The 108,198-nt window shown below is 40.1% G+C and overlaps 3 protein-coding genes and 1 long non-coding RNA gene across 7 annotated transcripts; 2 read left to right on the top strand and 2 right to left on the bottom strand.

Moving 5' to 3' along the window:
• Positions 1–16,399: 16,399 nt before the first annotated feature.
• LOC135260939 (zinc finger and BTB domain-containing protein 47-like) lies at positions 16,400–55,843 on the top strand. Its single transcript, XM_064346694.1, has 6 exons — positions 16,400–16,640; positions 38,638–40,017; positions 44,611–44,758; positions 47,359–47,474; positions 47,623–47,767; positions 48,231–55,843. The coding sequence occupies exons 1-6, from the start codon at positions 16,638–16,640 to the stop codon at positions 48,659–48,661; spliced, it is 2,223 nt and encodes a 740-aa protein (XP_064202764.1). The 5' UTR covers positions 16,400–16,637; the 3' UTR covers positions 48,662–55,843.
• A 620-nt stretch (positions 55,844–56,463) lies between these two features.
• Positions 56,464–62,129, bottom strand: klhl40a (kelch-like family member 40a). Its single transcript, XM_064346695.1, has 6 exons — positions 60,829–62,129; positions 60,246–60,406; positions 58,956–59,063; positions 58,128–58,313; positions 57,675–57,824; positions 56,464–57,174 (listed from the first exon to the last, which is right to left on the bottom strand). The coding sequence occupies exons 1-6, from the start codon at positions 61,933–61,935 to the stop codon at positions 57,063–57,065; spliced, it is 1,824 nt and encodes a 607-aa protein (XP_064202765.1). The 5' UTR covers positions 61,936–62,129; the 3' UTR covers positions 56,464–57,062.
• A 2,530-nt stretch (positions 62,130–64,659) lies between these two features.
• hhatla (hedgehog acyltransferase like, a) lies at positions 64,660–78,945 on the bottom strand. Its single transcript, XM_064346696.1, has 12 exons — positions 78,740–78,945; positions 76,442–76,581; positions 71,746–71,813; positions 71,063–71,176; positions 69,474–69,668; positions 68,879–69,088; positions 68,296–68,467; positions 67,909–68,053; positions 67,405–67,440; positions 66,799–67,000; positions 66,059–66,200; positions 64,660–65,116 (listed from the first exon to the last, which is right to left on the bottom strand). Exons 2-12 carry the CDS (start codon positions 76,545–76,547, stop codon positions 64,986–64,988), a joined length of 1,521 nt encoding a protein of 506 aa, XP_064202766.1. The 5' UTR covers positions 76,548–76,581; positions 78,740–78,945; the 3' UTR covers positions 64,660–64,985.
• Positions 78,946–81,356: 2,411 nt separating this feature from the next.
• LOC135260942 (uncharacterized) lies at positions 81,357–98,171 on the top strand. 4 transcript variants are annotated; one of them, XR_010331784.1, is made up of 5 exons: positions 81,357–81,615; positions 89,235–89,289; positions 91,004–91,110; positions 93,121–93,330; positions 98,086–98,171. It is a non-coding gene; the product is annotated as an uncharacterized LOC135260942 (long non-coding RNA). The 4 variants fall into 4 exon arrangements; XR_010331783.1 differs by lacking the exon at positions 98,086–98,171 and having other exon boundaries at positions 93,121–94,735; XR_010331786.1 differs by lacking the exons at positions 89,235–89,289; positions 98,086–98,171 and having other exon boundaries at positions 93,121–94,734.
• The last annotated feature ends 10,027 nt before the right edge of the window (positions 98,172–108,198 follow it).

The following is a 108,198-nucleotide window of genomic DNA, read 5'->3' on the forward strand; positions in this document are numbered from 1 at the left end:
TGAAGAAGGATGTATATGTAGGTGTGTTAATGGGAAATGCCAAAGTTTCAAATAGTGACTATTCTGCCTGTTTTGGGTCAAAGGTCGTCCAGTTTGTGTGAGCTGAGAATGGTGGTGTCGGCAAACACTGAGATTCTGAAGCAACATATATGGGCCTATTTTCCACATACTGTATAAATAATGGCAAGCCTAACTTTTACATAAAATTTTGTAATTTGGCAACTACTGAATTCACCAAACTACTGGTAAAGGATACGTTATTTTGTCAAAGTCAAGAAAAATAGTGATTGAATAGAGGCCATGCCTGGTAGTCACTACTAATCAAAGGTAATAATAATATTTTTATGAGGATGTTATAATGGGGGTGTTGCTGATGGGAGGTGACAAGCAATGGAAATCAATTCAGTACATTGTAATGGATAGGTCTTTAAAGTCTGCGTTAGACCTGGGGCATTGATTGACTGACAGCTATGTTTAGTTGTCTATCAGTTATTGTAACATATTGTCACCTTCTGACTGATAGCCTGGTAAATTTACTCAGGGAAATTTGTCAGTATAACTGGTGTGCTTCCGCTTTTACAATTCATCACAAACCTTCAAAAGTTTTTAAAAGATTACTTTAATTTTCCCCGATGCACAGTATAAAATTTGCAGTATAAAATGATTTGCACACCTACTTATAAAGCTGGTCACTATCTACAAATACCCAAGTTTTCATCAGAGTGTGGTCTGCATTATGTTGTCAAAATGACCTAAAATATGAAGTGTAAATTGCAAGGTGCCAATGTCATAGCATCATGGCATCCTCTTAAAAATGAGAACTAGAATAAAATACAATCTTTTGCCACTCCTAAGGTCAAGTTGTCTCGCCAAAGTTAAATCAGGAGTCACTCAATCAATTCGTTTTGCTCTTTATCGCCGAGTCAGTGGTGATAAATGGTCAAAATACAGTTGCCATTCCTTCACAGTCACAGACTCTGTCTGTATGAGATTTTTCAGCATGCTGTAATCCCCCAGATCCCAATGATTATTATATCCATGAGCAATCACAACGTGTTAAAAAGGCCTTGTCCCCAAAGCTGATCTGACATGTCATTTTCCAGGCCTTAAAGGGGAATCTCAACCATCAGTTTAAAAAAAGAAGTGAAACATCCACAGAGCTGAAAAATTAAAAGTTTACTTGGTTTGTATGTGCCACTTGTAAGACACCTCAGAAGTCATATGAAAGTGCAAATTGAAAATGGTGACCAGAGACTCATTTTTTGAGAAGATACTTGTGATCTTGCCAGACTCCATATACCAGATATGAGCAGATTATATATATAGGTATTGGTCATTCTGAAGTGACACAGTCTTCCCATCATGTGAAATCCTCTTACAGCTTGCAGCATTGCTGAAAGTTGTTAATGTTAAAAAGATGTGTTCCCTCACCTAAGAACGATACTGTTGGACTGAAAATTCAATAAAGTTCCAGGCCAAACATTTATTTGATGTTTGGTGGTGTTGTTATGTTTAGTATTGCATGGCCAATCAGACACAGTCAATTACTGTGTGATATATTGTCTTTACTGGCAGCAAAGTGTAACTCTGTCTACCAAGAAACAGTCACCATACAGGAAAAAAGTCACTTTCTATTGGTATATAGCACCAGATTAATCCAGGAAGGTTTGCTTTAATCTCATTAAAAAGGATTCTTTTTTATGGACTTTGGCAGTTTTGATTGAAACTTAGGTAAAAAAGGTATTTTTTCTTGATTTTTTCTTGATTTGTTTCTCTTGAGTCTGGATTGAGGTGGGTGAGCAACACTCCTCACCTCTGTAGTCCAAGTGAAAAGAAATTGTGTTGGTGGAAAAAGGTAATGAGTTGAGTTTTTAAAAGGAATGGATTTTCTTTCAGGGCAACATAAACTAAAGCCTATTTGCTGCATCCAGAGTTCACTGAAGTTAAAATGGAAGTCAGTGGAACATAACTATGAATCTTTTAGACTTTTTGGTGACATGAGCCAAAATATCTGCCACTGTGCTTCTAAATAATTCCCTGTATACATCAAGGCGCTTTTAGCCTTGTGCTAAGCAGCTAATGAGTACTTGGCATTGGCATGGATTAGATCTGTGAATAGAGCTCTCAGTGTACAACTTCCAGTCAGTCAATATTTTTATCGACAGACATTTTAACTGTGTTTAGATAAGGATTTTGTTTGCTTTTTTGTGGGGATCTAAACAAAGAGACAGATTTCTTTTCAGCAATGGTATTACCAGCATAGCACGGTGTGTTGCATTTCTGAACCTCAGCAGTGGCAGAGAACTTTCTTTATTAAAACTAAATTGTCCTTCATGTCATGTTCACATTATTTAAAAACAACTCAGGCTTTCTCATTTACCAGTAAATTTTCATAATATCCAGCACTGGGATAAGCAGGACATTAGAATCAAAAATGAAATGCTCACTTCTTAGCACAAAAGTCTATTGGCTAATTGAATACTTTAAGCTTTATCTGATAAAGATTCTAATTCTAAAAATTTTGATTAGATTCATTGAGTGAAAGTTGGAGGCTATAGTGCAAATCAAAATAAATGATATCAATGCATAGCAGTACATTTGGGCCTAATGAAATATGGCTTTCTACGTGATAATGAATGTTTTGGCTGCTTCCAGCTATGTAACAAAAAAATGGAATTTCAGCAACATTGGGGAATATTCTTATTTGTTTGTGAGATACGTTTTTGCCTAGAACATTCAGCAAATAGTCTTGGAATGTAAGCGTTGTTCCAAAAAACATTTGTCAAAGTCACAAAAAATGTTACAGGTATGTTGCAAAATTATTAATAATTTAATCATTTTTAAAACATAATGAAAGACAAGAAGCATTCTTAGAATGTTGTAAGTTTAGCAGTTTCAGCCATCCTAAAAAACATCCAATAAGTCAAGAATGGCCATGTGCAATTCAAATTACATTTCAACAAAGACTCTATAAAATTCTGAGGCAGTTTCTGCATTGTGACTTCAAAAAAAAAAAAAAAAGTCCTAAGGGTAACCAAGAAATTATGTGATATAATTTTTTCTTCTGAGCTTTCAGAGAATGCCCTAGAAACAAGAAATTTGTTCGCTAAATGAGTACGTGGAAGGAGGATGCAATAGTCCCACCCTTCTAGGTTAAATGTTAAATTATAATTTACTACTGAATCTCATTTTAGATGACATTTTAAAGATCAGCTCTTATTAAATTATCAGGTATTACTTGAAAATATGTAGCAGAATCTTTTTTATATGTGCAGCAAAAACAAGAGCCTTCTCTAGACATGTACTGTATACTGACAGTGTTCAATCCCTGAACACATTCTGTTTTAGCCTTCCATTTCCTGCCAAGAAAGACTCCTGCTTCCTCTTAAAAGGCACTGACAGCAGACTGGGGCGGATTTGCCATTAACGCTTGTCATCTTCAGTACGAAAGAGACCACCAAGGATTTACAGAAAGATTTCAGATAACATAAGACACGTCCACAACATTGACTGTTAAGCTTGGATATGGCAGATGCATTTTAAACCATTTATTTAAATATTTTATGGTCCTGTCTTTTACAGACACTGTGTGCTGAAAAATATAATATATACTTCACTCTAGTGTGTTTCTTTTGCACCTCTGCACCTTGAACTAATGTACTTGTTGTACGTCGCTCTGGATAAGAGCGTCTGCTAAATGCCTGTAATGTAATGTAATGTAATGTAATATAATAAGTATTCATTTGTGACATACTGTTTCTAATTCCTGACATTTGCCACACTTCCCACCTTCAGTGTCCTGTACTCACACACAACTATTTTGAATGGCTTTTACAAGGTATTTAAATGTGCTCCTTCCTCTGTGGACTTGGCACAAGCTATTAGCAAAAATTAGTTTCTTTATCAGGCATGGAAACCTCTGGTACTATTGGTTACTGAAAAAAGTGGATGTATGATGGATTCCTGAGTCCAGCCAGATGCGTTATGTGTATTTAAACACCATGAAAAAGTTTTCTTCCAGAGGGAGTCTTACTACTACTTCTCATTTACATGAAATCTGAGAATGAATCCATATATTTAGGGGTTATTTCTGGAAATGGACATCATACTGTTATCATGATTATTCCATTAGCAGGACGTCTCATTATTTCTCAGCGCTGGATGTCATGGTGATTTGGCAATGAATTTCGACGACCTATACATTCCTGCAAATATATGTGATTATTTGGAGTTGCTTCATTAGACATAACTCTTATGGAATAAACAAGCTTATTTTTATGTTTATTAAGTACAAATTAAGCCTCTTATTAAGAAATTCCAAAAGTTTCACAACTATTTTTCTTGGAATATAAGTTTCTTCCATGCCAAAGGAATTGATGGAATGCCCGATTCATATTTCAACTGTATGGAGATCAAACCCCTGGTTGGCCACTGTTTATGCCTTTGAGCTAAAAGAAAATGTTCTGGAAGCTACTGTATGTAAATCAACCCAGAAAAAGTCTGTCAACCTCATAAATAATGTACCATGTGAGACTGGAAAAAGCCCTTCCCATACTGTGGAAATTAAATGCGGAGTGTGGAAATTAATCTTATGGAACTGGAAAATAAAAAGTTTTATCGTCTTCATATATACTGTATATGTATACAATACACTGAACAATCAAACACCAATACAATACATGGCAGACTACTCAATAATGGGATCACAAGACAACCGAAACTACCATTAGAAGAACAGTGGCAGAGCACTATTAAACTAGGAGATGGAGGGCTCTCTTGTGCTGTCCATTTATGGTTCACACTCACTATGGTTACATATTGATGTGCATTGATTCTGACATTTACTCGGCACATCTAATGTGATAAATACTATTAATACAACAGTGATGAACAAGCAGGAGATGACAATGCATTTTGGAATAAACTCAGAATTTTCAGTTACACTTCATGTTAAATACTTAACCCTTTTAAACAAGATTAATGAATGCATATTAATTACGTACGCTATGCTGTTTTTCACCAAGAGGGTCTATCGTGTTCAGTGTCATTTGAATTATATTGTTCTCATTTACTTTAATATATTCAAAACATGTATTTTGCAATTAACCCTGCAAGATCCTGTCCAATCAACAATTAGTCCTGTACGTACATTCAGAATTAATGACACAGTTCTGTTCCCAGGGCCTTTCATGCTGGGTCCAGTATCTCGTCCTCACATCAGACATCCTGGAATTTCATCTGTTCCTTTCATTACCTGTGTGAGTGCTCTGTTATCACCTTTCGCCTTTCACACATAATGGACCTGTGTAATATCTCACTCATCACCACGCAGAAATAACATCTTCCTTTTCCCAGAGTCCTTCGGTGCACACCACCAAATAATCATGGCTCCAAAGCCCGTCATCAAACATGTGCAGCAATCAAACTTTGCTATGTTCAATTGCCCTTCTCCTCAAGGGGTTTCAGGTCTGGTTGGTCGTCCTTGATAATTGAAAACCCCCTTGTTATTGCATATCCAGACTGACTAAGCGACACACAGGAACTGACTCACATTCCTTTGTGTAACAGCATAGCACAGCCAGACTGACTTACTGGATGTTGCGTCTTGTTGGCTACAGAAGATAAATTGTCTCATAATGGGCAGTCTTTCCACTGCTGCTTAATTAAAAGGAAGTAGACTAATAGAAAATGGGCAGCAATTTCTAACAGCATGTGGCACGACCCAATAAATACCAGCTGAATTATTTCCACTACTCAATCATTTATTATGAACTTGACAGCTTTCTAAATGCAATAGGAAAACATTCGTTCAAGTGCCTTAAGATCTGTTTAATTTGTCTTTTGTTATTGCACCAGAAATAGCCTTCTGTTGCATGTCACACTGTAAATCAGATTGCATTGCTGATACAGCATGTAAAATGTTCAGTGGAAAATCTACTCCGGTAGAGTACATTTTAGTCTGATAAAGTATATTTGTTCCCAAATAGACTCTTGTAATCTCTGTTAGTATTGCATGTACACACAACATTTTACCATGTACTTTATTTTGCTTTCTAAATAGGATGACAAAAATATTTTACCTATTTTCCCTGTGGAAATCAATAAAAAACTTTATCAGCATTGCTCTAAAATATTAAAATTAACATTATATATTAAAATAAGTTCAAATTAAACAGAATTGCATTTCCTATTGAATGGACATCACAGCAGGTCTTTGTGCATTAAAAACATTTTGATACATAATATATCATTTGGATAATGGATTATAAATTCTCTGTTATTCTCACTGGTATCCCACCACTGAGAGTGCTGGAGTTATTGTTTGTCTGGTGTGCCCATTTTGAATAATTTATGAAAGAACTTGCACAAGTTATGTTTTTTCTTTCTGGGCTAAGTTACATGATGAATGTAACTCTTACAAAAGGCAAAAGAGTTCTGCTTCACACATGTAAATCAGTGTGCCTTAAGTACTTTTTCCTTGTTCATTTTTGTCTTCTTTGATTTTTGTTTACTATTCATTGATGTTTGTTCACTAATACTTTCAGTACATCACAATATGTACTGAAAGAAAGAAAGCTTTTGCAGTGGGGAAGGGCCGTGGATTCTGGCTATGATTTATGAACGGAATTTATTTAAGCTCTTTTGCATGCCGGGGGAGCCATTGATATTGAGTACTGGTGTGTGCTCCATGCCCTTTCGTGACACACATCCTTTCCGCTCTTTTATGAATCAACACTTCCCGGTCCCTAAACACACTCTTTTGCTTCCCTTTTTATTTCAGGTTTTGGCTTGTAAAAGCCAGAATCAATGGCTGTCCCTCAGACTGCAGCTCTACTGATGTTTTACTGTGCTGAAAGCATTCTAGCACAAATGCAACCTGCAACCAAGTTTCCACATTCATGGAAAAAAGTAGATGAGCACAAACTTTTACTTATGAAGGAAATATTTTTTATTAATATTTAATCATATTTCAAATATTTTAATAAAATATGATATTTTAAAAAATATTTCAATGAAAGTATGCTTACTTCATTATTAAATAGAGAGCCCAAGACAAGAGAGTGATTATATAGTCTCCATATAGCTATGAAAAAATGATGGATTAAAGGTAAGAGGTAAATAAGAACGGTTCAGTTGGCAATGATTAGTCTGCTGTTTGAGCATGAAACTTAATTTAGAACATCAGCAGTGCATCACCTCACCTCATCAGCCCATCATATCAGCCATAATTTAGCACTGGCCCAATGCTCATAAGTTCATTTTAATCTATTATCAGCCACACTGGTGCAGTATGTCCCCAATATTAGCGAGCATCCCCATAAAATAACTAAATTGTAAATGGTAAATAATGATAATATTTTGTACATCATCAGCAGCTGTCAGTACAAAAAAAAACTTCTGTTGTATATTATAACCCTTAACTCAGTAATAGGTCTGGATTTTTGTAGTTTTTTTTTTTTTGTTATTTTATTATCTAGCTTAATATTGCTTTTTAAGGATGTGTCTCAGTTAAAGGACTTTTCAATCATTCAGTTTTATATTGTTCTTTTCATATTCTTGCCATCTCAGTGGAGCACCGTGTCCTTCAGAAGGATGGAAGAAGTTTCATTTATCACAGACATGTTAAATCCATTTATGGCTTCTTCACTAGTCTCAGACTGAGATCTTTATGTGCAGCTTATCCATGTGACCTTTTCTATTTATGTGATCAATGTCTGCGGGGAGGAGGCATTACTCATACACGGCCCACACTAATCCTGCATTGTATATTTTGGCATTGAGAGAAAAATAGATGGGCTGCTCGTGGATTTCACAAATGTGACCTGGCTGTCGAAGCACAAGTGATGTTTATGGGGAGAAAAGAAATGGCATCTGTGTGTGTGTGTGTGTGTGTGAGTGTTTGTGTGTGTGTGCATGCATGCATTGTGTGTATGTGTGTGCATGTGTGCATGCATGTGTGTGTGTGCGTGCATATGTGTGTATGTGAGTGCATGTGTGCATGCACGTGTGTGTATGTGTGTGCGTGTGTGTGTGTGTGTGTGAGTGTTTGTGTGTGTGTGCATACATGCATTGTGTGTATGTGTGTGCATGCATCTGTGTGTATGTGTGTGTATGTGAGTGCATGTGTGCATGCACGTGCGTGTATGTGTGCGTGTGTGCATGTGTGCATGTGTGTGTGTGTGTGTGTGTGTGTGCATGTGTGGCATGCATGCATGCATGTGTGTATCTGGCATCATGCAGTTCTCCAGCAGTTTGTATTTTTGTATACTGCATATCGAAGGTAAATAAAGTAAAGCAGTAAATATGCCAATCAATGCTCCACAGCTGCAAAGCAGGAAGGTGTCAGCATTAGGGATGTAAACGCCCTTATTTTTTTCTCCAGATCCTAGAACTATCTCCATATCCATTGTGTTGTTGACTGCAAATGCAAATATTTGTGGATTACTATATTTTGTATTTCACTGTTGCACTGCTAAATAAATATTTAGATACAGTAGTCAAAAAACCTTGCGTCCCTCACGGAAAAATGAACACAGAGCATATTTTACATCCATTGTGGAGAAGATTCCCTGAATCTGAGCTGTCATGTGCCCATCAAATTCTTCCTGCAATTGGTATTTCCAGGTTCCTGTTTTTCTGTGTAAATCACTGTGTTTTTCTTCTAATGGTTGGTGGGCCCTCTGAGGCAAAATCCCAACAATTTCATCTAGAAAATCATCTACAGGCTCGCTATGTCACCCTGATGCCGTTAGTTGCATTTTATGTCGTTGATGGCTCGTCCATTTTCAGAAAAACAGAATGTCTGGGAGTTCTTCAGGAAAAATATCTTGGACCAAGCTTTTCAAACGCAGAGAGGATATGCAGATGTGCTAGAGAACAATCTGTTGAAAATAATAACTTGTGTTGCTTCTGAGCATCCAGTTCTAATGGATTGTTCAATACAACTTTGGCATTGAAAATGTGTGCATAAGGTTCTTGATGTGGTGATAATGTACATGCTACTGTATACCACAAAGCATTATGTTTTTAAACACAGATTATTTAAAATGCCTAGAGGCTGCATGTTTGTCAAATGTATGCTGTGATTCAGTTATAGCTATTGTGTATGTGGGTTACAAATTGTGTAAATATGGGTTACAAAGCTCTTTTAAGTGTAGGTTTTTTGGAATGTTTTTCAAAATCAAAAGTCAGTGTTTTACAACTCAATTGCTTTCAATTACCAGTAGTGATTGTTACATCAGCATTAGAATGTTCAGTTAAGAACATTAAAATCACATATTTGTAATCTGTAATGTAATGTAAAAAAGAGTTAAAGGGTTAAAGCAGGTACTTCTACACGTGCGGCTCCTAAGTTAATTAAATTACGGAGCACCTCTGCAACATTGCTAGCAGGAGAGAGGGAAATATGTTCAATCACTGCTGGATGTATTGCACATTTAATTCTCTGCACTGTGATGGGCTGGAAGGACAGTAGGAAACATAATTCATCGCGTGCATAACAAATACATTAGAGATAGAGAAATATACTTTTTTATCAGCAGTCAGGTGCTAAAGCTATTATATATTGTATTATGTATAATGTAATAATTGTATAATGTATTACTTCTTTTCATTTGGTATTTTTATTGTCAATGTGAAACATATAAAGACATAGGCAAGTACACAGCAAAATGTAAATAATACATTCATCAGAAACATTAATCGCTCTGTGCAACATAGTTGACCTCCAAATAAGGATAGGCACTTAATGAAACTGATGTCTAAATTCATAAATAATTATTAAAGCTTCTAACCAAATTATTTTACTTTGTTTTACTTTCTCATATAATCGTACAGGATATTTATTCTGAATAAAAAGGGGGGGGGGGGTTTGGAACTTCATATTCTAGTACCACACCATCTCTCTCTGTTGAAAATAATGTGTAAACATGAATGCAACAATGCACCAACAGTAAAGCAAGAAACTCACAGACTTCAATGCAAAACTGCATCATCTTCTACTTATTGTGTTTTTGCTTTTTTCTTTGTTAGACAGCTCTGCTGGAAAATATTTGACTTCCTGTCAATTTCTCCATGAACAGCACATTGTGTGCAGTACAGCTACCAAACTACCAGAACTCACATTGATGGAAATTTTAGGAAATTGACAGAATTCAATAGATAGACTATAATTACAACTTCACACTCTCCCTCCATATCTCTGTTCCTGCCGGCACTGGTAGTCCAATCAAAAGGCAAATACAGACAGAAAAATGGGACTGAAAATGAAAGAACAGTCCTTCTGTTCTTCCATTCATACAGCACACAAATCTGGCTGAATGCATTACCCAAACAGCACTGCTGCTTGGCGTAGCGGTGGGGTTTCATCCCCCTCTAGGGACACAAAGCAAATTCTACAGCAACTGGGTAAGAAACACAAGAATCTGAGAATCTGAATGAATAAAGTTGAAATCACACCCGTGTATATGCAGAAAATAAAATGGAAAAATGCCAAGGTTTCTTATTCTTAACATGTTACGGAATGTCCATAGAGTCCAGTCCTTTTGCATCACTTGTATTAATTGATTATTGACATTAACAGTATGCATATAAGCATGCGCTTGCATTTCATGAGCGTGCACTGTAAACCTGTAAGTCAAGCCAGTATGTTTACTAGCAAAGAATCGTTGCTGTCCTCTAGTGGTGAAAATGAAAGAGTTCCTCATGCAAAGTTCATAAGACCATACTATTTCAGGTACACGCTTCGTTCAGATATACATTACCTTCTCATAAGTACAATATTTCCCATCATGCAATATAAACTATATCCCAAAGAATATGAAGCTGATGGGGCTTGATATTTTATTTTGTTCTGTGTTTAACCAGTCTGACTTTATCAAGTTGGTCCATTAAAAAAAAAATAGATCTTGCATATTATCCAATAAATGTATGAATTACTAACCCAATGTTGCATTTAACATGAAAAAATGATTTCATTTCAGGGCCTTTGCTGATAAAGTAATGTAAAAACTAAACGGAATTAACTGCTGCCATTTTAATTTTGCAGTACATTTCACAGTGAGGAAAGGGTCCACTAGAGGGTAGGCTTTGTCAAATTTTTACATAAAAGGACAGTGATCTTATTTAAATGTTAAAAATGATGGGAAATGATCAAAACCTTTTAATATGAATAAAATAGGTTCTACACATGACTCCATTTAAACTAGTGAGAAGGCTGGATGAGTTTAATCAATGTAAGACAGGAAATGCATAAGTATAATTGCTCTTTGTCAGTCAAGTATTTTGTTTCTAGAACTACAAACATGCATAATTGCACTGACATCTTTAAAAAAATCTAAAATAATATAAATTATACCTCCCTTCAAGGATCATTGTACAAAAAAACATTTACATCCTCTCTTTGTGCAGCCTCAGATGCTATTCTGAGTTTTAATCTTGTAGATTTACTTTGAAGTATGACTTGGAAAAATGCTTCACAAATAGCTAGGAATTCAATTTTATTCACAATACGTGTGTGATGTATGATGCACTGCATGATGTTTGTGCCATGCTGTCTCTGTCAAATTCTGCCATGTTTGTGCTTTAGTTAGCTACTTGGCTTATTTCTGAAAGAAAGTGGAGAGAGAGAGAGAGAGAGAGAGAGAGAGAGAGAGAGAGAGAGAGAGAGAGAGAGAGAGAGAGAGAGAGAGAGAGAGAGAGAGAGAGAGAGAGAGAGAGAGAGGTGTAATCTCAAACTATTGCTACCTAGCTAGCTAGCGGGGCTAATACTTGATTTTCTTTGATGAAATTTACTGATATTTTTAACACAACTAAAACTGGAGGTTTGTTAAGTAATTGTATTTTTTTAAATGAATCAAATGAAGTAAAATGAATATAGCTTAAACAAATTACGTGACATTAAGTTTTTAGCAACTCTGATTTGTGTTGCGTTAACTTAATTAACCTGTTCTGTAAAATGAAATATTTTGATTTGATTATATTTTGGTTTTACTTTTTGCTTTACTCAGTTTGTTTAAGGCAGTGGGTTTCCTCACATTCTTCCAGTAAGCTGAACAGAGTTGTGTTTTACAAAGATGTGCTCTCACCAGTGGAACAGGGCACAGATATCAGTATGGCCAGTATTCTATTTTTAAATTGTGATAATTGTGATTTTTCTCTGCTAAGTTGGAGGCCATCTGTTGCGCTTCCAGCACCCCCTTGCAATCTCAGAACGCTCCCTTGGGGGCAGTATACTGGAAAACCCTAATTTAAATAGTTTGAATGCTTGCAGTGATGTGACTCATTCTGAAGGCTCCCTGGGTGAATGAAAGAAGAGCACCCAAACTTCAGATGCAAAAATTCCCACAGACCGTACACTGACTCCACATACAAACCATGTGTTGACCATATGCGGACCACATAACAACCATGTGCTTACCACAAACCAACCAAATGCTAACTACACAAAAATTATTTTTATCACAAGCATATCACAGGCAGTAACTGCCCTCCATTCCCACATCACTGCTGTGGTAAGCCACTGTTTCCATTCCACCTGTTCCCACAGTTGCTTCATGTAATTTCTTCAGCGGCAATAGTGGATAAGTTAAAAATGCACTGAAATGGAATGTGTTTCCACTGAAATGGTAAAAGAGTAGAAAATTCATATCAGCATGGGATGGTTTATGTATATTATGTTTATAAGCTTTATGTAGCAGAGGATGAAATCTTCCATCTGGCCTGAACTTAGTTTGTAGCACTTAGTTCATTTAGCAAGTTGGCCAGTTTCCTTGAAGATCATTGAAATGAGCAAATTTGTATTATATAATATTAATTTGTCTAACTGAATTTGTCAGTTGGGTACCCACATTCCTCTTGCTACAGCTGTGTATAAAAGTGTCTCCTTCTAGCTAATGTCTTAGCAGCTGAATGTAGCGTGAAACAAGGTCTCTAGACAAGCTCTCTGTCTCCTGGAGGGCTTTTAGACTTCGGGCTGCTTAGCACTTTTTTTGGCATTTAGCAAATGCTCTAGATGCTCCAGATACTAGGAGACAACTACTATGTTATTTAATAATACTGTTTCTGGAATGGCGCAGTGCACAAAGGGTTTTTACTTTTAGAGCACATAACCACCTGGTCAAACATAATTAATAATAGTATCCTAAAATAAATCAACCACATATCTCTTTTTTTGCGTTCAATCTGCTGGACTTCAGGCCAGACTCCCCAATATTCGTCATGAAGCAAAACAAAATTACAATTGGCTGAAAATACAGTTAAAACCCCACCACCACAAGTGTTTAAAAAGGCCATTTCTACCTGGGTGCACTACTCTTAAATAAAGCCTTTCAACTTTGTGGCAACACACAGCAGCGACACGGATTATGGTATCATTTGAAGGGTACATGTATCATCAAGTCTATGTATCTAATGTTTTGAAATATGTTAAGAATTATTCATGGTATACACATAATGCACATACAATTGCAAGTCTACTGTATATTTCACAAAATGCATGAGCTAGCATCAGAATTATTGTACATAGTTCATCCCCAACCTCTTTCCCACCACTGAAAAAAAGTGCAAATAACTAAAAGCTGTGAAATTTGCAACATGTCCCAACTCTTCAAATTGCACATTTTGGATAATGTTTTGAACAGGTTATCAACACAACAAAACAAGTCTTCACAAATCGCATATTTTTAACAGATGACAGAGGACAGTCAATTCTAACATGGTGTTAGTGTCAATATCTTACAAAAAATAATTCTATTGAAGTATTATGTTGAATGCTGAAATACATATGTTAGCTTGCAGGAATTATAACAGAAAACGAATATTCCTTCAGGTTGAACTTGCATTGTTGCTGCTACCATACTGCATGCGTACGTTACTCATATTGCTTTGTAAGTGAGAGACGGTCTGTATCCGTGGCAGCTGCAGCAGCCGATTGCAGCGTGCAGCTGCGAGTGTGTTGTTCACCTTCCGAACGTTCCATCAGTGTCATTCAATGGAAAATTTTCCGATGCGAAATCATAGATCTCAAAAATATATATATTTGCGTTCTCAACACAAAAAGCATAAGAAACTAGATTAAGCTACTTGCCAGACTTGGTAGGTCTATCTGAAACGCTGTAGGAACAGTAGCGTGTAGTGTGGAATAAGAGAAAATAAAAAGCAGAAATTAAATTCGCTTTTTCAGTGAACTTACCCATCAGTGGGGCTATCACTTTTGTCTAGAACCGGATCTTTGAGCGACTCTACACTATAAATATGACAATAAAACCACTCATTGAGATTCACATTTACCAGCATTTAATTAGTTCTGTCACAGGGTACAATCTTTTTCTCCAATCCGCCATAATCATCAATACATTTTATAGCACAATGGTAAGTAGTTCTGAGACCTAGCTTGCTCCAGGCTGCACGCACTCTCGACATGTCGGCACAATATACGTTACGCACGCACCCCTACCAGACACGCAGTTAGATTACTTGAGAATGGCTGGACCCTTGACACCAATGAGGGCTCATTTGAAATTTTATTGATTGACTAAAAAAGTAATCCTAGTTGTTCATATTAGCAAACACATGCTATACAAAATACTACTTGTATTAAAGAGAGTATGGGGTGGTCAGTGGGCGGACTAGATTGAAAATAGGGCTTGACCAAGCTAACTGCTTTATCTTGAATATGAGAGGATGCATTATGGATTACAGAAATATTTACATAGATAAAACAGCCGTCCAGACGTAAGTATAGGATATGCAATGTAAGTATATTACATATGGATAATTAAAACCTTTTTTCTGAACGAATTATTTTGTCATCTGGGGTACTGTTCTGAAAGCTGATATGTTATACGATTTTTGCAAAAAAAATAAACGAGACCAAGCGACCGTAGAAAGTATTAAAAATAAGTTTATGGTGTGGGATAGTGTGTAATAAGTGATTGGGAGATGGGGAGACTGCTTTTATTGTATTGCCCCGAGCACTGATAAGCGGAGGAGTGGCGTTGTCGCCCAGAAAGGAGCCTGTTGCAGGCGCTGAGCTCCAATTTGCGGTGTGTTTGTTGCCCATTTCTTAATTAAAATAAATTGTGGATCTTTGCTTAATTCGCATTCTGTGGGCACCGGCGCCCATACCACTAGGGGGCAGGAGGGAAATTTTCGACGAGTAATTTATCAGGACAACTGCAGCTGATAGATCTGCCGACTCCAGTCTTCTGATATTGCATACCTATAAAACTCGACCTGGTTTACTTTTGAAATACCACATTTTATACTCTAGACTGATGGGAAGTACAGTAGTCTAGGTAGCTGACAATTGTTCTGGCCTGCTGTAAAAGCTGTGCAACACCTAACAAGCGCCAAAAATCTAAGTGACATGACTTATGAGTCCAGGAAGTTTAATGTTCTCACTAATGTGTTGCCAGATAGTTACAGTACAAAACAGCTGTATTGAAAATCTAATAACAGAAATCAAAGCTCTAGTTCTCAATGCATGGTCTTTTGGTGGAGCCTATCAAACTAATGCCTGCTGGCTATGAGAGGGCTCATTCAGGTCTGAGTAAAGCATCTATCCTGTCTATGCCACTTACATACAGTAAGCTGCAGCAAAGAACAATAAAATAATTTACATAGTGTCTTAATAATGTATACTGGTTGTGAAATGAAAATGAACTTTTAAAATGTTTCATGTATGGATAAAAAAGGAAGTCCATTTAAATAAAGTTTCTGATAACATGGATACAAGTGAACAGTGAACAGGTTCTATTAAAAAATCCTAATTTGTTAATATCATGAAGGAGCTCTCTCTCTCTCTCTCTCTCTCTCTCTCTCTCTCTCTCCCTCTCTCTCTCTCTCAGTGTGTGCGTGTGTGCATACATCTATACAATTGCAACGTGCAGTGGGAATTACGTGTTGGAATAAAAGTATTCCGCAGATCTGAAGTGGAAAATTACTGAACCAACCAATACTGGGAAATAAATCTCATCGAAGGATTGAATGATTAATATATTTTGCCGCATGCATCCAATTAAATTAATAAAGCAGCTCAAATTGTTTATTTTTAAACAGAATACGATCAGTGTGATGTTTCAGTCGTCTCATTGAGCAATCTGCATTAAATAGCGCCCGTGGATTCTATTATTTCAGGAGCATTTCATCCGCACATGTGATCGTGTCCTGGCTGCGTGCATGCACTCACTGACCTTGCACGAGCTCAAGTGAACACGCGGCGTTACAGCGTGTTCTGCAGTGCACACGGGGTACTGTGGGGTTACGTTCCACGTGCATAATCGATTAGTGTTGCCTTTCTTGTCAGTTCCCAAAGAATAATAATCAAAAGAAAAAATTAATAATTGATTTATTTTATTTTGAACCCCTTAGACTATAATGTCCCTGTCCCTTTAAAGCTCCAGACAAACGCCCATATGATCCCCGAGCTCCAATCACCAGTTCCTTTAGCAAAGGCAGGCGCTGCATTTTTGCCTTTTTCTAAACGCTAACATGGCGAAAAGGGACTGATGTGAAGAATTAAAAGAAGAGACAGAAGAAATGTGAAAAATAACATTAAGCATTTTCATGGAGAGGAAAAGTCCGATGCAACGGGAGGAGAACTGGGACTCCTTCGCACCAGAAAATCTTGGATCAAAATGGTAGAGCGCATGTTTCTTTTTATTTTATATCCCCCTTTGATCTCTTGCAAATGTTTTGGCTTGTTAGGCCTTTGAAACTTACCTGGAATTTGCCTTGTGATACCTTAACACGAATGTGCATTTAGCATTCACGAGTCTAAATGTTTATATGTTGTGTATTGGCCTTTACAGTGAAGTTTGCAACTTGCACTGAGCTGGGAAAGAGAAACGAATGTTGGATAGATGACAAGAATGCAATAGCAACAATAGCTACATTGTTGCAAAGAGTTAAACTGCTTCAGCAAGATCCAATCCTGACCCGTGCATTTTTAAGGACATTCGTGGGGTTATGAAGCTGAACTGTCGCGTTTTCGTGAAACAACTTGTGCTGCGATAATTTTCAACTGCACAAGAGATAAAATACAGTTGGCGCGTGGAAAATATAACTTGCATGCAGCAATAAAGCTACTCTGCAAAATTGCCGTGGGGAAAAATAGAGTGGTCACACAGGTGAAATCATTTTATGGTGTTAAGGAAAATACAGCCAAGTGTGCTGTTATAGTAGGCAAGTTTGTAGAACATGTCACCGCGACAGTCGTCATATTTTCAAGAACAACGTGATGGCTCAAGGTATTTGCGCCCTCTTCGTGGCTCGCGACAGAAACGTGTTGAGTGACAGTAGGGCGTTAAGAAAGTTGTCATGTGCCTTTTTAGGTCATCCTTCTGCCCTCTTATCTGAAATATATTAATCTCTAAAGTTGTAGCGACTGCAAAGGAAGTGCTTGATTTTATCTCATGACCTAGCTGTATTAAAGCGTCTCCTGTAATTATGTATAAATGTCTGTGCCAAAGGTTTAACGTTGTGTTAAGTTTATATGCAGTAGGTGGTATGCTAGGTAGACGTTATAAGTGTAACTCGGTGTGTCCTCTCATAATAACGTGAACCTCGTATATTAGAGTATTCTTTAAATTGCTATTGCTTAGACATGCTGTTCTGTATATCGCAGGAAAGGGCAAGCTGGTGTAAGATATAGATATCATTTTTATAGACCACATAGTATTTATGGTTACAACACAGGGGCAAGATGTCTAGCCAGTCAGCAGACAAAGGACATCGCTGAAACTCTGCACCCTTTGAAATGCATCTTGGTTTTCCCAAACCACAGCTATTGAGTAGCAATAAAAGAATATTTAAAGCCCTGCTCATGGTTTTTAACCCTGTTCTGCAGACTTATGGTGAATAATTTCGCTTAAATTCCACTTTTGCCGCAAACATGCAGCCATGCCGTGGACATTGATCAAACTAAGAGTCCTATTCACTCTGTACTTTTTTCATTATTCTCTTACAGTAGTTTACAGGGTGTGATCATTGCCACACTAGCTGTAGTCTAGAGGCCTCCTCTGTTTTCCCATTCAGATGAGTATCAGTCGTAGCTTGTGCATTGGTCAGGATAATGTATGTATTTTTGGATTCATATGTGCATAAAATTCCATACTGATTTTTATAGATGATGTTTGTTGCGGTTGCAGTTCAGGTGCAGTTCAGTTGCAGTTGGGCTCACAGTACTTACCAGCATGTGGAAAGGCGGTATGAAGGTTATTAACACGTTAACCTTACTTCAGATTTTACACCCCAGCCAATACTAGCAGCTGTTTATTGTCCTCATGGTTAAAAAGCCAGTTTTATGTTCATTTATGTAAAGGAAAATCCCAAATATTGCCATTTGTCATAAGACCTGACTTGATTTGAAATCCGGAATGATCTGGGTGAATGATCATCTGGAATGGTCTAATCTCACGGAGGGGTGAGATTATGCTAATCTACTAACTGTCATTTTGATGGAATTTGAAATTCAGCTGTGACCTACAGCAAATCACAGTTTATCAAATCATATTAGTTGTGCTGTTTTGTAATTTATTTTAAACAATTTAGCCTCTTGTTTTTATAGTTAATTGTAAAACGTGTTTAGTATTTGGCTTGCGGGAAAAACCAACTTTTTCTTGACTTGCGTTCTTCTCCCAAAAGTTGATTTAAGGTGAGGTTGTGTGCCTTATTCTCTAATAATGTGCAGTTCTGTGTTTTAAAGTTTAGTTGCGTGACTGGAAAAAAAAAAAAAAAGCCAATGCAATGGCAACAAGGCCGTGGGCCTTTTAGTTGTATCTGAGCCCCCAGGAAAAATGTCTGAAACGGCATGATTTGGAATTCTAATCAGATGGCTTTATGTTTGCCAAGACGGATTTCAGCTGTGAGAACGCCTTCTACATCAAAGGGTGCAGTGTTCCGTTGGTGCGCCTCAGGAAATTAGTCAGAATCAAACCAGTTTTATCTTTTAATTATTGATCCTTGAAACCCTGGTAGAGCTGAGGTAAATGGGCTCGTTTGGAAATAAGGTAATTCACTAACATTTTTTCTAATGAGCCCAGTTTAAATCGCCTGATCCTCTGCTTGTTCAGCAAAGGGTGGGGAGGGGGTGGGGATGGGGGCGGGGGGTGGGGTGGTAGGGAGAGAGGTCATTCCAGGACACCTCCGTTTAGAAAAAAAGAAATGCAGCTCAGTGGTGCAGCGCAGTAATCCTGTAGACTTCGCACTTCGCACATCTGGAAGATCGGGTTAACATCCGGGTTGGATCAGAAGAAGAGTGAGCATAATCCTCACAGTTTAGCTTCCATTAGGTTCAATTTAAACCATGTTTGGGACAGAGTGTCATTTAAGGTATTGCATAAGGTAGATTTGTTAGAACATGTGAAAAAATATTTTGGGGCTTTCTGCCAACAACAATTTTTTTTTCATTGCCTTATTTAAACAATGTCCTGCCCTGTATTTTCGTTAAACAGTGTTATTGCAGTGGTAATGAGACCACGGATATCACGTTGAGTGTAGATGAATCTGAGATGGCTCCTCATTTCATCTCTGTTTACCTTTTTCTGTATTGTACTGTTGATAACAATGCCTTTAAAATGCCTTCTTATATAGCTGTGTTTTTACACTTGTTGTTACTCTTTTATTGTCTGATGTATATAAAAGTAATGAGGACATTGAAGACATTTGAGAATCACTAAAATTTTACGCGCTTCCGAGTTTAAGGCTTGTAGCCTGAATTACCAAAGATTATATTTTATGGAGCTTTTTACAAGCCTTATTCACTGGATGCAAGGGCTTTATACATATAATGAATTGTTGTTAGAGATATACTCCTTGAAATGACAAAAAAATAGCTCTGTTTTTTAAACGATAAAATCACTGTGAATGAATGAATTACAGCACTCTCTGGTACTGTATGTTTCAACTCATGTAAATCTTTCATAATTTTTTTGAAATGAATAGGTTATGGTATGATTTTTTAATGTTTGGATCATTATTATTAAATTATTTTTCATGCTAGTGTAATGAAATGTTTAACAATAAGCAGTTATATGCTTGGACAATCAATGAAGCAATTTTGATGATGTGCCATGCTCTGAGAACAGCTGAGCTCGGCTCTGGATTTGAACCTGCATCCACACAGTCACAGTCCCCATGCCAGGTCTTTTACTGGCATTATAATGAATTTTAGATGCTGGAATTGTCTGTCTTCATGCAACAGTTTTGTGTGCTTGAATATATTTTGTGAGACCTTGAATATACATGCTCTGATTATGACATCACAATTACGAGCGCCAAGCTGCCAGTCACTGTCAATTCACAAAATGAAATATTATTTCAGCTGTATGTGTTAGAGTTGTATAACACCATTGCAGTTTTTTCTTTTTTTTACAAATGTACAATGCTTAATTGTTGGGCTTGTTTTCCTCAAGTGTATTTCCGTGTAAGTATATCCCAGTGATGTAAGAGTTAGAGCCTCTGAATAGGATTGAGGTTGCTAATTGGAGAGTAGTACAGAAATAGAATTATGTTAAAACAAATACAATTTTTTTATAATGGTTTTGGTGGCTTTACATGAGACCACAGTGCATTGAGAATTAAACCAACGATATAAATCACTTCACTCATCATCACGTGCTTGCTTTGGACCCGTCATTAAAATGAATTATTTATTTGCTTAGTAGGCCTTTTCCCATGGAAACATACTTAGATGTTGTTTAAACGCTGTCCATGTATCAACTGGATATCGAGCTGAACAATTTTGGTTAATTAGGCTTATTATTGGTCTTTGATGTCTTTCTTGGTTGTCATACAGATTTTTGTAATGCTGCTTTATTCTGATATGAGCCCTCATGCTGATGTCTTATATCATATAGGGGAAAAATAGCTGGCTATCCTTCTGTCCATTTGTTGTTTGCACATAACACTTGCAGATTTGTGAACAAGGTGGTATATTGATTCATGCATCAGAAAATCATATTTTAGAACAAATAAGAACTCTGAATCTGGAATAATGGTTTAATATTTTAGGCTAGGTCAGTTGGAGTTCTACCTTTCTGCCCTCAAGCTTATTCTGTGACGTGCTGCTGTTTGTGACTGACAAACAGCCTTGAACTAATTAACTGAAATGGAATAGTTAAAAAGGTTTGAAAATAATTTAAGTCAAATCAAGCTAAAGGGATGGCTATGCATAAATTGAAATATTTTAAGTATTAATTCTGACGGGTGACACCTCTCACAGGTGATGTGAGGTAAATGACTTATTGTGGTCAAGAACTGTCCAGAATTATCTTTGGAATGAAGGTGAGAGTAACTGGTCACTGAAGTGCTAAACCTAATTATCCTTAACTCAGGGAAAAGCATTTTTTTTCTTGTTCCTTTCGCTTGATTCTTGCATTGTGAAGGGAAGTGCTCTTTAAATGTGTGATTAGTCTTAGGGAAGAGAAGGTCGATGTGTTCTGACTGTTCGTCCAGGCAATTATTTAAGAAGTGGACCACCTCAGAAATGCCCTTATTAAATTACTGAGGATCCATTTAGGTTACATAGGACAGGAACAAAGAAAGAGTCCCTAAGGAATATAAGTCTGTAGTCAAATTCTGTTTGGTTCTGAGCACTTGCACAATGTTTTCACGCGAACACAAATAATTATGTCTCCATACTGTAAGTACTTATAGATAAGGACTGAAAAAGTGGTCTGTTTAGATGGCTCTCAGGCTGTCTTTAGTGCTTTGGAAATCAGGAAAGTGTTTGGTTCGTCAGCTGCTTAGGACATTTGCAGGTTCTTGAAAAAATGCTTTATTTCCACCAACTTTAAACCCTGTTTACCTTTGTTCTCTGCTTCCTTGCTGGTTCTGTCAGGCTGTTCACCTCAAAAATGCTGCTTTATGAGATCAGAGCTCTGGATGTACTATCAAGGCAAAATTGGGTTTATAAAGGAGGAGATGTCCAAAGCATCTAAAACTACCTTTTTCAGAAATACTTAGCCTAAATATGAAATGCTACCGCACTAGTGCAGAGATACAAAATCATTATTCATATGGCTATATTTCTTTCAACTGCACACTCAAAGTGAATATTAAATTCCAGGTTATGTGCATATACACATCTTCATCAACACACCGATACACATGCACACCCTTTCATTTCATCAAGGGGATGCATATTATATTGCACTTCCTAAAAGTACTGTTTTAGCACCAGTAGGTTCAGTGATTCATACGTAAGTAGATTAAGGCGACTTGACATTGTTTGGGAATGGTAACCTCAGCATAATTGTTGGTTGCTGAATGACAGTCATTCATTCCGGCAGAATTTGCGGACAGCTCAAAGTGGGTCTATCGTAATCTCCAGTAAAATTCTCCTGCTGCAGTTTGCCTCCTCTGGGACTGTGGGGTTTATTAAAAGTACAGCATGACCTTTTCACAGGCTGGGATCCCTTGAATTTATTCACTGGCTAAATGTTTTCAGAGGGCAGAAACAATGGAAGGAAGGGTTATTTGCAGGGGCATGGAGGGTGAGGCTTTTATTCCTGATAAATAAAACTGCGGTTTACCTCTTCAATGATTCCTTCGGTTTGTAGAGAGCAAGATGCTAGAGCTTCTAAGGGGCTGTAGAGTACAGGTGTCAGATTTAGCTCTGTGTTGGACAAAATGAGGTCAGTTCTCATTGGTTCTCAAATTACATGGCTCTTTTGGCTGTTTTGCACTGACAGTCTCATGCAGAATTGTGGGATGGGGGAAGGTTAATGTGTCTTAATATACTGTAGGTATCATCATATGTTCATAGGAGGAGTGTTAATAACAGATGCAGGGATTGTTTCCTAATTTGAAACAAACTGAATCAGTTTGCCAGGCCATGTGGCATGGGTTCACATCTTATTCTGTGGTGGCTGTTCTTCTTGTAAAGGCCTTAGTCCTGATTGACAATTGAGGCATTTATAAACCAAAGGTGTTTTTTTTTTTTTGGGGGGGGGGGGGGGGGGGAATAAAACATTGAAGCTTGCATGCATTGAAGTACAGTAATTGCTAAGCTGTGTGTGCAGGAGTGATGTCAGAGATGACCCCAGTGATTCCCATTCCCTTGACCTTGTCAGGTATCCCTGGGTTCTGTCTTGCAAGGTCACTTTTCTGAGTCCCAGACATGGTGACTGGTAAGCAGGTCCTCACAAGATTGGTGGAATGTCAGAGCCACTTTATAAAAGTGCTACCGTTGAAGAAACCCCATTTGGCTTCCCTCTGCACTGTCCCTGACTCCTTGTTTGTCTGCCCAATGAGGCATTGTGGCTTATGGGCTGGGCACTCCACTGCATGCCCATGATTCAGGCCAGGGATAACAGATTGTGACAGGTTGATTATTTGAATCTGGCCCTGTTGGAATCTTTGTTATTTTTTCCCACTCAGCACCTGCCAAGTTGCAAGCAATAGGGAATACCGCTAGAATACAGTGCAGTCTCCCACAAGCAGGCTTGTTTTTTCTCCCTTGGCTCTTCCCACCATTTGCCATATGAATGGAATCTGTTCTCTGTGGTGTGGTGGTGTGATGGTGTGAGATATGGAGTGAATATGCTAGCTGTACAGCTGGCGAGGCCGTGCCAGAACCCGACTCAGCACTTTTACACAAACTCCTCCTGCTGCTATCTCAAACGCCTGAGACACCTCCAAACCTCCAGGGGGTGCTGTGACAGACACTGGGCTGCCTAGGATTTCTGCACAGTGGTGCTGTTGTTTATTTCAAGCAGGTGAAAGGGAGTCTGTTCCTCCGGCTGTGATTTAGGGCCTGTCTGTACCCTGACACTTATGAGGATTGGAGCCTTTCATGCACTCTGACCCAGTGCTGGGTAATCTTTCAGCAGAAGCAGGTAGCAGAGGGCCAGTGCTCTCCAGTCTTTAAATCTGATGAAGGCTCTGCCAAAATGAGTCGGAGTTTTTAAATTGTTCCCTGGAACCTGCCAAGGACTATAAGTATTTTATTATGTATTTCACAGCGAACTGAACCTTGGTTTTTATTCATCCTGGTTTGACCTCCTTGGGTGACCTCTGTTTGAGTAATATGTTGTATGCTGTGAATCCCCGGTCACCGTACAATCCAAAACTGCCCACAAAGTCAATACAGAAATCAGAGATAACCAGATCTGTGGTGATCTCTTATGTATTATTATTGGATAACGGGCCATCGGTAGAATAAAGAGCTTTACTGGATGTTTTATTCCATGGTTTATGGTTTTATTACACAGGTCTACCCTGTAATCAGCATGAAAACACTAATTAAATTGAGGCAGGTGGAAGTGGTAGTTTCTCCATTACAATCTGAGGTGGAAGAGTGTGGTGGGGTCTGCTAATGGCCTGACCAGCGACACTGCAGATAAGGTCAATAACAAAGTGCACATCACCCGAATGGCTTTTCAGAGTAGCACATCTATCCCAGTGCCTCCGTAGACTCCTCTATAATTAACATGGCAGGGAGATAGAATAACTGAACTCATTTCAAATCAGCTGCTGCTCTTCAGGACTGATTTCTTAGACATAATTAAGCCAGCAGATTGAAGATGTCTCTTGTGTTTTTGAATCATCCCTTAGAAAAGAGCTTAATTTTCACATTCATATATCTGTCAATGTTAAAAACATTTTCATTCAAAATTATTTTGTGATTAAATGGAACTTCTAGTGATTTCTGATATACTTCTCATTATCTCCAATAGTTTAAAAAACCATTTTACCCTGCAATAGAAATGGTAATAGCATCGCTTATGGCTTTTGCTGTTCTTTGCTGTTTATTCATCAGTGTTATACAAGCTTTGCATGGCTGAAAATGAAGCTCAGCAGTGGGTCACTGTCACTTTCGATGGCCTGTAATCCAACCTGTCAGGAAGCTTTCCAGCGCATGGCAATTCCCTGACCGTGTCTGCTTGCCATCTGCTCGACTCTTTTGTGGCATTATTCCTCCCCTTGATTTAATGATTTAAATGCTTCTGTGCTTCTGAAAATATAACACCTATAGGACGTGTGTGGGTATTTTGTGCACTTATACTGTCTGAGTAGCAAATATTTAAATGTTTCTTGCTTGCATTCTTGAAATATATTCTGGGATTTAAAAAAATATATATACAGTTACAGTTAAAATAACAAAATGTAATAATTGCTGAATTGTCTACCTTCACAATTAGCTGAGCAGTGTTTCTCAAAGTACTGATCACTTTAAATTGAATGGCCCAAGGTTCTCTTTAATTAAGCATGCCGTTGATGCGTCCTCACATGAACTCTGTTCTGTAGACGAGCAAGACGCATTGGATGCATTTTAATCAACGGGAAAAAAAAAATCTCTGGTGCTTACTGACGCAGCGGCGAAGGAAAGAGAGGATGCCTGGAGGTTATTGTCGCCACCAGGGTAGCCGTTCCTGTAATTAGCTTTCTGAGAAACAGCCATTTTCGGCGTTCACAAACGAAATCGTGTCAGAGCCCGAGGCCGTCCTTGTGTGGCTGGTAGGAGAGGAGACTCTTCCGGAAAGATTCTCGCGGGGAAACCCGAGCTGCCAGCGTTAACTGAAATTCAGTCCTTCTCCGTGTGCACCAATGCCACAAATGGAGGCGAGCGTGGCCGGCTAACGAGGGGTCCTGGCAACCCTCACTGGATGCATAGCGTCACCTGCATAGGAAATAGAGAGGAAAAGGGGTGCGTTTCCTAATTTGTGTCAGAGCAAGTTGGACATTTTTGAACTCTTATTGAAGAGTTATATACTCCCTTGCTGACTGATCAGATTTCCCGCTCTGTTAAAAAAAGAAGAAATAACTGAAACCAGCTTTGAGCCTCCACAGAGCATGCATGTTCGCTACTGCTTACCTGAACATCACTTGAAAAGTGTCTACATGATATGTACTGAATTTTATGAAATAACTGAACACAGGGCATTCAGGTAGACATTTTAATTTATTTGAGAATTGATGTAGTAATTAATGTGCCTGGACTGGTATTCATTTATCAACTCCAATTTCAAATTTAGAAAAGTAAGCACAGCAGATGAACACTAGTTATATTTGAAAAAACGAATTCTAGGATGAATAAGATACTGACATAAAACTACCTTGTCATTAAGTCACAGTTTTTAGCAGTGCCATATTTAAAATTTTACAGTTGTTTTGGATCTCAAGCATCTTTTCCAACAGCAGTTACAATCCTGCCTCCTGTCCCTGCTGTATTTTTCATCAGGGACGAAAAAAGGCATCAGGCCTGTACTCAAAAGCACTGTCACACCTACCGTCCTACAGAGGGCGGTGAATCTTGTTCAGTGAGGGTCTGCAGGCTACATGGACCTGATTCATTGCGGTAGTCATAGTACACAAGAAAGAGGAAGCTCTCGTTGCTGAGACACTCTTTCCAGGCAACAATACATCCAGTTACACACCAACCTACAGGGCCGTGGCTGAATTTGACTACTCTGAATCTTGTGTTCTATACTGTTACACAAATTATTGACCTTATTACACGCCATTACATTACATTATATAGCATCACATGATATTACAATTATTTTCCAGTAATTTTTGTAATATGCCAGACCTGGCAAATTATATTTGCAGGCCAGTGAGTGATTAGGAAATGGCAAAATGATGATATACTGGGTCAGTCACTTCAACAAAATTCAAGTCTGCTGCACTCAACTTAAAATGGATTTGCTGATGGAGTTTACATTTCAAAGAGCTTCTTGCCTTTGTTCTACCCAGGAAGGTGGTCAGTTCAGCATGATAATGTAACTTAGTGAGCAAGTAAGCAGAAGTAAACAATTTGTTTGCATCTTTTCCAGTTTGAGAGCAGTTGTGCTGAATGTGTTATGCTTAAACAGAGTTGCCATTGGTGTTGATACACAGATGCCACATAGAAATTTCAAATTCACTTATAATAGCCTTTCCCCTCCTGAAGGTTCCTGTGTTGAGGCAATTATAGTTCAGTGGGTCTTGAAACTAGGTGTACTGTATTTCATCACCAGGCACATTATTTGGGTGCTTAATGGTTTAAAAAGTAAGAAACTCAACTGAATGAATGTATCTAAATTTATAAGAGAAGACTGCAACCTGCTTTCTTTGAGGGACTTTTCTCCCTGCTGGATTAACATATAAATGGAAATGTAGAGAGAACTCTCGCCGACCCCTTCATGCAGCTTCCAGCCACGGCTAAGCCGACTCCATCTCATTTATCCATTTCCTCCCGATAAACTAGTCTGCGATAGCACCCGGAGTTCAGTGGCGGCTCAGGTTTGGCTCTGGCAGTCGGAATAAAAATTGACATTTTCCTCCGCTTGTCTGCGGAGCCCACAACCAGCCATCTTAAACTTGCCCGCCTCATCATGGAAAAGCGGCCGATATGCCTTCGCAGGCTAATGGAGACTGGATATAAAAGAGAAAGGCCAATAAAAATTTATCGCACGATGAAGGGTGCTTATACATTTCCATAAAACAAAGATAAAGTGATTTTATCTCGCGGTTGTTCCCAGTAAGCAGACGCACCCTTCGTCTTTTGATAGGCAGGGTAACTCCCCACTGGACTCGATGCCCTCTGTCCTTTGTCTGGCGAAGTTGAGCGACTGTTTCCATTTCAGATTTTATGAGCAGTCTTTCCATGGAAATTTTTCAAGAAAAATATTTAAAGGAATTTTTATTTAAAAAAATATATAAATACAAATACCCTGACCCCTGTCAGTCCTCTTCTAAATATTAATGTTGTTTCTCTCCTATTTTATTCTGTCTATTTTAAAGCAGCTCAGCATTTGAAATGGGTTTTGTAAGCATCTGAACGTGTAGCCGCCCCTCTGCAGCATCCACAGAGGAGACGCGTTATAGGAGATCGTTTGACAGCAGCGCATTCCGAGCGCATCTCGCGCTATGGTGAGTGGATAGTTGTTAATGTTCCAGGCCACAAATATGTGGCTTCCCCTCAAAAATTCCCAGGTTGCGAGGGACGGAATTTTGTAACGAGGCTGAATCCCATGTGTGGAATTGAAACGTACTCAGCTCCGCAGATAACTACATTCCGAGCAGCAACCCCTGCTTGTAAGTAAGTGATCTGGATCTGGAGTTAATTACCTGCAAGCTGTTTCTGCTGAGCAAGTTTAGGAAGACAGAGCACATGGTCTCCTGACCAGGGAAAGTAGCGTTACTACTGTATCTTTCTCGCCTCCTGATTTCTCAGGCTCACTAATACACAGACTGAATTGACCAGAGTGTTCACAAAAATAGCTCTTCCAGCTACAATTAATAGGTACAGACATCTGGTCCATCGACCCATTGTTACTTGTCGTGCGACTTGTGTATGTTTATTAAATGGTATATTAATTCATTGTCAAAATTAGCAGTGATATAAAAAGGAAACAGAGCATCTGTTAATAATATATTCTGAATGTACATTTCCACTAAAGCTGTGGTAAACAAAGGAAGGAGGCACAGCATGCAGCTTGGTGACCGGTGTGTGCCCTGATTACATTCAAATGCAATAAAAAGAAAGCAATATGATTTAGAAATAAAATGGGGGTCGTTCATGTGCTTCCACATATTTATATTATGTGTGTGTGTGTGTATAGAAATATATATGTATGTATATCTTTCTGTGTGTCTCCGTTTCTCTCTTTTTTCTGTCTGTCTGTTCTCTGTGGTTCTTGGTCTCAAACAGACACAAACACGCGCGCACATACACACGCACACACACACAGACGGGAGGCCTGTATCTGAGTTTCCCCTTGTTAGGCTGTGAACTGACACGCCGGCCTGTTTGTAAGGCTGTGTCCTGCCATTGCCTTTAATTGCCCTCATTTTGCCAGCAGAGGCTGCAGCCTTGTAAAGCAGCCTAATTAAGTGGGGCACATGTTTCCTGGCCTGTCATATGGGAGATATGGCCAGTCACATCTGTGTCTGCTTTTCTCTTTCTCTGGCTGAGATTGGTACATTCTTACACAGATAAAGCCGTAGGTATTTATTGGTTTGTTTGCTGATTTGTCCTTAGGGCATTGCAGTTGGTTTAGTCTCTCTATCCACACACTGACATTAAATGCAATGTAGTAGAATGACTGATCGTGATATCAGCATCTAAAATGAAATTATCACTAAAAAAGCAGAGTGCTATTCATTACAGTGACATGCACAACACATTCGATATACCCATGTGAAAAAATAGTATACTCAGAATAATGTAATATAATATAATAATTATATGAACCTTAATTATTCTTCAAGTATTTGAAGTATAAAATGGTATACTTCAGCACACTATTTTAACGCATGGGTAGAACCCGGCTGCAGACAGTAAAGAGTAAGATGAGTGCATATGACGAGTGCATGCATCTTAGCATCAAAAAGCAACAATAGAGAATGGGCTGTTAGAATATTTAGCTATTAATATTCTAGCTGCAGAGGTTGAATCAAAGCGCTATGGGTTTGGAATCCTTGATTGCACTCCCTGTGTTTGTTTGACTTCACAAAACACATCAGGTATATTTGCATCATGGCCTCTACCTGAGTTATGGAAAAAAAGGTCTGTTACATTTTCTATGGGGAATGTGGCAAATGATAAATCTGATGCAAATGCGGTTTGTTTGTTCTGACAGTCGTAATGCTGCACATTTCTGGAGAGTGTTATTGTGTGCAGATGAAAGAACTGTGTCAAATTCAATTCCAGAGATTCCGATATTATTTTCCAGTGCTGTTCAATGTTAATAACGAAATGTAGCGATCTTAGCAAGTTTGAACAAGTGAAATCTAATGAAGGTCTCTGGGGCATTACATCCACATCTTGTACATCTTGTTTTTTTGGGCAACATGGTGTTTTGATAAAGTAGATTTCTGGAAGGAAGGTCCACAACTCGGAGGGTGGTTAATCTGATGCTTTGGAATTCATTTGGAATTTCTAGCAGCAGGAAAGACGTGCACTGCGGCCTTTGGGTTCGGTGCTTGGAAAACATACAGCCACAGGCCCACCGTGCACTCCCACCTCAGATTCACTAGCCCCTAGCCCCCCCCTCCTCCCCCTTGTGTATTTTTTCTATTGTCGTTTCTCATCGAGATCACTGCAGGTCACGCACGGTGAGAGAATCAGGAAATGAAGGCTATGGAGATCAAAGTGGAGAAGGAAAGGGTTTGAGATGTAACTGCTGTCTTATCTTGGTCATTTTGCTTGTGAATATGTGATAATTTTTAGCTTAATATTAAGCACTTTTAGTTTAATATTAGCATATACTGTATAACATGTTATATGTGTTCAAACCTGTACAAATTCTGTCTCCTGTCCCTACCATTTAAGGACCGAAGGAGCAAATTTTCTGGCTAATACATGAACAGAATACTGTACAAACTGCACGTGGATCCACTTAAAAGACGCGCAGCCTTTGGAAAAGTGATTGGCGGGGTGTGATAATTCATGCAGGCCTTTGAAACCAGTAAATTTCCTGATGTGTGATGGAGAAATACTTAGATGTGTGGGAGGCGAGTCACGCGGTATTCTAACGACCTGGGCTTTCCACATTTTTGCTCCGATGAGAGCTACGCGGTCAGCTGCACAGCTGAAGCATTGTCCTCTGACGCTGGTCCAGGGAATGAGGTCCACATTCCAGGTCTGGTGGGAGTCACTCAAGCTGGGGGTGCCCAGCTGTATGAGTCATGCTTCTGAGGGTCACGCTGACGCACCCCAAATTTACAAGTGTGCACCTTGCACCACATCCCCCCCCTCTCTGGAGGGTCCGATGTGTCTTTATAATCACCCGTCCAGCTGAAGCCCCCTCCCCCCTTCATTCTCTCAACTCCCCCACCTCAAAACAAGGAGGAATAGCAAGATGTTAAGACAGATAAAATAAGAGATGCAAACTCAGTCTTATTTGTTCCTTGCGGACGATGGTTAAACTTAATTTATTTAACGTATGTCGTTTCACCAAATCAAATCTGCTGTCCTTGGCCGAATAGCGTGTGGAAGTGTTTGAGTAGTTGTGGGTTTATCAGATTCCCTCTATGTGCTTTCTGTCTTGAGCCCAACGTAATGCCCAGATACCATTAATCTCCCCAAGGAAAGGTACTCCTCTCTTATTGGATTTGTGCTTTTTCGCTTGGCTTCCCTGGGCTACATGTTCTGGGAAATGATATCATGAAGCTGTACATTCTCTTGAAATATTTTTGTGCCTGGCCTGTGGAAAGCATTTTTGAATTAGGGTGTACCGAGTGTTCTTGCTCGTTTTCAAGGAATTGATAAATTAATTTGTGGGGTTTTTTGTAGCTCAGATTAGACAGAAAACAATATGTTGCCTGGTACATTAAATAGAACCCTTTCCACTTATGACGGCCTTCATTTATGATCACTCAAGTCTGCATTGGTTGGGAACATTAAACTGTAATGTCTTAATTCTGTTCTGTAATCTTGTGCTAGTAAAGTTCTTTTCAGTTGGTCTGAATAGCAGAGGGTCCAGCAGTAATTAAACACTGGTGCTCTTTTCACCAGTTCAAAGTAGGGCACGCCGGAATATTTTTTGATTCATTCATTTCATTGTACAGTACATGTTTCCTTAGTCCTCATTTGAATGCGGGGATTAAGATATTATACTGTTATGTGTAGCAAACTCCCACAGTAAGGCAAAGTAAATAGCCTACCCCTTTTCGTGCTTTCCATTTACACAGCTGGGTAGTTCACCTGAAGTTGCATACCAGCTTTGTCCTATTACAGGTTCAAATCCAGAACCTTCTGACCACAGCTATAGCACTACACATTACCACTACACAACATTGTTTCCAATATGCAATCCAGATACTTCTGGAAATCTGCCTTATTTTTTCCTTTATATCTTGATGCTGGCTCTGATTTTGGAATTCATTACCTGTGCTTGCAGTTAGTATTAGGAATTATAAACTGGAAATACCTCCTCCCCTGTGGTTTTGAAAACAGATTGCTGTTAGCTGTTCAGTCACTCGAATATTAGCTTGCTGTGTTCTTCTTGTTTCAGATTCTTTTTCACTATATATTCTCCCAGAGGAGCTCTGTGAGATTGGAAGTATTTGTTTGCCATACCATGTAATATATTTTTTCAGTGGAATAAAGCTCCACTCATTATCTTTGGATTCATGGTCATCTTTGGATTCATTTGACATATAGCCTAATTTGCTTGGATGCCACAGACCTGCCATACAAATTGCATAAGTGAGGTGTCCAGGGGTGTGCTGCCCATTTATATTGTAGTTTTCCCATACAATAAAGGGAACAGTGAATGATGCACAGGGAAAAAAAATAAATTTTTGTTCACTTGAAAACAAGGCTTAGAGTCAACTAGATAATGGGTGTGTCAATGTGATTTTTAGTGACCCAGATATGTACTCCAATCACGTATGTTCATGTATAGACTGGCAGCAGTGCTGTCATTAAAATGAAGTGCAAATAACTTCCAGGTTTTCGATGTGAAATGGTTTTCCATTTCCTTTGAAAAAATCCTGATGACAGATCCCTCCAAAAATGTTTTGTGTTTCTCCATGCGAAAAAGTCTACACCATCACTGTTCAAACCAGTTCTGCCCTGCTTAAGAATCAGATCATCAGTCCTCCTTGTAAAAGCCTACAATAAATGTATTCTCTCTGCAGGCTATGACCAAGAAGTCATTTGTCTCTTATTGATTTCATGGCTTTGGTTCTCCTCAAATCATGACCCAATCCCCCTAATTCTCATGTAGTGCAGTTTGGAAAATCAGCTCTGACACTTCTTGCCTCGAGCCTGGCTTTACTTAGCCGGCGCGTACCTGTTTGTTATGCGGCAAAGTCCGCTCTTTCCCCCTTGATTGATTTTTCCGCACAGCCTCTGGAGACACGATAGCGGGAGCACTCCCTCTTTAAGTCTCTCCTGATGTTTTTAAGATATATGAAGTGACCCGTTTGAGAGATGTCAGGGTGATGGCGTAGGCGGAGTCTGAAGTAGGGGGAATTGGAGCAATCCCACATCTATTGATTTCCTCTGATGGACGTCTCTTGGCAGGCAAACTCATCAGATCTGTGTAGATACCTTTTTTATTGGCACAGGGCACTGTGGGGAATCTTGGATTCCTTCACTTGAGTGTTTAATAGAGAACCACAACCCTACTGTCTGATGCCTCCAATACTGTGGACAAGTGCAGCATTTTCAAATTGAGCGATCGATAAGACTTGAAAGTTGTGACTGGCGTGTTTAATCAAAACTGTTCAGAAGACTACCCTATAATGTATGGCCTTTTTGAAATTCAATTTTTAAATCTTTCATGGCCATGGCTGGAACAGGTTTGACAGCTGACCGTTGGTCAGTCCAAAGCAAGAGTGAGCAACTTTCCATGGGAACTGAAGTCTTTGGCAGGAGTTTGATGCGCACTTGAGAAGATGTCTGGAACACATAGAGTAATCATTCAGCAGTTGTGTTTTTCATTTATATCTAGTTTGATTTTATGTTTTCAAGGAAAGAGAGGTCAGTTGTTGTTTGAGAATAAACACCCTGGTGTAATGTTTTGTTGGGCATCCTGAGAGAATATCATGTCCAAAAGCATATTTACAGATGTATACTGTATACTAGTTCCTTCTGTTTAGAGTTTACCCATCCTTGCTAGGGTAATCCTATCTCAAACTTGGCTGACAGTATACAGATCTTTATGTTAGTATATGAACAAAGACTACACTAACTGTACCTTGAATTGGGGGGATTGAACAAAACTGCAAAGAATCTCTCCTGATACATTCTTACCAAGGCCCCATTTAGTTGCAGTGCAGTTGGTCTACATTCGGTTTTTTTTGTGTGCTTTTTCAGGTAATTCCTAAGCTTTTTTAGTGCACTGTACTCGCATTGCATCTCCCAATTTTGAATGGTGCATGATTTAAATGAATTTAAACCTTCTGCTGCTGCCTTTTGTCATTATGTGGAAGGGAAACTTGTGGTTTGGAATGCGCGAACACCTCAGCCACTCACAGAGGAGATTTGATGAATGCTGACGGGGGTCATGTACTGAGAGACCAGATCAGGTCCTTTGAGGTGAACAGATTGAAGCAGTCTCATCAAAAGGATGCAAAGTGTGTGACTCCTTCCTCCTGCAGCCAGTATAATAAGCAGGCCTCTGGTTTGGAAGAAGGAATATAAACGCTCCCTCTGGCCTGAGGTGCACTTTGTGAGCAGTTCCGGATATCTCAGTCAGGGACGTCGCAGATGGTTGGCTTTAACGGTGGTTACTTTCAACTTTGCTGGCATTTTTTATTTGACTTTTTCTGTTCAGCTGTCCTCAAGGCTGTGGCCTGATGTAAGAAGGGAACAGGAGCCAGGAACATTTTTTTGACGAGGTCCAATCAGGAACTGAAATAAATTCAGAAACCTCAGAAACATGGCTCCCACCGTTTCAAATACATAGTTTGGAAACTATGGGCTGTTTATGGAGTTATAAAGTAATTTGTGGAGATATAAATGCATGCTGATGTTCCCGTGCACAACATTGCTCCAGCTCTTGCTAACTGCCAAAGCTAATGAATGTATGCTTCATTGTTTTTTATTAGTTCGGAATGTATTCAGACTCATAGCATGATTGGACAGTACTGGCAGTGAGCAAATGCTGTTTGCGTGTTGAGTGTTTGAGGGTTTTAAAAAAAACGAAAACATTTCCCTCAGTGTCAGATTCCTCCAGCAATAACTATATGATTGTAGTAGTTGTACAATCCTTAGTTTTTACCAAAATAGTTAAATTAATAAACGTTTCATGTTTCCTGTGCAACTGCAGTTCTTGCCTATTAAGTAATGACTTACTTGAACCTGTAGGTACTTTTCACATTATGGTAAACACGTTCAAATTCCCCAAAAACGGGTACTCAGCCAGGGTGATCTTTACATTTGTGTGATGCAGGCTAAGGATCAAAACAATGCCGTGCTGCAGTCTGTATGCAGAGAAGTCTGTCTACAACATCATCGATTCAGCCGTGCTTACGAGTCAAAACGTCAATCCTCCTTGCGCAGTCGTCATGTGATAAATTCATGCCCTGAGTAAGAACTCATTTGTCTCTTATTGATTTCATGGCTTTGGTTCCCCTCAAATCATGACCCAGTCTCCCTACAATGTTCGTGTAATGCAGATTCGCAGATCAACGGCATCTAGGTGTGGTGATGTATATCCATCAGCTGTTTCCATGGAATTGGCAAATACTGAAAATAAGCCTTGTATTTTGATTTAGACCTTGGACATACAGTGCTCTTCTGTTCTTATGTATTTTATGCGCTGTGATGCAGATCTCTTCACAGCCACATTCTAGCACAACAAATGCTCATTGTGACAACAGGGGAATATTTCATGAAATAATCAGTTCCTGGTAAATTCACTTTGATTCACATTGAAAGTGTTTTTTACCACTTTGTGCTATATAATTTTATTTCATTATATGACCTGTTTATGTCCACTATAGTCTGAACCATAAGGTGAATAGAATCTTTATGTGTACCGTAAGTTTTATGGAACTTTTATGGAACTTTTATGGACTTTATGGAAACAGTAAAGCATATGCGGTGATGGGGAGAAGTAAACGTGTTATCAGTTCATATTTCGCTATTCGTCATGGCAACACTATCGGTGCGCATCACGACAGGGAAGGCTTGCCAAAAACGGCTGAAGCGACTCTAAAACGGAGGCCTTTCAGCCCTCCAGACCGCTTCACGGGAATGGGAAGATTGCGGAGTTTGCCTCTCTGGGGAGAATTGCTTTTTGATTGAGCATTTTTTGAAATGGCATCTTTCATTAGGCCTGTGCCAGTGTTTTATTATCTGTCCTTCTGGAATAAATAATACACGCAGGGGGAGTCCTGATTGAGCACACTGCTCTGAACGAGCCTTAATTCTGACATTTACATGCAGGTGGGGAGACTCGAATGAAACTCTGATTCACTCTTATGACATTATTTTTGCTTTGTTTACATTTTCATGGGCAGTGAAAAGACATACAATGATTTAAGCCAGAAAGAGAGTGTGTGTGTGCGTGCATGCGTACGTATGTGTATGTGCATGTACATGTGTGTCTGTCTGTGTACTGCTCAGAATGCTAATCCTCTTAAGAGCAGCATAAGGTAAAGGGAGTTTATATGGGAAGTATAACATTTAAATTCTGTTACTGTGAATGGTCAAGATAACCATCAGTGGTTGGTGACATCAGGTCAGGTTGCTTGGTGATTATGCCTAATATTTTGTTAATGTATTATAAAACACGTTGTTAGGTGGAAAGATAAATCCTCGGCTTGTGTACCGGCCAGCTGCAGCCTTGTTTCTTGTACCCTTCTCTTTCTGGGTCGGGCGTGGTGGGGAGATCGCCTGAGCCCCCTTTAAGTTTGTAACATGAATTTGACTGCAGGTGGGATTTGGCCATGCTCAGCCCCACATTGGGCTTGGCACTCATGTAAAATGATCACATTTTAAATGTGTCCACCAAAATCCTTATCCACTGTATTAATTTGAAAGAGACGTGGTGTTATTCAATAGACAAAACGCTAAGGCATTGATATTCTGGGGCAGAACTTTCAGAGGCATTAATTAAAGGGAATTGAGGAACACTTTTAAAAACACACTGCAAATTGCTCCCCAGTGCCAAATGTTTCAGAAACATTTAGTGTGCTGCATTAATGGGTATGTGTGGCAGGGGTTTATTTGTGCTTTAAAACTGAAAGCAGAGTGTTCACTAAAAATGACCAATAGTTATGGTGGTGTTATTGTCTCAAATACCATTAAATAAATAATTTGAACCTTACACGAGTGAAATAAGATTCACAAATATTTTATTATATCTCATTTTCTATTTTACAAACTAAATGATTGGTTCACAAATCTCTCCCGAACAGATAAATGTAATAACACATTTTGGCCATTCATTGGATAATGGCATGTGTGGAATCACTTTCGTTCATTTGTGGATTTTTGAGACGTTCCTCACTTCAAGATAACTAAAGGCGTTCACTAAAGGATGCCTTAAAATCTGCTTGGCTGGAGTACACTCTGGAGGGGTGGGGGGGGGGGGACCTATTTGCAGATAAATTTGCACATACACTGGTAAATCTTGTCCCAAAAAGATGTCAGTTCCTGAGGGAATTAGGAGCCTCAGACGAGGAGATGTAGTGGGGGCAGGATGCAGTTTGCCATGCTGAAACGGGCTATGTGCACTTCAGCCTTCTTGATTATTTGCTTAGAATCAGGTGTGTCTAACCTTCCCAAGCATCACTTAATCAGTTCCAAAACACAACAGTTTTCTTTTTTCATGGTTTAATCCTCTTAATGTGGCAAGAGGGCTTGATTTCCCAACGGAATAGGCCTCACATGACATTTTCCCTTTTGAAATAATCCTGTCGAGTTTTAATGCTGATAAGACTGCTTCTGAAACACTGAACTTGTCCCAGCAAGAAGCATTGCTGCTGGTACTGCGTATGTGCTAAAACATGAGAAGCATTCCTAAATGCTTTGCAGATCATTGTCTCTCTCTCTCTAGTTAATGGTTTTGGGAACCGTGTGATGCATCACAGTACAAATAAATGCAATGGACATTCAGGAGTTTATTTATTCATTGACAGCTATGAACTGCATAAAATACCAGTCAATAACATCATGTTGAATCTTGTTACGTGGAAGTATTGTGAACAGTGTAGTACCCTTCTACATCCATAACTCAGAGTTAAGGACAAAGGATTGTAACATTTAGAATACTGGATTTTTTGCTGTCCAGGATGGCTGCAATGTTATGGATATATACATGTCAGTGCCCTGGATCAATATTTTTCTTTAACATTTGATGCAAGCCTCCGTTTTTTCGTCATTCACACAGTTTGCCAGATTAAATTTGGCAACAGCTGAACACGCAGAACTGTTTGTTGTGAAAAGAGTGAACATTTGCTTTTAATTGTGATTCAAAATCAGGGACAGATGTTGATTAAATCCCAGAATGCAATATGTCAGCCCTATTCCCATGATTCTCCAGTACACGTCCCTTGCAAGAAAACAAAACAACTCTTTTCAAGATTTATATTATGTGTGCTCTCCAATGCATGCTATTTTGCCGTGGGCTCTGTTTACTGTCCACCCCTGGTCATAGGTAATACTCTATTTTTCTGTCAAGTCATGCATTGCAATCCGCATGGATTGGAAAATAATGGTTCCATCAGACTGACTAGAGGTTTCTCTGTTCATCCCATAAAAGAAGAAGCACAAAGATTCCTTTCATGAATAACTGGCACCCTGGGTGCCAAAGAATTTTCAATTACAGTATCATTAAAATTACTGAGAAAAATCTATTAAATGAAAACATCCTCTTCATGAATTTTTTTGCCAATTAATTTAGACTTTGAGTTAGATAAAAGCATCCATTTTAAAACTTCATACGGGCCTAGTGAATTGGTCCCCCTATTTTGAAATTTCATAAGAAATTCCTGCATGTGCAGCTGTGTACCATGCTTTCATATTAAGACCCTTAGGCTTAATCAAGTTTTTTAGGTTCGGTTTTCATAGATATGTCATACACAGTGACTGACGCACTAACACCATTGTCGTAGGAATGTATTAAGGGCCTTCAGGCTCATGAAATATAAATTAATTAATATTTTGTCTCTCAGTTGAATGTTAAGGTGTTTTAATTAATTGTTAACAGGATTTCACGTGACCGATTCCCCCTCTGTCTTATGCAGCTGATAGTGGAGAAGACGGCTGACTACCCTTCCACAGAGTTCTCGCTGGTGGAGGATGTTTCTCTCCACTTCACGTGTTTGATGGACAGACTGAACGAGCAGCGTCTGTTTCAGCCTGCGCTTTGCGACGTGGACATCGTGTTAGTGCGCCAGAAGAACACCTTCCAGGCCCACAAGGGGGTGCTAGCGGCCTACAGCCAGTTCTTCCACTCGCTCTTCACCCAGAACAAGCAGCTCCAGCGCGTGGAGCTGTCGCTGGAGTCCCTCACCTCACAGGGCCTGCAGCAGATCCTCAACTTCATCTACACCTCCAAGCTGCTGGTCAACGCCCGCAACGTGCAGGACGTGCTCAACACCGCCGCCGTGCTCCAGATGAGCGACATAGTCGCCTCCTGCCAGGAGCTCATCAGGAACCGGTCTCTGGGCATCGCCGTGGACGCCGCCTCCGCGCAGGACGGGCGGGGTGGCGCTGTCTCCGCCCAGTTTTACCGGGAGGTGAAGCAGGAGGCGGACCCAGCCCACGCTAAGATCTACGCTCGCGAGGGCAGCAGCCCGTACTCTGTGCGGGTGGAGGACGGGACGGGGAAGTCCCATCCCAGCGTTCAGATAAAGCAGTACTTTAAGGAGGAGGGGGGGCAGGGCGGGGCCGGGAGCCTGTGCAAGATGGATGGCAAAGCTGGGGAGTCCGAGAACTCGGACGGCCGAGCCTCCTTCAACCAGGAGCAGATAATCGTGGAGGTGAACCTCAACAACCAGACGCTCAACGTGTCGAAGGGCAGTGAGGGAAAGCCCTCCTCCACCGAGGCCACAGGCTTACTGGGCAGCAGGTGCGGCGAGGGCCAGGACGCAGGGGACGAGGAGGAAGGCAGAGGTGAGGAGGAGGAGGAAGATGAAGAGGAGGAGGAAAACGAGGAGGATGATGAAGATGCAGACATCAGGGAGGAGGAGGACCTAAGCGAGGAGGAAGAGTTGGGCGACAGCAGCGAGGAGGACGAAGAGGAGGTGCCACACGAGGAGATCCACAACATTCCCGAGCTGAAGAAGCTGGAGCGGACTCGGCGGCAGACTAGGGCCTCCGGGGGCACCATGGCGACGGTCTCCGTGCACCAGGCCCTGAGCATGGTCAGGAGGGTCAACAAGGGCCGGGGACGCCACAAGAGGAAGAGGCAGGACAGCGTGGGGCAGAAGGTGAAGCTGGAGGAAAAACAGACCTTCCCCTGCATGAAGTGCCCACGCATCTTCAACAACCGCTGGTACCTGGAGAAGCACATGAACGTCACGCACAACCGCATGCAGATCTGCGACAAGTGCGGCAAGCGCTTCCTGCTGGAGAGCGAGCTGTTTCTGCATCACCAGACCAACTGCGAGAAGAGCATTCAGGTAAGGCCTGGGGGAGGAGGGGCAGGGAGGGGCAGGTGCCTGTGCAAGATGGAGGACGAAGCTGCACATATATTAATATGTTAATATTATGTTAATGTTAATGGATAAAATAATGAGGGGTAAAATTGTGAATTTGAATTTCACCAAATTGGAATTACTGAGGTGGAAAATTTTCTGAAATCCCTTCCTGTGAACAAGCCACCAGGAACAGATATGCTTGAATGCACAACATAGCAACCAGTGTTGCTTCAAGCCAGTGTTGAATTGTTTCTACATTGAAAAGATGCTCTTATCCAGAGTCACATGCACAGCTTACATTCTCGACATGTGATCCACTTGGATCCACAGCTGGATATTTACTAAATCCAGTCAGGTTAGCTGCCTTGCTTAAGGGTACAACGGCAGCACCCCACCTGGCAATCCAACCTACAACTTTGCAGTTGCAAGGAGTTGCAAGTTCCCATATCATTATGCTGCAGCACTCTCCATGAAAACACATGTGGATGTGGAAGAAATGGCACAAGCCTGGAATTAAAATAATATAGGTTAGCCATCTTCTTTGATTGTCCGTGGTGTCCTGCAAGGGCTTCATCACTAATCTGGTCAGACTGTCATTAATGGCTATTTCTCACAAAATTGCCTTCCAAGTAAATGTTTTGAATGCTAATGAGCATATATATATATATATATAATCTGCAGTCCCGCCTCTTTCAGAGGGCAGGAATCTTGCTGCTCTTCCAGTCACACACTGTTTATCCATTTGTATGTTTCTATTTTGGGAAGTTGCAAAGCTAATCTGGAAGTAATGTGCCATCTCATATTAATCACCTTGACATTTGGAATGCATCCCCTAATATTCTAATCTAGCTGTTCACGAAGGTGTGGGGGCAAGGCTTCATCTATCAGGACACCTTATCGCATAATCCTAAATACAATGTAAGACGAATAAGGGGATCTGGTGAAATTTCATTGCTTTTTATTTTCTGTTTGTCTTCTATAGCAACATCTCAGTTATATTGATGGCACAATTTAGCAAGGATGTGCATGCACATTTTTATATTTTTTCTAATAATTCTGAAAACAAAACAAAACAATTCCTTTCAGATAAAGCATGTTATTTCTAAATATGAGAGCTGGAGGTCTGACATGATGGGTCAGTTCTGTATGGTTATTAACATGGAAGACTTATGATTGACAGACCACTAAATAGCTGCCTGATTGAGTAAAATGTAGATGCCATCTTAATTCTGCAATAAACATGGTCTTCAAATGATCAATACCAAATCCTGCTATAATGGGCAATATAAGAACATTATTCCTTTCAGGGTGAAAAAACTCATTTAAAATCTCAACCGAATAAAATAGCCTTGTTATCATGGTATGTTTTCTTTTGTTTTTCATATATCTATTTCAAAAGATCATTTGAGTTTTTGATTGGAAATTGTAATAGTACTTTGACCAGTGATTGGCCAGTCAAGTCTCCACCTGCATATGGTCAATAGGAAACATCTGATCAAAGCAGTGTTGCTTCTGGTGTAAATTTTGTCATTTGCAAATTTTTTAACTGTTATTGTAAGAATAAGATTTGCAACACAAATCCGCTTAATGGCGAGTGAAAAATGAAATCAGCCTGAAATGGTTATATTGTGGCTTTAAAGCACCATGTTGCTTGGAACAGCTGGAAGTCTAAAATAGACTAAATTAAGGCTGGCAAGAGTTGCTTTTTCCCTTTTATCTCTTTCAAGCATCCAGGCTCTTCCTGTGAAAATGGTACTAATTAGTCTCAGCGAGATGCACAGCATCAAATTACAAAGCATTCAAGGATCCCTGCACGTCTCTTATTGTTCATTTGGTTCCACTCTGCAGTGAAGAGCATGCCAAAAGAAGCCTGCTCGGGCGTTCCTCTGGTAGAAGTCTGAGGTCCGTTCCTGGTCACAGAGCACAGAGACATGAGAAGTGGCCTCGTAGCTGGCGCGGAGGGGGCGTTTGTGTGGAGAATATTGTGTGAAGACGAGCGGCCATATGCCGAAGCTGTGGGCGGTTATGAGCTTATTGTTTTAAGGCTGGCAGCTCGCACGCTGGCCGGCACCTGCTGAGTTTGTTTTTCTGCATTACAGTCTTAAAATATTTCCCTTTCAGCTTTAAGACGCTTTCTGGGAAGTGCGAATATGCTGAAGATGATATGCATATCCACAGGGGATAGAAATAGATGTCTTATTTTCCAACTCAGTTAAAAACCATATATGATATACGGGTTTGCAAATGTGACAGATCATGGACTTTTTTTTATATTCATGCACCGCCTCATAAACTGTATTTCTAAACATAGATACCACAATCCTGGCAGTATATGGTCCAGTTATGCATAAAAAATATAAATGTTGTCATAATGGATTAAAAATAGCTATTGGATGTCAGAACAGGAATCTCAATGCCAAGGCACTTTGGCATGTGCTGATTTACATTGAGGCAGCATTCACAATGAAATGCAAAAGCTTAGACTCGTTAACTGCTGGTTAACTGCATGATTATAATAATCATAATTACGTGATGACCTTCCAATGGTCAAGAACTGTGGCCTCTCCAGATATTTACGTGAATGTCACAGAGACATCTGCGTGTCACTGGACCATCTCCCATGCAGAATTGTTCCAGGCTTTGTCTTGTGTTAATTCTTAATGGATGCTGACAGTTATGCTTTGGAATTTTATGCTCTGCTCATTATGCTTTGGGAAACCTACAACTCGGTACTAAAGCACTTCAAGACAAGCTGGGTAACTTTCCAGAGCATTCTACACAACACTGAGGCAGTTTACATTTGGCCTGTCTCTCATGGAGGCCAAACGAATTTGTGTAATGAATGCATTTCAGTCATTATATAACCAGCACTGTTATACAGCCTTTAAACAGTTTTTTTTTTCCTAAAGAAACTTTATTGAATTGAATGCTGCACAGGAGCTCCCAAGTGGCATATTTTGCAGAATTATTTATGTTTACTGCAGTGATGCATTCCATATTGGGACGAGAGCAAAAATGCTGTTCATTTTAAAATGGTAAAAGGGAAAGAAAAAATGCATATGCAGTGTCCTCCAAAGATATTCACACCATTGATTAAGAGCAATGACTGTATGAAATAAGTAACATGAATACTGAGCTATATTTTAATTATGAAATATGTAAAGTATTAATGATTTGATGGAATCAACCAAAAAAGGTTCTGAAAAAATGTATGTGCACCTTCCCTCTATTGAGTGGTCTTTTATACTGTTTTATGAGATTGCTGAACAGATCTTTGACCACTCCTCCACACAGAATCTTCAGATTTTTCCGTTTATACTTGTCGACGCTCTTCAGTTTGAAACACTATTTTTCAATCAGGTTTAATTCTGGAGGCTGTGATGGCCATTCGAAAAACAGTTTTGTGGTTAGTTGATTCTTAGGTATGCTTGGGATAGTTGTCTTGCTGCAGTATCCATTTGTGGCCACATTTGAGTTTCCTGGCAGAGGGAACCATGTTTTTGGCCAACATGTCTGGGTACTTGCTGGAGTACATGATTCCATTGACCTTAAAAGCCATGGGACTAGTAGAAGCAAAACAGACCCACAACATCAGACACCACATTTCACTGCATATTATGTTATTTTTAACGTAACTGTCCTTCTTCCAGTACAAAATCCATTGATGTGATTGGCCAAAAAAAACTAAATGTTTGTCTCATCTGACCATAGCACCTGGTTCCAATTCAAGTTCCAGTGCCTTTTAGCAAACTCCAGAGGCCTATTTTTGTAGATTGCCCTCAGTGGAGGCTTTTTCTGGCAACCATTCCAAAGCCACTAGTCTCTGTCAACTTCTGAAAAGAAGTCATTTCCATTTGCTGTAACAGTTTTGTAATATATCTACAGCATGCGAGCTCAAGGTCAACTTTAAAATTGAATATGCTGTTTAGCTTACAGTTTGGTCATTTCACAGTGGAGAAATCTGACATTTCCTTCCACACGAATATCATTTTCTGCTGTGATCGTGTGATATGACTGACTCTATCTATAATGCATGACTGATGAATGGGCACTTGATTTATACTCCTTGCAACAGTCAGAGTTTTCCCAATTTCCGTATGTGCTTTCAAATCATATACAAGGGGGCCGTCAACATTTTTAGGCAATTATTTCTTTCATTAAATGTTTAAATTTAATTTTTTTTATTAAAATGATGTTTTCCACCTCACTTAAATGGTTTGTCCTCATCTTCGGTAGTCCATAAAGCACTGTTAGGAGTTGTCTCTATACAAAGTAAGAGCACTGTGATTTGCAAGTATAATAAACTAAAATGCACAGAGAGAAAAAGAGGCCAGAGAAAACATGGAATTTCGCAGGAAATAGATTTCCAATTCACAAGATTTTAAAACTAGGTTGCATTTGTTGTATTTAGAAAGAGATTTTCATCATGAATACATGTCAGGGTGCTGGACAACTTGTGTAATTAAAAAGGCAAGGTGAGGTTATTGTCGCACGTTTTTTTGTTCCCATTTTAATTCTGGAATTCACCCTGCGTTTGGCTTCAGCTTGTGTCATATGCTGTCTGATCACTTTCAGTGTGTAACCTGTGGCAAGGCCTTCAAAAAGCTGTGGTCGCTCCACGAACACAACAAGATTGTCCACGGCTATGCAGAGAAGAAGTTCTCATGTGAGATCTGTGAGAAGAAGTTCTACACCATGGCCCATGTCCGAAAGCACATGGTTGGTGAGTATGATGTGTAATTCATCATTCATCGTTGTGTGAATCTTGCCGTATGTGGAGCTACATCCTGCTTTGGTTGGTATCCCATAGGTTTGGCCAAAAGAATGTTTAGTTCTTATTTGCTTCAAATTTTTTGGTTTATTTCTGTTACTCCCTTTTTGTGAGAAGAGCAGTGTATGAAATTAATTCATGGAAAGATTACACTGTACACTGCTGTATTTTGTCCAAAACCTTCATGAACTATGCATAACACTTTTATTAGCGTGTCACAATCTGTTAATAAATCCTTCCTAAGCAAATTCTTGGCTTTAGAAGGATAATACAACACAAGTGAATTTTGTTTTGAAGTGAAGTGCTGAGGCCTTCCTCTCACAGGGCTTTTGATGAGTGATGGTGATGTAAACAGGCCGCGGCTTGCCAAGCGGTCACACAGACACAAAGGGCCCATCAGTAAACCTATCCTAGCACTCCAGGGGCCAGAAGTGTAGTACGGTGAGCAGGAGGCTGCAACCATAGGCTGCTTGGTTCAAACCCGTGCTTGGGCCACTGCTGATTATTATTCAAACGGCACCAAATGTTGTTTCTGTGAGAAATTAAAGGTATTTTGTCAGATCAGCCAAATGTTTATTAACCTGCATTTTAAGGGACTTTTCCTTTACTTAGCAAGAGCTTTATCCAATCAAATAATATCCAGCTAAACACTTTCCTAAGGGTTCATTTGAAAAGCTGTTCTGAATGTGCACAGAGAAGTCAAGCCTCAATGATATGCTAAGTACATGCTAAATGATAACTGCAGGGCAAAATATTGATTATTATTCCATTTAGACACCTAAGGCGCCCTTTGCTGTGAATAGGACAATGAAGGTAATCATTTCTGGGTGTTTGAGTCAGTCGTGTGTTACAGAATTTTCAACCCTGGATGTGACTGTCTGGCAAACAAATTATGATGATAATCATTAATAACATTCAAGATTCACATTTTTTCTGATGAACAGAATAAACTGCAGTTCCCTACATTGAACCTGGCAATATACCTCCAATCCCCCAGCCCCACCCAATAGATAACCCAGTTCTCTGCAGTGGCTCACACATTAATGTGGTAATTAAATACCTTCATCCTGTATGGAGAGAATTGCCTACAGCCACAGATTGGTTTATTCCTCAGCAACCAATATATTCCACCTGTCCTTGTCTGACCTGAGGATATTATTGTGCCTCTTTAATGTGAAGCTCAAATGCGTCGTCAGTCTCATTTTGCTGTTGTGCAGGCATTGTGATCATATACATGTATAGCACTGGGCACATCTTCATGACTAATGTGCTTTTCCTTTCTTATCATGTGTTTACATTCTCATTTATTATTTACAGTAGGCTACGCTATTAATATTGGTTTGTGCATGAGAAAAATGTAATTACCTTAAAAAAATGGAAAATTATCCTTGTAAAGAATATGAGAATATTGAATCTGTCGCTGTCCAAAATGGTATAATGTCTCAGGATATCAAGTTTTGAAATCTGCATGAAATCTGACCTGATGTAACGATTGCTTTCATGAAGATAGCACTGACAGCGGCTAAAAAACATTGTATGGTGTTTCTCTTCTGCAGTTGTAGTTTTGCTAGAAAAAATATATACGTGTATCGATATTCAAATGTACACAGTATTTATGTGTTTTTGATATTCATATGTGGAACAAGAAATATGACAAGAGGATGATGTCCAGAAGGCTTGGTTGCTCTCTTCAGTGCCCTTAAATGAGGAACATTCTTCTAATGGCTGTTATATGACCATAGTTGTATTTTACGTTACTATAGTAACTGTCATCACAGTACTCTTAGTATAACGTCACTCGGACCTCATCCCCGGCTGGGAAAATTAGGCTTTGTTTACGTTTGATTCATACCTCATCCGAATCTAATAAGGTTACTTCGGTTGATAAGTTAGCTACTTTTCAACTTCAACTAAATGAGTAGGCTATATTTGATAACATCACGTTTGAGCCCTTTCAGCCAATGTCAGTAGAAGAATATACGGACAGCGATTATGTTACTGAGCCCGGTGATCCTATGCTTGTACATTTAATCTCTCAAACTAACGTTACCAACACAAGCGAAAATTTCTAATAAATCTTTGCACTTGTTTATTGCGTTGCCTGGCAACTGTGACAGTTGTAGGAACTGTATTTGCGGATCCGTATTAAAAGCAATGCTTTGCTGCATTCTATCGTTTTTAATGCAGTGTTGAACTGTTGCCTAAAACTGGTGCACAAACGCAATTATCACACTATCATATGTTATGCTGTACGTCAGCACGGATGTGCTGGTTGACGGCACTCTGCTTCTTGCCTGTGAATACAGTAGGCCTACACCCGTGCTCAGGATCACTATAACATTCTCTTGTGCGATATTGCATAATCATACACAGATTTATGAAAGCCTGAATTCCATTGTATTTATGATTGAAAGAGACTTGAAGAAATGAAAAACGGAGATCGATTGGGTCAGTTATTGGGATACAGCAAGCAAAAGTCCATCCTCTGAGTATTGATTATTAGCCCCAGCTCAGCCTGATGTTTGAAGCCTGATCCTTTCTTGTGCCCCCAGCTCACACTAAGGACATGCCTTTCACATGTGAGACATGCGGCAAGTCCTTCAAGCGCAGCATGTCCCTCAAGGTGCATTCCCTGCAGCACTCTGGGGAGAAGCCGTTCAAGTGTGAGGTACTGTTAGATATGGTACCACATATAAACATGGCTATATAAAGATTTACATATTTACATGCATCCCATATGTGTGTGGAAATGCATACATGCATATATATATATATGTATATGTACAGTACATAGTATAGTGCCTTCTTTGTTACAGAACTGCAGTGAACGCTTCCAGTATAAATACCAGCTGCGCTCCCACATGAGCATCCATATTGGACACAAGCAGTTTATGTGCCAGTGGTGCGGCAAGGACTTCAACATGAAGCAGTACTTTGACGAGCACATGAAGACTCACACTGGTAAGGAGAGTTACTCTAACGCAGTAGAGCAGTGGTTTAGCCTACTGTCACTCCAACCTTGTAGAACAGTGGTATGGTCTACTGCTACTCTAATGGAGTAGAGCTGTGTTGTTCCCTCTTGGTCCTGAGGGTTTAAGAGCAGCTGACTGACCCCCGAAACAAAAACTGTCTCAGGTTACTGTTCACTCAGTGGCTCCAGGTAAATAATTAAAACCTGAAAGGGAACTGTGCACTAAACCAGCAGGAGAGTCTCAAGTGGACACCACTGTAGGAGAGCATTTGTTTTGCTTTGTTAACGGATACCACACCATGGAGTTTTGACAGGATGAGCCGCCCGGCCGCCCCTTGGACAGCGTTTGTAATGCACAATGAGTATGTGGAGTCTGCTTTGTGTTTGCGCTCATGCACAGTGAATGTTTCCCATGTCATCTGTGATGTCATCTCTCCCACTCCTCTGTTGCAGGAGAGAAGCCATACATCTGTGAGATCTGTGGGAAGAGCTTCACCAGCAGGCCTAACATGAAGCGTCACCGCCGCACGCACACGGGCGAGAAGCCCTACCCCTGCGACGTGTGCGGCCAGCGCTTCCGCTTCTCCAACATGCTCAAGGCCCACAAGGAGAAGTGCTTCCGGGTCAGCAACCCCGCCACCTCCGAGGCCAACCCACTCAGCCTTGACCCCGTCTCCCCGGTTACAAACATCGACACAGCCCTCAGTCAGGCGGAGCCGCTTATGCCGTCGACGCCAGCCGGCGACGTAGCCTCGCCCCACGCCCACCTCTCCCTCCCTCTGCTCCACTCGATGGGGGGTCTCTCCTCAGCATCCCCCCTGCCCTCCCTGCCCCCCCTTCCTCCCCTTTTCCCCACTGGAAGGATTAACTCCAATAATAATTAATCATTGGTGTTTTTCTTCTCTATATTTTCCTCACTGACAGAATCCCAGGGGAGGGAGACCATGACCTCACTCAGCCAAACTCAGAATAGCAGACAAATTCAACCCTCCAGGGCTCCTTCAGCTTATGTTTCCTAGCCATTCGTAGGAGTGTCCCTGTTCTCTGACACGCTATTTGGTTTCAGAGGCTGCGAACAGAATATAGAGATCGTATTTACATAGCAGAATTTTATAAATGTGTATTAAAAAGTTTTAACCTGTATCAAAAGCCCTTAACCTTTTTTCCACGTGGAACCTTGGCCATTTCTTTTTTTGTAGGTTCTTTTCTTAAAGTTTTTGTGAGCGTTGGCTGCTGGGTAATGCCACACTCGAGTGCTGCTTTGCTGCATTTGGGATTTGCACAGGCTTTCCCATGAATCTCTGCTCCGTGCTATGTAAGGAAGACTCAGTACAGAACTTTCACTTGCAAAACCTTCAACATTTTGAGCTGAACAGAATGTTTTTATGTTTTTGTTTAGTTTCATTCTTTTGTTATTTTCCTGAGGAGCTGCTGGGGATGATGTTTCTGGGGAGTCCAGGTCCACAAGCTCCCTGGGGAAAAACACTCTCCTCATCCATCCAATCGATGCTCTTTTATCCTTCTGGGTGTTTCTTCAGAGGTTCCCTGGGGTATATGAGTGGTTCCTTGGAGGGATGCCCCCAGATAAAACACTGTCACACACAGCCCTGAAAAAGGTCAAGGCCAGTGGTGGTTCAACGTAAACCAATGGTACAGATACTTTGAACTCGGTTGGAGTTGTCTAATGGTCCCCCTCAAGACAAGATGATGGTGGATATTTGTAACAACTTTGCCACATCTATGACAAAGAAGATATAAGCATATTTTTATTTTCCTTGTAGCCGATGTAGCAGTCCCACTGATTTTACGTGTCTCACCAGTGATATCAAAATGCTTGTTCGTCTAAGTGTGTTCATATTGCGTCGCAATAATCAAATCCTGCGAGCGTAGTTTATAGGGTGATGCTATGCTGCATTTATTAACCATTCTGCTGCCATTTTTACTCCCAAGCGGTGTTTATGATGCACTCTAATTATGTCCTCGGTTTCATTGTGATGTTAGGCATGTAATGCCATTTTTAAGGTTTTTAAAAAAAGCATGGATGTGTGAAACTGTGCAGGGCACAGTGGAAATGTTGCAGTTCTGTTGTAAGGTTGTGAGAGGGTTTCTGTGGAACACAGTCTCTTGACCAGTTGGTCATTAAATATTGAGGTCAATTTAATCAAACTCTTTGATCCCCAAGGGCAGTCTAAAAGTCTGTAAAAGATACTGCTGCTCAAACTACACAAATCTTTGCTTACATTAAGCAATTTTTAAAAAGTTTATATGACATTTCCTTAGCACTTGGATTAGTAGCGCCCCTACCCTTATGTGTGCTTATTATAAGCCTCAATGCTTCGTATCATGGTCACAAGACCATATGACAACACTGGCAACACTCACAAGTGAAGCTCAGCCCACAACAGAATAATCAATTCCAGTCCATCTCGGATCTGAAATTTCTCACACAGACAAACAGCCCTGTTTCGTATTAAAATTGACATGAATAGTTGAAATTCACTGTGCGGTTTTAGTCACTGGCTTATAAATTCAGTTTCTTACCAGTTCAGCTTATTGGAGATCATGTTTGTCGATCTCATAGCTGGTGTAGGAAAATGCCAGTTTAGCTGACAGTAATGTAGTGTTAAGTAATAAAAGCATATAGGAAAATTTGATCATTCTACAGAATGGCAGGAATTTTCTGATGTCCTTCTCAGTGTAGTATTGACAGTGAAGTTTGACAGTGCAGAGGACCAATCTGTAGGCCCCTGGTCCACTGTTTCACATTTAGGTTTTATTGATGTGAGGATCTAATTAATTTCCCTGCCAGGTTGCCAGTGGCGACATGCCCTGTTTTATGGCATGCATTTTAATGCAGTGCAGTCTAAACACCTGGTGCTTATAAAGTTTGAAATGAGCTGAACAATCAATTTCAGCTATATGTGCACTACAAAAAATAGTTACAATGTTATTCAGATATGTAATGCAAGAATCATACTTCTTGCATTTTTACTGCATTTTCCAGAGTATTTTCAATGTGGTGAAAAAAACATATACTGTTGAAATATGTTCTCGATTCATTTATTTTTCCTTTCTGGAAGGCTATAAGAATGAGATTGGAGTGCCCACAGGGACAGAGATCATTTCTTTGCAGGAAGCACTATCGTACTGTTGTGTAGATTACGGAGATATTTCAAACTTCCCACTCCTCCTCATTTCTTCTGTATTGTGTCCCACACAACCATCTGCACCACTGTGTGGTTCATCCAGCCAGCCAGTGTTCCCAGTGGAGCTGTGTTTGGCGCCGAGCGTTACTGAATTCATATAGGGATCCGCGCAAGTCCTGCAGGAACAGGGAACAGGACTGATTTTAACAGGTGGCCTGAGATAAAACTGAACATGTAGATTCCATTTTAATAAGTTTGAATCAATTTTCGTATTTAAGTCTGCAGCTTCAATATGTGACCAGAAAATAGCTACTACGTATGACAGACAGGACCTGCATCTTCATGGTAAATCTGTAAAGCTGTTGAGTGCATCACGAGTGTATGTGGTCACAGGGTTACCTTTAATTAAAATTTTGATTTGGCCCGGTACTAATGTTGGTTGAATCTTGGCCACATATACTGGGATCAGTCTTTATGAGTCCATCCTTCATTTTAAACAGCAGTACACGAGAATTGTCCCCTTCAGACTTCATTGGAAATCATTGCATCACTTTACATAAGCTTTAGCCCTAGAGAGTGTTTATGGTAAAATCATTGTCATTAGTCTGGCAAGTTGGTAGACTTCCTTGTTATCTGTTTAACCTTGGGGAGTAACACCCAAACATATAAGTGCAATTTCATCCTTTTGTTTGTTAGACAAATGCACTTTTTTACAACTATATTACTTGGATTGAAATACAAGATTTGAAATGATAAATAAATGCAAAGCCAGATTTGTAGAGGGATGGTGGATCTTTCTGCCTGTTGTTTTGGTGCATAGTATGTGAGCTTGCATTATACTTGCATAGTGCAGAAAAAAGGCCTGTTCCTTTTGTGCAGTATTTATGATCTTATTCATATAAAAAATACACATTTATGTGTACATGCAGTATAGACAGGAAAGATTCCTTTTTGTAGAATGGACATTTTTCCCTTTGTTTACATCTGATTGAGAGAAACATGAATGTTATTTTGAGTGTTGGCAGGTACTAATGAAAGTATTTGAAGTCACGATAAGCTTTTGTATCTGTAGTATGCTGTTGTATTCTTCTTTATTTTTTTTTATTGGCGAAGCACCTTATGAAGTAGTAATACATGTTTAATAACGTTACATTGTGTTGAGAAGTGTGATAACGGTGGGAAGGGTGTGATGACTGTGGCTTGGTGTTAAACCAAAAGTATGAAAAGTTTGAATTTGGTAAAAAAAAAATGTTTCAATTCGTTTTTTTGCCTTTGACTTTATAACTGTTGCAGAATCCTGATTGGCTGCTTGTGCATGGTCCAGGTTAGATATTGTCTGGAACTTACCACTGTGGCAACACTGATTGGACCTTTCTTCTGGACCTGTTGAATCCCCAGCCCCTATTGGTTGTGGCTTAGTGTCACTCAGTGTCAGCAGGTGTGGCAATCAGTGGATGGGCTCTGTGTCCTAATCCAGTCCTGTGGGAGTGGTTGCACTTTAACTCATAGAGCATAGTCTCCCTCTTGTGGTTGCAAAATGTGAACTACATTCACTGAGTAACATGCTTGCTTATGCATTCATAAAGGGACATTTGAAGTCTTTTTATATATACCCACATCCTTTTAAATACATTCCTGTATGGATATGACAGGAATTACACCTCTAAATATTGCATATACTTCCCCTGAATAATATTTTTCATTTCTATGAGATTTTATCCCTACTGTTGACTGTAATCATAAATTTTTGCCAGTAATAAAATTAATAATAATAATAATAAGAAGAAGAAGAAGAAGTAGTAGGTTCCAATTTTTTATTCCTCCTGAGTTAGTCATACAGATTAACTACAGAAATAAGATATGATCAGACTGGGTTAATTCAGTTTTTAAGAAAAAATTTCAATATATCTAGGTAAATGCGGACAGATATTGCCAAGTGTTTGTATTATTTGAGTCTTGGATGTCAGGCATTCTTTTTCATTGTCCGTGTATGTTTAAACATACAGTATACACAGACACATACATTTAGACTTTTTATCCTGCAACAACTAAACAATTACATTTTTTATCTGTTATTATCTTTGCAGAATGGATGTATTTGTGTATAGATTTAGGCTGCCCTGAGCTTCAAGGAGACCACTAGGAGAGTTTGTTGTATACTGAAGAAGGATAATAATTTTTTGCACCCGTTTTCAACAGTGTTCTAACCTAGACATAGCTCTTATGAATGGGAGAAAATGGTAAACTTTAGAAGCTAACATGGTATGAATGGAAAGTAAATCATAAAGTCTTTTTTTAATCAGAAGGCTTTTCTGATGTAGACTTTTGTGTTTGGATTAATGTCATTGCTGTTGAGAGTCTTTTTTTTTTTCTTTTTTTTTACTTTTGATTTCTTGAATAAGGTGCTGAATGGGGGGGGGTACATTGTGTGGGTAATGTGGACAGTGCTGAGATACTGTCCACATCAGAGCTACTCATCTCACAATGTGTGGCATGATGTCTGGCCTATATCCAGAGCTAATAGGCTTCAGTAAGCAGGCCTGCCTTCTCAGCCTAGATCAGACTTTAACATGCCATTAGAGTTTGTCACAGTGTCACTCTGTAGACTGGGGTATGGGAGATGTGGAGTGAAGTGAAGTATTAAGCTATTTTAGGGAGCGTGGCCTGAAGTGAATTTGTTTTTGGTCCCACTACAATTTACAAATTTGAACTCCGCAATCAATCTCAACAAGGAGTTCAGCTTAAATGCGACAGGAAAACTCAGTTATGTTGCTGATTGGTGCTGTTGTCATGTTCCTGTTTAGATCTGTTTTTGTGTGACCACAAGAATAAAGCCCTAACCAGATATCCCTGGTACAGATAACTTAATTGGTTTATTTAAATAAGCAACAGTGCTTCATTTTGCCAACAGGTTGAGTTTAAAATGCGTAAATAATACTGAACACAACACAGTGGTACATCAGTAGTCTGTTCTAAATAGTGCCATACTGCATTTTATCACACTTTATGGCCAAATTCCCTACATGTAATAATTTATTACTGAGAAAAATAAGATGGTGACATTATTTCCATCGGAGTATACTTAGATACTGATATATCAACATGCTCTTGTATTTCGATGTGGAAACAATCATTTCTTACTTTATTGCATTTCAAAAAAAAAAAAAAAAGATTTGAATAATTGCAGTCATTCATGTGAAGCTCTGACAAGCAGCAACAGCTGCAGCAAAAGTGCTCCTCTTTGATGATGGCAGATGTTAATTGAGCTTTAATTTGTGGTCGTGTAGGGAATATCTTTAACCTTTAAACTATCTTTGCCCTTATTAGGCCTCAGACAGACAGAGGGTATTTTTAAAATGAGGTTACGTGTAAAACATTGTGCATCTTGCAACTAAGTAAAGGATTTAAGTATAGTGCCGTCACTGTCATATAAAAGTATTTTCCCCCTCCCTGATTTCCTATATTATTGCACAATTGTCACACTGAATGGTTTCAGATCTTCAGACAAAATGTAATATTAGACAAAGGGAAGCTGAGTAAACACAAAACACAGTTTGTCTATAGTATCTGAAACCATTCAGTGTGACAAATATGCAATAATAGAGTAAATCAGAAAGGGGCAAATACTTTTTCATGGCACTGTAAATGAAGCAATTTATTGAAAGTGCATTATCTTTGCAATCCAGACTTACTTTGTAGATGTTTATAGATTATAAATCAGTCAGTCTAGGATGTGTGACCAATAGTGGATTTTGCAGGGGTTGTTTCAAATTGATATCGAATTTCAGTATCAGAGGTGGGAAAAAAAACTCAGTAAAGATGTTAAAACTATGGTTGTGCACAATTATACATGTTGAACTGATGCTTTAAAAATAGAAGTCTCCCATAAATTTGATAGAAATTGATTTTTTAGCTCTGGGATGAATTTTCAGTATGACCAAGAAAAAGCACAGAAAGATGATGGCACTTTTCTTTAAGAGAAATAGTTTGTTTCTGGTCTGAATGTGTGAACTGTTTACAGGCTTCAGATAAAGAGGAAAATGTATTTTGTTTCTGTTATTCCAAAATGTTGTTTTTAATGTTGTGTTTTTCATTTTAAGCTTTTTGCTGCTACTGTAGTAAGGGCTTTTTAGCCAGGCAGAACGTACGTGGCCTTCTTGCACAGACCAAAAGGATAAATATAAAATGTGCACCCAGTTTGTGGATGTGGGTTTGAAAATAGCAAGTGTCTCTACTGTAGGTCTATCATAAAGGTCTATCATAAAGGTAGCATGTAGATAAGGTTGTGAATTACAGATTTTTTTTTTTTTACATGAAAGTATGCAATAGGAAAGCCAATGATATGTTTCACTGGAGGAACGTGAGCACTTTTAGCATTATTTTTATATTTTTTGTTGTATATCTATCCATGTGTAAAATGGTGGAGGCTATTGAATGAGGAGCAGCGGAATAAAACGAGTTAAAACTGTTTAGCATGTGTTGAGGGGAAGATGTCGGGGACAATCCATTTGTTTCATTGTATTTGGTTCCCTTGAGGAAGAAGCCTTTTAATTGCATTTTAAAAGACAAATTGCAAATAACCTTTTTTTGTTTGTTTTGTAAATGTTTTCACTGAAACGGATTTCCCATCCACATCCTTCTTTCCCTTCCAAAATCTAGTGAGCCAATCTTTTGCTACAGTATGTAAACACAATGTCTTAGCTAACTCCAGTGTATATAAACCACATGTAGACAGTAACTTTTTGTGGTTATATAAACAAAATGTTAAAACCAATACAAAGATGATTGTGTCTAGAGGTGCTAATAATAGTCAATTAATCTATGTCATTTATTGTATTGGCTAGTGTATGTTGTCTGTAACACGAGAAAGAGAGAAAAGTATCCTTTCGGTATTAAACAATATAGATATATATTATTCCACATGTTGTGTGTCCTGTGGTCATTGTCTGCCTGGGAAAAAGTATCCCTAGGGTGGGAGAACGGAGGGATTCTTTGCCTTTGGGGGCTGAGAGGCATTGCTCCATTCTTTGTGTACACTTTTACCAGGTTCCCCACATGCTTTCTGGAACATTCCTCTGGTTTCTCTGTACCGTACTGTTTCGCAACGCCAGGGCCAGCCCAGTGGATGCTGGGACACAAATGGTTTTGTCACTAAGTGTGTCATTGGCATGACTCTTAGTGATATGCTTTCTTCCAGTGTGCTTTAGCTCAGCTGTTCGGTCATTTGCTCTTCAGAGCTAACGCTGAAAAGATTCTTTAATAAAGGACTGAACCTTACTTCCTGGACGATGCATCCTATTATGACCGCTTTAAATCAGTGGAGAATATATTGTGATTATATCCATGATTAGTATATATCTTTAAAAGAATGGGTAGAAATTAAGATTGGGATGTTTTGGGTAGCAGACAGGAAGCAAGCTCCTCTTTGTTGCCCTGTCCATGTGTAATCTCCAAACAGTTCTGCCATTTTGAAAATGTGTGCAGTGGCGCCCTCTGCTGTTTCTTATGAAAGTACATAATCAAAGAAATTCACATTGCAGTTATGTGAGCATGGTAGCATTTTTTAATGGCAAGCAAGTGTAGCAAAGTTTTTTTTCTTTATTGAGAAAAATGTCATACAAATGATTAATATTTATGTGGTCATTTACCTTAGAAAATTCACAAACCTCCTATGGTTCTTCACTCCCGTGTCCAGTCACACACACCCCTATATCTCTTCAGCTTCCTCCAATCTCTCAAATTTCACCCATAAAATCACAAATACTTATTCTATTAATACTTGTACATATAAAATTCATTCTTCATTTTCAACACAAGTGAAACAGTTTGTACATCACAACAACATGTGAAATCACACAATCACAAAGTTTATTTCACTCCTGGGCTTGGCACAGCAGGAAAAGCAGTGAGGATCATCACCTCTGAACTGAAGTGACTAGCGTTGCTATGTAATGTGCTCTTCATTTTGAAGAGGCTTCCAATCGGGGGCTCTCTGATGGTGTAGATGTTATGTTGGAATCTGAATCATTCTTTATGACAAATGGGGGAGGGAAGAGAATCAGCGATGCTCATAGGCCTTCCAGGATGGCATCTTGGAGCCTCTGTTCCCTCTTTCTCCAGCAGGGCGGCGCCAGGGGGGTTAGAGCTTGGTGAGCCGCAGGGTGTTGAGACGCACGCCCACAATGGTGGAGCCAGAAGCAAAGCTGATCTCTCTCAGAACACCATTCCAGCTGTTTTCTTCCTCCTCAAATCTGTAAGACATATCATGTCGTTACTTGACTCATTTATGCATCAGTGTCAGTATTTAGTATTGATGGTTCCTTCCTTCTTGCCTTTTATGGATATCTGTATGTGTATGCATGACTTCTTTGTGGTCCTGGGTTAGCTTCATGCTTTAATGATGCTTATACACTTACTGGCCTGGGAATGTTGATAGTCAGCTCTGTCAATTTTACTCACACAACTCACATAACTCAGATGAACTCAGATGTTTGTGCTTTTACATAGTAAGCCACTGTAGACAAGAGTATCTACTAATACCAAGTACACAGCCATATGGTATAAATACTTTGCAGTATAGCAAAACACTTTCCCCAGTGCAATTCTTTTCAAAGAGCCACCCTAGGTGGTAGACTTAGCAGAATGTGAGCTATGTTCTTCTGTCTTGTGGATGTGTTGAAACTGAATGCAGACATTGATCACCTTCGTCCCACGTTTTAAAAATGACAAACGGCGCAATCACGCGACTCACTTCCAGATGTCGTTCATCTCCGTGGGCACCAGCTCTTCGCTTTCCTCGCTGGGCATCATGGCGAACCCGCCCACAGCATACAGGGACCCGCCCATAGTGACCATATTGAGAGAGCTGCGCTCCTGTGGAAAGTCTACGAACTCTGACCACCTGGAACACACACACACACGCAAACACACACACATTCATGCATGTATGCCCACACAGACACACACACATTACTTTGTCAAGCAGTACTGCTGCAAGGTCCCAATCCCAAGGTCCCAGTGAATCAGAGCACCCTATGTATGGTGCTGTTTGATTTACTACCATTATGAAGCACGGAATACTGTTCCAGCAAGTGTTCACAACATTTGACATTTGTTTCATTGTGTGTGGAGGTGTTTTGTGCAACCAAGTCCTCTAGCTTCACTGGCACCTTTGGCATATTTGATCGCTCCCAGCCCCACTCACGTGTTGCTGCTGATGTCATACACTTCCACAGTGCTGGTGAGGCCTGCGTCCGTGACTCCTGCAGCCACGTAGATCTTGTCCTGATGCACAGTGACTCCGAAGAGAGACCGTGCGAGTTTCAGCGGTGCCAAGTCCTTCCACTCAAACTTCTTAGGGTTGTAGACACACACCCTCCTCATGCACTTTCTGCAGGTAAGAAGACAAACTTATTTTGCGCACTTTTTACACTTCAGGACTCGACCCTACACACAAGGACACATTCGCATTAAGCACTATTTTCAATATTTAATGCTTGTAAACTATTCATAAATAATATTCTATTAATAAAATTTTTGACCACTTACACTGAGGTAGGGGTGGGTTCTCCTTAAATGATGCACAGTTACTCAACCAATGTATGCAACAGCACTGTGGACTAACGTGAAGTGAATTGAGCTGAAATGTAAGGTCCTCTATAAATTGCCATTGCTTTGCAGAGTTGTAAAATCAGTTTTATATGCGTTTATATATGTGTGCAATAGATCCAGAAACAAGACACAGACAAACAAGTCTCCATTAGTATCTCAAATTTGACTGTGCTGTACTGAGTAAAGCTCTGTGAAAGCTCCAGTCAAACAACGTGATCTCCCCTACTGAACATCTCACAGTTCTGTAATCTTTAGAAAGCCTGTTTGAAACACCATAGAAAACAGCTCCTGACAGAGTGGATAAGTGGTGTTTTCCATTTCTTACCCATGAACTTTCCCATGGAGGTAAAGACCGAAGAAGATTCAAGTGAGTTTTCAGTAAAAGGACGTGCAAAGGGGAAATGAAGTCTTAGACACTCACTTGCTCTCTCCTTTTCCTCCTATTACGTAGACGAGCCCGTTATGTGACACTGTCCCATGGCCGTACGTCGCGTATGGCAGAGGGTCCGACTCCCCCCATTTGAAAGATCTGAAGGGGAGAAAGACACATACGCAGATTTAGAACATCCATCTCACCACGACGTCACAGCGCTATTACTTCCCCTTAGCGGACACTGCAGCTTAATGTTGTTGTTATCGCTGCTGTTCACACAAAAATGACCAGTGTCAATTTAACTCCAATGGCTTTTATAAAGTTTAGTGGTGTTTTATGGAGTCCCGAAGGTGAGTCAGAGATCATCTGTCAGTGTTTATCCAACACTGTACATTTCACCGTGTTGTGGTTCTGAATGGTAACTCAGTGCATTTAGAGAGCAGGTGACATTAGGGGCCATGTTAATTAGAAGTGAACTGAACAAATAGAATCTTTCCCCTCACGCGTGACTTTGTGAACGCCGGATAAACTTTGCCGCAATGCGGCCCTGGGGGGCCCAGGGACCGAGGTCACATCCACGCTTCCCTCTCTGCTGTTGCATTATTATACTGTTTCTCCGGCAGTTACTGGCCCTTTCCCGCTGTGTCATCAGTTTGCGCAGATTTCCCAGGAGGCCCGTTTATAAAGCTCGGCTCTCCGCTTCCCTTCAGACCGCCTCGATCAATAACGTTTACAGATCGTTTCTTCGCTCAGCCCTGGCCTGCTACAGTCATTTTGACTCGCTGGAGATAGTCATCCATCATGTCCCACACATTGACTGCCCCTTATGAAAGGATAGGACACCCCAAAATATGACATCCAATGAATACATTTGCACAATTTGTGTTTGCTGATTTATTGTGTTGCCGCTTTCAAACCAGGTGTTTTATGCAGTTGTAAAATGTACTGAGCACTGGTAAGCATGATAAATTACAAGCTACATTGTAAACAGCCTGCTATCTAACAGGCATGCAATGTAGCTTATGATGGATCTATAAAGTTGTTAAAGAAGCAGTTCAAGTTTAGTGTAGTCAGTATTATTATGACTGGATCTGCTTAAATCATCATGTCACTATTGTAAATTATGTATTAGTGATGAAAATTACTAGCGTAGAGTTTATTGTCAGCGATATTTCTGAAACGTGTTTAGAACACGACCAATCTGATCATTTTGTTTCTGAAGGACAGGAAAATAAGAAAGGATATATATGGTACAGTTTTCAGTGCGCTGGAGTGTAAACAGCAGTTCTCAGAGTGTGAGGGTATGAAGCGGAGTCATGGGGCTCCCCGGGGACTCACTGTCTGTCGTAGATCATCACCGAGTCCATGACATGCTCCCCTTCCTTCAGCTCCTTCCCCCCCACCACAAAGATGGAGTTTTCCGCCTCGGCCATTCCGAAGAGACACCGTGGCGTTGGGAGGAAGGGCATTCCCAGCCAGTCCGAGTTGATGGGATCAAACTGAGATTTCACAAGAACAGGTGGCAACGATACTTCAAGGTAACAACAACTGTCAATAACTAGTGCTTAAGAAACCAGGCTACAAACAAGGCATAAGCAAGCAAATAAAAAATAAACCTGTTACTCAATAAAAATGGTCAGTGGATTTGATTAAACTTTGATCATTCATTATCAGACTTCCCTTATTGGATCTTTTACTGGCTAAAACATTTAACATGTATCCATTACGTATGCTGGATCTCCTAAATATGTTATGTTCTTTACATCATAAAGTCAAATGTTGACAGCGATCACAACTAAGGGTTACAACTATTAGACATTACAAGCATTACATGACACTGTTATGGAAAGAAAATAAACATAATGTCTGCTAGAAGCTGAATGAATTCACTATTATTTGCGGGTGTAATAGATGGACGTACCTGTAAGAAGTAGGAGTTGAGGGGTTCGTCCTTGTTCTCCTCACTGTAGAAAAGCCCTCCAGCCACAAATACCTGGTTCTCCTTAGTGACCAGACTGCAGTGGTTCTTGGGAATTTGGGTGGACTCAGACGCCACGTAACATTCGTTTTCTGCGGGGTCGTAGGCCACCGTCCCCGTTTCGCTGATCAGGAGCATCAAGTCTTTGAGGAACGTGCCGAATCGGGGATTGTTATTGAGGATGCCTGGAAGCATGTCATTTTGCCGCCCCTCTTTCTTGCCTTCCTCAGCTGTGGACTTTTTGTCCCCTTTTCTTTCTGGAAGCTTCCCCTCATAGGCATCCCTGACCAGCTGCAGCTTGGTCTGGATCTCCTGGCTGGATTTGATCCACTTGTGGTTCTCCACCTTGTTGGAGAAGTACTTTGGGTCCATGAGGCGGAAGCGGACACACTCCAGGAGGTCCGGCAGGTCCTTGACCCGGTCGCCCTCGTCGTGGGCAACCCAACGCAGCACCGACTCGAACACCACCTCCTCACTCTCCACATTGAGGGTGTCTGAGGTGATGATGGCGGCCAGCTCGCTGGGGCCCAGCTGATGGTAGTCTTGGTCCCGCACCAGCACCTGGTAATGTTCGCAGATGTAGTCCCGGGCGGCCACGGCCAGGTCGCGGCACTCCAGCAGCAGCCCCAGCCGGAAGATGGCCAGGCAGTTTGTCAAACCGAGCCGGTCGCGAAGGAAGGAGACGCACACGGTGAAGATGGACGGGATCTGGAACATGTTAGCCACCATGAATATGTCCTGGACATTGCTCTCTGTCAGGTTGATTTCAGAGGTGTAGATGTACTGCAGCACCGTCGCCATGACGCCGGGATCCACGTCCTCGAGGACGACCTCCCTCTTCTTACACTCCTCCGAGTCCGACTGGAACATGTCCTTAAAGTACGAGCTGCAGGCTGCCAGCACCAGCCTGTGGCACGGAAGCTCCTTGTCCTTTACTTTAAGGACACAGTCCACAAACTTCATGTTCTCCAGCAGGTCGCAGAGCCCGTCCTGCAGCAGGGTCTGGTGGTATATCCGTGGCTCCTCAATGGGGTTAATGGGCAGAGCCATCTTTAGCGGGTCTGTGTTTGTGATGGTGGGGGTATTAGCGAGCGTCCCAGTCACCTCTCCCAAGCAGAGCGGTGGCTCATTCAAAGCCCCTGCCACAGAAAGAAGAAGCAGGCTGAGATGGGCTGGAGCTAGATCCTGGAGAATACACTGGCGTGTGTGTTCTCAGCTGTTTCAACCCTTCAAACTCCATAGAGGGGGTGAGGGCCTATTTATAGACTTAGGCTCACAAAAAACTCAGGAATCCATATTGGTTCATGTGAAATATGACACCTCAGCCACCTCCACCCTGCGGAGGCCTGCCCAAAGCAGCAACTGACTCTCTGGCCCAGGGAGAGCACCGCCCACGAAGAACATGACAAGGCTTCCCCCTCCCCCAAGGTCATGAAGTACCACAACTGTAGCACTGACATCACTATCACTGCCTTCACCTTGGATTGATCCTTACATCTGAAGTGACATCACTGTCCACAAGAGGGGGTTTCTCTCATTTTGTCCCCCTGATGTGTAATGCACAAAGCGCGTTTAACCACGTTGTCTGCTGCTCTGTGTAACCCTCCGCAAATAGCAGAGTTACCGTGCTGTCCCCAGAAATCTGTGACGCACTGCTGGGTCAGGGATGACTAAAGTTTAGGAAACGGTGCACACAGTAAATCTCAGTGTAGTCAACAGAAGAGCAGCTGGGGTAGTGAAATGCTAAACTTGCTGAGCTCTTTTGTGAGCTCTGTAAACTGGATTTTAACACTTGATTTGGAAGAGTTAAAGATTCATTTTTTAACTGATGTTTCCACTTGGCTTAAACCTGTATTGCTCAGAGTAGAAACATACATTATACCCCTATACCAAGAATTTTTGCCATTGGACTGTCTTCTTGGCTTATTTCTTAACTGAATGTAGAATTGTGAGGGTGTAACTGTCAGTGTATAATATTGAAAGTATAACTTCTGCCGATTTTTTCTATTCTCCTGCAATTCCATATAAATACTGGAAATACAAGTATTCCCACTTTGAAGGGTTAATTGGTGTTTTGTGGAAAAGTCAACTTTCTCAAACTGTTTGTTCCAATGATTCAAAAAATGTTTCATCCTAGTTTTAAAGGGATAACTACCCAAATAGCAGTATTCCTTATTTTTACATGTCACATACCTCTGGCTATTTGACCCTGATACAAAATCCAAAGTATATGGTTCCGGCTTTTCTTTTTGATCTGACTACCAAATGAACATGGTAACTGAAATATAGACTAAATATAAAATATGTGCTAAGCTACAGACATACAGGGATCTTATTTTTGTATGGTAAGCAACATGTTCCATTCCTGCTACATTCATCGTTGTAGCAGTGTGCTAACCCTCCCTTTACTAATAAGTATGGTGCAACGAGTTGCACAGTACATTTTGGGGACAGAAGAGAACCAGGGAAAAAAGATTATTCCCCTGGGTTTTGATTACTATTTATTCAAATTATAATCACATTTGTAATAGGTAATGTATTAAATTGTTCAAGACAGACACATATAGTATGTGTACTTTAAAAATGCAGGGGGATCAGAACAACTTGAGATCTGAGATTTATTTTTCAACATATGTACTCACTAAACTGTGTTTAAGGAACTCAATGCTGACTTTTAACTCTTGGATACGATATCCCTTACAACAGGTAATCCTCTTGAAGATTGCCATGAACATCTGTGATAGTCATGAATGTAGTTCAGTACTGGGAATGTTGAATGATTTTTTATATTATTTCTTATCAAAGTACCTTCTGTTTTACTGTACCAGGTTATTTTAAATAACACATTGTACTAATATCTCCAGATCTCAGCAGAACAAAAGCGAGATTTCAAAAGAACAACAATGCCAGCTGTTGCCCAATCGTCGCCGTGCGCCAACAGTTTGTTTTTTGTTTTTCCTTATTTCCTGTGCGAAGATGTCACATCTTATTTCAGGGTCCCTGATACACCAGGTGCTGAGGAAGCCTTAATGACAGGACAAATGGACTCAGTCATATTTATAGCAGGGCTATCGCCTTTCAGACACTCATGTAGACTGCGGCGTCAGAGTGGCAATGTTCTAGACTGTACCGAGTGCAATGGGGTGAGTCGCAGCAGAGACTTATCAGAATATAGCAGCTCCTATCTCCATCAACAGCCAGGAGCGCTCCGACTGAGGCAAATCAGTGCTGACTGCAAGAGTCAATAGGCATAGCTGCCCAAAAATATGACCTCATTCAAGCAGTCTCAACCTCTTTCTGGTCCCAGTATAAGCGCATAAACTGTCTAGCATTGCTTAAAGAATGGTTTTTGGCAGTTCTTGTGATTTTAAATTAAAAATTATTTTAAAGAAACTGTGAAATACAGATTGTTTTAATAGGGTCTTCTTTATTAAACTTTACATTCTATACAAATTTAAATTAATGTGTGTGATGATAGGCCCAGGGGTGTTAAGGTTATTGTCAGGATTAGTGCGGTAATATCTATGAATTGGAAGCTTTATCAGGACACACAACTTGGTTGTCATGATTCAAGGACTATCCCTGAATTGGATTTGGTTTAGACCAGGCCAGACCAACCATAAGTAAATATTGTCATTAAATTAGCTAATTAAGTTTATGACATTTATTAAATGAACTCACTTTATTAAAGGTTCTGAAAATTCTTCATCACCGTGCATCCTTGTAAGGGTTTTGTTATATTAAAAGGAAACACAAAAATCACACACAAACAGGACAGCTCATAGTTTTTAATTTAGGAGGTATATCAGTCAGCTACAGCCTTTCCTCCAGATATCTGTTTACATTTAAAAAGGTATATAAATAAATGCACCAGTGGTGTGCGTCTGAAGGGCCTGTGGCGATATTTTACAGCAAGTGCACTTCGGGACGATTCGCGGTTAAAATGTGCCTTGCGTTAAAAACCACAAATGGGTCTGATCGCCATGGCGATGGAGCCGTGGCAGTCCAGCAAGCTCGTAGACGAGGACGGGCGACAGACTGTGCGAAGGGACGGGAATCTGAGATCGATTTGTGCAGGTTGTCCGGCAGTCGGGACGTTTTCACTCCGCCTTCTCTTTCTGCAGGCCGTTGGCCGCCTCTTCCTCCAAGGCCAGCCTCCTCTCCCTCTCCTTCACCAGCTGTACTCCGGCGTAGGTGACGAACAGCACGGACAGGGTGGAGAAGGGGAATCCTGCAGGGGGCGATATGGTACACTTGTTTCTCTGATCTGGTCTCTCAAATTATGCAGCATGAAGCAGTAATACACTGCAGTGACTGCAGCCATGTTAGCCAATTGGCTATTTTACTTCAGTACTCCCATGGTAGACGGATATTTACAACATACTGATAACATACTGTAATGTTATCTCAAGGAACATTTTCTGCCTTGCTAAGTGCTTCAAAAACCACATGGAGCTTGAAATGCATTTTAAGTAAAAGTTTTGCATAAAACATATTGATATCATCTTTTGGTTCACCACCTGAGAATCTTGTTACGAAAAATGACTGTGTTTGGTGTGTCCCTGGAGACAAATATTTTTTTTTCAAATCAATTAATTTATATGCCTAATTGTGCAATCACCACTTTGAGAAACTAACATATCTTAGCATACATGTGCAGCTTGTGTGCAATATATGTGTATAATATCTCAAGCAATATATTAAAAAGAGGCTTTTTTATATCCACTTACCATATTTATTTTGTAGTATATCTAACACGTTTACCTTCCCCTAACGCCTGATTAGATTCGGTGTTATTTTTTATTAAGTTTGTCAGAGCCTGTAGTCCTTTGCAGTGGTTTATTGTTAATGTAGTTTTTTACTCTCACTGCTGTAATTTTGTTCTTGTTTGTATAACTTCATTTCATGTTCAGTAGGGTGGTTCACAAGTTTTCTTGCACTTCCTGTCTCTCTCAGGACTTGTACTTTCTCCCTCTGGGGAATGACGGCACTTCACTCCCTGGTCTTTGCCCTCGTGTTTGTATTGTAAGTCACTCTTGATAAAAGCGCTTGTTGAATGGCAGTAATTCATTGACATAATACTACAGTATACTGTCAGGGGGCAATAGCTTTGTGTTCTATATGTGCTATGTCAACTCGTGAGGTGCATTCAAGTCCTGTGGAGCTGGGTTACCTTTGACAAGCAGTCTCTTAGTAACCAGCTTGGCAAACTCCAGGCTGTTAAGGGCCAGGACGTTGAAGAGAATGATGCACCAGAAGTTGGCAGCGTTGAACACACCCCTGATCCGTCGGGACATGGCCTCAGAGAGGGCTCCCTGGAAGCATTTAGCATACATTTACTTACATTTGCACAGGATTTCAAGGCCACTCTTGTCCAGTGACATTATGACATTACTTTACATACAATCCATTCAAACCCCTGGGTATTTTACTGAGGCAGTTCAGGTTGAGTAGCTTGCTCAAGGGTACATCAACCAAGCCCCACCTGGGAATCAACCTGTGACTTTGGAGCTGCAAGCCCAGTTCCCTACCTGTTATGCTATATTGTCGCCCATCACATGCAAGCACTGTCACATGACCATAATCCAGCAAGGGTAATTCTCATACATTCTGTTATAAGGCTCACAGTATGTGGATTTCTTCTGTTAACAGTCTCTGAAATGACAACAGCACACCCTTTATATGTGGTTCATACGTAAAGCTGTATGTGCAGATGTGATGCCATTGCTATATGTGGGCATGGGAAAGATAATTAATGAAATGAGGATGCATGAATAAGTCACATGCATCGCTATTACTTATTACTTCCTAGCATCTCGGTTCAAGAAGTTAGTGAACAGTGATGTGCCAGGAAGGGGTGTGGGCTGTCTTAAAGGGCCCCCTGACTCTGAGCTGTCTCTCTCATAGCCTTACCTCAATGGACGAAAAGGGCCTGATAGAGAAAAACTTGGCAACCCACAGCTCGAAGTTGAGACCGAAGCAGTTACAGAAGGACCAGATGTAGACGATCTCACACGGCCCCAGCCACAGGGTGGTGACGGCGAAGGTGGAGATGGTCGCAATCAGCTCCTTGAAGATCTGGTCATGGTTCCCGCCCAGGTAGTCATAAACATATCTGCGGGGGAAGTAAATGCATGACACCAGGTGTGTTTTTTCCACTCAACCCTGCATATTTTCCATGTTTTATGAAAAGATATACTACTTTCCAAAGTATTATCCAACTCACTTATTCTGCCATGCTACTTTTATAATCCTAAATTAAAACTGAACAAAAACAACCGACAAATTCTTTACAAAGTAATGCATCTATGATTTCCTTTACAATCTGGTCTCAGAGATTCATTCACAGGGAAGTAAAAAAAAAAAAAACGATAACACATCGATCAGTCAAAAGGTATTTGTCATACAGCATATTTACAACTGTACAAAAGTCCAGGACTCAGGATGTCTTCCAGCGGAAACTTAAAAACCACAAATCCAGAACACGTTTTTCCAAGCAGCGGGGCCCTGAACACTCACTTGCACAGCCAGTCGTTTATTCCCCTGTCAAAGTGCCTGTGAATAAAGACAGAGAGGATGAGCTGCACCTCCAGTGCATTCTGTGATAGCACAGCTTTCATAACACGCAGTCAAATCGTGCCATCCAGCTAGACTCCCTGACAGTTGTGTTAAAATATATTTTACAAAATAAATGAATTCACTCAGTTGCAATTGGGCATGTGAAGGTGAAATGAAATTAAACTAGATGCTCAGTTCGTTTTATGCTTTTTTGCAGTTTATGTCAGTAGAACGTTCCAGAAGGGAGGTTAATAGGACGTTATGTCATAATGTACATTAATGTGAGTAATTGGCTCATGTATTCTTCTGTAGGAATAAGACTTCTGGGTTAAGAGATGTTTTACTTTGAAATGAGATGTTGGGGATTAAATGTTGTAGAGTCAGTACTGTGTTCCTGTACATTCTTCATACAATAGAAGAGAGAAATTGCAAGCTATTTTTGCAAATTTGCAGCTGCGTACTTACGTTTCAGCAAAAACATACAACATTGTGATACATTTTGGGGGCTGAGGAGGATCAAGATGGTCGAGCCTGGACACCGTGTTTATGACCCCAAACATCACAGCAGCTTTCACCCAGTCGTACACCAAGTTAGAGTAGGCCAGTCCACCTTTGGGATGCAAACAAACAGAGGGGAAAGACAATTATTTTTGGTTAATATTTATAAAGGTTCACCGTCAGCCACCAAGATACCATACATCGAAATCTTGTTTGTCTTTACTGCCATGTTATTCAAACCTCCACCGTTTAATGACAACTTGTGTCATTGTTTTGTGATGTTACATGAGTTGAGGTGTGTGAAAATTGTGTGACACACAGTAAGGACAGCCTCAGAAGACGTTGTTTACTGACCTAGTGACCAATCTGACAGTTGCCTCACCAGCTTCATGTCAGTGGGTATGGTCAGAATGTACAGGTAGTGGAACAAGACATCCACCACCAAAATGGCCCCCAGGTGCAATAGGGCCTGGGTTCTGATGTTCCACATCTCCCATTGCTTACGGGTCAAGTCTGCATTGTTAGCCTGGAGTGAGATAATCAGAACTTTCACTGGCATGATATGGACCAAATACTGAATAGGCCATCTTTTATTACATTAGGTATTTTATAAGATCTTTCAAATTATATTTATTTACCATTATAAAAGCATTAAAACATATAGTCAATGGTCTAAAAGCTGTATGCTGTAAATAGTACCAAGTAGGTTTCATTTATAAAGTATGTTTGAAGATAATGTTTCATAAGGAGCATGTCAGGAAAGACAGTAAGCACATAACCATTCATACGGAATGCTCACTGTATTATCATTAATGAAACAAATTAATTAAATGCTTCAAAAGCATTTTTAATTTATAAATATATCCCCAGTGCTATTTAACTCAAATAATCTGTCAATTTTCCACCATCAAATGCAGGTTAAGTGCAAAGGATTCACCTGAACATGGAATCTATCAAAAGTCATAACAGGTCCAAAGTAGAAGAACGGGAGGTAGAAGTTGTACTTGAGCAGATCCACGAAGGAGTAGTTCCCGTCCTTCTTCTCGCAGTTCTCTAGGGCAAAGCTCATGCAGCGCATGATGGAGAACCCACAGCCCCCATAGAACAGAATATCCTGGAGCTCGAAGCTTCCGGTCATGAAGCCTGTCTGGAGGACAGTGGAGTGATGGTACATTTGAGTCAGTCTCATGCAGATACAATGAAAAGAAAGTACAACCTTTCAGTTGTGTGGTTTTACATATTAGGACATGACTAGCCCTCGTCTAGTCTTCACCAAGTCCTACCTGTAGATAAATTTAACCTAATGTACCTCATAACATCTGAGGTTTGCCACTCATGTGTTATGAGGCACGTTAGGTTCTCAACCATGACGCAAAGCTGCATGAGCTTTCCACCATGGTTGAGAATGCAACAAAAGCTTGTCTCTTTATTTTTTCCAAAGTGACACCCTGAATGAAATGGAACGTCTGAAGGCCAGGGACCCTGACTCCCCATTCCTTGCCCCTCAGATGATGGGCACGCCCATAACACACCTGCCAGGAGACCATGGGCTCCATCTTGAAGGTGGCCAGGCTGGTGAGGCCTGCCACGAAGCACAGCCACTTGCGCTTGGCGAGCGCCACGCTGTAGAGGACGATGCAGTGCGAGAGCACCAGGGTGATGTATGTCCAGCCCATGCTAACGAAGACCGCAGATAGCCCATACACCATGTAGATAAAGGACCTGCGCTGTGGGAGAAAAGACAGTAACCACCAAAGACTGGTGCTGCAGTCATCATCCCTGACTATCAGGTGTCTTTAGTATCTCTGACGATATATTTATATGACGGGTATATTTATCCTAACTATAGAGTATCTTTATTATCCCTGACTATAAATAATCTTTCCTCCAACTATAGAGTGTCTGGTTAATCTGATCATGCATGCATGACTACTTTTATTTCATACATGGGTATTTTTTGTTGTAATTAATGCTAAAATAATTTATAATCCTGCTAAATCACAGTTATTTTGACATTTTAAAATTCTGTTGAAAGGATGTGTGAACTGTTGTGTGAACATATTCTGACTAATTACCTTAAATCACAGTATATTACATAATGTGCATGACTTATATTACAACTGTGAATACATTTAAGGTGTTTTAACATTATACGTGAATATTAAAATTGAATAATTGGAATGTGCATTGGAAAAGGTATGAATGTAAAAACATGTAAATGAAGATCGAGGTAAAATTAACAATGTGATAAAGCAGTAAAAAAGCAGACCTAAAATGGGCTACAGTATGCAAAGAGTGAAAGCAGCTGTCACATAACTAACAAGTAATACAGTTATGAATTCTATGAATGGTAAAAATGAAATGAACGGCATTTTTGGCAAGATTATCAAAAATGCTGAGATTAGTCAAAAGCAGAAATATGCAACATGACTTAAATTAATGTAGATTTGATTCAAAAGTTACCTTGCATCCATCAATACCAAGCTTCATTGATTGCAAATTAAAGAAAAACAAGAACAAACTTAAGCAGATCAAAAAGTCATTCCATTATTCATTGCATGCAACATTGGAGGAAACCCTGGGTGTTTAGTGAAATAAAGCGCACTTTATTTCCAACCAAACACTTTCCCTGAGGTCTGTTTCCAAATGCTCAATGTGCTCCATTTACATTTGCATTTAGATTTGGTTAAGCAAACACTCTTATCCAGAGAGACAGTCACTCATCCGTAGTCATTTTTTATTAGAAGCAGTGAAAAGACTGAGAAGCTTTGATTTCCAGCACCAACCCCAGGTGCCAAAGTGGACGCGCAACAAACAACCACAGAGCTGTGAACGTTGGTCACACATCTCCCTCTGAAAAGACGCATTACGTACCCCCCGATGTGCTGAAAATAATATGCTGGCCTATGAATGCAGACAGTTCAACAGGCCTCTCAAAGCTATTTAAATCTGCTTTCTGTATAGGCCTGGCTAATTCCACTATTATTGTGATCCAGTTGACTGGCATTGCCTCCTTCACTGAACTGTACTCTCAGATAGCACAGATGCACATTCATACAAGTATCCATGCAGCCGGCCCAGCAGGTCTCTCTTCTGAGTGTGATGAGCATTGTGAACACACCTTAGGGGACAGCATGGAGCATATCTTGGCGAAGATCACATGACCGGACAAGGCAAAGAGAATGTGGTTTCGGAATGTTGTGAACCACATCACCCATTCGAAATCCGCTGCATCCTAACACAAGACATACATTCGGAAAAACCATAACAGTTATTTCTCAAAAGAAATTATTAAATAGACAAGAAAAAATACATTAAAACGTGGGATTCAATTAATAAATGGCTCTTAGACATTCTCTACATAATAAAACTTTACAAGGATGACATTCTGACATTATAGTGAGCCCCAGTTCTTGAGATTGAAAGAGTTGGCTGACTAGTCAGGCAGATTTGCATATGAAATGTGAACATCTCTGGAAGAAGGAATTAAAAAGGGAAACATAAAAAGGCAAATAGATTTATAATAAGCATAAATCTTATTGATCTCTCTTTAACTGGACTCCAGCTATTTTACTCAGCGCTTCTAATTTCGAATAAAATGATAATTTCAGATACATCAGATAATTTGTTTATACGTGTCTGCCCTCACACAGTGTTATGTGAGGGTATATTGTTTGCTATATGTGTTTATATTTAGCCCAGACTTTGTAAATGTATCCTCAGTGGAACTCCCTGCAATATTATTTAATTCATAAAGGGTTGTTCTGCCTTGAGGAATATACTGCTTCAGTGTTCCCTACTCACCATTTTCCGGCCAAAGTAGTGCCATCCTGGCTTCACACTTTCCTTGAAGGCTTTTCTGTTTACCTGTTCTGAAAGCACAACAAACATATTCAAATTGAGTTAAGCATTTTTAAAAGTGCATCTTACAATAGGACTACTAGGCTTTCAGAATAACACATTTGTTAGCTTCATAGCTCATTGTCTCCCCTAAAATATTTTTTAAAGCTTCAAATGGCATAGATTGAAACATCTTGTCTTTTTGCTAATTGTGTGATAACCCTCAACAATATTGTTAGCGGGGCATTATTTGTTATTTGTGTTACTGTGTCTATTTTACTTGAGCTGCAGCACCTTGGACAGTGTCCATATTGGCTGAGCTACAGAACCTTGGACAGTGTGTTACAGCGGCATTGCAAGTACAATCCTTGTATGTAATTTTCTAATTCAATAAAAATACAAAACATGTTTTTTGCCTACATGGCGCATATGTCCTGCTAGGGCTCCACCTCACAACGACATGAAATAATTACACTTGTTGAAAAAAGCCAAGCAACAGACAACAGACAAGTTTCTTGAACCAAACTAGCCACACAAATATGGGTAGTTCTCTGAGGCACAAGTCCATATTTTGTTTTTAATTCATTTTGAATCCATAATTAATATTCATATTCATTCATAAGACATGGTTTTAGGAAATAATCCAAAAACCAAACTTCTGAGCCCTGGCTGTATTATTTTTATGTATTTCCAAAATGTAAGAAAATGATGAATGCAAAGGAATATTCAATCATTAAAATCCAGTGAATGTATAGTCTTTTCTGGCTTCAGTTTACTCTGTATCATATCTCTCTCTGCTCCACCCTGGTTTATTAATACAGAAACATAATCTTCACCACATACTCTGCATGCCGAGAGAGGGAGAGAGGGGGGGAGGGAGAGATGGAGAGAGGACAGAGAGGTGAGAGGACGAGAGAAGGGGGAGAGAGGAACAGAGAGGCGGGATGGACAGATGGACCGAGGACAGAGAGAAAGAGAGAGAGAGGGAGGGAGGGGAGAGAGGGAGAGAGGGGGAGCTCAGATCTATTATAACATCCATCCTGCCTTTTTTCCAGTACATCCCAGTGCACTCTGGGAAGGCTGCATTTCCCTGTGGAATACAGCGTAGCACTGCGGATATCAGCAGCTAATCAGTCCTCTAAATATTTCTGTTTTTCAGTTTTCCCTCCTCTGTTTGTGGAAGGGAAGTGGTTTTCACAGTTATATTGATGATAACTAATGATGAAGTAGTATCATTACTTATATTATTACAGTACATCATAACTGCTTCCGTTCTCATGCAGAGGTGTTCGGTGAAAGCTATTTAAAAGGCCAGCACTTTCCTCTTCTCCAGATCAATGGCAGCAGTTCAAGACAGAGTGCTTTTCTGTGACTGTGAAGATGTTTCAGCCTGAGCTGAATGGCATTACATAACATGTCACATCCACTGCAGAACTAGGTTATTACTTTAACTAAATTAATTCTGCAAGAATGACTTCCCAGACACCGTATTCTATTTTGCAGATGGGACTATTTTAGCTTGCACACATGGCCTTGGAAAACAAAAAATCACTTGCTTACTAATATCAAACAGGGTAAAACAACATCATGACTATTTGGCTATAAAGGTCCATACTGTGTGCTTTCCTCCAACCCTTTTTGCTTGTAAAACATCCTCCGTGAACTCACTGCTCCCCTGGACAATATGATGCTTGTTTGATTGGATCGATCGGCACATGGAACAACAGATTTCTCAGGGCTTAAAGTCTTTGACTTTAAGCCCCGAGGCAATGTCAGCCATGGTGGTGCATAGGCTGGCTGTCATCGACGTACCCATTACATTACATTATAGGTTCTTAGCAGACGCTCTTATCCAGAGCGACTTACAACAAGTGCATTACAAAACTCAGAGACAAGCGCTTTACAACATTCCTGCAAGAGAGCTACAATAGGTATAACTTTGCAAAAAAGTGTGAATTGTACACCCTATTTTTTTTTTTTTTTTTTTTTTTTTTTATATAGAGAAAAAAATGTTAGAGGGTAGTGGGGGGTGATGAGGTGAGATGTAGCTTGAAGAGGTGAGTCTTCAGTCTACGTTTGAAGACGGCCAGGGTCTCTGCTGTTCTGACTTGCACAGGAAGGTCATTCCACCACCGTGGGGCTAGAACAGACAGGAGGCGTGACCGGGTGCTGGTGCGAGCCGGGGCAGGGACCAGGCGACATGTGGCAGCAGAACGGAGAGGTCTAGCTGGGGTGTAGGGTCTGATGAGTTGACGTAGATAGGGAGGGGCTGACCCCCTGGCTGCTTTGAAGGCAAGCACTAATGTTTTAAATTTGATGCGAGCCATCACGGGGAGCCAGTGGAGGGTGGTGAGCAGGGGGGTAACGTGGGAATGTCTGGGGAGGTTGAAGACCAGACGCGCTGCTGCGTTCTGGATGAGTTGCAGGGGTCTGATAGATGATGCTGGGAGGCCAGCAAGCAGGGAGTTACAGTAGTCCAGGCGGGAATTTACCCAAGACTAAATTCACTGAAACTTACTAACCACAACCGTTAGGTAAAGGACATCAGCGGTATGAAAAACAAAAACACTCCCTGACCTCTACCACGCTGCTCTCTTCAGTTTATAAACTGACCTGACAACAGAGCAAATGTACTGTTTGTGATGAACTGCATTGCAGCTGACCTTCAGAAACCAAATCACCCAGTGGGCCCATTTTGTTTACTTGCAATGCAAAGCGCCTAAACAAAGCACCTGTGGTCCTGAGCCGTGGTTCTGGCTTCCCGCAGTATGTACTGAATCTCATAGTGGCCCGGCACTTAGTTGCTCTATTAAAGCAGTTCAATAACTCACAGTTAAGTATCCTGCTTGTAAAATTGCTTGCCAGATCTAAAGAGAAAGCAAAATTCAGCAGACCTTGTGGATCTCTGGACCTATGAATGAGAACCACTAGCATGAATTCTTCTAACCAATAAACAAATTAACCACAACATGAACAGGAACAGCTCAGGGCCTCACTATAGAATTACTTTGTTGGATTCCATTCTCAGTTCCTTTTCCCATATGGTAGCTAAACAGATATACTGCCAACATTTTAATTTGAATGCTCCCCTGATTAAGTAGCCCAGTACTAACGAAATAACAGTTCATTTACTGGTAAATATACTGGTTAATTAATTAGTAGAAAGAAACTTTAAGATTCAGTCTTTAAATTGGACAGCTAAGTTCGACAGTACTTCAATCTTGTGACACATCTACAGGCACAGTGCTTTCCCTCTGAGGTAACCGGTCCTCAGCATCCACTCAAACACATTCAGGGAATTTTTCAGTGTATTACATGACTGGTCCTCTGCTTAACCCCCCCTCGGGGGCCACACATAGAGAACTTGTTTTTCTGCCCACCAACCAAAAATCTCTTGCTTAATAATTCCCTCTACCTCTACCCCCGATTCTTCAGGGAAGAATGTGGTGCGACCTGCCACTATCTCACCTGCGCAATCACTTATTGACTACAAAATGTGTACACGTAACAGATTTCATTTTGATGAAACACACTCTTATAGATCATAGTTAGATGCATTCATTTGGGCATATTCATATGCCTAATAAATTAATTTTAGGCACTGCATGTATGTTTTTCAGAGCTGCATTTACTACAGCAAACTCACTTTATGTTCAACAAGGTATTCGCTGATGTCTTTGGTGTTATATGAACTGCACAGGAGTCACATGACCCTCCCAAAGAGTTCTCTGTGTTGCCAAAATAGCTTCACTGAAGCAGTAACGGAAAAAGGATTAAGTCAACTAACACAGAGAGAGACACTAGCCTTTGTGTTTTTAAAAGTCTAATTTGTCAGGGATCTAGAAGTCAGCTCCCAGCAGGTTTCCCAAAGCACTGATCTTATTCTGGTTGCTATTGCAACCAGCTCCCAAGTGCTTAAACTGGTCTAATTCCCTAATTATCTGTAGAATGTACAGTAATAGACTTTCATCCTGCAGACATTCCTTTTTTTAAATCACATTTCTCATAATCAACTACAAAAGTACACCTGGTGAAAATGCTAAGATTGACATCAGTACTTTGAATGAACTAACTTATTTAGTGATCATTTCACTTCAAAAACTAGGTTTGAGGTTTGTCACATGATTCCCAAAGGACACACAGCATAGTGATGCCCCACATTCTAATTCAGCCCCACATCACTAACAACTTGTCGGGAGTCGTTCTGCCATTGTGATTTAAATCATGTGTTTGCTAGTAGATTACACTACAGATTCGACATTTAGCAGAAAGTCATCCTGAGAAAACATGACAATCCACTTATCCAGCTGGTCATAGAATGAAGCAATTCCAGTAAAGCACGTTGTCCAAGGGTACAATGACTTGCACCCCAGGCCAGAAATGAACGAGCAACCTTACACCTGTAACAAGACCAGTTCCGTGAGCATTACGCAACACTGCTACCCAAAGCCAAAGCAACTCTCATAGCTTGATTCTGCACATTTTCATTCAAACCGCTGGATATCTGCTGGAGAAAGCCCCCTCTGCTCATGGTATTTACAGCAGTCTGATGGCCAAGAGTCCCACTCTGAAGCTTCTATTAATGAGTCCAGTTAGCAAACCGCTACCCCAGACTGGCACACATTTAGCATGAAGTGCACGTCCCTTCTGGTCAACTCACCGCTGGAAACCTCAAAGATCCAACTGGCAGCCCAGAGGAGGGCCCCAAACAGCACAGCGGTGTACAAGTGCAGCTCGTACTTAGGAAGAGCAGCCTTCACCCCCATTGTGAAGCAATAGCACCAGGTAGGCAGGAGGGACCTGTGGGCCAGAGAGAAGGGAAGACAACAGTCATCAAATTACACCTGGTTCAATGCTCTGCAACAGAATTACACAACATCACTTTTCATGCATACCCCTGGCTGAAGAATGAAACCACAGCGAAGCCTGTCATTCACCTTTTAACTCCTTCCATTCCTTTCTATGCAGTGCATTTCCTATATTCTTGTACTGCAGTTCTCTGGGAATGCAGCCTGTGAGTAGTTCCACTGTTGAAGGCATTATGTATAGTTCATATTACAATATTGTACATACTTAACTATTCAATTTGGAATTCCATTCCACCACTGCTTTACACCAGGCCAGCCAGGGGATGTGACCTCATGTGCTTGCTTTTGGGGTTCAGGCCTGGTTTTTGCTCTTTTGCTCTATTTCTTGTTCTTTTTCTGCTATACAAATAAATTAGATTTAATTTGATTATTTTCATTAAAATCTGTTTGCTTCATTTCATCATGAATCTACTTTTAATTAATGCAAAAACAGGCTTCACTGACCAACCAAAACAAGATGCTTTATCAATGCTGAAACTGCTGTCTCAGCAGTGTCTCTTAACAAAATCAATTTCTCAATTTCAGAGGCGAACGAGGCCACAGTACCATCTCCAGCTCTCTGTCTTTCCTGGCTAGCGGTTTTTTTTTGTTTTTTTTAATGGATGAAATCTCTAGTGAGGCTCTCTGAGAACATTATGATCGACTGCTTATGTCTGCATATATCCTGTGCAGCACACACCCGCCCAGATACAGACACTTACATTTGTAGCCATGATTAGGAGTGGTGCTCAGTAGACTGCATATTGCTGCCACCCTGAAATCTAATAATTATTAATAATATTATCCTTTTCTTCACATTTCATGTAAATCTAGCCGTAGATTTTTCAGGTGTCCTGAAACACAAACCAATAGATTGACAAACAGTTTACATGACCTCCTCCCCACCTAGTGGTGGAAATAATGGTTAAGTGAAGTCCTTTGGTTTATTGTTTTGCTACTTTGTTCTTTCTTTCTTGTCATATAAGCATTTTTTACCCTAAAGACAGATATCCACTGAAGTTATGCTCAAACACCCAGCAGCTTTCCTGTGTTGTTCTGGGATAGAACGTGGCCTTTAGAAAGACCCTTGATTCTGCACCTTTACATTAGATGTTATATTGTTTAAATGACTGTGCCAACATACTGATAAGATACAGTGTATATGTAAGGTATTGTGCCACTGACGAAACGCCAAACCTATTAAATGACATAAAGCCTACAAACCAGATATCTGAATGTAGCTGAATGACAATCAGGAAAACGATAAATAATTACCAATAATCGATTCTTGGTGATATCCAAAATCACTGTTTCTGTAATTGCACCCTTGTGCTGGCAACAAGCATAATTCAGAAATCAAACGTAAAGCCCCTCTTGGAATAAAGTAACATGGGAGGGGGAGGGGGATCCTTCTTGCATTTATGACAGATGAGCGTGCATTCATCCAAAGTCCAAAGTTGATGCAACAAAACTTGTACCTAATGACGGAATTCTTCCAGTAGGCTATCCGTAGTGCCAAGAGAGATTTGGAGCAAGCACAATTAAATGTTAGTAGCAAGGAAGGACAGCGTACCGAAGCAGGATCCCTAAATAGGACTGCGATGGCTCCGAGTTCTCCAGAAAGCGCTAAGTCAGCTACGCCATAGAGACCCTTCCTATTTTAGACTTTGCAGTTGCTCTCCACTGTACAGCTGCTGCAGCGCTATGTGATCTCAACGGCGTATCTCGGAATGGTTACAAAGTGAGAATCAGTACCCGCTCAAAAACCTTTCGGAATATAAAACAATTACAAACTCCAAAGTGTTTGCTTCTACTTTTAGCGACGTATCAGACCTTCACGGACCAGATAATAATCTTATCAGTATACATAAACAGGACTAAACTTATAGGAATAACGTTCCCCGCATTGCACAGACTTCTTTCAGCACCCTGAGAACTGAATAGTGCCAGCTCAAGTGCGCTACATATCAATGAGGGCTATTTTGTAATGCAAATACAGTCAAGCTGCGTTGCGGCAAAAGGCTGAATGCTGCTATTGCGCGCGCCCTATCGTTATTTATGCGTTTACTGTAAGTTACTGTCAGAGCGGCACTTATTTAATTACTACTGACCTTGAATCCGCAGTGCAGCTGTCAGTCAGAGCACAGGAGAGCAGATTAAATTTGCAGCCCCCCGCCTCAAAAATTAAAAAGAAAGAAAATTAAAAAGGGAAAATGAATTGGTCTTTGTTTAATGCATCTGTCCCGCTTTGACAATGCTGTATTGGGGCACTCGGTGAAAGCCACCGGCCGCCGGTGTGGATGTTCAGAACACTGAGGAGGGGGTGGGAGTGGGATATATTTATAATTTGACCAGCACCGCAGTAAGGGGTGGTTCCGAGCCTGTCCGTCAACCGAGCGTACTATGAAAGGCTGTTTAGGTGAACGCATCTTTAACAGATTTGTCTATTATAATTGGAAATGTATTATTTGAGACATTGGAGTCCTTTATTTCATTAAGCTGAAAATCACAAATTGAATGCACTGGTTTTGTAAAAAAATGGTTTATTTGCCCTTTTTTATTTTAATATAATATACACTTCAAAAAAATATTTTTGTTTTGTTGAAATTCATATTTCTGTATTTTTTTCTATACTAATTACCCATTCTATTGTGCACTGTAAATAATTATATAGGCCATGCAGCCTGCTGCAACAACTAACAAACTAACAGGTCCCGGCCATATCTTTATCATATTTGTAAATTTGCATGATATATTAAATGTTCTGAACATTATGTTTGCATGACATGTAATACAGTGTGACTGGCCACTGTATGTGGGCCTTGAAGTCCTTCTGGTCCCATTCCAGGGAATGCAGTGAGAATGGAATGCAACGTTGGTTCCTCAAATTAGGAAGTAATTTCTGTAAACCTGTCAGGCAATTTTCCAGAGCATTGACACTTCCTGTTGGACAAGTGCAAGAAGTGACAACAAACTCTGCTGCCCATTGGTACATAAAATACCAACCAACAAATTACATTCACTGAATTAAGAAAACCAGTTTTTATTATGATAACCGATTATGTTGATACAACCAAATAATTGTTATTCTACAAGTTGTTTAAGTTAATTTAGTAACACATCCCTTTAATAAATCATCTCAAACCAGCCCTTATGACTGGTAATGCTGTAAATGGGCTTATAGGAGTCACAATAACAAAGTTACGGGTGCAGAGCATATATAATACACATAAAATATCAAGGCACATGTGCAGAATAGCAAATGACACATATGGTTCAAGCTGAAATAAGGACTGAGAAGTGTCGTATGGGCTTTGATAGTTGTGCTATGGTGGAGAACTCAAAGGTAAGTAAGTGGCTGGGGAGTTAAAAAGGTTAATGGGACAGAGTAATTCAAGCAATTACAGGTATTCAGGTAATTCTTAGGTAATTCAAGGCAATTTAGGTAAATTCAAGTGAAATTCAAAAGCAAAGATAAAAGAAGCTTGTAAGTAAGAGACAGAAGCAGCGAATGGGGGAGACAAGCTCATCTGAAGGTCCATTTGCTCTTTATCTGATAACAATGAGAGGAGACTTTGACTGGTGTGCCTGGCAGGTTTTACACCCCAACGGATAGCATTCTTATATATGTCAGATATAGGCTAGCAGCAGGAAGGAAAGGTCACCATTATCTTAGTCCTTTTAATTTGCTTTCTTTTCATTTTTTATATCATGATTGTCCCGTTATCATCATTTCTTAGCTGTAAAATAATTTGCCTATTACATCTTTACAGGCATCTGTGTACTTGTTGCATTGGCGTTATTGATAAGGGGCTAGTGGTGAAGGTGGGGAGGGGGGCGTATGTCCCCTCCCCTTTCAGGGAACTCCATTCATTCTTAACACTTTTGACTTTTTAAAAAAAGATGATTGACGCTCGTTCCTCCCAAAAACCAGATAATAGCGTACCCTAGATGTTTTAAATTAATCATAGCACTGGTGGTACAGGTACTTTCTTCATGATGCCTGTAAAAAGTAATGAATAGATCAAATAAAACAAAAACCTTTCTACAATGTGTCAGTAGAGGGCATCAATTTGACTACTCTCAAATTGTTGCAAAAGCTGTATATTAAAATGTATGTATCAAAGCCATGTTAAGTTTGGATTTGGGACCTTTAAAAAATCCTGAAATTTTGTGGTACATATTTTATGATATTCATAGTGCAGTAAGTGCACATCCTTTATTAGATACAAAGCAATAATATTTTGTAAAAATATTTATTTCACACCATAATTGATGAATGGTATGATGGAAGGTAAAAATGTCCATCCTTTGAAGGGAGGTTAGTGACTGGCATAATGGTAGACAGTGGTTCAGTCCTACTGGATTCCCTCAAAGATTGGGTATTGACTCTATATCAATGCCTTGTAATGAGACCATTCAATGAATGATGATTTTTGGCAGTTTTCAAACTTTTTGTGACAAAAAAAATACATTACTGGAGCTTTAAAATACATAGTCAATTTCCATACAATTAAAACTCTGCCAAGACACTGATGGTGAAACATCACTGTCAAGAAAAATGCATTTGGGATGGAAGATAGATACAGTGCCAGTGTTTTCCCCCTTCCTGATTTCTTCTATTATTGCATATTTGTCACATTAAATAGTTTCAGATCTTTTTGCAAAATATAATATTAGACAAAGGGGAACTGAGTAAACACAAAACAAGTAGTCACCACAAAGCTTGCTATGCCACAATCAAAGAAAATTCCAGAAGAGATTTAAAAAGTTGTAGAAATATATCAGTCTGGAAAGGTTTACAACGTCATTTCTAAGGCTCTAGGACTCCACTGAATCACAGCTATTATCTGCAAATGGTAAGCACTTGGAACAGTGGTGAATCTTCCTTGGAGTGGCCAGCCTGCAGTGACAACTCATCCAGGAAGTCACTTATCATCCCAGAAAAACATCCAAAGAACAGCAGTCCTATCAAGCTTCAGCTAAGGTCAGTATTCATGACTCTCTTTCACAATAAGAAAGAGACTGGGCAAAAATGGGATTCATGAGAGAGTAGCAAGGCAGAAACCACAGCTAACCAAGAACAACATCAATGCTCATTTCACATTTGCAAAACAGCACCTGGATGACCCCAAGCCTTTTGGAAAAAACGTTTTATGGACAAATAAGTCAAAAGTTAAACTTTTGGACGACACGGGTTCTGTTATGTCTGGCATAAAGGAAATACAGCATTTCACAGTAAGAACAACATGCCAACAGTCAAACATGATGGTGGTAGTGTGATGGTGAGGAGATGCATTGCTGCCTCAAGATCTGGAGGACTTGCCATCATTGAAGTAACCATGAATTCTCGTCTTTACCAGAGCGTTCTTAAGTAGAATGTCCAGTCACCTGTTCATAAGCTGAAGCTGAAGTGTAATTGGGTTATGCACCAAGACAATGATCCAAAACACAAAAGCAAATCCATATCTGAAAGTGGCTGAAAAGAAACAAAATGAAAGTTTTGCAGTGGCCTAGTCAAAGTCCAAAGACTTGAATTCAATAAAGATGCTGGGACAGGACCTGCCAATTTGTCTGAATTAAAGTAGTCCTGCAAAGAAGGTTGGGCTAAGATTTGTCCACTGTGATGTGAAACACTGATATCAAATTATAGGAAGCGTTTGGTTGCAGTTATTGCTGCTAAAGATGGTGCAACCAGTTATTAAGTTTAAGGGGGCAATTACTTTTTCACATTGGTGATATGGGTGTTCAATACGTTTTTCATTTTTAAACCTAATTTTAACAGAAAAAGGGTCAGTTGAAGCTGGGGGGTAAATGCAAGAATGAAGACCGAAGACTTTGAGGCTGATAGTACTGAGGCCATCATCATCATATTGTCTTTAATTCTACCTTGTCCTTGACCTTTTACATAGCAGGGACATTAATAGCATTAACTGTGCCAATATCAATGGTCAGACCAAAAGCCATGCCCATCTTATCTGTCAAGTCATGAGAGAATTATCCACCTTGGGGAATGCTGTTTCTGGTCAAGGCAACTGCTGTGTGAATTCAAGGGGAGTGTGATCTCTGTTTCAGAGAGCTTAGAAGTTAAACTACATGCTTAATCGCCTTATGAGAGGTCTTATTGATTACCCAGGTGGTAGGCTGAAGATTAAAACCTGTCTGAATGATAGCATTTAATCATGTAATCGGTAATACACGTTCTAAAAGTAAAAGCACCGATACTGCGTACGTTACTGAACATTTCAGAAGTCCCTGAAATATATCTTCAATATTCCCCACTAGAGGTCAGTGTTCTCTTTTTGAACACAGTGTGGCACTGCCGCTCATCAGCAACTCTCACTATACCCCACAAGTGAACAAGTGCTTTGTAAAATACAACTGCTTCCCATGTAATCAAAATAAGAAGGGATAAAGTTAAGCTGACACCCATTGAGTTTTATGGAAAAACAGCAAGGAGGCAGGGGTAGCTAGGGGTTTTATTATTTTTTTGGAACGATTAGCCATTTTCAGTGTTTTGTATTTCACGACCCATTTAAAAGTTATCATCTACTTGCTCAATAAGACCCATCCTATTCCCAGGGTTGATTGATTCACTTTTTATACCAGATTGTGTGGAATTGTCATGAGTGTCTGATGCCAGACCTGGCTGGGCCTTGAGTGGTCAAGATTTATTAACCCTACAATACAGATTTATTGATAAATCAAAATGCAGAATCCCTAGATGCAGGCTTTTGAGACCCAGCATCACAGGGTTTGTTCTATAGCTTCCATACGCCTACTAAATTGCAGATTCAGCTTATATAAGCTGCCAAGAGAAATGCATAACATTTATAGGGGGATTTGGGTCATTCCAAACCGTACCTAAAATCTGTGCAGTTGCTCCTGAAAAGACGCGCCCTTATTTCCCACAGGGCGTCGTGTGCAGGTGCCTGTCCACCCCTTTGAGGTTCCACAGGATTCCACACCTGTGGGTCGGTGATCTGTGAGTCCTGTTCCACTGTGTCACCAAGAGCAACTGTTACTACATTCCTGAGACAGTTGAAATAAGATGTAGCCTGTAAGATTTGTTTGTCGTTCTAAGGAGTAATAAGAAGATATTTATATCTGAGGTCATTTACACAGTCAATTCTTAGTTCACATGTTCGCACGTACAGGCCCCTTTAATCAGTGAAACTTAGATGATTGTCTGGATGAGCACTGATGTGTTTTTCATCATCCACTGCAGTGTGAGCAAACAGCAGTTCAACAGCCTATTGTTCTGTGCAGATGAGAACCTGTTATTGCTGATGACCCTGAAAATGTAGAATTTTTTAAAAATAGTGAAGCATTTTAGAGTAATCTCTGATCACTATTTAACCAGGCCTCATGCATATGTGCATGTATACAGGGTCTGAATAGCTCATACTTACAGTGAGGGTAAATGGACAGGCAGTAATTGTATGTATTGGGGGGGTTTTAAGACTGAGGCAGCAATTCAGCTTTGGTTCCATAATGGTTTCTGGCTAACAGTGCAATAGCAGGCAGAAAGAGTAAAGAGTAAAGAGAAAAATGTATCTGTGCCTCAGGGCATTACTGAGTGTAGCACAGTGTCCCTCTGTTTCTAATTGAGTTTGTGATATGAGAACGCCCGGAGATGCAGTCTAGTGGAAGACGGTAGGAGCAGCTAGATTTAAATTATCTCTTGGCAGCACTTCTGATCGCAGCTGTGACTCATCCCGCTCTGTGACAGGATTGTGTGCACCCCTGCACATCCTCCTCGAGTCGTTTCTGTGTTGGAATGCCCGGAGGTACCCGGGCCTGACGCATCAGGGAGTTCGCTGCGGTGCCAAGTGTGAGCTCCGTCGCGTTTGCGCTTTTCTTCATCCGGCTTCGTAGTTAAATTACGTCGTAATTGCGGTGCACTAAGAAAAACTACAAATTGGTTTCACAACCATAGCCCCTTTTTTACCTGGATCTGTGTGTTGACAGCAAGTTGGCACATGCTGAGATTTTACATGTATCAAGATATACACGACATGCTGCCGTAAATAATGTGCAGCTCCTGCATCGCCATTTGTACAAAGTGTTCAAGATATTTACAAACCCACAGCCCTTAGCTTAATCGACACGCTAAACTCAGTCCTACTGAACTCAAACAAATCCCATACTATACTCAATTGTTTCTACTTTCAAACATGTACTGAACTTAAATTAAATTGCAATTTTAAAGTATGTAATTCAAGTAGTCTATATGTGTGAATTAAAAAATATTCTGAACTCCTAATATTGCCAAACCCAACAAGTTTACAGGTGGGAGGAGACCATTTTTAGAAAAATGTTGTTCTAATTTTTTCCCAGAAGGTGGCAGTGCATCACTTTAATAGGCGCGATCAAGGTCCTCGCCAAGTCCCAGGCAACAAAACAAACAGACTTGTATGTGTACCCTCTAATCTGGCCTCTCGTATTTTCAACATCTCCGTTTCTCAGAATTCGGCACCGCACGCGTGCCAACTATTCGGTCTAGCAGGCTTAGGAAAGGGCACGGCTACAGCAGGGCGGCACACTCTCTCTCACCGCAACACAACGCCCTTCTCAGACTGGACAGGACCGAGCCGTGGCCTGCACGCATATCGTACTTGGGATGGGCGTGGAACTTGTAGACGGACAGAGGATGTATAGATTGAGTGTTTATTTTATGTACGCTGTCTGCGCACATGGGGAAATTAAGCCATTACGGGCATTCATTTTGCGGTATTCAGGAAACAGGAAGGGTCTCACGAAAGATCATTAATGAATGGGAAAAACTAAATGGAAGAAACAAGAATTGGGAGTTACAGCAGGAATTATAACCAGTTTTTTGCCTTGTTTAATTCTGATTTGCTTTGCATATAATGAGGAGAAATAAGAAATTCATGCACATTCTGACCTTGGTAATAAAAAATGTAATAAGCATCGGTTGCATATTCCATTTATCCTGCTGTCCCAGGCTTTGCCGCTCTAAGCTGAAGCTCTTAATGAAGTGGACACCAGTGGCTCAGTGGTTGCTTTTCTCTGCCTTTCCAAACTGCACAGGGTTATCTCATTCAAAATGAAGATGGTGAATGTATGAATAGTACAGCACATCTTAAATAAGGGTTCTTCATTACAGAATTTAGGAAACGGTCTGCTATCATCAGCTGTGCTTGAGCTGCATGTATCTTTATAGAAGGGGCTAAGTGTCTGTTTTTACAATCAATGGCAGTGTTTTAGTTTACCTAGACAAAATCCCCTTTAAAAATATATATATATATATATATTTACATTTTTTATGTTAATTGTTGGTTTATTCAGAAAACTTTACACTTATTGAATTGGTCTTCTATGCCTTCTTTGGGATATTACACTTATGTAGTCCTGAGATTTATGTTTGTAAGTCCTTCTTGAAAGGAATAGGGTGAAAGTAGATGGATATTATGTAAAAATGAATCTGAAAATTGCTTTAAAAATGCAAATGAATAAATGGCCTGCTATGTTTGAAAAATTCATAAAATTTAAATGGGCCTTAGATTTGAATTGGGAAAAAGTCAATAAACAAGGCTGAAAATGAGAAAGCAAGAAAGGAAGAGGGAGTAAAGTCACTGTCGGTAATCGCCCTGCTTTTATTGATGTCTGGCAGTCATCCAACATTTCAACCCAGGCTCCATGTTCACTGCAGTGGGAGCAATGTGGAACCAATAAGGTTACAAGAGAACATTGGGCAAGGTTGTGTTTTTTTCTTCTGTACAACCAATGCTGATTATGTGGTAAATGGTCCAAAGTTTAGCACAATGCAAAGCAGAGCTTCTTGTATTTTGGTTGGCTATCTCTCCGCCTCTGTGGGGACATAAACAGACAGCACTGATCTTGAATTACTGCAATTCACAGATGGCTTAAGCCGGGTCACGTAAGGCACTCTATCCCCTCGTTAACTTCCAAGAAACAACCAAGGGAATGAACCATCTCTTCTGCTTCAGCTTTGACCTGATGCTTTAGAACCCTGTCCACTATGCTGGAGGAGACCTGTGGCAGAAAATCAACTGAGCCAGTCAAGCTGAAATGACCTCAGTACAGGCAGTGCCATATTATAGGCCTGTCGTGTACCCCAGGTCTGCGAGCCATTTTAATAAATGGTGCTAGACAGGATCTGATGTATGCATATGTTATGCATGATCTGTTTTAATAACCAAGGGTCTGGAAATATGCTTTAACAAGGTAATGCTGTTGGTTCGTTTTATTAGTCACTGTTGATAACTATACTTGTAGTCCATAACTATTCTGCCACATGTCTTATTAGTAAAACTAATAGTACTATTACTATAATAATAAGAATCCCTATCGTTATGATAATCATAAAATAATCATAATAATAAATAACAGTACTTTCCCTGGGAGTACTACTGCAAATTCATGAATGTACCTGATCTGCATGCTTAAGTCCCAGCTCATAAGTGCATGTTTTTTACTGCTGTATATTAGGAAAAGCTGTTCCAATTCAATGGTTTGGTGGTAAAAAGCCCTGACAATTTTGTTGCAATTGTCTCTCGCATACATATCAGGCATGAGGCCAGTATTTGCACAATTTAGATTTTTTTTAAAGAAAGTATTGTTTTAATCACCCATATATGCCAGAATTCCACAGGTTGAACCAGCACTTCTTTCAGTAGAGATAACTGCCACAGTTATGTGCTTGCAAAGTGCTTTCATTATTTTTTATTGTAACCCTCTTGTGTCTTAGAAGGGAAGAATTATGCAGTGCATTAATGGAGCAAGACCATTATTATGGTTCATCACAATCAAAGGGAATTCATTTCCTCTGCCGAACCTTTAGCTTCTTTGGCAGGGGCTAAATTATTTTGATTGAAATTTGATTCCTGCTCACTGTGGTGTGTGAAATGATTTATTTATATTCACTGGAGAGATATATGGGGCTTGCCATACAGTGACAGTGACTGTGGCCCTCTGGTGCTACATACAGTTCACTTCATTATCCAAACTTCCTTTAAGCAGGAAAAATATCTGTGTAGTTTCAAATTACAACTGCATAACTATTTGACATGTCCTTAACCCTGAAGACCTTTGATTTGTGTCCAAAGACAGTCAAGACTTAAATTTGTTAACAGAAGCAACAGATTGTCATAGGTTATGTTTATCTAAGGTATAAAGGGAAAAATTAGCTTGGATAGTAATTGACTAGCATGTTCAGATCATACATTTTTATCATCATACATCATACAACTTTTAAAAAGTTGTTTTGCTCTTTCTGAAATATAATGTATATTTGTTGACAAACTGCTTTCTAGAAAAAGCTAAATCTTGTATTTGTTTGTGATGTACAGTTAAGGACAATTTTTTATCAAGTCCAGACCCTGCAGTAAAGTTCTATCTTATATGTGCAAAACAATCATTTTTAATACTTTATTGCATTGCTTATATAAATGCATAATATGCATAATAACAGACTCTCATCACTGGAAAACAAATGAAGCACAGAAATAAGTCAAATTGAAATATTACATTAATTTTAATACTCTGTGATTTGCTCCAGAGAAAATTAAGTGAAAATACATATTGAATCAGAGGGTCCTTGTCACTGATAGAAATTCTTTGTATTCTGAGTTTGGTTCACTGACTCCACTCAACACATAATCAGTAGTTTTTAAATCTGGATCTTGTTCACCTGAACAACCTCCTTGATGGTGTGTTCTCATCTGCACATTAAAAAGCCGCCCCCCTCAAGGGTTTGGGGGGGGAGTAGGGGGGATAGGGGGTGGGGGGTGAGGCATCTGTTTATTTTTGCAGATCATGTAGTTATTCAAGGCTGTAGGCTCTGCTAGAAACAGTGAAAAGAGTGAAAAAGATAGATTAGCATTAACTGGGCTCTAATGAATTTTTACACAAAATTGCCCCACTATTGCATGCGTTGTGTGTTATCCATTTTAACGGCAGGTTACATCATCTTGCTGTAAGTCAGTTGCTGCTGTAGACCTAATGAAGAATCGATTAAATAATTAGGCCGATGCTCCATCTCAGTGATTAATTGGGGGCTTTAAGGGGCTCTGCCCCCTCCTGCCTTGTTGATGAATGATGTTTACACACGGGAAACACGCATTGACAGGTTCCTCTCAAATGCATCCAATAGCTTGGTGGAAGATTTCACACCCAACCCTGTGATGACATTCATGAACTGAAGGTTTTTTTGTTTTTTTTTACATTTTATTTAAGAAAAACCCCACAACCCCCTTCTTAACAGTGTTGCATCATTAAACTGAATGCCTGTGTATACAGATGTAGATACAGATTTTAATGTTGCCAATCAGAAATTTTTTATGTAGTGATAGACAAGGTACCTCAGGGAACAAAGTGAAAGAAACCTGTGTTCTGCATTTTTAATTAATCGTACATTCTATTATGAAGAAACCACTGATGAAATCGACTCTTTGCTATCATGTAATTTACTGTAAGTGTCTAGTTGCATCAGGTTTTGTGGGGTTCCTCCCTGTACATGGACTAGAAGCAACGCATTGATTTTTCAACTGTTTCTTCCTTGTACAAATGGCTGATTCTGACACTTGTGCTTTCCTTTGATGTGCATCCAACTATTGATAGAAAGCGGAACAACAATTGGCTGGAATGGCGGCGAGAGACAGCTTGGAGGTGGCAGGTGAGGACAGATGCGTGGGTGGAACGTGACTAAAAGCGACCAGGATGGAAATAAATGTATTGTGCGGTATATGCGATAAACGTCCCTTTTACCGATACAAACAGCGCTTGTCTTTCTTATAGCTGCGATCACGACTTTGGTTCGATGTTGCTCCGAGCTCCATCTGCTTCCATTTTGCCTGTAAGGAGAAACAGGTGCGCAGAAACAGCTGGACATCCTTTCGGCAGGATAAAGTTAAGGTCCTGAAGAGATCGTTCGCGTTCGTTTGGCGAGTGACTCTCACGAACCGAGCCGGGACGAATGGCTACCCTCACCATAAGCCATGTCTTACGAATTACCCATTGAATATATAAAAATGAATATATCAGCAATAAATGTGAACTTTTGGAATTGTTGGCAAAATACAGCTTGAAAATGATAAGATAAACAAGGAAATTATTATTATTATTGTTGTTGTTGTTGTTGTTAAAACGTTCTCATCTCCCATAAGCAGAATAAAAAGAATTATTTATACATTCAATTCATTTGGATGTCACTGGATAGTGAAAATGTGGGTGCTTGTGGTTTGTTATTGATGTTTGATAAAGGAGACAAGTAGTCAGCCTCTGTCACTGACACACTCAGATCCTGTTTCTGCCCAGTGCACTCTCTCTCTCTATCTCTCGCTGTCCATTTTAAAGACCATTTTGTTCTCTGCTAGTTTGATAATTTATCTCCATAAATATCCTCTCCCATAATCTTGCTTCTGTCAATGTACCATTTATATTTAGCTCCTTATCTTAATGAAAATTAGCTAAATGGAAGATTTCTCTTTTGGGATGATGGGTCGTTTTTTGCATTTCAGATGCAATTGCTATCAGTTTCCTTCCAATAGTGTTGTTTTTCAGTATACTACTCTTTCTAGCCATGAATGTATGCAGTAACAAAACAAACTCATAGTCAGTGTTTGTCATGAACTAATGGTGGCAAAGCAGGTAATCAAGTTTTCAATTATCGCACAGCTTTTCAGGTGAGTGGATGGTGTTTTTCATGAGTGTTAAAACTCCTGGTTTGTTCACCAGACAGGGGGTCACGCAAACCTTTATTCGTTGAAAGGCGTGTAGGTGGAAGCCGGACAAAACCAAGCATAAAAGCATGGATAATACCTAGCACGAAATAAGCATAAAAAGAGAGAAAAAAAGAGATTTTTTATTGGGAACTCAAAGCAAAAAATGGAGTCATTGTGACTCGTGCAGAACTTAAGCCATTATTCCCACCCGGTTACAGGGCCCGTTGTTAATGGGATCACTGCTAGCTAATGTGAACTATCTGATGCAGATACAAATGGAAATTATTTTTTTTTTTTTTTTTTTTTGGAGGAGGCAAACAGGCAAGCCAATGTTTCTTTCTTTAATTTCTGCCTGGCTGGAGAACAGTATATGAGGTGCCGTCCATATGTATTTGGACAGTAACACAATCTTTGATTATTGTGCATGGGTGCACTAATTTAGATCTGTGCAGCAATGTATTTCAGACAGCACCGAGACGCTTGTTTGAGTATCAGTAATGTGCAAGTAAATGTAAATGTCGTACAACATTAACATCCAAGCATCAAGAAGTGTTTTATTTTTTTTTTAAATCACTGACAGGACTTGAAAAAACATAAAGACAAATAACATTTGTTCAAAGATTGCTGGGATTGTCCTTTCCAAACTGATATTTCTTTTTCACCCAGGCAGACTGATGACTCACCATCCATGGCAAACGGGGCTGTCAGACTGCACGGTTTGTTTTGACACAAAAATGGCACCTTAAAATACCTTTCCAAATCCGAACAGCTGAGTAAGTATCAACTGTACAACTCTGTAAAAGGCCTTAGCTTGTCACTTTGATACAGCACTGTCACCTCGTAATGACAACAATATCTGCTCAAAGACTGTCAGAGGAAAGTAGAGTTATATGAATACATGTCTTCAGCAATGCTTAAATAAAAAAGTAACTAGTAAAATATTACTAGGCTGCAATCAGCACTGGAATAAGATTTTGATGATGCATACTTGGTACAGGAACCCTGATAGAACTTTGACACATTATTTCAAATTAAAGTGCATTTCAGTTATAATACAAGAAGCAGATTCCTCTGCTTTGGAGATATTTTACTCATCACGACTGCTGGGCAATGCTTAGAATTAACAAGCTGCTTGACGATGGAGATATTAATGAACATTGTCGTGTGTTGGCACACATTAATGTTTAGCTTATTTATTCCCGTGTTGGTACTGATATACAGTTACTATGCAGGACACACATGCCCAGAGATCGCAGTCCAATCATGTTCTTGGGCTTATTTGGGCCTACCATTGAGTCTCAGGTGGGGCGGTTCAATTTATTTCAACTAGAGCACCTTGTAGAAAATAAAATTACCAAGCACAGCTGAAGAATGTGTTCCATCTTCTCCAAAGACTTTTACCCTGTGTTGCTTCTGTGAAGTATACCCTACCTCAAAACTTTGACTTAAATAAATTAACTTTTTTCTTGTTTTCACAATTAATTGATTCATTGATTTTAGCAATCCAATGACGTCTCTAAACGATGTTCATATATATACACGTTTATCATTTTGACTCAAAGGTTAAGAACAATTGTTGATTGAGTCCTTATCGTGAGCTCTTTACTTTGTCTGGAACTCCTTCATTTTTTTGTCTAGAATGAATAGATTCATTGATACAGAATATTGTATATTTCTTATGAATCACAGAAGAAAAGGACTAAATATCTAAGACTTAACATGGACCAAATAATCTCATTCAATTGGCTGAAATAAGTATCAGCATACCAAAGGCTCTCCAGAAATTTGTTTTACACTTCTGGGTTATATAATGCATAAGTATTATTCTCCCTGAGTGAGAAGCGTTGCTAAGTAAATCATTTAAAATTAAAGAACAGACAGCCACTGGTTGAACTGGTTAAAGTTGTCAGTGTGTATTAAAAATATGTGTGGGAGGAAAAAGTGGATTTAATGAAGACAAACAAGGAAGGTAGTCTGGCAACAAACTGCTTGAGTCTTGCGCTCAGTTTGCACACTGCTCTTTTATCAATGTTAGGGTAAAGTGAAAGCAAAGGCATCAGATATGGAAAAACAATGTTTGAAGACCCATTATTACCTTTTAAATAATAATAATAATAATTATTATTATTATTATTATTATTATTATTATTATTATCTTGAAGAAACAGAAGTCACAGGCAATTACTGTGTTCACCTTTCTGAACCGAGTCATTTTAATTTAGCAACATACATCTAGGAGTAATACGATTCAGTTCAATAAAAGCTCTGCCCCTTAGTGGTGGCATGATTAAGATGATAGGGAGGACATTCAGACTGTTAATATTATAGGCACCCTTTCTGCTGATGAGGAAACAGCTGCTGCTTATTGGCATTCAGCTATCTGACTTAAAACAATAACCTTGCCCAAGCGTTTCCATGGTAACCTGGCAGAATGAGAGCAAGTTTCGGCCAGTCCATTGGAGTGTTCAAATTTTGATTCTAGAATCACAACACCGATATCAACCTGGGACCAAAATCATTACAGTGTCATTCGGTTAAGTGGAAGTTGTTTTTCTGCAAGGAACTATCACACAAGTGGGGAACTGACATCCTTAGAAATCTTAATACTCTTAAATAAGTGAGGCTGTCTTACACAACCAGGAAACCCCACTTCATCTCCACATTTCATGGGAATCTCTTTTGTTGGGTTATTTATTTATTTATTTATTTTTGGCTTTCACTGCAGAAAATCTCAGATGAGCTTGTTTTGGTCCTGGTTTTAACAGTCTTGCATTCATTAACAGGATCATGGTCAGAGATAGGCTTCTGTGATTCACACAGAGCACCACCACACTGCGGCTGTGACCTCCAGCTGACACCTCTGGTGGGCACAAATAGACGAGTACTTCGCACCAAGGCGTCCCCTGTGGTGCCTAAATCACCCTGTAAGAAGCCACCGAGCAGGCCTGGAGGAGACAGGGGAGCTACCACAGGGAAGTGATTAAGAAGCCTGAGTAAGCCCAGCCTCGCTTAATTTGTACTGCCAGGAAACAAAGTTTCCTTTAACACGCTGACCTTCCTCAGTCTCCATGGTGATGCTCCAATCCCTCCACATTCCATATATATATATATATTTAATGTCCATAAACAGTGTTAAATAATGCTACACATAACACAAGATTGTCGTATGCTCTTCAGCTGTTTTCTTTATTCATTTGTATAGAAACCGCCAATGTATCTCTGCACTGAGTTTTGGTTAAGGTCTTGTAGCAGAACAAGGATTTCCTTCGCCTCTCATGATCCCTGAAAAGAATTATGGAGGGGAGATGCGTAATTGTTGTTTTGGTTTCATTTAAATTAATTGACATGACAAGGCTAAGAGCTCAGATTGAACAGACTGCACCTGGCAGCACAGCAATAAGGAAGTACCAGTGGGTAAACACACTCTCTGCACCCCATGAACTGTTGGGTCCAGTGCTGCTTTTCCTTCCATTTCAGTGGCACATTCACCAGGAGAGTCCTGTGACTTGGTGTTCCATGTGCAAATTAGCCTTAAACTGAAAGGCCAACAAAGCACAAAATCTGTTAGGACTCTGTAGCCCTGCTCTGGACGTCCGATTCTCTCTTCTGTTCCAGTTTCCAAATATTTCACTCTTTTCATAAGACAATTGATAAACATTATTTTATCACCTCAATAAATGTTAATCATTTTCACAGCCGTCTGAATAACTGTGAAGTCTAGACCGCAGTACGCAAGTGGACAACTCGATGGCATGTAGGGGAGTGTTATTTTTGTACACACAGTGCTTTTAAAGCCAAAGGTAGCTAATTTGTGATTGGTTGGCACTGTATGTCGGATCAACCATTATCCCTGGGTTTTAGTTCCTTTGAAAATGGTTATTCCAGAGACAGAGCTAAGGGCCAAGGAGCAGCCAGTGACTGGCTGGCTGTACTATACCTTTCCCCCAAAGGAATTCTTGGATACAGGAATGGCCACCGATTATGCCCCAGAACCATGATGTGGAACAGGTCCAACATTTGTTCGGGCCAGAGCTGAACACCTGTCATGAGCATCCAAACCCTAAGGTCCTAGTGACAGATTTGTAAATGAGCATTGAATGCAGATGCAAGGTCATTTGTGATCTGACAGTGTGAGTGTGCACTGAATCTGCCTGTTTATTGTACAATCACAGTATGTACAGTATGTAATATTGAGTGCAATTTGCTTTGACAGCATTTCATATGTACAGAAGTTAACACTCAGGAAAATATGTAACATTTATTTGGGACATAAGATTGTGTAATTGTGCAATAAAGTAGAATCATCATGCAGAGCTGGTATTTTAATACACTGCCAATTTTTCCCAAGAGTAAAATAAATTGCACTATTGAAGTCTTTGAAAATTCCAAGTCGACAAAATAAGACACTACAGAAGGTTTATTTTCAATCAAAGAAATATTTTATGTCTCAGCTCTTTGCTATGCTTAGAAACACATTTTTAATAAATATTTTGCAAGCCTTGTGTAATATTCCACAGAAATGCGTTGCCCGTTCATAATTGTTAAATGATTTCTTTTCAAAAGCCCCTCTCATATAAGCCTGCAGCTTTGATCCCTCTAATTAAGCCATGTTAACAAGAATTAATCCTTATCTACCCTTTTAAATAGCAGCAACCTATTGTGAGTGCTGAGGAGATCTCATTCTTTCTACACTGGGTATGTTCTGAGTGATTAAAGACAGCCTGTCTTCACTCAAGTTGTTCACCACCATCCTCTTTGCAGCATAGCATATTCCCAAGTGATAAGACACACCTTTCTGTTCTCATAACCATGTAATTCAGGCCTGTTATGTGATTCAAAGAACGTTGATTTTCGTGTGTGAATTTCGATATTCTTGTGCGCACACATTCCCCGATTAGTATGTTCTATCTGGGCCTTGCCTCAGGCCAACTGCCCTGCATTGCTCCCACTTCCAACCCTTTAACAACAGAATGCTCACAGTGACACATTTGCTGAGGTGTGGAGGGAGAGATTTATTGAGCCAATTAAACCTCAGGATAATTAGATGGACAGACCGAGAGCAACATTTTAATATTGGCCAGGGCACGGCCATACTCTGCGCTCTGGCGATCAGAGGCTTGGATCTGTGAGACCCTGCTAAAACACTTAGTTTTCTCAGCAAGATTATGGAACTTTGGCATTTATTGGTCAACTACTCTAGCCTAACTTTTTTTTCTCGGGTAAACTTTAACTTTTCGTTTAAAGATTGTCAATGCTTTCTCATTGCAGAATGTGGTGTTCACGCAGGTTGGAGTTCTACAAATTTGCAACTCAAGCAACTCAATGTGGCCTTTAATGTGATACTGCAAGTAAACTGATTAGTCAATATCTGTGGGTTTCTTTCAATGCAGTGTACAACTTTTTTGCTCACATAGTGTACCCTGCACAATCATGGTTCAGTTAGATTATTCAAAATTGAATTTCTTAAATATGCCTACTTTGCTATTACCAGTGTGCGTTAAACTGTGCCGATTGGATCCTCATTCTGCCCTCAAACATTGCCCACAAACACTTTGTTAACATCTAAATAATGCATGTGGTGGATGCAACACGTCATCGTTGTTTGTGTGGCATGTCTAAAACAGAGAGACGTACTACTGGAGGTTGAATTGATTCATTTGTCTTTGCCATAACGTAACTTATCTTGCTATCTGCTTGAATAAATAATTTTTATGCAGCAAATCAATCCCAATATGTTTAGTTAAAAATCAGGAGGTTACATTACAATAACACAAGCAAGCTTGCTAGCTGCAGCATATTCAACATGTGAGCCTTAAAAAGGGGTCTGTGATCAATAAGGGGTCTGTGATCAATCAACAAACTCCAATAGAAATACCTGCTTGAGGTATTCAATATATTATTATAACACTTGTCTTCACAGATAGTGTTGACATTCAAAGCATTTAAATGAAACTAAGGATTCTGTTTACACTAGAAATAGACATTGCTACACGGAGTCTGCTGATCTGTCACTGAGATGAAGCAATGCTTACTAAATACACAGCTTATAAAATATATCCAGTATACTGGTAGGAAACAAAGACCTAGCTTGCAACATAGATGATCAAATGCAATTAGAGTGATCATCTGCCATTGGTTAACATATTAATAACAATAGCACAATTGAATTGCTACTTTGTAAAGCATCTTTGCGACAGTTCTCTGTAAAATATAAAATAGAAATAAAATTAATTTGAGAGATCTGGTACCACAGAAATGGATTCGATGCTTTTTGGACTTGTTCTGTTATTTTATCTGGCTCAAGTACTTAAATAACTTAAAAACTTCTACTGAATTTACTATGGAAGACAAAGAGGTTTAACGAAGCACATACATCTTGCGGGGATTTAGCTCTTGGTTGCATTTCTAGGAAAATCATTAGTTAACCACGAAGCAAGGCTTGATAATAAACTTCTAAAAAAACATTGACAAGATAAATAATAATCAGGCTCTTGTTAGGCTACATAAAACACGGCGGTTTTTGTCTTTCATTTCGCTAGTTTCACGTTGGTCTTCACAAAGCACTAAATAAGAATTATATGTATCGCTCACTTCTGACAAACATTTGCTAAATAATTTGGCAAGACGAGTAAGATTTTCCAGCGCCTTGGACCCCTGTACTTAGTTAATATGTCAGAAGAATGTTCACGAATTCAATTTTCCCACCTATTCCCGTTCTCTTCCACCACTGGTCCACTCGCCTGTGGCTTTGTTCTCGACTCGTCATTCGCTGTCTGCGGACACTACACCTTCGCTTTTCGGCGCAGAGATTGGCTGCTGTACTTAACTGTCAGCGCTGGGGGTTCCTCCCCTTACACCGCTCAAATGCATTCCGGAGCCTGCATTCTGTCAATCCAGGAGGGACGGTTTCAAGAAACCCCACGCGCAAGGTTTCAGGCGCGCTTGTGTCCGTCTTCCAGGAGGGGTTTAATTGCATTAGCGCGGAAAGCGGATAGGACGACCTGAACACATTAAACAGATACTGTAAATAAACTGCGATTGTGTTGTCAGATACATTACTGATATTATGTTAAATGTATAGAGAGACATTCGACTATTAGACGACGCTACTATGCATTTTACACTGGTATTTTTTGCCACGAAACGGCTCTCGTAGTCAAAATTCGTGTCATTGTTACGACCAGCATAAACGATGGGTCATTCGTGTATTATTACTACAATTGTATTAAGTATGTATTATATATTTTAAAATTTGATTGAACTCAGAATCAATGCAAAGTCATTACGGCTCCTATCTGGCATCCGTGTTATTTTGAGTTTAGTCTCGGTTCTGTGTTATTATTCTAGCTGCAGTACAGACAGTTAAAACCTGAACTACAGGTGTGACACTAGTGAACGCCGTCCCATAAACCACAGTGCAAAGAAACGTCCGTTCAGCACATAGACAGGGTAGTGTCGAGAGCGCCAACAAACTGAAATTTCTGCCCGCTAGAAGTTATGCAGATAAGCCTTCTTAGTATACAATGTTTCCTCGTGCGTATTTATAAGGTAGGCACACGTTTTTTGACATTTGTTTGGGGAGTTATTGCCGAGTGAAAAAGTTCACAAGATTACTCTAAGACAAACCTGACAGCAATTTTGGTATGTTATAAATTTATATTAATCTTACTTAAGCCATCACACAGACCATCATTTTTGTTTCAGAAGAACTGGACATTTTTAAACGTCCCGTATCTATTTTCCCCCAGAATGTCGGTGATATAAACTGAAAGGGAGGACACAGTGGCTCTTGGACAGGTGGCCAGAAAGCACCAGCTGTGTGTGTGTGTTGAAGGTACAATAATCTCTTATTTGTTATAGTATGGTCACTGCACACAAGACAATGGCACCTGTGCCAAATAGCTGGTAAAGTGGGTGTCAAGGGAGAGATGGGGGATGTCAGCAATTGCAGATATTTGCAGCATGTGTTAACCGCCCACTGCTCTGGTAATGGTGCAGGGCGTGATTGGAAAGTGTCCTTGGGATCTGATACCCGGGGGGACAAACCTCTTAGCTGGAATTGGCTCAGTTAGACTAATGGCATCGAAAGCCCATTTTAAAACTCTCAGACCACAATGGCTGAAGAGCTGTCCAAACCACAACTATAAGAATCGCTGGGTGTCCTGGATTGATTTCACAGAGAGTGAATGAATAATTCACACTTTTCTTTTTTTGCAAATTAATTTTTAACCAATATATTTTTTTGCATTTTCAATGTCCAATTGTATTTGAAGGGCTGTTTTATTGCTTGAGTGGGCAAGCAGGCACCTGGGGCTGCCATCCTGCCAGTCGGTGACACACACGCAGAGCTACGCAGTCATTGGTTGAGGGGGGCGCAATAATAAACAGCTGGGACAGGCAGACTGCAGGCAGAATTTAGCAGAGGAGGTTGCTGGTGAGCGTGAGATTCAGACACTCTTGCCAACCGGAATTCTCCCTTGCTGAACAACTCCATGACAAATTTTGCACTGCCCTGCGGGACTGTTGGACACACTGTAAATGTGTTTCATGAAGTGTAAACAGTGTTATTATCCATGCTGCCAAAAATTTACAAAAATAATAATCTTAAAGACTACAACTCCCATGTTTCTTATTGGATCGTGGAATGGCATCAGCAAGGTCTGATACCACACGTTCTTCTCCTTTATTCTACAGATGAGCCGCCCAGATGGCCCCTGATTTACACCAATGAGCAAGTCTGGTACCTTGATGAAAACACTTTCATAGATCAGAGAAATGGGCTTTCTGTGTTTGCCTGGCTTTCATAAGCAAGGCGCATGCAGCCTGGTCTATTACGAATAATATGTTCCATACTCAATAAGGGAATCATTCTTAGTCATTTCATTTACAAGACTTATGACATGAATTTGGTATGTATACCTGGTATTTAATTTGGTTGCGCTTAGTTTAATAAAACAAATGTTCTTTTTTAAATTTCATGTGCAATATGCTATTACAAATTCAACAGTCACTGTAATTAAGTGAAATATGATGAAGAATAAATATAATGCTTGCTTCATTTGGGTGTTGAAACTAAGACACGTAGCAGGTGTATTGGATAGAAGCCTGTGTGTTCTTCACCGTCGTGTCAGACATCCGATTAGCAAGTTGCTACATGTCAGTTTGCTGCAGAAAAGCTAAACAATATCAGGTTTCACCCCTGAGTGTTTCAACATTGATTTGTTTTGATATCTGAGGTCTATTTCTTTATTGACACTTTTGTTGCAGCTGAATTTTTTTTCTACATGTGAGAACATGATTGGTATCAATACCTATTAGGCAAAAAAAAAATGTCCTGCCAGAAATGATGTACTCACATGCATACCAGTTGCATAGTCCAGCAAAAAAAATATTTGACAGTGATTTCTGTTGTGTTTATTTGTTTTGTGGATTTATTTTCAGTTCGTACTAGCGTGCACTTGTTAAGCTTAATCGCCCGCTAATTTCCGAGCACAAATGAAAGAAGCTCATTAATTCAGATGAATGCGTGCCTTGGATGTACGCGTCCTGGAAAGGGGGGGAAAGCCACTGACGATGCTGCAATTAGAACAAGGCAGAGGACAAGCAAACCCCGATGATGAATGAACTGATTAACTCCATCAGTCTGAATGAATTATTCAGCACGTGTCACACCTGCGTGGCTCAAGCTGGCCTGAGTCCAGTGGGACTGATTGTGAAAACAGTGTCCGGAGCGCGTTTAGGTGCTGATGTGATTTATGCAAATTGATTATCTTTGCACCATGCACTGAATTTATATGCCTCAGAGGTAAACATGATTAGCTTTTTTATTTAAACGAACATTGCATTGGATTGAATGTCTTGTTGCATACCATAAGTGTTTCAGCTGACTTTCAGTGAAGCTGTGGACATTGCTATAATGGTTATTTGTACAGTACAAAGCAAATCTGAGATCCAAAAGATGGGAAATGTGCTGTTACTGAGATGTAGTGCACTTAAATGGAGTAAAATGGTTAGGGAACTGGGCTTGTAAACCAAAATTGGCAAAAGGGTTGGCAATGCGTACACTGCCGTTGTACGCTTGAGAACGGCACATAATCTGAATTGCTTCAGAAAATATCCAGCTGTAGGAATAGATGCCGTGTAAAGCGTTGTGTTAGTCGCTCCCCGTAAGTGTGTCTGCTAAATGCCTGAATTGTGACGCAGTGCAATGCAATGCAATGCTTGCGGTGCAGCTCTAGCGTTTCCCCAGTGATGAGGGGTTCTGTTCTCTGGAGGCAGGCTTGTAAGCCCTGGCACCCCCTCAGTGTGACTGTGCTGGAGATGGCTGGCAGAGAGCCACAGGGCTGCACTGTGTTCACAAAACAGTACTGACACATGCTGTGCCTTTCCGGTACCCCAGGGGAAACGGAACGCCCTTGACGGTAATTAAAATGTAGAAATGGAATCCCCTCTAGGTAACCGATTCCTTTTACTTTAATATTGGGGGCACCGTCCGACGCCACTTCCTGTTTTAGTCCATTAGACGCCCATTGCTAGGTGTAGGCAATTAGCTATTTATAAAGGTACAAAATGTGTTCCTCATATCAGAGCAGGATAACCGAGAACATCAGCACACCCTAATTCATTATATATATATTTAGAAATAAATTAGTGTTCACATTGTGTTTTGTATTCTGTCTTCTCAGTTTGCAGGGTCTGGAGATTCCAATTAAAGCAAGAGGTATACTGATAATATTACCTGACTGCTGAATTAATTCAGGGAACAAAATATGCTGATTATTATTAATGTTATAGGTTTCAATGCTTTTTTGTGTTTCAACTGAAAAAAATACCTGCTCTCTTCAGTGGAACTCTGGTCTTTGATGGCCACAGCAGGCTTCCAGTTCTCTGAGCATAACTAATGAAATCAGGACTGGGGATAGGGTTTTGAATTATTTAAATTGAAACGATAGTTTGCTACATTTGTCAGAGAGCCTAAATGAGCAAATAAACCATTTGGACATCACAAGTCGCTCTCTTAGCATGCAAGGTGGTAGCGCGCTAACTCTGGAGGATCTGTGAATTGGTGTGAGAAGGATGATGCCTGCATTTGGCTGTTCAGTAAAGCACAACGCTGGGTTTCAGGCCAAGATGCTGTGAGCAAAGAGGACGAATCCACAAAGGCCTTCATTGGCAACGACTCATACTGTAATCCCCTGGGGGTTGGCTCAGAATATTGCAATAGCTCTGGTTATTTATTTTTCTCTTTTATGCTGGCGGTCCATGTAAGGCTTTAAAATAAGGTTTGATCACTTCTACCTTCGAACGCTTCTCAGTGTTCTGAGCACCATCTGAGATGGCATGCACGGAGATACCAGAGTCCCCGGTGTCATTGTGTTCCTGTGTTCAGCAGATGTTAATGAAGCCAAGTGATGGCTATATTTCATTCCTGGTGAATGCAGTAACAATATTTACAGTAAGTCTCAGAATGACGTCTTTGCCTGCTTGTTCAATGATTAGAGGAATTAGAGGCAACAGTTCAACCGAAATTGTGCAGAAATGGGATTTGCACAAATTAATTATTTTTTTTAATTAATCAATTTGGATTTTAAAGTCATCCATGTGAGTCAGGAAATTGGAATGGTTGACTTTCACCCAATAACTGGAGTAAAATTTAATATGTTAACCTTTCAAAAATTCAATTTCAGTGATTTCAGGCAGAGTGCCTGTGTCTTTGATATTTTGGTGCATATCAGTGTGCTGACATGCATTGTCTTTCGATATGTAGATTTGAGAAAATTGCTGATAAGGCGCAGAGCTGTGGGTATTAGCCTAATTTTTTGACCTGGAGTCTCTCTCCATACACTAACAGGTTCTTACCCAGTCTTACTACTGACCATGCTGAACTCTTAAAACTTTGAAAGCCAACATCGTGCTGCAAAAAGAAATGTATCTCTGACAAAAAAAGAAAATGACACGCCATCACTCAGTCTCTCCTGTAGACAACCTGAGACAGCCCACTGGTGAGGGGGTATAAAGGGATGTTGCTTGGCTTTGTCAGATCTTTTGTCAGAAACACTGCCTGAAGTTAACTTGGGGTCCCCCTGTATCAGTCCATCACATTGAGTCATGTACCAACCCCCCCACCGCCCATGTTACCTGGGCTTGGCATTTCATAAATCGTGTCACGGGCTGAGTTTGCATTACACATTCAGAGTCCTGTGCCCTGGTAGCCCATGTGCAGTGACATGTCTCCTAAAAAACACTTTGTTTTGAAGCTTGATGGATCCCCCCCCCCCTTTCTGAAATTTGAGGGAGCCACTTATCTGTATGGATCTAAGAACGCCTGACGTTTGACCTTGAAGGATCTCCCCGGCGCAAATGCCTGAGAAGAGAGATCCCTCTTCCTCCTCGACCTTACCGGTGAGCCCCACAGTCGGCACGGCCCGAGCCTGTGCGTAATTAACTCTGTCCCCTCGGCCATCTTGGGCCCCGAGGGAGAGACGGCCAGCCGCGCTGCGCGCTGAGGGCACTGTCCGTCATCTTCCTTTCATCCGATAATTGGTACTGTGTTTGATTTGCATTGATGAGCTCCTCTGTCAGCAGGATATCCCATAATGCCTTTCAGTATCCCCCTGAGCTGAGCACCAGCCTTGCCTCCAAGCCATCTCAATTTTGACCTTTGCTTATTTATTTATGTCATTAGACTTCACAAAATGATTATATATTTTTATTATCCAATTTGTATTCCTGTTTACACCAGTGCTATGCAGCCCATGCCTTGTGCAGTGTTCTCTGTAGGTATTAAATGTATCAAAAATAGCAGCACTCTATTGCCACAGTAATAAACCCATACTTCCCACACTTGAGAAACTATGGAATACATTTATTTCTCCCGCAGAATGTACAGGCTCTACATGATTCACATGGAAATGTGGCGACAGCTGCCTATTTCTTAAATAACAGGCAGCACGTTTACAGCGTATGTTCTACATTGAGATTGCCTTCCACTCGGCACCCGGCAACACTTAAATCCAATTGGACTTTGAGATCGAAAGGGTTTTAATGGGATCAAATTCCCCTCCTCCAGGTGCTGGGTGCAGTGCATCACATGTCCTAGGCATCTGGCATTATCCAATACGCACAAACTGATTCAGACCGCGCTGGGTAGAACTAGTTTTCTCAGAGCTCATTCATATCCATGTAGTTGGCCAAGGACCACCAAAGTGTGGTCGCATTTGACAGTGGCACTGATGTCATCAATGAGCCGATCCGGCTCTGGCCTCTTACCTCATCATTGTTTATGCTCTGGCTCACAGGGTCAAATTAGAAGCAAAAGCATGTGCCCACTTCAAAATGCAAACTATATTTTTAATATAGTTTGCAAAGTGTTCACCTCTGAAAGACTGCCACAGATGAACACAAGACAAAGGTGGGACGCACTTGTCTTTTAAGGGTCACATTCTATAAATCACTTGCAAATATTTATCCAGTCTAAAGGTTCAGCCACTCTTATTTGCATCCTTGTGACTGAGTATGGATTCAGCAGTCTTTTCTGAAATGACAGCACACAGCATGAATGACCTGTGTGCGAACACACACTCTGATTTGCTTTTTTGATGCATGCAGAAATGTGCAATAAGCTTTACTTACGGTCAGCAAACAGGTTACTGTTGGCCAGCTCACAGGGGAAAGTAAATAGCAAGATTCGGGCAAATTATATTCTTTATTATTTTTGAAATGTAATACTTTTTTCATGGGTTTCATTTCCTGTCTTTCATCTGTGAGATCTGAGTGAGTTTGATGAGAGGTTTCACAGGCGAGATTATGAAAGCCTGTGAATGGCACTGGTAATCAATACTGAGCATCGATGCAGGGATTGACTCTGACAGTCTTAAAATGACAAGGGAAGGCTCTAGGAAATCAATACGCAAGCTTCTCAGCCAGGGAAATGGGAGCACCTAGAACAGGAGCATTATCAAACACCTGACCTATCAATGCAGGAACCCGTCAGACAGAAATGCCTTTGGCACTCCGCTGATCCATTTCATAATGCATAATGCATTTGTATGGAGAATTCCATGCATTCCTAATTACGCATGGAGAGAGAACATTAATTGCAGCCACCAACAATATACTGCACCACATGGATCATACAGAGAGCATGTAGTTCATTCCTCTGTCATTCTGTTACGAATTGGTAATTTGTTTATTTATGGAAAATATGCAAACCAAAACATGCAGGTCCATGTTTTACTGCTATTAAATATGTTATACATGTTCTCCTATATACAATTAAAGCTTTTACAACAACTTTTTTCATTTTTATCGAAATGTATTTTATATAGGTTTTCCATTTTATTTTATAATCACATATAATGTATGCTTTAGATGTGACAACAGCCGATGTCTTCGTCTACATTGTATATTTTCACATATATGTAAAATTCGATTTGAAGGACACTTTATCTACATGATGAAGTCCTTTTGTTCAAGCGTGATCTCTCAATATGCTCACAATATCTTGTACAGTTCTGAGGTCCTTTAATCATAACCTGTATGATAAATTAAGTGTTTGATTAAGAAAGGTCAGAAAACTTTGTTGGCAGAATGAACCAGGTTTTTTCTCTGGGTATTTGTGATGGGCCGTGTTGAGCTGCACTGGTCGTGTAGAGTTACCTGGGATGTTGCCCACACACTTTGTCGTGAGTCTCTCTGCCTCTCCCATACTTTGTCGCTTGTTGAGTGGAAGTGTAAACAAAACCACACGCTCAGACATAATGGATTTCTTTCTGCTGTCATATCAGCAGTTTAATCAAGGTCAAAACCTTGCATTCGCTCATTTCTTTCTTTCATTCAGACAGTGGAAATGGTCTTTCTGAAAGATCCAGGTGAAATCATCTCTTTCCTTGTATTGCTGTAGGGTTCCACTCCAGACTGCTGCTCCCATCTCCCATCTACCCGCACCATTGCCTGCGGTTGGTTTTTTTGCTGATAAAAACATCCTTTTAAGTGCTGAACCTAGCCATACTGGGTCATTGACTGCTCTACAGCATTCAGACTATCAGACTATCACAACTAGATCAGGACAGAGCACATAACTAGACCAGACACATGAGGACAAATGTTGTGTCTGAGCATTTTCTCATAAATATGGCAATTCAAGGACATTTGAGTCATGCTGAAAAGAATGTGATACAGTTGATTAAATGAGATCTTTGAAAGACTTTCCTTTTCCATCTCTCCAGCTCAGTAAATAGGAGTGCTACGCTATATGCGTCCCCTAAAGCTACCTGGCTATTCATTGCGCAAACTGACGGATGCCCCTCTCTGCCTTATTTTTCATTTAGTCTCTTTGCCTTGCCCCCTTTTTGCAAACACGGTGTATCAATCTGGCAGACTACCTTTTGGACCAGTCTCTTTCTGTTTTCATTTTGTTGCTCTTGGCTTGTTTGTCAGAGTCTGCTTCTGCTCAAGCACAACAGCTTTTCACCCCCAAAATAGCAAAACACCGAAATGCACTCCAGAGGTATTGTGTTTCCTTTGAGTTATGAAAGTTAGGAAGATTTAAGAACACTTCTGTCAAATCAAATTACAGCCTGTGGCCCACTAAATGATCATTATAGATTTTATTATCACCATTATGAAATCACAGATGAATATGAGTTAATGTGTGGATTATGCTGCATGTACCCCAAACACAGCCCTATTTCCAATTTCTGGAATTATTGTTACATTAACTAAATTTCCACCCATTATGCTGCTTTTGTATTTCTTTCAATATTGTGAAATAATTAGGACTGCTCTTTGAATGGGTGATTTTGTTCAGCACAGTGTAAATTATTTTTTCCATCACGTCATTACTCATTGGTCTCTGAAACTCTCAGATAGAGAAAAAAATAATGATAACTGGCAGTTTAGTATATGAATTTAATTCCTTTTTTCAGCACAAATTGCCTTCAGCATCTCAGGGCTTGTTACAAGTTGCTGTTCAAGAAGGAATTAGTTTAATATTTTAGGATTTTCATAAGGTGACAAATTCCTGGCTTTTTGGAATTAGTCTAATACAAAAAGGCTTTTAAAGCTATTTTTAATAGGATATATTACTCTTATTTTCTGGGTGTTTAGAATAAAAAGTTACATTGACCTTCGGCATGGTGGTCTTCTACATCGACAAAGTGTAACACCGGTAAGTCCTACTAAAAACTTTCACTGGGTTTCATTTTCTCTACGAACAAGCCCAGGTGTCTGTCAGTGATAATGATGAGACAATGAGGCATAAGATCACCCTAAAACAACCACCGCAGCTTCAAGAGGAAGCGCTGGTACAGCATAGTCTTTGAGCCTGTCAGGAAATGTGGAGGATGTTGTCATTGATTCTGTTAACTGACTTCATTCTAACCAGCTGCTGATGAACAAGAACACAGACAAAAGGATGAAGGAACTGTCTGTCAAACCTTGGTAGGAGCAGTCATGTCAATCAAACTGCTAAATTGGCAGGTAGTAGGGAGGGGGTACCTCCCCCATCAGTTTACCAGTTACCATTATTTCCTTCTCTGATTCAGACCTAAATATAGACTCGTCCTCCGCTTCTCTAGGTCAGGCAGACCCCAGGACCCTGCCGTGGGCTGGGTAAGGAGGTGCTCCCAGGGAAGGGAGCATCAGGGATGTCACTTGTGCCTGAGGCCTTTTGTTGGGTACATTCACCAGGAGGGGGCGCTGTACTTACCCTGTAGGGTATCACCAACCTGCCCACTCCCCCGTCACCCTGGCCTAACTCCTTGCCAATTCAGTGAAGTGATGCCAGGGCACTATTTTTTCCTCAGCTTTGTAACACTGTCCTTTTCAGAAGGAAGTCCTCTGGAGTTTGCTTGAGAGTAAGTATGTGCGTAAAAGGGTTGATCTAGTATTACATTTTACTATTTTTCTCTTAACAGAACTTGAAAGAACCTGAATGCATAAAAAAGAAATGTTTGCATTCAGGTTAGCAAAGTACTATGTGAGGTTTATGATAAAAGGATAATCCATAAAAAAGCAAGTGGTAAACGTGTGACTGCTGCCTTTTGAATATGTCCCTCTTACAAAAAAGATTTTTATCTCAATGAGACATAAAGAAAACATACATTTTTTTGAAAAAAATATAAAATAAATGGAAATTTAGAATCCCAGGCAGTATTGCCACTGGCATGGTCAGGATTTGATGCTAGACCAGGGGTGTGCATTACTGCACCAAAGACGAGAACATTACTTGCCTCACCTGGAAGGAACTTATTAATATTAATATTATTTATTTATGAATGGGGTTTGAATGTCTAGACAAATGCTCTGTAATGCTACTGCCAATGTGGCACAGCACAACACACTATAAGGGTTTCTGTACTACGCAGTTGTCATGGGAACAACGGAAGGGGATTTGCGCTGGAAAGGATTCCATGCCCCAGATCCTCGCATCCCTGGCCTTGTGATCTCCTCCGCTGAGTGCGAGCTCACGGAGGGATCAGCTGAGCAAAGCGAAGGCAGGGCCGGGGGAAATGGACCGGGCTGCATTACCCATTACTCCCAGTGCAACAGAACTGTCTGAGTCAGAGGGTTGCGCAAAAGTGTGTGCGCAGGAACATGAGGCTCTCTCATGGTGATGAGATGTGTGCATGTGTCAAAATGAGGGAGATGACCTAATGGCCCAACGTTACTTAGTATTACTAATGTGGGTCCAGTTTTTAGCTACATTCTTCACAACAGTATGTAATGTCCTAAAATGATAAAAGTAATAATAATAATAGTAATAATAATAATAATAATAATAGTAATAATAATAATAATAATAATAATAATAATAATAGTCGCAATTGATGTTTATTAGATAAAATCTTTGGTCCAAAAGT

This window comes from Anguilla rostrata, chromosome 8, assembly GCF_018555375.3.
Source record: "Anguilla rostrata isolate EN2019 chromosome 8, ASM1855537v3, whole genome shotgun sequence".
NCBI classification, from domain to species: Eukaryota; Metazoa; Chordata; class Actinopteri; order Anguilliformes; family Anguillidae; genus Anguilla; species Anguilla rostrata.

Bases quoted from the DNA above. Each gene is read 5' to 3' on its own strand.
- hhatla (XM_064346696.1), bottom strand. From the start codon at position 76,547: ATGGGGGTGAAGGCTGCTCTTCCTAAGTACGAGCTGCACTTGTACACC. The intron at 69,669-71,062 runs GTGTGTTCACAA...TTTCTCCCACAG, and splicing joins GCTCCATGCTGTCCCCTAAG to CGCAGGTCCTTTATCTACAT. The intron at 68,054-68,295 runs GTCAGTAAACAA...TGCATCCCAAAG, and splicing joins ACTGTCAGATTGGTCACTAG to GTGGACTGGCCTACTCTAAC.
- klhl40a (XM_064346695.1), bottom strand. From the start codon at position 61,935: ATGGCTCTGCCCATTAACCCCATTGAGGAGCCACGGATATACCACCAG. The intron at 60,407-60,828 runs GTACGTCCATCT...GTGAAATCTCAG, and splicing joins TCAACTCCTACTTCTTACAG to TTTGATCCCATCAACTCGGA. The intron at 57,175-57,674 runs GTGAGTCGCGTG...TATGTCTTACAG, and splicing joins GAGATGAACGACATCTGGAA to ATTTGAGGAGGAAGAAAACA.
- LOC135260939 (XM_064346694.1), top strand. The intron at 40,018-44,610 runs GTAAGGCCTGGG...GATCACTTTCAG, and splicing joins ACTGCGAGAAGAGCATTCAG to TGTGTAACCTGTGGCAAGGC. The intron at 47,768-48,230 runs GTAAGGAGAGTT...CCTCTGTTGCAG, and splicing joins GCACATGAAGACTCACACTG to GAGAGAAGCCATACATCTGT.